The sequence below is a fragment of the Drosophila yakuba genome, chromosome X, assembly GCF_016746365.2.
Source record: "Drosophila yakuba strain Tai18E2 chromosome X, Prin_Dyak_Tai18E2_2.1, whole genome shotgun sequence".
NCBI classification, from domain to species: Eukaryota; Metazoa; Arthropoda; class Insecta; order Diptera; family Drosophilidae; genus Drosophila; species Drosophila yakuba.
The window spans coordinates 4236242-4358137 of NC_052526.2; the positions used below are offsets into that span (position 1 = coordinate 4236242).

The 121896-nt window shown below is 43.4% G+C and overlaps 9 protein-coding genes and 1 long non-coding RNA gene across 18 annotated transcripts; 6 read left to right on the forward strand and 4 right to left on the reverse strand.

Moving 5' to 3' along the window:
- Positions 1-14493: 14493 nt before the first annotated feature.
- On the forward strand, positions 14494-22068 carry LOC26534712. Its single transcript, XR_001453792.2, has 4 exons — positions 14494-15567; positions 15653-15985; positions 16124-16390; positions 21411-22068. It is a non-coding gene; the product is annotated as an uncharacterized LOC26534712 (long non-coding RNA).
- Positions 22069-30877: 8809 nt separating this feature from the next.
- On the reverse strand, positions 30878-36615 carry LOC26534665. 4 transcript variants are annotated; one of them, XM_039375524.2, is made up of 4 exons: positions 35579-36615; positions 34947-35445; positions 34352-34896; positions 30878-34291 (listed from the first exon to the last, which is right to left on the reverse strand). In XM_039375524.2, exon 4 carries the CDS (start codon positions 31489-31491, stop codon positions 31297-31299), a length of 195 nt encoding a protein of 64 aa, XP_039231458.1. In that variant the 5' UTR covers positions 31492-34291; positions 34352-34896; positions 34947-35445; positions 35579-36615; the 3' UTR covers positions 30878-31296. The 4 variants fall into 4 exon arrangements, 1 of the variants encoding a protein (XP_039231458.1); XR_005561482.2 differs by lacking the exon at positions 30878-34291 and having other exon boundaries at positions 34332-34659; positions 34745-34896; positions 35579-36152; XR_005561481.2 differs by lacking the exon at positions 30878-34291 and having other exon boundaries at positions 34332-34659; positions 34799-34896; positions 35579-36151.
- A 5321-nt stretch (positions 36616-41936) lies between these two features.
- Positions 41937-46042, reverse strand: LOC6524244 (pyruvate dehydrogenase phosphatase regulatory subunit, mitochondrial). The gene is made up of 6 exons (XM_002100071.3): positions 44325-46042; positions 43950-44247; positions 43677-43890; positions 43429-43582; positions 43250-43365; positions 41937-43180 (listed from the first exon to the last, which is right to left on the reverse strand). The coding sequence occupies exons 1-6, from the start codon at positions 45874-45876 to the stop codon at positions 42698-42700; spliced, it is 2817 nt and encodes a 938-aa protein (XP_002100107.1). The 5' UTR covers positions 45877-46042; the 3' UTR covers positions 41937-42697.
- A 3206-nt stretch (positions 46043-49248) lies between these two features.
- LOC6524245 (1-phosphatidylinositol 4,5-bisphosphate phosphodiesterase) lies at positions 49249-93673 on the reverse strand. Of its 4 annotated transcripts, none has more exons than XM_015190079.3 (15): positions 93126-93673; positions 82556-82600; positions 62984-63526; positions 62855-62914; positions 59053-59199; positions 58019-58098; positions 55486-55722; positions 55257-55423; positions 54890-55194; positions 54247-54411; positions 53813-54179; positions 52378-53641; positions 52157-52313; positions 52002-52091; positions 49249-50778 (listed from the first exon to the last, which is right to left on the reverse strand). In XM_015190079.3, exons 3-15 carry the CDS (start codon positions 63161-63163, stop codon positions 50710-50712), a joined length of 3288 nt encoding a protein of 1095 aa, XP_015045565.1. In that variant the 5' UTR covers positions 63164-63526; positions 82556-82600; positions 93126-93673; the 3' UTR covers positions 49249-50709. The 4 variants fall into 4 exon arrangements, with proteins under 4 accessions (XP_015045565.1, XP_002100108.1, XP_039233551.1 ...); XM_002100072.4 differs by lacking the exon at positions 58019-58098 and adding an exon at positions 58638-58717; XM_039377617.2 differs by lacking the exons at positions 58019-58098; positions 82556-82600; positions 93126-93673 and adding exons at positions 58638-58717; positions 64485-64634.
- On the forward strand, positions 86077-89548 carry LOC6524247. Its single transcript, XM_002100074.3, has 4 exons — positions 86077-86418; positions 88006-88379; positions 88447-88937; positions 89000-89548. Exons 1-4 carry the CDS (start codon positions 86268-86270, stop codon positions 89262-89264), a joined length of 1281 nt encoding a protein of 426 aa, XP_002100110.1. The 5' UTR covers positions 86077-86267; the 3' UTR covers positions 89265-89548.
- A 367-nt stretch (positions 93674-94040) lies between the features above and the next one.
- Positions 94041-94646, forward strand: LOC6524248 (39S ribosomal protein L33, mitochondrial). Its single transcript, XM_002100075.4, has 3 exons — positions 94041-94202; positions 94261-94364; positions 94435-94646. Exons 1-3 carry the CDS (start codon positions 94162-94164, stop codon positions 94482-94484), a joined length of 195 nt encoding a protein of 64 aa, XP_002100111.1. The 5' UTR covers positions 94041-94161; the 3' UTR covers positions 94485-94646.
- On the reverse strand, positions 94539-96917 carry LOC6524249 (bifunctional lysine-specific demethylase and histidyl-hydroxylase NO66). The gene has a single exon (XM_002100076.4). It carries the CDS (start codon positions 96740-96742, stop codon positions 94691-94693), a length of 2052 nt encoding a protein of 683 aa, XP_002100112.1. The 5' UTR covers positions 96743-96917; the 3' UTR covers positions 94539-94690.
- A 239-nt stretch (positions 96918-97156) lies between these two features.
- Positions 97157-101076, forward strand: LOC6524250 (DNA repair endonuclease XPF). Of its 2 annotated transcripts, XR_001453796.3 has the most exons (8): positions 97157-97455; positions 97514-97675; positions 97744-98340; positions 98394-98548; positions 98610-99430; positions 99495-100479; positions 100546-100741; positions 100928-101076. XR_001453796.3 is itself a non-coding variant. In XM_002100077.4 (7 exons), the coding sequence occupies exons 1-6, from the start codon at positions 97235-97237 to the stop codon at positions 100434-100436; spliced, it is 2898 nt and encodes a 965-aa protein (XP_002100113.1). In that variant the 5' UTR covers positions 97157-97234; the 3' UTR covers positions 100437-100479; positions 100546-101076. The 2 variants fall into 2 exon arrangements, 1 of the variants encoding a protein (XP_002100113.1); XM_002100077.4 differs by having other exon boundaries at positions 100546-101076.
- LOC6524251 lies at positions 100610-116017 on the forward strand. 2 transcript variants are annotated; one of them, XM_039371671.1, is made up of 3 exons: positions 100610-100741; positions 114029-114279; positions 114340-116017. In XM_039371671.1, the coding sequence occupies exons 2-3, from the start codon at positions 114034-114036 to the stop codon at positions 115756-115758; spliced, it is 1665 nt and encodes a 554-aa protein (XP_039227605.1). In that variant the 5' UTR covers positions 100610-100741; positions 114029-114033; the 3' UTR covers positions 115759-116017. The 2 variants fall into 2 exon arrangements, with proteins under 2 accessions (XP_039227605.1, XP_002100114.1); XM_002100078.4 differs by lacking the exon at positions 100610-100741 and adding an exon at positions 113563-113809.
- On the forward strand, positions 103154-104573 carry LOC6540300. The gene has a single exon (XM_039371674.2). The coding sequence runs from the start codon at positions 104160-104162 to the stop codon at positions 104445-104447; it is 288 nt and encodes a 95-aa protein (XP_039227608.1). The 5' UTR covers positions 103154-104159; the 3' UTR covers positions 104448-104573.
- Positions 116018-121896: the final 5879 nt, after the last annotated feature.

Consider the following 121896-nt stretch of genomic DNA (forward strand, 5'->3'; position numbering starts at 1 on the left):
AATCGATACTTGGCACAATGGTTTCATACTAAAAACACTTGCAAGCCAATATTTAATTATGACTCTGTCATCTTATTGAAAGGATTAAAGGAGTTTCCATGTTTATGAGTCAAGTGTTGCAGGACCTGTAGTTCTTAGAGTCAAATGCTTGCCTTTACCTTTTACCAGCTGACACTCATGATTTCTAGGTGCTCGATTCCCAGTGGCCGGAGATGGCGTGTTTGGCCAACTTATGAGACACGGACATCGTCACGGACACGGAAAGGGACATTGGCATGGGGATTGGGACTGGGATGGCAGTATGCTCAGGGATGATGGGTTGGGAACTGCACATAGAAGTAACATGTGACACCGCAGCCACATGCAACAAGCAGAGAAGCAGAAAGGCAGACAAACAGAAAGGCTGGAGAGGATCGACTGGTGGTGCTGGTGGTGCAGAAGGGACAGTGGTTCAGTGGCTGACCCCTCCTCGGTGGCTATTTTGATGATTATTAAACTGTCTCCGTGGCGGTGGCCCTTCAAAACGGCAGCGAAGCGAGGAGATAATTATGAGATGCGCGTTGAGCTCTTTTAACCTGGCCCGAAACACACACACACACATACACCCACATTGCGTGCTGCAGTCGAGGTTTTACTGTAGCTAATTGAGCAACCGGAACAAAACACTTATGTACGAATTTCGTTTCAACAACTCTCTTTGAATATAATCCTTTAAGTAATTGCGATTTAGGTAGGTTAAAACGAAACCCAAACTATTTCTGCCAGTGTATTTGTAAGTACGGTCGGTTATTTGCTTTTTTCTCCGGCACGCATACACAAGTGAAATGCAATTTAGCGTAAGTGCCTCTAGACGCGACAATTGTCGTCCTGGACTTGTTCCCCCTCTCCTCCACTCCCCACTCCCGGCACGCCCGGCATCACTTTCGTGATGTGATCCAGCTCCATCCCCTCAAGATTTCAAGGGTTGGACCCAAAAACCGCCGCTGGCTTTTGCTTACATATGCAGGTTCCGTTAGACGCTTCCGCTTCGCCTCGCAAATATCACCCACACTGAGCGAAATAAAGCGTAAGAAGGTACATGCAGCAATGACAGTGTACGAGTAAGTGCATCAAATACCAATCGGATGATTGGTACTACCAATGAAGGCAAATGTTTGTGAGACATTTTGGATGTCGCATGTTTAAGACGGCTGTATTTGCTCTTCTTTCTTTTTTGGCTAAAACAGCATTTTTATGCGTATTCTGCGCGATTATTATTTTGCATTTTTGTCGCAGTGGCGGTTTGGACTAAGGGGTTAGGAGTCTGGGGTCAGGGGTTCGAATCCGGACCCAGGCGAGTGTCGAGTGTGTGGCTGGAGTGGCTCTGGATGGCTCGCCACTTGGCTGCGAGTCGCCGGCTAATGTGCCAATAATAATCATGGAACAGAGCACAGAGCAGAGAAACTGTGAAACACAAACCCATAACCCAGAACTCAGAGCCCAGAGCCCATAGCCCAAAACCTAAACAGAAAGCGAAACAGAAACATAGCCAGCCAGCTCGGCATCAAATGGCATGTTAAATTGTACAGCCTCCGGGCTCTGGCACCCGGAAATATTTTCCACTTTCGGACCCAACCGGGGCAATATTAGCTCTCATTTAGGTAAATCCCATTAAAGAAGCAGGGTAAAAAACGTCGACAGAGAAAATAAAAAATAAACAGGCAGAAATTAGCGAGTAAGAGAGGAGAAAAGTAGTCTCGTTTGACATTTGGTTGGCTGCATTTGGGGTGTTTGGGTGGTGTTAATGCAAAAGCCTTTTACGACCAACCCACAACCACCCAACCACCTAAACCATCGAGCCCATAATGAGCACCATTCAGATTTGCCCGAAAACCAATTCAAGTTGTTGCCTCAAAAAGTCGGCTAGAAATTAGCTTACTTGATGGGACTTTTTCAATGATTTCTGAAAGACTTAAAGCTGGGCAAAGGGTACGACAATTTTTGTGATATTCATATTCATATGTAGAAAGTTTAGAAAGAAAATATTAAAAATTATCTAAGAGCCAAGGCATTCAATCAATTTGCGAGAGTTGCATTCGATATGCTGCATAGCATGTATGTTAATTATGTAAGGTAAGTCTCGCCCCTTTGGGGGCTTCGGCTCGGCTTTGGCTTCCTCATGGCGAAAGGGGGCGTGGCATGCGGTAAAGTAAAATTGCACATTAGATTCTTGTGACAAGAGACCGTCTGCCACACCCCCGAATCGCATTTTCCCGCATTTTCCGCCGCTTTTCCAGCAGCAAAGCTCCTGGCAAGGGGCGCAGAAAGCGTTGCAAGGAGGTGTGTCAAATCATGGGGCGGCAGCGGGAGGGTTTGATCCAAAAAGGGGGTGGGTTGCTAGGAAAATTGTGCAGTTGCAGCCATAATTATTTTTACGGCACATTGCGTCGGTGCCATGGTCTCCGAGCCGCCACAGAAGATGGTGAGCCCGCACAGTGGGATCAATCGTATTTACTGTCAGTCATAAGTTTACATAAGTCAAGATAAGTAGATACTTCCAAAAGTGATCTTGATCTTGTAAACCATATTATTCTCCTTTTTTTTAATATTTTACTAGTTCTCTTTGGCATAATTAGGCCCACTGTTTTGTAGGCGCTGAAGTCGCAATCTGTGCCCAAATGGGGTTGGTCAGGGGCGGCGGTTGAAGGGGTCTAGTGCGGCTCGAGTATGGTATGGCGGTATGGCAGCGCGGTGGGCGGGGTCACGGGGTTAGGGGTTACGGGGACCAGGCATAGGGAATAATAATAAAAATAATTATGCATATGCCACCCTACGGTCGCAGAGCCTCCGGTGTTCTTCGAATCGCAGCGGCTCTTTAACCCCTCTCGTTGTTGGGAAACCCCCTTCTGGAACACCCCCCCTAACATTATGCCCTCCCCCTCCACTACGTGCTATCCCGCTGCTAATTTAGATGAGCATGCTCGACAGTAATTTGCATGCCAGTTTCAGTTCCATTCGCAGTTTTGTGGGAGGATGTGGATGTGGATGTGAATGTGGATGGTGTGGCGATGGCGATGGCGCTGGCGATGGGGAATAGTGGATGGGGCTGGGTGGTGACCCCGACTGAGAGCCACTTGTCTCCTCTTAGCCCCCTAAACCCCTTCTTTCGGCCGTGTGTGACAGTTTGCAGCGTTGACAATGCCGCCTCCATGTGTCGTTGTTGCTGCCGCTTTTGTGCATATGTTGCTACTGCTGTCTTCCATGTCATACACACACGCCGACGAGTGTGCGACTCTCTCGGCTAAAATGGCACACACTTCTGCCTCGAAAAAACCCTCCTCTTTGAATGGCGGCGGGTCCCCAATCCGGGGAACGAGCCTACTACCCATCCAAAACCCCACACATTTTCCCCCTTTTCAGCGCGCTTGCGCTTGTGGAGTGCCACTAATTGTGGCACCCAACTGCAACGCCAGCGATGGCAACTGTACCCCACCAAAAATGTGCAACCTCTGACCCCAAGACCCCAAATGTGAAACGTTGGCTTAGCCAGTGGTCCACATCTACATTGAGTCTCTCTTATGCTAATTGCTAAAGTCCAAACATAGAGCATATGTCAAGAAGCTGAGTGATCCACTGCGTCTTCGAAAAGATTGTTTGATAATTATACATTTTCAATTGGGATATTAATACGATTTATAAATATTTCAAGAACAATGAATGTATACAAGACTTGTCAAATTTTAAGAGTTTTTCTTCTGTCTTTAAAACCGAGAACAGCTCATTTGTGTGCTTTGTTGTCCAGCTGTTTTAGTGCTATGGATTTCCCCAACTGACAAGACTTTTTCCAGAAGACTTATTTATATAGATTGTATGCCATACTACAAATTATCCTTTATTTAATGTCAATAGAACCCATGCATGTATCGAAACATCTAACCATTTTGATGTGCTCAAATACGAACCAAGTGGAAATGGAGCCACTAAATGATCAACTGTGTGAGGCTACAGCGACAACACCTGCCAAAGGAAAATAAAAAAAAAATATGAAAAAAGAAGCAGTAAAGAAAATTGAACAAATCATGGCAGTGGCAGTGGCAACGTCAGCCCAAAACGGAAACCATGCCAAAAAGCCGGCAAAAACCCAACCGAAAAGAGGGGGGTGCTGGGGGCGGCACACCTACATTTACGGGGTGGTGGAGTGCACGAGGGGGGTTAAATCAAACCGTAAACTATGGAGGCCGCCATTGCTGTGTGTCGAGCGCATTTTTGCCGCCCAAAGTGCGGCGACTAACGCCAAAGACCACAAAAAACTGCAGACTCTGTTTGAGCACTGAAAAAAAATTAGTATTTGCTTCTCCAGGCAAATAAACCATTTCAAATGCCATGAGAAAACCGCGTCTCAAAGGGAAAATGCCAAATAAAATCCTAAGAAAAGGAAATGTATTTTGACTTGATTTGAGAAGAATCTAGACCTGTTTCCTAAATGAAAACAAGAGAGAACGCTATAGTCGAGTTCCCCGACTATCTGATACCCGTTACTCAGCTAGTAAAAGTGCGAAGGAGGTCTTCAACACTGACAGTTTTTGGCGGTTTGTGGGCGTTAGAGTGGGCGTGGCAACATGAATCGACAAACTTGCACTGCTTCTATGTCTCTGGAGTCTGTATGCTTAATCTCAACTTTCTAGCTTTGGTAGTTCCTGAGATCTCGACGTTCATACGGACGGACAGACGGACATGGCCAAATCGACTCGGCTATTGATCCTGATCAAGAATATAGATACTTTATATGGTCGGAAACGCTTCCTTCTGCCTGCTACATACTTTTCAACGAATCTAGTATACCCTTTTTACTCTACGAGTAACGGGTATAACTACTTTCGTAGGGAAGTTCAAAGATCAAGATTCTCTGAATCCTCACCATTCTTTCCACCATGAATCAGTCGGCATTACGTTTATTTTTCCAGTGGTCCAAGTGAACAGACGTTGGAATATGTGTAACCCTGGTTTCTGAGGCTTCGGCGACAGAGTTTTTATGGCACTCAGTCGCCTCATTGTTTCGTAGTTTGTTTCCATCTTCACCCCAGTCACCGTCACCGCCTTCTTAATCCCCCCATCCTGACCACTTTTTTAGCCATCTTTTTTTTTCGTGTCCACGTTTTTACCTCGCTGTGTTCAGTTTTGCGTTGAAAGCGCTACAATGGCGTGAAATAATATGCAAAATACTCGGGCGCACACACATGCATGTGGTGTAAGTGCTGTGCAAACAGAGGTAAATGTGGGCGTACGTGGGCGAAGGTGAACGGTGGGGTCAGAGGTCAGAGGGCGGGAGGCAGGAGGCAGGAGGCAATGGTGCACTCGATGCGATGAGGATGATGGTGACGAGTGGTGTTGATCGCCGCACGGCTGCTAATTAGGCCACTTAGAGCTCCGTTCGAGGCACTTTTTGCAGGAAATCACAAGAACCAGACCGAACATTCGAAAATGGGGTGGAATTCTCAGACGGGACAATACACAAATACACAAATACACAATATATATATATAGCTATATGCTATTGTAAACGTGTATGGCGAAATCCCTATGGGGAACCCTGTTTGCCATTCGGACCGGCCATTATTGCCTAGTGCCATATAAGTGTGTGTTGCATGGACATCTCCTCACCTTTCCTCACTTTTGGCGTGCCCCTCTCTACGCCCCTTCTGCCCACATTTCACCTCATCCTTGCGTGTGAAGGAGGTCAATGTATTCACTCCTGTAAAAGTGTAAAAGTTCCCCCAAAGAATTGCAAGAAATTAAAGCCCAACACCACCTTTCGGTGGCTTGTCAAAATGTATATTCAACTTTCAACTAGCTGGAAAAATAATGGCAGAGATTAAAGCCTAGTCTTCAGTTTTGTTACCTATTTTATTGTTTCAGCTAATCGCCGTCAATTCGCCATATTAAATGTACGAGTATATGCAGATGCTCAGAGTCAAACTCTGCAGTTGAACGACCCAGTCATTGTGGGTTATCCTTGTTTTGCCGCTGAATGGATCCGCTCGCACACATCCTTTTTGGGTTGGGGCGTCTCGAATTACCATAAGCTGGCTGGCTCGGATCGTCGGCAGCGATCCTCTGATCTTCTCCTGGCTGTCTAAGTTTTCTTTTCTGTGCCAGCTCCGCCCACGTCCCTTTGGAACCGCTCCTCCTCGGCTATTTACTGCCCACGAAACGGGGATCAAAGGCGCCGCATATCCTGTGCTTGAGTTTCATTCATTGAGCCTGTAAAGAGCCCGTGTAAGCTTATATGGGGTCGGGGCTCGGGCTTCGATCCTCCAGCGGTCCTGCGTCGGGACTTTGGGACTTTTGTGAACGGCGGGAATGGATCCGCACAAGATCTCCCCTTTCGCGAAATTCTAATTCCTAATTGGGTAAGCACAGAGGCCTAATTAAGCTGTTGCCATTGTTGACAGGGATTTCCCCCGTCCGCATGCCCTCCTCATTATTGTGATTGTCCGTGTCCCGAAAGTCTAGGCTAGTTTCCACGTGCTAGCCCAATGAATGTCTTTAAAGACATCTGCCACAGTTGTTCTGCTGGCTCAAGGGAATTAATATTAGTGTTGTAAAGCTGAAAAAATGTAGTAAGTAATGCGTTCAAATTGGTCAACTAACTGAAACATTTTGTTATGAATTGATAGGAAATACGAAATAAAAAATATGTAGTGAGAGATGACAGAATTGATAACTGTACGATTTCATTGAACAGTTTGGTCAGCAATATTTCTGCGCTTTTTAGCAACTGCAATATGAACTAATAATTCGATTCGCAAACAGAATTTGGTGAATGTGGACTTTACCTGGCATCTCCCTGTTTGTTTGAGGTGTGATTCGGTCGTTTGTCTGCCCGGCGGCCATTATTAATGACGCAGGCGTCGGGTCAAAGGTGCAAATATTGATTCCATGACAGTCCATTTGCCCATATGCAAGTGCCCAAAATGGACATAGCCTTCATTTTGCAACTGATTTTATGAGTTCCCTGCACTACAGCCTGCAATTTGTAAAGATAAATTCAGGCTGCATTTTTCCAATGATTTGACTTTGATTTCTATTGGCAAATTCATAATTTTGACATACATTTCTTTTCATATACTTTCTAAGATTAAATGTAAAAAGCATCAAATGATTTTTACTGTTTGCCCTCCACTTAAGCGCAGTTTATGATTGACTTGTTGTCAATGACCCGGCCGCAGTTTGAGAGGCACTGGGCCAACGATCCTCTGGGCCATATCATAACAAACCTGTTGATTTGTGCTTGTTAGGGCGCGGCAGTGGCCCCAGAACGACCCTTCTCAGGAGCCCCACCGAAATTCAACAAATCCAACAGCAAAAAAATATGAAAAAGATAAACAGAACCCGAAAATATCCCTGAAAGCCCAGTCATACCCAAGCGAAAGCGATCATAAGCGCATCTTAACATTGTCCAGAGCCTGGACCTCAAGACGGAAGACTGCGTCCGAAGAATCGGGCCCAGAAGACGCAGTGCCAAAAACCGAAGACTGAGGACTGTGGACTGAGGACTGAAGACTGGAGACCGCTGTTCGCTCTGTGTGGCAGCGGCTGTTGTTGTGGTTGTCGTTAAAGTCGTTATTATTATTTGTGGCTCTTTAAGTGGCTCATTCGCTAACTGCACGACGATGGCGATATTCGTGTGCCTCCCAAGTCCCCTGGGGACTGGGGGGCGTGGCGGAGGTCTGAAGAGGGCCCCCTCCCCCGGCCGAAGACTGTAGACTGGAGTCCGGAGACTGAAGACTGGCGACTGGCGTCGCCGCTGACAGCGACGGTGGTCCACTTGGCGCTCTCGTGAATTGATTCATAAAATATTATATCATTTTTCTGAAGCCCCCCTCGCCCTCCTCCTCCGTGTCTGCCTTCTGCCTTATTTTTTGCCTCCTGCTCTTTTTTTTTTGGCTTTCTGGCTGCTCGTTTGAGGGTTTTGTAATTAGCGTGCATGTTAACCCGAATAATTTCACTTCATGGGGCTCGTTGAAGAAGTTATTATCAGAGTGCCCCTGCCCCCTCGTTTGTCTCTTGTTTTCTCTCCGTTTTATTATTATTTTGTTGTTTTTATTTTTGGTTTTTGTTTTTTTGGATATATCGCCTAAAGCAGGCAACGTCCGCCAATTAGTTGGCCAATGTCCGAGAAAACTCTTTTTTTGGGCAACTGTAACGGAAGGAAGTCGCCGTCCCACTCTTTCTTGATCTCTAACCCAAAGCCGTGGGCGCTCGACCACTCGGAGAAAGAAGGTATGGATTAACTATTTTAATTCTCTAAATGGTTAAATAAATATAAAAAGCTGAACTTCTCTGCATGATGGATGCATGTCTCTGTATAAATATATTATAGCTAATCAGCCAACATATCTAAGAATATAAATTGCAGACATATGCAAGTGGAACACATTTTCATTTTTGAATATCTTCGCAACTAACTATCATTAAAGAAAATCCAACAAGGAGAATGTGGTGCATTCACATTATTCTGTTCTGTGTAGAGGCAATTGCATAAATCAGCGGCGGCGAACCGCTGGCTCTTAATTGACATACATAGACCACCGTGACCGTCCGACTTTCCGCCGAACTCACTCAACTCTCGACCGATCCGATCCGATCCCAACCCAACCAATCAAATCCAAAGCCATCGCATCGCATCGCAACGCAACGCAACCCATTCCATCTCCCATCTCGAGTCGTCTAAATTTTGATTCCGGGCGATCCAATTTATGGAGGCACTGCGGACAAAGGGTCACGTCATTGGCTTTGCTCTGCGCTTGACAGCAGCTCGTAACTCGTAACTCGTAATTCTGGATAAACTGGGCACTGGGCACTGGGCACTGGGCACGGAATCCTGGCGCGTCGGGAATCGAGGATAGAGAGATGTCACCGGCGGCTGTGGCTGTGGATGTGGCTGGAGTTATGATCGGTTTGATCCGGGCAGGTGATCTTTGATGGATCGCGGCCAGGCTAAAAAGATAACCGCCAATCCAAGTTAATTGATTGCCGTTAAAAAAGGGTTTTATTAAATGGCAGAACTTTGAGGAATATATCAAATATAATGATCAAATCGTACCTAACATATTATTTGCCCATAAATGAAAATTATATTTTAACTGATATGCATTAACAGAAATAAAACGACACAAATCTCTAGTTTAGCCAGAGCTTTTCTAACACTGGTTCTTTGGCTTTCATCAACTTCTTTCTCAATTGAAAAGAATGTTTTGCCCAATCATGACCGCAGCTTTTGTTACAAATCAAACCGTTAGGTGTTACAAATGACCAGCACGCAAGATTAGAGGAGCGATGGGCCGAAGAAATGGATTGAAGAATTGAGCAGAAGAAACGCTGAGGAGAAAGGTGCTGAATAAAGCCGAGCTCAGGACGGAGAGAATGAGTGTCTGCGGTGGGCACACTTTTTAAGGGGCCCCAGATGCGATCAAAGTTGATTAGATGACTGCGGATGCTGCACAGCCCCCCTATAAAACAAACTCCCCCCTACCCCGCCAGCGATGCCACCATATCTTCTTGGGTGTCGGACGTGCGTGCGTGCATTTTATTACGCGCGGATGTGATGAGTCTATCGATGGGGCCTCCGCCACTCGAGTGGCTTGTTAAAAATCGCTGAATGGGAGCATTTTATGACCCGCTTTGATGGCCAATCCAATCCGTATACTCGTAGTCAGGCGGCGGGGGATTTAATCAGGGGGAAATCAAAGACAGTCGGGTATATATCCGTTTATATATGTACATACATACGTATGTAGGTACTTATGTGTGTGGCTTTTGTCTTTGAGCTTCTATGCGGCTACACAGCTCCATTGCTGTTGCCTTTTTACTGGTGTTTCAATTCAGGCAATTAACCAAACAAATTCTAGGGCGAAAGTTGCTTAATTATATTATTTATTTACATAAATACAGTGATTATCACGATAGCATATGCCAGTTATCCAACAATCAGCGAAACAGTTAGCCAATCACCTCGCCAAATTCCTCTGACTAACTGGAGGGAGGGACCACCCAAATTCGAGCCAAAAAAGTTGTCAACATTTTCATGTTGATGTTGCTGCTGCATTAGTTGCTGCCTCGAATTTGTGCAATGCCCAGTGGCCGGCGGAAAGCGGAAAAGTGGAAACGTGGAAAAGTGGAAAAGCGGCATGCTGCAATCGCTGTCTGAGCTTTTGGTCTAGTAAAGGGGGCCACCCAAGCAGCCTGCCCCCAAAAAACGAAAAAGGGGGAGGGGTAAGGGGTAAGGGGTAAGGGGGAAGGGGAAAGGGGGTTTTCAGCTGTCAGAGGAGCGGAGGCACTTGAATAAACGGCCATTGTTGCTGTTGTCTTTCAACGTTTTTGACTTGTTTTGATTATGACGGGGGACGTCGTCGTTGTTTGCTCGTTGATTTCATAATCTCTTCTGTTAGTCATGCACAGAGAGAAACTGTGCACAGGTTCTGTGAAGTATATAAAACATAAGAACTTTTTGGGTTGCATATAAAATGTTCAAAAAAAACATCTGTATGTATAACGAAGTGTAAGTAGTTTTCGGAAATCTTTCTCACGAACAACTGATCAATTAATCTTCTAATTTTTTCTGGAGAAACTCTAGATAGAAAATCGATCTTATTAAAAGTGGACTTCTTTTTCTGAATGTGCTTGCTGCTGTTGGCATTGTTGTTGTAGATTTGTGGGTGACCGCGCACTCTCTAAAAACGTCAATCACTCAATTAAACTTAATTATAATTGCGAAGCGATGATGGCGGGCGGGCCACAACAACAACAACAGTTGAGAAATTTCCAGAAAACAAGACAACAAACAAATGGAAAAAAAATGAAAAAAAAAAAAAAAAAAAGAATGGAAAACCCAAAGAGTGGGTGTGGAAAAGGAGGGCGGGCTTGCTCAGATTTCAAGAAATTTCGCAGAAAATTGTAAATGCACGATGCTGCCTCAACTTTTTCTCCGCCTGATGAAGATGGAGATGATGATGGCGACGCGTCGCCTCCACTTTGGGCTTAAATTTAGCTGGTCGTTGTCCCTCTACGGCTCCCCATTGCCCCCTCCCCCCCAAGCTTACAATTTGATTGCTAGCCTGAGAAAATAAGAGACCACAGAGCGAGTGGTGAGTCTTCAGTACACAGGAAAAAAAAGCATTGAGTATAACTATTATATGTTGCCATTGAACAAACATAATAGTCATCATTTAACTTACATTTTTCGTAAATTGCCTAGAAGTTAATTGTTTTAAGTTAATGCACACTGCACTGCTTTTATATATTTATGCAAGTTTCTAAAAATATCACGACTTCTTCCACTGTGTAATGCTTGCATGCTGATGTCGCGTTATGCAAAATGTCTTCTCCCTCGCTCTCACTCCACCCTGCATTATCTCCATCCCACCTTCCTCTTTCTCTCCCCCTCTCTCTCTCTCTCTCTCTCTCTCTCTCTCTCTCTCTCAGCGCTAAGGTGGCCACGCAATTTGGGCAATCGGGAAGAGTCGCCCACCCAGAAGAACCAGAAGAGGTCTTCAACTCAGGCCCTGTAGAGCAAGAGCCCCCAAGCAACTCAATTGAAGTGCCAGGAACTCTCTATTCGCAGTAATCATTTAATAAAACTGCCGTTTTTATTATATCAAATTAAGAACTTTTAAGTTGCGCCATTAAATCATGAAAACGGCCCTTTCCCTTAATATAATTTGCTGTCAGGATGTTAAGACTACGCTTAACACTCTGAAATTTGAAAATTAAAGATAAAGAGTTAAGACTGCGGTTAACACTCTGCAATTTGAGACTTAAAGACTTAAAGACTAACACTCTGCAATTTGGGAATTACTTTTGCTGAACTTTAAAATCTTTATTCAAGCAATCATAGAGCTTCCTCACCTTTTTGTGTTATATGTGTGTGCTATATGTGTGTTTAGGGGAAATAAGCTCCAACTGAAGAACACGCACTTTCACGTGGGCCGTAACTCCCGATCTCTGGGATTGTGATAGCGACTGTGACTGCGACTGTTACTGTGACTGGATATTATTGTGGATATTTTGGAAAGGAAGGGAGTTCGTAGGCTGCGCCGCCCCAGAGGAGCACCACATCCCATCCCCCGCAGCTTGCACAACAATTGGGTTTGTTCGCAGCGTTCGCAGTGTTCGCATGGGAGTTCCCCCGATTCGCCCCGATCCCCGCTCTTTATCCATTATGTAAAGGGGCGACGCAACGTGTGGGCGTGAACTGGAGCGGCCAGTGGAGCGGCCAGCCAAGCGAGTGCACTGCAAACCCACTACTACAATTACTATTGTAACTTAATATTGACTTAATTGCCAGCATTTTGATTTGCAAGCTGAATTTGCACTTTGTTTAGTACAACCAGATATCCGGCTTTGAACTTATGCCCAAAGATATTCACATTTTCGCTCAGTGTAGCTTGCAACAAGCTGTGACCATTGGAGCGCTGTTCGGGCGTTGTCACATATTTTTACGCTTTTGCGATTTGCGGCACAATAGGGAGAGAGGGTGGGAGCCTGTAATTAGGGGCGATATCTGTTGACGGTCGGTTGACAAAATGTTGGCCAACTGGGCAACTGGACAACTAACTGGGCAGTTGGGAAAGACAAGATATAGGATCGGATAGCGATGGCCAAGGGTTCCCAACTATATTGCGGAACGGCTATTATACGTGTATAATCATTGGCTCTTCTATGGGAATGTACACATGTCTTAAGCGATTCGAAACTGTTAATATATTTTTAAGAAGACTGATTCCGACATAAGCTATACATAGTTATTTGCCAACGAAATAAATCTAGTGGAGTGAGCAAACCCACCTGCTCGGCTATCGATTACACGTGTAAATAAAACAATTGGCATCTGCGTATTGAAACCGAGCTGGAAATTGCGGGGGAGTGGTGGAAAATAGCCGAAAGAAAAGAAAATCAAGTGATCCCAAATCCGGAAAGAGGGGTGGAGGATGGGGCTAACAAATTCAGGTAGCTGGAATTTCTCTAATGGCCTTAAACTTAAGCGATTCCGTCCATTCCATTGTTGCCTGCATCTTTTGTTGTTGCCCGAGTCCCGGCCTTTGTAGTGCTGCGTGTGTCTGTGTGTTTATTGTAATCGATATTTGGGCAATGCAATGCAGCAATTGAAATCAATGAAATCGAGAACATTTGCACTAACAAAAAAAAAAGCAAACTACATACTAAGGCAGTTCCAAAATCCATCTGACATCGAGGGTTAGCGGCAATTAAATCTACTTGACTGCATCCCCAGACCCAAAACCAAAAAAAAAAACACAAAATTCCGCATGCACCCCCATATCACGAAAACAAAAGGAAGATTGCAGGCATTATCAGCAGCTGTGGGCTTAAGTTTTTCAGTTTTTTCAATTCGCTATCAAATCACTTATGGATATACATACGGACTAGCTCTGCGGGCTGACTTTGGTTTTTCTGGCGAAACAGGAACCCTAAATTAATCCACTTATGAATCATCGATAGCAATTCCAGCTGAATAAACGGCTAAAGCTTACTAATCAAATCACAATTTAATGTTTAAAGTATTGGGAACATAACATATAGTTAAATAACATAACATATAATTGATAAATCAATTTTGAATAGGTAAAGTGTACATTTCGCTGTTTAAGTATCAAACCTATGCCAGCTGTGTGGACGCGCATCTTCATTTGGTGTGCAGCGCCAATTTGAGCCAGCCTTTCATTTGAGTTGTCATTGCGGCCATTCATCAAAGAACCTCGATTGTACAGGGTACAGAGCACAGCTACTCCCCCTCAGCGCCCCATTCGCACTGGGATTCGGATTCGGAATCGGACTCGGATTCGGATGAGGCCTATTATTTGTAGGCCATAAATTTTATTGCTCAACTGGCGTTTGTGCAATTAAATCTCAATGGCTTGACGGCGGCCGCCGTCTTTGTCATTTTAGCCCTACGACGCGTGTGCACTTGAAAAAGTCACCGAGGGTGAGGTTTATACATAGATATACGAGTTATGTATGTGTACGTCTGATGATACATGGGCTTAACTATCCAAACCAACTATCTCTCTATCTTTCTATCTCTCAATCACCGCACCACCCACCCGACTCGCAAATATTGTGACAATGCTATGCCTAATGACCAAATGCCTCCGTTTCTGGGGAGGCACGATCCCGTGCGATAATATCACCATCTCTCCACCTCTCCATTAACCACAAATGTCGCAAACGTCTATCACCTATCTGGAGATCTAATCGCTGGTGTTGCTGGTTAACTGCCGGATTTGCTGGTTCCACTGTTGGTCCACTTAACACAATCCGCTTTTTGTCTTCAGACTCGTTAGCTTTTTATAGTTCAAGTTCGTTATCTGAATTATGGAAAACCTAATTAAACGGTTTTTATTTTTGATAACTGCATAAGAAATGGCAAAACAACTAAATTAAATCATCTCTTTCAGGTACTAATGCTTTGGCCTTTGGACGTATTTAAAAAGCATGTATGTATACTTTTCCTAGTAAAAACACTACTAAGGTAAAATATAGGCATAATGCCGAATACCTTCAGCATCTGACATTCACGTCTTTTTACAACCACTCACTTGGTATTCATTTACCTCTGGCACTCGGCACTCGGCACTCTGGCACTCATAACTCACATGTCGCCTTATTAGCAAGCCATGGCCAACTCATTGAGTGGATTCCGCCAGCTTCTGGTTTTCCTTTTGCTGTTTTGGCCATTCACTTGCTGGCATTTGGCGCAGATTGGTCAAAGGGCATCAGCCACCGAGATCTCGGCTCCAAAGACATAAACGTGGACGTGGACCATGGACCTGATGGAGCTGATGGAACTGATGGAGCTGCAGCTGAATTAGGAGTGGAGTTTCGAACGTGAGCCAAGTGCCACACCCTTTTGGGATACTGCACTGTACGAAGAGAGCAACCAAAAATCATGATAACTATGTTATATAACATTTTGGTCAAATCAATTTTTCTGAGTGCAACTGAAAGAGTTACGCGGGCTGGATAACATTTTCCCACAGGCGCCGCCATCAGGCGCTGCCATAAACGAGCTACGTGTCGCCATCAGGTGGCGTTGTCCCGCCCCAGCACTCGCATATCGAGCAAATCTACAGAATCTGGTGAATCTGCTGCCTCGTAAAAACATCCTCCATCCGAGCAACATCCTCCGAGGGAAATTAAAGAAAGGCGACTGGAGCAGGCGCTTAGACAAAGTCAACCCTTTGATAAAGTTGCCCAGATGAATGGACCAGTTGTAGTGGCAGGGGTACGTTGGAGGGTTGGGGGGTGCTGTGATTCTATTAGCAATTTCTGCGGAAATCGAGGCATCTCTAGAACCGTTAGCATCAAAGGGCAGCGCCACTTGACCGCCGTTCCGAGCCGTCAGCAAGCGAAGCGCTTGAGCGAAAACAGTAGCGCCGTACCCACCGGTACCGCCCGCGCCCCCCTCCTCTCACCCTTCTTTCTGCACGGAAAAAATAATAAAACACTAAATTATATATTCTTCATGTTTATTAAATGGTTGTGTATAATCTGAGGGCATTATAAAACAAGGTTAGTGGAAATTATCTAGGTTTAAATTTAACGTAACTACCAGCAAAAATATAGTCTCACAACTCTTCCGTTTCTCGCGGTGTAGCTCTCATCGACCCAGTTCCAGTGGCTGCAAAAACAACTGCTCGAGTATAAAGCCTAATGCGAAAAATTCGCAGAAATCTGTCATCGCCTTGTCAACGCTTCGTCATCGTCATCCTCAGTGGCAGTGGCAGTGGCAGCACAGGAAGAAGCCAGCGGACCATGGAGTCACTGAGCCCGAAAAACCAAACCGTTCTGCCCCACCCCTCCCTTCTCTTGGCTTCCCAGTGCCTGGCAAAGTGTGGCTCCAATTGGCGGACAGACAAGCGGACAAACGGACGGACAAACGAAAATATTGTTCCATCAAAAATCTGAGCAACGTTTGCTGATTTACACGGTAAGAAATATAGCAACATTAAAGGTTTCAAAAGGAACTTGATAATTAATATATTCCTTTTTCTATTTCAAGAGTATGCAATACATTTGGATTTTCTTTTTTAATATAGAAAATATCCTTTCTTTTTTCCCTGTGTAGTTGATGCCTTTGCTGCCGTCGCCGTTGTCACTGTCGGCGATCATATCAAAGCGGCCGGCATACAGATAAGCAAGAGTGTAGGAGTTTGGGAGCTAAATAAAAAATAAAAAGGACTGCCAAAGGCTCCGACAACTGAAGGCGAGGGGAGCTTGACGACAGTGGAAAGCCAAAGTCTCCGATCCTGACCAATCTCTGGCGACATAAACTGGCGTCTATCCAATTGCTGTCTCCATGCCCTCTGATTAACGAAGAATCGCCCGCATTTCGGTAAGCATAACCAAGGTATTTTAACCAAAACATCAGCTATATAAATTATTATAGACGTAACTTTAATCGAAGCAAAATCTTCTATAAATAGGTGATTAACGTTCTCTTAGGAGTACGAATACCTGGGAAGAGTAGTCAAAGTTTGTCATACGAGCATAATTATAAGATCTCACTCATCAGACTGCTGTTGACATGTTGTCAGAACGGCGACGTTCTCTTAGTTTTTTGTGTCTTGTGCTTTTTCCGTCTGTTGCATGTCATTTGGATCTCAGCCGATCGACCAAACACCCGCGCCCCTCGACCATTATCTATATAGACGCAGGATCCGAGCCGCTCGGCACTATTTAACATCAAAGGGCGAAGGCAACTGGGCGCAGAGCATTTAGCGCCGAATTCCGGACAACAAAAGGCAGGTAGCTGATTGACCGCAGCCCCCAAAACGTTTGTAGCCCCCCCCTCGTTAAAATTATATCATTCCGATCCCCCTCCTCCTGCCCGCGCCCCCTTTACATTTTTGTCGTTAGATTTTTGTGCACTTAATTGCCGCAATTAGCGTGGGGCGCTTTGTAGTGATGCCACACTGCAAGTGAAATGGGCCGTCAAATTGTCTTATTTTTTGTTGTCTGTTCTCAACCCAGATCGGAACCCAAAGTTCCCTGGAATACCCCTTGCATTCCCTCGATTGCAATTTTGGCAGGCATAATAAAACGAAAACTGCCAAGGAAGTCCTCGAAAAATGTGTGTGTAGGCTGGGAATGTAAGCCACAGGTCCGCCATTCCAAAACAGAATTTTAATAAATACGTTAAATACGAGTAAGTGCCTGCCTTTATCATTCTTAATCTACTTTAGCGGCAACTAGTTAAGTATATAATACTTTTGAGATATCATTATGATACGCAATATGCACTTTGTTCCCGTGTGAGCCTATACACTTTACTTAAGTGTGAGTGCACTCGTTGCACTCTAGCGCTTATTCACACGAGTGCCAAATCATCAGCGGCTCAGTGGCTCTGATTATCGTTTCCCGATGTCCGATTTCCGATTCCCGATCCTCAATCCTCGATCCTTGGCTTGCAACAGGCGCTGTCAATAAAATTTGCGTCTGCCCCTAAAAATAATGGAACAAAATCAGAGGGGGGCATTTATAGAGGCGCTTTTATACGCAGGGGAAAGGGAAGGGGAAAGGCGCCGACGAGCGACCGAATGGCGCGCCTGTCGTGGTCGATCAAAATCAATGCGCCCCACGGAATTGCGAATCAATTGCCAAAAGCCCGAAAAAAAAACGAAAAACTTGAGCGGCGGCAGTTTCGGTTTCAGATACATGCTCAGTTTTTGAGCAACGGCTTCGGATGCAGATGCAGATGCAGATCCGGGGGATACAACGATACAACGGTATCTCCCAATCGACGTCAGCTTCAGCTTCAGCTACAGCTTCAGATTCAGATTCAAACCGTCGTTCAGTCGCTCAGTCCTTTAGTCTTGAAGTCGATCAAAGACAAAGTCCCGGCGCTGCGATCCAGATCTGGTGATCCGTCGTTTTCCAGCTCACAGCATCGGGAATTGCTCGAGTCCGAGTCCCTGTTCCCTATCCTATATCCCTGATATATGTATATATATATTCCCGATTCCCGATCTGCAGTCGCCAATACAATGAGCCTTCCGATTGCGATGAAGACGACGCTCTTTTTTTGGCGACAGCAATAGCGACACTGACAGGTCAACAAGGGGGGTACACTGCAGAAAACGGGTCCTGATTCAGTTTGAAATTGATTCATATTCTATATGCAACAGGAAGATTATAGTATTTTCAAAGAGTTTTCCCGAATTATTCTAATATACCATTCAAGTTGACTAGAAGGTTTCTGTGTGATCTGTAGTTTAGTTGCTTACTAACTTTCGCTGATGCAAGGCCTGCAATACAAATAGCACTGCGAATGCCAGTGCGAGTTCGGGAGTATTCAAATGGAGTCGGAATTGGAGTCGGAGGCAAGATCCCAGCCTGCCGATTGTTTTTTTGCTTTTTCCAAGCAGTTTCGTCTGTTTTTCTTATTTTATGTCTGAACCCGCAGCTTCTGGTGCCTCACGTTTCGCCTTTCTCGTCGTGGCGCTTGCAGCTTGATCGATGAATGGCCATTCGGCTGCTTCTCTTTCCGATCCTCTCGATCCTCCAGATACTCCTTCACCGCGACGGCAACTTCAGCGCCAAGTTGCGAATCCAAGCGCCGCTGTTGAGCCCGGCCCAACACAATCGCAATCACAATGGTGAAGCAAGCCCAGTCAGTGTCAGTCTTGCTTATGTTCTGGCTTTTGGTTTCGGCTTTGAGCTGCGGTTTTGGCCTCATCTCTTGGCTTTTGTGGACCCGGTCTTAGCCCCATTGTCGATCTCTTTTCATTCCGTCGTCATTTGTTTTTGCCTCATTTTCGGAACCGTTCCGATCGTCCGGCACACACCGATTCCATATGCGATATATGTGAAATATTGAATGCCTTTGATGGCTCGCATTTAATAATATAACCCTTTAATTCCGCATTATTATTTGGATAGCTATGTTTATTTGGTTAATTTATTTCTAACACGATTGCTAAACACCCGAAATGCTCCCTTTGAGCAACATACACACACACACATAAGTTAACCCTTTCTTTTTGAGCACATCTGCCTTGACCAGCTCACCAACAAAATCACCCAATTAGACCAAAATCCCTTAATTTTGGGTGGGTGATTATTCCTCATTAACCTGTTTTGGTTCGCCGCAGGGTATTTGGTTCGGTGTCAGGCTGAAAAACCCTCGAGCGCCAATTTCTGACGAGCGCAGGATGCGAAGAGAGAGAAAGGGGCGTCGGTCATGTCCACTTTGTTTGCCTCCAAATGACAGCTGATTGCCTTTCAGCCTTTCGGGATCCGTTCCTTTCGATAGGATCGCTTCGCTCGGATCGGATCGGATCGCTTGGGCTTGCTTGGGTTTGGTTCCTCCGGTTTCAGTTCGATCGACCATTCTCAGGTTCTGTGTAAGCCGGCGCCTTTAATTGGCATTTGAATGATGCCCGCTCCTGATGCATTGCAAAAAATTACTACCCCAAACTTGTGTAAATCAAACGAAATATAAAAAAGCGACAAATATAAAGATATTAAAGCTAGATAAACTTACTTATAAAGCAATTCCAACAATATATTCTAGAGTGGTTATATAGAAAATATACTTCTTTCGCCTTCGGTTTTTCCGAGTGTAGCGCTCTACAGCCGTCTCGCTCTTATCAGGCAGCGTCTTATCAAACTTGTCGATCGCCTGTGGCTGGCGCTTATCTGATGCTCGTTTTGGATAAACGCATCATTATTACTGTCGCCGCCACAGCGACGTCGTTCTCAAAAAACAAAAAAAAAAAGAAGAGAAAAAAAACAAGAAGAAAAGAAAAATAAAGAAAAAGGGTTAAGGCCGGACGGAACCACTGAAAAACCACTCGGAACAGTCGGTGGCTCGGTGGTTCGGTGTTTCGTGTGTTGTTGTGTTGTCATTATCAAGCGATCTGAATCGCTGCTAATTAATTTCTAGGGTATTTAAGTTAATTTACATACGTACAACAAGCACCCGCGTACAGCTGCCGCGAGCCATCTGAAAAGAATTCTAGAATTTTAAACTGAAGAATTACTACTAATATTGAGAGAGATGAAGATTGAGAGAACTTGTGCCACGCACTGTGGACTTTTGGGCGTAGGCGTCTGCCATTTAATTTTTGTTAATTAAAACAAATGTCCGGTTAGTCCCTTCCCACGGACAAAAAGGGAGGAAAGAGAGGCAGAGTGTGGAAAGAGTGAGAGCGAAAACGCTCAACGATTTTCATTGCCATTTCCGTGCCATTAAACAGGCCGTTAAGCAGGACCCACGATCGCAGCACTTTGTAAATTGGGATAACTACTCAATTGCATTGCGTACATAGGGTAGACGACAAACTAAGACTATTACGAAAACTGCCAACAGAAATGCTACATAATTGCGATTTGCCAAGACTTTTAACACATTATTATGTCTTTAACCGTTCGCATTCCTATTTGAATTTCCTTAAATATTATTTTCTTTAATATGGGATCCCCATAAAGGTTTTGTTTAATAATTAACTTATGGTTAAGAAAATGCCCCTGAATCGTGGCACCCAAAGGGCCAAAACACATTACTGATTCGATAAAATCAAATCAACAACAACTAGTTAATAGCCAACTGCCAGACCCGCGCAACCCCCACTCAATATAAATACCCAAATGTGTTTCTCTTTATTTTTTTTTTTTTGTGAATTGTTCTCCATTGCGCGACGCTTGCGATAAAAACTTAATAAATAAATTGACTTTATGGTTATGGGGCGCACACAGCTATAGCCGTGGATAGATAGTGCCACAGATGCAGCGAGGAGTCGGGGGTGGAAGATAAAGCCGCAGATATCCAGGGTTACAAACATATGACGCTCTGGGGTACACTGTCCTCGATGTCTCGATGCTCATCCTTATACTCATCCTCGTTCCCACTCCCACTGCCACTTTTATCCTAGTTGAAAGTCCTCGAGAGCTCGAAGCTCGTGGCTGGCTTTTGTGATGCCGCAAATAAAACCATAAATAAAACGCAAACGGCTGTCCGCTCCCCTCTAAACGCACCCCCTCCGAATCAAAAACCCCGCCCCTTGCAACTTGCAGCGTTCACTTTTATCAGGCGCAAAATGTATTCATGAGTAATTGTCACGCGGTTCGAATGGAAAGGGAAAGGGAGATACTAGCGCACAGAGAGAAAACATCATCAGAATGCCCATCAGCCGACTTACTACCCATAGGAAAACACACTGTTTTAGGCTGTTCGTAATTAGCACTTTATTGTATACGTTTCCTTTTTATGTTTCAATCATACAGAATATAAATAAACGTATAATACAAGCTGACTAAAAACTAACATTACTACTAAACTAATTATATTACAAGTAACGTCTTAAGTAATATCTTGATTAGAAATCCTAATTGTTTTCCTTCTTCGATTGCAGGACCAACGCTTTTCTGGCCGTGTGTCTGCGGACAACCGCTTAGATGGAGAGCTCGAGAGCTGGAGAGCTGGACAAACGGATGCTTGGAAGGATGACTGGGGAATTGGATGCTCCGATTGTTGTTGCTGCGAGCGGACGGAAGCTATCGGCCGGGCGGAAGTGAACGGCCGCCGTTGGCGTTTTGGCCACGTGATCGGAAGGAAGCTCAACTTGCGAATTGAAACATCCGATGCAGACGACAAGGGCATCGAGATGTCGCGATGTCAGCAGCAGCGTCCTTCGTCCTACGTCCTGCTTCCTGCGTGTCCTCGAAAGTCCTCGGGCAAAGTGACACCAAATTGTCGGCTAATCTGTCGATGACTTTTCACCCCCCAAAAGCCAAAAAACCAAAAAACCCAACCCCTCGAACTGTCAGATCGCAAATTTAATTTGCACCCAACAACAATGAAACAACTTTTCTAAATTCAAATATTCAAATATTCTTTTCTAATTATTTGTAAACTGAGTTAGGGTAAGCCGGAATCAACAATTCAGGGATAAATAAAAAGAATTATACTAAGCGTATGGCGATATTTTGCAAGTAAAAAACTTTTGTAATCCTTGGTTAAGTGACAAATCAAAGAGTTTATTTGTTGAGAAGTACACCCTCTAATTTAAAATAACGTAAAATAAAAAAAATGATTTTTGTGAATTTATATTACTTTTTTTGTACTGTTTTTACATTACCTAGGAATGCTTTCACATAAAAGGGTACTTTTTGATATCATTTCGAGACAGTTTGAGAAGCACTAATCGCTGGTCAGTTTGGTCTTCTTACTTCTGGCTTCCTTTTCCTGTGAGCATGAGTGTGTGTGTGTGCGCGTTTGTGTGGAGCGCCATTCATTGTTGTCTTGAAGGCCCAAATGTTGTAGTTGCTGTAGTGGCTTACTTGCAGCATTTTGCCGCTGCCGCTACTGCTGCTGTTGCTGTAGTTGTTGTTCTTGCGCAAAAAAATGTTTGACTGGCGCCACTTGAATAACTTTGCCGAAGATGTCGCTGGACACAAGAAGAGGAGGGTTTCAAAAACCAAAAGAAGGGGGCAGCTTTGCCGGCGTCGTTGTCTCAAAATAAAGACGATCCAATCCGAAAAAAAACGAACGAGTGCACACTTAAATACAAAAGGACATGAAAAGAACAAGACCCAAGGATTGCACGAGTTTTTTAGGTAATTCCCTCTTTTCTAAAAACCCATTCAAAAACGTTAAAACTCTGGTTCTAAATATAATAATTTAAATAGTTAGAAGTACTGTAAAGTGATCCTGGTGATTGTAATAAATACTTGAATTCCTTTAGTGCTTAACATATTAACCAGTGTACCTGAGCTAATTGGCGTTTAAATCGATTCGGTCTTCGTAACTTTTCTTTCTGTGTGAAAACCACCTCCCCAACCCCTTTAAGCTCCACCTGAAAACCCACCTTAAAATCCCCCTTTGAAATCCCCCGGCTTGATGTAGCTTGCTGGCTGCCAACGCGCTTTTGTCTTAAAGCTCTGGAACTGGCTGGCTGTTGCTGTTGTTGCCGACGTTGTACCGATGTTGTTGCTGGGCATTGAAGACGTTGCTTTTAAACGTTTGATCAGAAGCCGGTGCCGCCGCCTCGGTGAAGTTATGCGCTCCGCAGTCCTTTTGGCCGTTCTGTTTTTATTTTATTTATTTTCTCGATTTTTTTTGTATATTTTCATACCCGGCTACTTGAGGCGCCACCAAGCTTCTGGCCAAGCGAAAAAAATGCCTTGTTGCCCCAATGTGTCGCCCCGTCTCTTTCGCAGTCGCACATGCCGTCTCTCTCTGCTGCTGACTGTGTGTTGGCCGCAGCGCCTTTCGTTGGCGCTAAGCAACGCAGGCCAATTGGCGTCATCCTTCATGCCAGTGTGGATATATTTACTCGTACCATATATCTGGGCTATTATTGTGTGTGTGGCGGCACTTGCCGCCTTTATCCTCATGTTGCTTAAAGGCACTGCAAAAAATACAATAAATAACATAATAGTAGTGAATTTCTAAAATACGGATTCCTAGGCAGACAAGTGAAAACAAATATTTTAATAACAGGATATAATGATCATGTTTATATTTTTATTTTATGTGATTTTACCACTAACCTTTTTGTTCTGTGTCGTGTGGCAACATCAGTAAATCAAAAAGCCGCCACTGCCACAATCTGAGCAGGGGCTATGGGCGGTAGGGCCCTAAAAACTAGGCGGTGGTCTCTGGGATCATTCGCTTGGGGTCTCCATACCATCCGAACCTTAACAAAAAAGGAAAACCAAATATGTCGGCATATTTCTTATGCCACATTTCATTTTTAAGAGACCCCCGCGCCTTCTGCGCTTTTTGGCAATTTATTATATAGGTTATCAAAAAAACACCCCCACTCCAGCTAGAAGGAGTTACCCTAGACCAGCCGCTGCAAGCAAGCAGCATCTAGGTATAACACTGGATAAACGCCTCACCTTTGGGCCGCACCTCAAAAAAGCAGTAAAGCAATGTGGTCGCAGATCACAACAACTGAGATGGCTCATGAACAGAAGGAACACCCTCTCGCTGAGATGCAAAAGAGCTGTGTATGCGCACTGTATCGTACCGATCTGGTTATACGGGATCCAGATTTGGGGAATCGCAGCCAAATCAAATTATAAACGAATCCAAATGATGCAAAATAGAGCACAACGAAAAATAACCAACTGCCCCTGGTACGTACGGAACTCCACACTTCATAAGGACCTCAATCTCTACACAGTTGAGGAACAAATTGGGAGACACACAAGTCGATACAGTGACAGACAACTGAGTCACAGCAGCCTTCTTGCAAGACGTCTTATCCCCGCTCGACCTCTGAGACGACTCAAAAGGCAAGGCTTTGCCAAGACATTTGGACAGCAGTAAGAACTGCTATGTATATTTGCTCATACTTCACTAATTTGTATATAGTGTTTGGTTACCCCAAGGATATTGCTATTATATTAATTTTATATTTTATTGGAAAAGAGCGGACTTCCTATCTTTGTTATTCGAGAAGTTATGAGATCTGTAGTGATAATATTTTGAGAGCCTTAGCTCGAATGTGTGACAAAATAAGGTGCACCACGAGAGTGCGGGTTTGCAGAGACGGTGGTTCATGTGGATGAGTGGGTCGTGCAAAGCCCGGGATAAATATTCTCCCAACAGCAAGGCAATTAGCTTTGTGGCACACATAGCCAAAGCACCCGTTCAGGCTGCAGCATCAGCGTAGTCGAAAAAATAAAAGAACCAGGTCAAGTGCTGCTCCACGAAGACGAAGCAGCTCAAGATGTCTCCAACACCACCCAGTCATCCCAGCCATCCCACTTTGTAAGCCCTACATCTTTTAGAATCCCCTCACAATTCGGACAAGTGCGCCCATTAGGCAGCGACACAGAGAGAGGAGCAAAAAACAGCAGTGAAAATCAAGTGAAAGACACAACAGGACGAAGGCCTGAATCAAAGGAGGACAAAAAGAGGTGGAGCCCCAGCAACATGACAAACATGACATCCCTGAAACTTGGACAGGCGCCCTCCTCTAATGGGAAATACAATATGCACAGAAAGGAACCATTATCGCAAGCCGCCCGGTAGGTGGCGATACCCTCGAGGACCATCTGGACATCCCGACATCCTGGAACACTGCACCAAAACGGCATCCCCTTTCGACCAGCGGCCAGCACATGTTTGCCTCCAATTAGAAGTTTTTCGGGCTAGCCAATGCCTTGGGCCTGTTTGTCTTGTCAGCTACTAAAAATGGAGCAGCAATAAATAAACTGACAGAAAAAATGGATTTTTATCTAAATTTTTGAACCAAATTTGAAAAAATTCAAAGTATTCTCTGACGGCTTATTTTCGCATTTTTGATAGGGGGTATCAATTACACGCGAGCCTCTCTATTTTAGGCAAAAAAAAAGGATCGTTGGCTGCCTACTGGGATTTATGTTCGCCTAGTACTAAAAAACCGGGAATCTCTTAAATTTCTCTAAAATTTCAGCCGCCCGAATATTATTTTCGCTGCTAAATCGGCCAGTTTTTCGTTCCGCACACCAGGCGAACAGAAATCTCAGCAGATGGCGGCAGATGCCTGCAATTATCATAGAACGAGACAACTATCTGATATTTCCATGATTGCCGTCCCTTGCATGCTTTCAGGCTCTGCAGAGAAATGCCGTTACTTGTAACGGAACTCAGATCAGAGATGCGCAGTCACCTTGTGCACTTGGGGTTTCAATCGTTTATCACGAGATTTGCACGACAATCACGACATAATTAAAATATCCCATGTGGTTGTTGGAAGCGTGACAAAAAATCAGTTACACGTGAGCCTCTCTATTTTAGGCAAAACAAAGGATCGTTGGCTGCCTACTGGGATTTATGTTCGCCTAGTACTAAAAAACCGGGAATCTCTTAAATTTCTCTAAAATTTCAGCCGCCCGAATATTATTTTCGCTGCTAAATCGGCCAGTTTTTCGTTCCGCACACCAGGCGAACAGAAATCTCAGCAGATGGCGGCAGATGCCTGCAATTATCATAGAACGAGACAACTATCTGATATTTCCATGATTGCCGTCCCTTGCATGCTTTCAGGCTCTGCAGAGAAATGCCGTTACTTGTAACGGAACTCAGATCAGAGATGCGCAGTCACCTTGTGCACTTGGGGTTTCAATCGTTTATCACGAGATTTGCACGACAATCACGACATAATTAAAATATCCCATGTGGTTGTTGGAAGCGTGACAAAAAATCAGTTACACGTGAGCCTCTCTATTTTAGGCAAAACAAAGGATCGTTGGCGGCCTACTGGGATTTATGTTCGCCTAGTACTAAAAAACCGGGAATCTCTTAAATTTCTCTAAAATTTCAGCCGCCCGAATATTATTTTCGCTGCTAAATCGGCCAGTTTTTCGTTCCGCACACCAGGCGAACAGAAATCTCAGCAGATGGCGGCAGATGCCTGCAATTATCATAGAACGAGACAACTATCTGATATTTCCATGATTGCCGTCCCTTGCATGCTTTCAGGCTCTGCAGAGAAATGCCGTTACTTGTAACGGAACTCAGATCAGAGATGCGCAGTCACCTTGTGCACTTGGGGTTTCAATCGTTTATCACGAGATTTGCACGACAATCACGACATAATTAAAATATCCCATGTGGTTGTTGGAAGCGTGACAAAAAATCAGTTACACGTGAGCCTCTCTATTTTAGGCAAAACAAAGGATCGTTGGCTGCCTACTGGGATTTATGTTCGCCTAGTACTAAAAAACCGGGAATCTCTTAAATTTCTCTAAAATTTCAGCCGCCCGAATATTATTTTCGCTGCTAAATCGGCCAGTTTTTCGTTCCGCACACCAGGCGAACAGAAATCTCAGCAGATGGCGGCAGATGCCTGCAATTATCATAGAACGAGACAACTATCTGATATTTCCATGATTGCCGTCCCTTGCATGCTTTCAGGCTCTGCAGAGAAATGCCGTTACTTGTAACGGAACTCAGATCAGAGATGCGCAGTCACCTTGTGCACTTGGGGTTTCAATCGTTTATCACGAGATTTGCACGACAATCACGACATAATTAAAATATCCCATGTGGTTGTTGGAAGCGTGACAAAAAATCAGTTACACGTGAGCCTCTCTATTTTAGGCAAAACAAAGGATCGTTGGCTGCCTACTGGGATTTATGTTCGCCTAGTACTAAAAAACCGGGAATCTCTTAAATTTCTCTAAAATTTCAGCCGCCCGAATATTATTTTCGCTGCTAAATCGGCCAGATTTTCGTTCCGCACACCAGGCGAACAGAAATCTCAGCAGATGGCGGCAGATGCCTGCAATTATCATAGAACGAGACAACTATCTGATATTTCCATGATTGCCGTCCCTTGCATGCTTTCAGGCTCTGCAGAGAAATGCCGTTACTTGTAACGGAACTCAGATCAGAGATGCGCAGTCACCTTGTGCACTTGGGGTTTCAATCGTTTATCACGAGATTTGCACGACAATCACGACATAATTAAAATATCCCATGTGGTTGTTGGAAGCGTGACAAAAAATCAGTTACACGTGAGCCTCTCTATTTTAGGCAAAACAAAGGATCGTTGGCTGCCTACTGGGATTTATGTTCGCCTAGTACTAAAAAACCGGGAATCTCTTAAATTTCTCTAAAATTTCAGCCGCCCGAATATTATTTTCGCTGCTAAATCGGCCAGATTTTCGTTCCGCACACCAGGCGAACAGAAATCTCAGCAGATGGCGGCAGATGCCTGCAATTATCATAGAACGAGACAACTATCTGATATTTCCATGATTGCCGTCCCTTGCATGCTTTCAGGCTCTGCAGAGAAATGCCGTTACTTGTAACGGAACTCAGATCAGAGATGCGCAGTCACCTTGTGCACTTGGGGTTTCAATCGTTTATCACGAGATTTGCACGACAATCACGACATAATTAAAATATCCCATGTGGTTGTTGGAAGCGTGACAAAAAATCAGTTACACGTGAGCCTCTCTATTTTAGGCAAAACAAAGGATCGTTGGCTGCCTACTGGGATTTATGTTCGCCTAGTACTAAAAAACCGGGAATCTCTTAAATTTCTCTAAAATTTCAGCCGCCCGAATATTATTTTCGCTGCTAAATCGGCCAGATTTTCGTTCCGCACACCAGGCGAACAGAAATCTCAGCAGATGGCGGCAGATGCCTGCAATTATCATAGAACGAGACAACTATCTGATATTTCCATGATTGCCGTCCCTTGCATGCTTTCAGGCTCTGCAGAGAAATGCCGTTACTTGTAACGGAACTCAGATCAGAGATGCGCAGTCACCTTGTGCACTTGGGGTTTCAATCGTTTATCACGAGATTTGCACGACAATCACGACATAATTAAAATATCCCATGTGGTTGTTGGAAGCGTGACAAAAAATCAGTTACACGTGAGCCTCTCTATTTTAGGCAAAACAAAGGATCGTTGGCTGCCTACTGGGATTTATGTTCGCCTAGTACTAAAAAACCGGGAATCTCTTAAATTTCTCTAAAATTTCAGCCGCCCGAATATTATTTTCGCTGCTAAATCGGCCAGTTTTTCGTTCCGCACACCAGGCGAACAGAAATCTCAGCAGATGGCGGCAGATGCCTGCAATTATCATAGAACGAGACAACTATCTGATATTTCCATGATTGCCGTCCCTTGCATGCTTTCAGGCTCTGCAGAGAAATGCCGTTACTTGTAACGGAACTCAGATCAGAGATGCGCAGTCACCTTGTGCACTTGGGGTTTCAATCGTTTATCACGAGATTTGCACGACAATCACGACATAATTAAAATATCCCATGTGGTTGTTGGAAGCGTGACAAAAAATCAGTTACACGTGAGCCTCTCTATTTTAGGCAAAACAAAGGATCGTTGGCTGCCTACTGGGATTTATGTTCGCCTAGTACTAAAAAACCGGGAATCTCTTAAATTTCTCTAAAATTTCAGCCGCCCGAATATTATTTTCGCTGCTAAATCGGCCAGTTTTTCGTTCCGCACACCAGGCGAACAGAAATCTCAGCAGATGGCGGCAGATGCCTGCAATTATCATAGAACGAGACAACTATCTGATATTTCCATGATTGCCGTCCCTTGCATGCTTTCAGGCTCTGCAGAGAAATGCCGTTACTTGTAACGGAACTCAGATCAGAGATGCGCAGTCACCTTGTGCACTTGGGGTTTCAATCGTTTATCACGAGATTTGCACGACAATCACGACATAATTAAAATATCCCATGTGGTTGTTGGAAGCGTGACAAAAAATCAGTTACACGTGAGCCTCTCTATTTTAGGCAAAACAAAGGATCGTTGGCTGCCTACTGGGATTTATGTTCGCCTAGTACTAAAAAACCGGGAATCTCTTAAATTTCTCTAAAATTTCAGCCGCCCGAATATTATTTTCGCTGCTAAATCGGCCAGATTTTCGTTCCGCACACCAGGCGAACAGAAATCTCAGCAGATGGCGGCAGATGCCTGCAATTATCATAGAACGAGACAACTATCTGATATTTCCATGATTGCCGTCCCTTGCATGCTTTCAGGCTCTGCAGAGAAATGCCGTTACTTGTAACGGAACTCAGATCAGAGATGCGCAGTCACCTTGTGCACTTGGGGTTTCAATCGTTTATCACGAGATTTGCACGACAATCACGACATAATTAAAATATCCCATGTGGTTGTTGGAAGCGTGACAAAAAATCAGTTACACGTGAGCCTCTCTATTTTAGGCAAAACAAAGGATCGTTGGCTGCCTACTGGGATTTATGTTCGCCTAGTACTAAAAAACCGGGAATCTCTTAAATTTCTCTAAAATTTCAGCCGCCCGAATATTATTTTCGCTGCTAAATCGGCCAGTTTTTCGTTCCGCACACCAGGCGAACAGAAATCTCAGCAGATGGCGGCAGATGCCTGCAATTATCATAGAACGAGACAACTATCTGATATTTCCATGATTGCCGTCCCTTGCATGCTTTCAGGCTCTGCAGAGAAATGCCGTTACTTGTAACGGAACTCAGATCAGAGATGCGCAGTCACCTTGTGCACTTGGGGTTTCAATCGTTTATCACGAGATTTGCACGACAATCACGACATAATTAAAATATCCCATGTGGTTGTTGGAAGCGTGACAAAAAATCAGTTACACGTGAGCCTCTCTATTTTAGGCAAAACAAAGGATCGTTGGCTGCCTACTGGGATTTATGTTCGCCTAGTACTAAAAAACCGGGAATCTCTTAAATTTCTCTAAAATTTCAGCCGCCCGAATATTATTTTCGCTGCTAAATCGGCCAGATTTTCGTTCCGCACACCAGGCGAACAGAAATCTCAGCAGATGGCGGCAGATGCCTGCAATTATCATAGAACGAGACAACTATCTGATATTTCCATGATTGCCGTCCCTTGCATGCTTTCAGGCTCTGCAGAGAAATGCCGTTACTTGTAACGGAACTCAGATCAGAGATGCGCAGTCACCTTGTGCACTTGGGGTTTCAATCGTTTATCACGAGATTTGCACGACAATCACGACATAATTAAAATATCCCATGTGGTTGTTGGAAGCGTGACAAAAAATCAGTTACACGTGAGCCTCTCTATTTTAGGCAAAACAAAGGATCGTTGGCTGCCTACTGGGATTTATGTTCGCCTAGTACTAAAAAACCGGGAATCTCTTAAATTTCTCTAAAATTTCAGCCGCCCGCCCGAATAATATTTTCGCTGCTATTTTTTGGACAACTAATTTTATTGCTATCGAAAAAAAACGGATTATTTTTTTATTAAAAAATCGAAAAAAGAATGGTTGTAAAAACTCTGATATTTTTAATCAACCTTTTCACCATAACTTGTCCGCACAGCTAAAATAAAGACTGTTTTGTGCTGCTAATAAACATAGCTAACTATGTCTATCTCTACTACGGGAACAGGAAAAGGAGGATCAGGAAAAACAGAAACGGCGTGGACAGGTGCAGATGCCCCAGGTGGGTGGCCCAATGGTGCAGTTAATCGAACCCTTCGCTGGCCAATTGAGATATTAGTGACTGGGACATAAACTGGAAAATGCAGAGCACCACCCCCTGAACTCTCCAAACTCCCATCGGTGCCCATCCATTAACCCTTAACTGGCCGGCTGGCAAGCCAAGTTGCAATTTGGCCAACACTCATTCATTACGTCTCACAGTTATTTGGCCCGACTCGTCTGCAATTGGATTCAATTTAGCTACGAGTCCACTGATGGGATCGGCCCCTCCTCCTTTTTGTAAGGCGAAGGATGGCGGTTGGGCAAAACGTCCGAGACACGAACCACGCCAAAATCGATATGACTCGATTAACATGCTTGGATCTTCTTGGACTTCTCCTGCTTTTTCGTCGTCGGTGGTGCTATTGATGCCTGTGGTTGGAGTGGAGCTGCAACCTGGACTGCTGCGATTTGGAGCCGATCTGCAGCCGCCGCCCCAAGCTGCTGCCCAATGTTGGTGGCGCCAGCCCAAGGGCGCTCGAGAAGTTCCTGAACCTTTAACATATATCTATGGTGTGCGACGTAATACGAGTATGATTAGCTATTTATTAAATAGACGTATAAGATGTGTAAATAAGCCAAGTATACTCGACATCAATTACTGAACTTAGTGAACTGAAATAAAAATTCTTAAATAAAAATGTGTTGTATTTATTAGGGGACAAGGGATATTTAACGTAATGAAATGATGAGCACATTTCTGAGTTTGACTGCGGCACAACTCACGGTTCCGCCCTCGGGATTGTATGGTCTGGAGCCAGACTCCGTCCTCGACTCCCAGATCGGGCATCTACTTCTACTTTGCGTGGTCGCGTTCATCATTTTGGTGTCTTGTTTTGTGGGTTTCATTGCTCTCGGGGCCCCCGAACCTCCTCCTCCAGCTCCTGCTCCTCGGTTGTTAAATAGCTGGGCGGAACTTGATGAGATGATGGGCAATTATCTGCGGGAGGTCCCGCACACACAAGCGCGGGGGCACAGCGGCGTGGCGGGGGCGGGGGCTTTGGCAACAAACTATGTCTTACAACGTTGTGCCAACTCAAGCTTTTGGTTGCTCGTTTCTTCTCCTTTTTTTTCCGTTCTTTTTTCATTTTGGTTTTAGGTCCCGGGTCCCGGCAATTGCGATTTTGTGGTTGCGTTGCACATGCGCGCCAGCTTCAGCGCCATCGCCATCAACGCCTCACGATCGTGATGGGTGCGAGCGGGAGAGCTGGCGGAGTGAGTAAGAGGACGTGACTGGGCGGACGTTAAGTGCGAGGGAGAGGGGAACACACGCGCTGTCTGCTTCTTAGAGGGAGAAAGACACGCGTGCGCACTAACAAGCGACGACAGCTGAGATCAGTGCGAAAGAAACGCAACAAGGGAGGATCGGGGGATCGGGACGATGTTGGAGCGGTCGAGGGGGTGGTCCACTGGGGGAGGAGGGCAGTGCCGGCATCTGGGCAGCAGCGACAGCCAATCATTGCCTCAAGGCCAATTTGGGGCAACGAAAGAGTTGCAGTTGCGTAGAGCCGTTTAGCCAGCCAGCGATGACATGGTTCGACCTGAAAGCTGCATGGAAAATATTCAATAAATATTCCAAAAGTTTATACGATTAAATTTTCTTCAAAGAAATCATATGCTTAATTTTTTATGATACCTCAGTAACAAATATTGTAAAACACATATCTTCAGTTACAATGTTCTTAAATTAGTGTGAGCTATATTCCTCCTACTAGTCGTTCTGTCAAACTATTTTCTTCGCCTGATTTTCCTTTGTGAATCTGTAATATATTTCCCAATAATGGTTTAAGATCTGAAACCGAAAGCTAAGTGATCATCACTGTTGCTCAAAGCGGCAGGCAATGTGGTGTGCTGGTAGTGGTGCTGGTGGTGGTGCTGCTGTTGGGGCTGTTGGTGCTAGTGGTGGTGCTGGCGTCGCTGCGGTGGCGGCTGTGACGGCTCTGGCGGCCAAACAAACACGATGAGGCGTTGTTGGCGTCAGGGAAACTGAAACTGCAGACGGCCGAAAGTCCCGCTTCTCCCAACCGGCGACGCCCTGGCGACTCTCAAGTGGTAGAATCTACGAAGACTGCAGAATCGGGAGGTGCGCCACAATCGGGGCTTTCGGGGCAGCCGGAGAATCGGGAGTCGAGGCTCACACGCTGGCATTCGATAATTGCCTTGGAAAGTATGCGATTCTCTCGGTTGCAGTCGCATTTAGTCCTCAAGAGCAGTGTCTTCGGGCCCAGTCTTTCGCCGATTCCCCAGTCTTCTCCACCCTTCTTGCACTCTTACAGATAGCGACTCTCGCTTCGATTGGCTGTCCGTTTGGAGAATCAGTCAGCCGAGGGAAGAGCGGCAGAGGAGGGGGTAAATAATTCTCCCCAATTAATTACTTTGGCCCAGCCAGCAATAGCTGTGAGAAATGATTTCATTTTGTGGCAGCAGCTAATTGGCCACAAAGGCAGAGAGTTAGAGAAAAAGAGGGGAAGAATAGAATGATCTTCATTGCTGATCTTTACCGTTTTGTGGAGCAAATATCGAACACTAATGGCCGTGCTTCATTAAAAAGAGTTAAGGAGTAGCTCAAAGGCAGAAGGCAACGATTATCTTCATGACTTCGAATATCTATTTCAGTGCTGTGGCACTGTTACTTGTGATCGTTTTCAAATTATTATCAAAGGATCATTCTGTAATAACTCAGGAGTTATATTACGAATCAATTACCGTGGGTCACAATTACTTCGCACCAGATCCTCATCCTGCGATACGATAATGTCAATCCAATTGCCCCGATTGATGTTCAGAAGAGGCACAAAAGATCGGGGGCCATATTCTTTCGATCCTTGCGGATTATCCCTAACCACCGTGGCCGTATCCTGATCCCCATGCTTATCGGGGATCTACTGTGCAACTTCAACTTAATTACTGCACGCTCGACAAACGCAAATTGGCGAACAATGCCACTGGGCCACTTGAGGATGTCAACCCTAACTACATCACTTTACCCTACTTCGCCTTGTTTCAGGAGATGCAGATGAAGAGGCCGAGATTCGGGAGCCAAAGAAATGGCAAGCATCCAGTAAATGGAATGATGGATGACAGTCGCAGATTGGTCGAGAGCAGGAAGCCAAGGCAGTTGGTCATGTGACGGCTAGTGATGCATGCATCCCTGTCTCTCGGCATCGCCATCGGAGTTGCAAAGACGGCAGCCAGGACATGTCCACTGAGAGAAGTGCCGGTGCGCCAAATTGTGGTCTCCTTAGGAAATCAACAAGATGTCAGCTTACTGAGAGCCTTAGTATACTCAATACAAGGATAGCACCTATTCAACATTGAAACCTTAAACAATTAATACTGAAGACTACGTTTTTTTTCTGTGTACTTATTCATTTCGGGCAGCCAAGAAGCGTGTGATTGCTATCAACAGCTTGATTTTAATTTCACCTCTCTTTCGCTTTCTGCAAACAAAGAGCTGTCCTTGTGTTTGTGTTCTTCGGCCCGTTGTGTTTTTTCAACTGGTTTGCAGCGATCCGAGTCCTGCATACCGCAGTCTGCGTCCTGCGATTTTGGTCCTGTACGGCCTGTACGGCACTTCCTTCTGGCGGCGTTCAGCGGAGCGGATGAGCTGCATAGTTGGCCAGCAAGGTGGAAAAATCAGAGCGCCAGGGTATGAGGGCTAAGCACTAGGGCCTAAGGATGCAGGATAGGATATATAGAATGTGCCGCATAGTTGCTGCACAATGAGCTAGCCGGGGCTCAGCCCAAGGATAATTACTTTTGTGCAATTATGCGATTAGTTTATAGGCCAATAGGTTTGTAAGGAACCTACCGGCATAATTGATGGGCATAGCAGCGGTTAACAATACTCGCTAAAGGAAGTGCCAGTCGACATTTCCTCACATCTGAAGCCTTGTCGATCCGGCGTTTCTAAAACGATTTCATTATTTAAAAACCAATAATGCAACTGCGAAACTTACCAATATATCAAGTGCTAGAAGCAGCTAGCCTGAGTCGCACAGGGGCACAAGGGCACAGATTGCAGACCACGAACTGCCCATCGATCTCGTCCTCGTCCCATTTCCGCACTGATTCAATCGGCGAGCTCGAGCGAGACTAACGCACAAATCGCCATTCGCTCGGCCATCAATAAGCCGCTATCAAAATTGGCTTAAGTGGTGAATGTGGGTGGTGTTGTGGCGTTGTGGTGGAGTGGGTGGTGCACCCACCTGCCTGCAACCCCGCCTGGAATTCCATGGTGGCTGGCTGCCACTGGCGAGTGATATATTTTTCACGCTCATAAAATAAATGTCAACCATAAACCGTGACTAAGTCGGGAGACAAACAAATTACTAAATAAACGCGCGTCGGAAACTGCATGGTGGCCACCACCCCATCCGGCCAACGGGGGGATTGAAGATCTGAGCTCATATGTGCCAGGCAGTGGCGTCGCTCAATGGGGTTCAGCAGCTTTCAGTCCTGCAGGGAAAGTAATGAATTAGAGGGAAACTAGTAAGATCCATATACAACTTGTGATGCTGGAAAGTTTGATTTTATATTAATTAGAAAGGGGTATATTACTGCAAATATTACATATCTGAAACGAATTTACCCCTGACAAACTGCGTCTCTGACTCTGACCACGACAAGTGACGGAGCACCGTCAGCCACCACCGCCGATTAGATGGCCAGTATCCAGTATCCATTGTCTGGATGCCACCATTCGGGCCGAAATACCCACATGTGAAGCGAGATTCAGGCCTCATGCCCGCCGCATCCGCCTCCGCATACAAAATGTAAATATTTAATTTTGAAACAGTGTAACTAAAGGGATTTGAAACGCGCGTGGCTGGGTTATTTTTTTTTCGGGCGAGCAAATCAACGGAACCCGCAGAATTCGCCATGGTCCATTTTATTATGGGTAGGAAATCGCCCTCGTTGTGACATGTGAAATGTTGCGATTTTCCTTACCCTTCGAAGGACAATAACTTGGCTGGAGGATTCGGTTTCAGACGAAAAATGTCTCGGTTTTTTTACGATTCTGGTATATTTTGCATTCAATCAGTGAGTCAAAAGAGCGCTGCACGGATATATTGAATAAGTATACAAAACGGAGTCAAAGAATAAAAATGTTTATCAAAAAATAAATTTACCTCCCTATGCACTTTCCATTCAGAAGTTGTGGAATATTTCTTCCAGTGTCTTCCACGCTCCTTCTTGAACATGTGTCCGTGTCCTTTTTTATGGCCAAATAATATCAAGATAAGCGCCGCATTAGACAAAAGCCAGCCAGGCGACTTCCTTGAGCTGGCTGCGGGGTGTCCTTCCGGCAGGACCTCGACCTGGACACCATAGGTGGCCCATCGTCCACATTCACCTCCGTCTGGTCTGGTCTGTGCCATCGCCCGTCGCCCGTCGCCCATCGCCCATCTCCCATCTCCCATCGTTGACTCAAAACTTTTCCTCCTTTGCCCTTTTTTAATCGATTGATTGCTGCGTGTTTAGTTTTTTATGCGGGACCTCGTTCAAATCCCTGTGTCCTGGGTGTCCGTTTGCTTTCGGATAAGATCTAATTGCAAATTGACTCCGGCTTCCGGGAAACTTAAAGTTTGAAATCTAAGATTTTACATTCGCTGCTGACCATTAAAGTCCACTTCTAGCTAAAAAGAAAAGAATTAAAAACTGTACACTCGAAATCACTGAAAAGACATAATATGAAAGGGGTGTCAAATGAATAGTACGTTTAGTTTATATATATATATATGTACATATATAAATGCTTTCTTTCTTAAAGCTCTTTGACAGTATTTAAGTTTAACGTTTTAATGTCTGGCTATTGCTTAAAATAAACATTTATTGAAGGTCCTGGGGCTTGTGAACTTTATGGAGATGTGCTACTCCTCCCGGGCAATCAAACAGCTCCTGGCATCCCACATCCTCGCGTCCTGGGACTTCCCCTCGGGATTATCCTGATGGCAATCAAATGTTTTGCTAAATGTTAAAGACCGCAGGCCCAGCGGGTGAGATACAGCGGCTATAACAATAACATCGCTGGCTGTGTCGTATGGGTACTGGGTGCTGTTTGGCGAGTGGTGGGTGGTGGGGGTTAGAGGTCACACCTCTTGGCTGGCTATGCAAATCGCGCTGCTCTGGTTAATTTTGTATGCGATGACAACAATTTAATTTCCAGAAGCCATAAAAATAAAATAAAATTTTCAATTGTGGCTGCTGGGCGTGGATTCGCCCCTGCCCTGCTCGTCTTTTTTTCCCCCCGTTTTGGTTGGGTGGTGTGGCTCTGATTTGGATATTGGATTCGGTTTTGGTGGCTGCACTTGGCACTGCGCAAAGTGACGCCGTCGACGCTGCCAATGACACTGTAATCGCAACCCTCCGCCGTTTGGTCCGCCGCCTGCTCATCCGCATCCTCCTTTCTCCTCCGCCACCCGCCACCCGCCGACGATCCACCCCTTCCCTCGTCCTTCGCTTCCTGTTGACGCCTGCGACCGCCCGACTGGCGCAGCTTCCTCTGCTCGGCTGTCTTTTTGACTGCCGCTCCTTGTTCTCCACTGGCACGGCCATGTGTACTCGCTTTTTTGACTATTCATCGTTCACCCCACCCAACCCACATCCACACCCACACCCACACCCACACCCATCCTCATCCGTACCCAGCACTCCCGCTTGGCGGCTTGTTCGGTGGTGTAACCCTCTCAGGCATAAATCACAGTGACAAACTCGTCGCATGCAAAGGCGCACAAAGCGAAGCGTGCCATGTCACGCTGGTGTGGGTCGTGGTGGTGTCGCGGCTAGGAAGGTGCCCACTTGGGTGAGCACAGTGTCCTCCAGCTTGTTCGGAAATCTGAAATATAAATTTAAGTTTGGTAAGCCTAATTGAGACAAGGTTCATTTATAGATGTGCAAAAGGTATGTTACAACCTTTTGCGCATCTATAATCGGCATTTAATTTTCAGCTCTTTAAATCACTTCCTGGCATATGAAGCATAGTGGCATGACTTTGACACCAAGACCCCCAAAGGAGGAAACGGCGACCAAGACGGACCAATCCGGGACCCGATGTCTGGGATTAGGAAGAATTTGGCCCCACAACACGGGAAGATTTAGAAAGGTCCAGGAGCTGGGCAATCAAAGGCTTAGGCACGGTCACTAATAACTTCTTGGAACGTGCCCGGCACTCCAAAGTTGTAATCCCAATGCCAGTGCCCCGCTGCCGAGGAACGGACTTGTCGCCGAATCCCTGAGTCCCGGTCCTCTATTGACAAACAATCAACATCAACCACTTGAGTGACGGCAAACAGAAGGGAAAAATCAAAGCCGTACCGCAAGATATCACAGATTTTCATTATGAAGCATTTAAGCCGGTCCAAAATCAAATCCACCCCACCCATATCCCACCACCCACTGGTCGTCGTCCCGGGGGTTGACTTTTCCACTTCTTTTTCCCGACTTAAGTTTCCGTTTTGGTTTTGCGCTCTGGCAAATTAAATTAGATGCTTAATATGCAGCGAACGTTTCATTTGTTTTGCGGCTAGAAAATCAACGTGGAAAATTAGGCAAACAAAGCTCTCTCCATCCCTCTCTCTCTCTCTCTCTCTCTCTCTCTCTTTCTCTATCCCTCACGCTATCTGTCCTTTGCCGGACTAGAAATACGGACGGAATCCACATGGCCGAAGGCGGTGGAAAACCATGGAGCCGGGAGCTTAGCCACTAATGAGGCGCATTACTTTCGGCCAGAGATTTGAAATCATTATCCCATCGAAACTAATCCGGCTCATGGTCTCCGGCATTTCGGCATTTGTTAATTTTGTGCAAACATCGGTCGTGCCGAGTCCCAATTCTCCACCTCTGAATTCCGGCCTCCAGCCGCATCCCCCGGATGGACAAATATTGGGCCAATAGACAGGAGGACATGAGCACTGACTGCATTGAGAGCTTGAGCACTGCCATGAAACGGACTAGAAATCACATTTTAAAATTGTAACAGAAAGAGCGATGAATAATGTATTCCACCCACTATATCCTAGTTCGCAACATTAACTATATGGATTTGAACAAAAGTTTGAATATAACACATGAAACACATTTTAGATATGTATGTTTTATTACCTCTTTTAAAAAACTTGAAGATCCAGGAAAATCCAGAACTGAGTGGTGTCCATCTTTAACAGACGTGGCTGTTTTATGCTGGTCTTCCTCAAACACGTTAAAAGATAAATAAATGCTTCATATAATTTAATAAAATTCATTTTGTTAATAAGTCAGCACCTGCCAAATAGGATTATTGCGCTGTGACTCTTAGTTGGGCATTGATCTTTGATCTCTCCTTTTGGCGCTGGAAACTTCATAAAATACAAATAAACCGTATCCATCTCCATCCACATATGTTGAAAGCAGAAGAATTCCAAGAATTCTTGGTCCATCCCTAGGCAATACCCTAGGCAATACCTAGCGATATTAAAATGTTGAGCTGGCAACTCCCAAAAGCTGCGATACCGATTAAGACGCCTTTAAAAATCTCTATTAAATCTTTATCTATCTCTAAAATTACAAATATATCAGTTTGGTTCATGCCCTCAGCCTGCTTTATTATGTACTTTTTAATATTAATTTAGAATCTAATTATGCCTTTCAAACTTGGAAAGCAAAAATAGATAGTGACGCTTTGGAAACCGTGATTTCGATTATCACCTCCTGAGAATCGATATTTTTAGGACATTCCCAAATGGAGTAATATTCGATAGTGCCAATTTGGTCCTAAAGTCTCTGCTTTACTCCCTGGGTTTGTTCTTTTTTTGATGACTGCCCTTCGAGTTCGGACGCAAAGTGCCAAGAGCTTGGGAAGAAGAACGAACAATTAATTCTGGTAAGAATCAGTATTATTATAAGTGATTTTCGATCATTTAAGGCAGCTATAGTAATTGCAACGCTATCTATATATATTATGTGGTTTTCCGAGAATTATGTGTGTGATTCTTTTCTGTAAAGATAGGATAAATTACAAATAAAAGCAAATTGGATTTTTGAAGAAAGCCAGAATTGCGAATAAAAATTTTACCTGTACAGCAAAGTTGGGTTATGTAGCGCAGTCTGAAGTACAAACACAAGCTAACCAATCCTTTTTTGCGGATTCTTAGAAAACTAGATTTTGTTTTATACAGCAAAGTTTGGTTATGTAGTGCATAAGCTACAAATACACGCATTGGGGATTTCTAGAAAACTAGAATTCTAAAATACGAATAAAAGTTTGTTTTACGCTAAATTTAGGTTATGTAGTGCATAAAGTACAAATACTAGTAAAGACATATTTTTTCTTTGCGGTTTACCGAAGAACTATGTAGAATTCAGATAAATTTTAACTTTATGATTGACAGTAAAGTTGGGTTATGTAGAAACTTCCTATGTACACGTAGAAACAAAGCAAAGATTTCCAGAGAAGCCAAAGATTTAAGGATTATAGGAAGTTTGTGTTTAACAGTAAAGTTGGGTTATGTACTCAGTTCCAAGAAAAACCTTATAACTGCAACGATTCACGTGCGTAACTATTTTTCACTGTGAAATATCCCATTGTGAAAATGGTGTCCTTAAACGATTCCCGACAATATATTTCATCCAGAATTTCGACAAGATGGGAGGAAAGATCTAGAATTTCGACCAGCTGGCAGGAAAGATCTAAGTTCCAAATAAGCACGTGCGAACTTTTTATGCCTGGGATTTGTCATCAATCAGAATTTTGATTGGTAATATTTGAGGAAATATTCTGCATAGCCTTGCTTTTCCCTTTTTTCCTTCATATGTGTGCATGTGGAGACCGCGATGGAGTCTCATGTCTACGGTTTCCATTTTTCAGACCACAAATTGAAATTGACCCTAGACACGCGGTGCAAGAATTGCAAAGACTATGGCAACCGAAATCAAAATCTTATTCGGAATCAGAAGTAGAATCGGAATCAGGAGTCCACGTCGGGCTGGGATGGCTGGGATGCCATGAGGATGGGACATTTGTATGCAAATCTAGTGATTGCTCTCCGCAGAAACCACAGGCAAAGGCAAGACGGTAGGAGCGACCACACAATAAATGGGCATAAATTACACGACCCGAAGGAGGAGCTATCAGACAGTGAGTACAATTTGTGGGGGGGGGGGGGGGTCTCAAAATTGATCATTTCTGGCTGGGATGTGGTTGCGGATGACGAAGAGCTGGATAGCTGGCGCCATTGGAGTGCGGCGTTGCCACTTGAATTTTTGATTTAACAAATGCTCATTTGTAAAACGGGCCGGCGAGCCCAGCTCCTCGTCCTCGTCCGCATCCACATCCACATCCACAACCTCATCCTCGCAAAATTCAAATGCGCCACAGCCGAAGAAAGCCAGCCAGGCCAACAAATCCAGCAAATCCAACAAATGGTCCAAGATAGGGGTTACAGTCTCAGTCCCAGTCTCAGATCAGAGCCAAACTTTTGCCCAACTGCCTGGCAACAATAATAATGTCACGTTTATCGTGTGCAGCTAATTACTAACAAAAAGATAGTTTGTAATCCTACACAACTGGGGGAATGGAGACCGAGAAACAGAGAACCGAAGAACTTGGCCAGAAGAGTTACCCAAGCGTGGCCAAAAGTGACTCCAGGCCAAACGGGGGGAGTGGTGGGGGAACTTTAGGGTTGGAACAACAGACACCGACCACCAGTAGCCTTAATTCAGAATTCTGCATTTTTGGGGAAGCAAACTTTTGTAGCAAAGCAAAAGCAAGCTAAGCTAAACCAAGCCAGTCGTCGAAACTTGGCCAAAACATGTGCTGCAATCTTGGGGCCAGAGTTTTCTGGGCATTAGCACACGCTTGCCTGAATGTCTTGGCCAAAAACCAAAAACCCAACGAAAATCCAGCGAAAACCCAACACACCCCGAGCAACAAACAGCTGCTCAACTTTTTGGCAGCTTGGGAGATCAACTTCTTAAAAAGCTTTTGCAAACAGTAAATGTATTTGTATAAATATAGTACAGTACAATGTGTGGGGTGTGATTCATATAATACCACACCATAAATTACAAAGTCAATCGTCTGGGTTAGTAAAAAAAAAAGATCAATCAAAACTGTCTGAAAAAACTGCTCAGAAATATGTTCTATTTGTTTATCTTCCGTTTCATGAACACCTTTCATATTATTTATTATTTTTGTATGTTTTCTTGAGCAAAATTTGTAACCTGTTTGTGTCATTTTTTAACATGTGCAAAACCTCAATTATTCCAATATCACGGAAGATTCTTATATATACATCGCATGTGGAGCTTATTGTACATACACTTTTAATTGACACCACTTTTGACAAACAATCCAAATTACCTAAAAGCTAACCACATTTTCTAGCATTCTGGTACTTAGATCTAACCAAAGTTATTAAACAATTCGTTTAAAATCTCCATTAACAAATTCAAATTGTAAGAACAAAAACTTTCCATGAATATTAAGTTGACTTACTCAACATTTCACCACATTTGTGTTTCCTCTAAGTTAAGCAGCCTGACCTCTTGGTTGTAATCAGCCAATTGCCTATCTCATATTCGCTCGATTCCCTATCGTACTAAATTGAATAATATCGCTTTGCTTTTGAGACTCTCGAGTTGAACTAGAAATGAACGAAGTGAGTGCTCCATTGCTTGGCACGTCCAGATGGAAGATGATATTGGTCGGGAGGGAGCCCAGCTCCGTCGATCCCTACAGTCCATGCCCATCCGTTGGTATTCCGGTGCCTTTGACCGTGGTCACACCGCCATACGATAGAAGATCCGCCTGGTCCGGCTTGTCGCGCGTGGCTTGGTAGGCCTCGCGTTCCCGATCTGGAAACTTGGTGGGCAGATTGGGCGAGTGTAGATTGACCTTGGCCTCAAACCGCACGCCGGCCACCTCCACCTCGTAGTGGCCGGACAGCACGTACTCATTAGTCACCGGCAGCTCCCGTCCCTCGTCGTCAAAGTTTCGCACGAAGCCCAGGCAGACCTGCTTCTCGAACGTGTACCCATAGCCGGTAGTGGTGGTCATACCCACGTAGACCCCGTCGCGGTAGATGGGCTCGCCGCCCCAGCACCACATATCCACCTCGTGATCGTGGTCGTTCAGCAAGAGCTGCACATACATGCGCTTAACGCCCTCCTCGCGCTGCTTTAGTAGCGCATTGCGGCCAATAAAGTCGATGGGTTTCTGTAAAAACAATATGCATGGAATATGTGTGCTTTTCGGTCTTTCAGGACTATTCTCTTTGTAACCCACATTGAACTTGACGCGCCAGCTGCGTCCACACTCCAGCGGCGTGGTAAAGGTGTCCAGATCCTGTCCCCAAAAGGCATAGAACTTTTCGATGCGCAGGGCGCGGGTGGCGTAGTAACCTTAGATGGACAAAGAGGAAATTCAAGTTCTGAAGGGGAGTAGTTCTCTTTTCAATATCATACCTGCATGCTGTATGTTGAACTTTTGGCCTGCCTGGTAAAGTCGCGAGTACACATGCAAGGCATATTCGTTGGGAATATAAAGGACATAGCCCAATTCACCCGTATGGGTAATGTTCAGCACTCGGATGCCGTCGGCCAAGCCCACATCCAGTTCCTGAAAATATTGGGTTAGGTTTAAAACGAAAAGGTGGCATAATTATCCATTGAGAAATATAAATGGGAAGGCTATTTTCTTTGGAATCTCTCACCTTATAGGTAAAAAAGGGAAAGCTCTTGGGCGTGAGATCGGTGTCGGTAAGCTCGGAGAGCAGGATGCGAGAGTAGGGTCCTAGGATGCAGATGGCCGTGTACATCGAAGTCACATCCGCCACGTTCACCTTGGCCCTCAGGTGATTGGGCATATGTTTGCGAATCCAGCACATGGAGCGCGTTTGCTGAATGGTGGGTGCAATCATCATGAAGCTAAAAAAGCGAATAAGTGTATCAATGGCCATGTAGAGCAGGATGGGCAAGCTACTTACTGCCGCTCGGAAAGACGTGCCAAGGAGCAGTCGTTCTCGTAGCCCCCATTGGGATTCTGCATGCCCGTGTGAATGATAGAGCCCACGGCCACGTCTACGTCGTTGGAGCAGAGATACTGCAGCAGGTCCACCACCTCGTTGCCCTTCGACCAGAAGTCGTACTTCGTGAAGGAGCTGTAGTCTGCTATGCCAATGCGTTCTCTACAGGCGCGGTATTCCGAGGCCACATGATCGAACCACGGCGGTTTGCCAAAGGTTCGCGTTTGGGCAATCCGAAAACGCGGCAAGCCGAATTCATCTGAAATATAGATTCAAGCCGGATAATCATTTGAATCATATGCTAATGGTTATGGCTATACATAAACATATACCCACCGTGCTTGTCCTGCTGGTCGAAGTAGTTGGGTCGCTCGTAACCCATGGACTGGCCAAAAACGGCTCCCGCCTCTTTAAGTTGCGGGTAGATGGGCGACATGCGCAGGTTTCTGCCGGTCTGGAACTCCTCGAATGGATAGTTGATTTCGAAGTGCTTGCCCGGTGCCTCCTTGCAGCGATCCCGCAGGAACTTTCGGTTGTTGTGCAGCCCCAGAAACCGACTGATGTCCAGGATGTGCAGGTCGAGGTAAGTGGATCCTTTGGTTATTAGATCGGTGAGGACGCGTCCAATGCCTCCGGATGCGGACACTCCCATGGTCTTGTTGCCAGCCGCCACATAGTAATTTTGGATTTCTGGCGCTTGCCCTAGGATCCACTTGCAGTCGGGCGAGAAGACCTGCAGCGAGTTTGTGAGTCTATCCAACGTGGCATCTCTAAAGGAGGGAACCCGCAGCAACAGGGCGTCGAGCAGCTCGTGAAAGTGATCCCAGTCCGGCGGATGTTGGCGAGCTGTCTGCGATAAAGGAATCACTCCATCTTCGTACACCATCTTCGCCTCGCGCTCGAAGCCGCCTGCGAGAATGTGACCTTCGCACTCCCGAAAGAAGATGCGTCCATCGAAATCTCTGACGAAGGGCGTGTCCGGACTGAGTCCCTCGATGGGTTTCGTGTGCAGATAGTGATGCTCCACTGCCTTGAGTGGCACTTTTACCACCGGCTTGGACAAGGTGCCCACCTCGCGTGCCCAGAAGCCCGTGCAGTTCACAAAGTACTCGCACTCCACATCGCCAGCTGTTGTCTCCACACTCCGCACCTTGCCGTGCTCGCTGTGTATCCTCTTGATGGCACAATGCTCTACTATGCGGACTCCCAATCGCTGCGCCTCGGTCATGTAGGCCTGGCAAACTAGCTGCGGATCACAGACCCCGTCTTCAGGTATCCAAAGGCCACCTTCAATGCCGTCCAAGGAGAGCAGTTCACAGTGCTGGGCGCACTGCTCTGGCGAAAGGATTTCGCAATGCATGCCCCAGGCCAAAGCCTGCGATTTCATGCGATTGAAGGCGGTCATGCGGTCCCAGCTTCGGGCCAGATTCAGACTGCCCACCGGTCGCCATCCGGTGGGCAATCCGTTCTCCGCCAGTCGCTTAATCAGATCAATGGAGTACTCGGCCAGCTTGAGTTCAGTGTAGCTGGGTTCGAAGCGACCCGCCAATCCGCAGGCGGTCCAGGGCAGCTCGCCACCGACGCGATCCTGCTCCACGAGCAGCGTTTCACCACCCCACCCACTCAGCCCTAGGTGATAGGCCACCGAGGCGCCGGTGATGCCGCCGCCACAGATGACCACCCGCGATTTGACGGGCAGCTGACCGGCCAGTTCCTCGCTGAGATCCGCCGCCTGTTGCGGCTGGAACTTCCGCTTCCGCAGCACCCGCTCATCTGCCTGATCCGTCTGGCCACTAGCCAGACGCACTGCGTCCGAAAGGCCAGGTGAACTCCTTCGTCTGGGAAGTCCAGAAACTGCATTTCGCGAACACTGCAGCAGTTTCCACATCTTGTTCACCAGCGCAAACGATAAGTATGTATATATCACAACCACATGGGACCAAACCGATTCCGCCTGCAGGTCACCGGATGCACTGGAGGGCACTATCTATATACGCTGTATTGTGCTTTGGATTAGTAAATTGGCTTTCAGCACAATAACAACACAGAGAGTGACCAGATGAGTCTGCGGTCAGAGGTGGGTCAAGACTTCGATGACTATCGGAAGGCGTTCAGCGGAGACTCGAACCATTGGCGCGAAACTTGAATGGCATGAGATTGGGTAAATATAAATATCATAATTTCAAGCGCAGTGGCCGTCTAGCATCAGGAACTCAAATAATCTGCCTTGCTTAGAATTTTAAGAGCAAAAAGTTTGTTTACAAAAACTATTTACCCCTAAAATTCTAATCTAGTCAGCATTATTTCGCATCGTGGAATTACTTCCAATATAAATAAAGGTGAACATAAACACGATCTGCATGAACCGTAATCATTCATTCATTTTTAGTATTAATATATTAATATTAATATAATTAATATAAAGTGATAAAGTAATAAAGAGATTCATAGTATCAAAATAAACAAATTTATGAAGTTACAAAATATATAGTCCCTTTTAGTCCCTGAAAAAATACCTAATAGATTGTTTTTGTACATCAATCATTGGCTATTTTTTCTGGAACCAAATGGTTTTCGTACTGCAATCAAAATGAAATTTATTTAGCAAAATTCCAAGTGATATTTTAGTTTTTAAATAAGTGAAATTAGATCTATGCTAAATACAAGTGATTATTGATATCAAAATGTCCCGGGGAAGTTACCTGGTGTATTGTTTTTAATCAACCAATCACTGGATAGCTTTCCTAGAACAAAATGACAGTGCCTTTACATAAACAGTAAATATATAATTTCCGTCCACAACAAATACAAGTGATTTTTAGGGACAAAATAAACCAATATATCAAGTTCAGAAATATAAAATCATGCTAGATCTTGGAAAAATATCTAATAGATGGTTTTTATACATCAATCAATTGATATTTTTCCTTGAACTAAATGGGTTTAGTGCTGCAGCAAAAATGGTGACTTAAAAATATGCCAAATGATTCAAATAAATTAAAAAAATTTACATGTCAGTCTAGTCTCAGGAGATATAACTCTAAGATTTTGTTATTACATAAATCTTAGGTTATGTTTTCTGAAACAAGGTGGTTTGGCGTCAGCAAAATAAAGTTTATAAATATTTATTAAATAGTGATGTTTCACATCCAAACACAGACGGAAATGATTTGACCATTCATGTACTTGGAAGTATTCCTAATAGATTGTTTTTTATACACCAGTCTTTAGGACTGCTTCCAAGAATAAGATTGCATAACTGCATAATCCTGCAAAAAAAATTCAAATATATATTATATTATGATTAGTGATTTTCCAACTTTAAAAGACAAAAATAGGCATATTTCATTTAAAGATTTATTTCCAATAACCACCAAAACACCCAGTAAGTTCTTAGTTAAATCTTTTGTTTTTTACAATCTTTGACGCAACCCAAAGAATTTTCGAATTGAGTTTTATTTAATGTCCATTAACTAGTAAGTTTTAGGTTCTCAGCTTGTTCCGTAAAATCAACAAACACACTCAGACTAGAATCATAGCAATAGAGAATCCGTTTCTGTATCTGTATATATATGATGCATAGTGTGTTATAACATTTAGGTTCATTTGGTTTCTTGCGAAAGTTCGCAATATCTTAAAACTTAGTAGGATCCTAAGCTAAACTATTTTACATGGGCCGAATTATCGCTTTCAAACATAAAGCACATCCCTCGGTAACGCGGTGATATCAGGCTAAAACTAAAATATAAAGTGCTGGCCACAAATAATGGCTTATTATTAAAATAATAGTTAGTGTTTTGAAAATCAAACTTAAAAGGAAGAAATCAATGGAAAATCTCTAGAATCGCTTTGGAATAGAATTTATTGCAATGAAAGTTATTCGATATCAGAGCAATCGTAATAATAATCATAATAAAGATAATAATGGTAATCATAATAGTTTAATATATATAGTTCATAGTATATAATCATAAGTTCATACGCAGCATTTTTAATATAAGTTAATTTCATCGACCTTCTTGTCTTGCGACCGCTTTAAACTATTCATATAACATTATATTCTTGTAATCATATTTATACAGAAGTCGCATTTGTTCTGTTTGCTCGCAGAAACATAATCAATTAATACGTAGATAGTAGATACATCCGCGAGTTATGTTTCTCGCTCGCTACCGCTATTCATAAACATATTCTGGGGTTTTCCTCTCACAGAAGTACAAACTACAACAATGTGGACTCAAGTATATGGGCTACACCATCGTGTATATCCTGTAACATTTTGCTCTAGCGTTTCATTAAAGACTACAACTTATTAAGATTACATAAAAAAAAATTTAAAAAAAAAACACAAAAAATTGACTCATTTCACTAAGTGTAGAGAATCCATGCGATTGGCGGGGTAAAGTTTTCTAAATTGACCTCGAATGATCCAGTTTGGTTTTATATGGCAACAAATTTGTTTGTTTTCGTTATACGCTTCCTTTGGTTTTGGGGCAAAGTCCATTTGCCTTTGAAAATAACCTATATTTAAAAGTGCTCTTGAGAGGCCAATTATGGATGAAATTTGTAGTAAATGTAATACCTTGAAACATTGTTAAGCAACGTCATCGAAACAACTTGGAAGAAGGATTCCTTCAAGTCCTTGAAGGAATTACCGCAAAAGTTTTTACCCGCGCCAATATTTTCAGAACATTGATGATGTGTTTTTTTGTTTTTGCATTGTGGGTTACAGGTGTGCCAAATTGAGGGCTTTTCGACTAAGAGGCTAGGCCTCTATCTAATGTATACATTATACGAGCGAATAAATAAATTAGTTGCGATCTCAAGTAAACAATGTTCATTTCACTTTTTCGTTTTTGGTTTAGTTAACATTGGGATTGGCACATTATATTACATACAAAGCTTTGCATTCGTTTTCCTCCATCCAACCTTCAACTCGTGCCCTTGGGGGAAAAAAATGATAATAAGACAATGTAGGCAAGGGCGAAAGTATTGGAGATAAAAGTAGTTGGGCTCTTTCTCGCGAACGTGTAATAAAATGTAACCGCTTATCACATTCATAAAACTTGATCAATTCTCTAAATACATAGTCGTAGGCTAAATATTGTACATCATTTAGTACAGTTACCTTGTATGAGTTAACTAAATGTTTTCGATTCGTTAATAGCACAGTGTAAACGCTTCTCCATCTTCGATCTTTAGGGCACATATTCAAGTTTAAAATCAATCAATCAAAATTTGTGGGAAATTACATTCTTTCTTTGCATCCTTGCGTTAGTTTCATTCATTTAATTTTCTACATTTTCGGTTTCTTATCTTGTTAAATTTTTCGTTTGGTTGGTTTTGCAACAACTACAATACATGCAAACAGCAAATTTTGAGCGCAACATAAACGCTTTTGACAATTCAAACAGAATCTATCTTAAGTGTTATTTTTGTCTCTTACTTTGGTATAATATTCACTAGATCTACATATGTATGCTTTCTTGTTTTTCTTGTTTTGTTCTGTGTGTATATAATGTATATATTTTTGGCTATTTTTTTCTGGTAGTACAAATCGCAATATCTTTATCTCGTTCTGGTTTCTATTTGCAAATAAGATCGAAACCAATACAGAGCGGATACAAATGTACATTTTATGTAAGTAAACCATTTCGTTTTTGGTATATTCAGCACAGAAATAATTAATTTTTTTGTGTGTTGTATGTGTGAGCGTGTTGTATATTTAACTGCCGGTAGGGGTGTTTCCTTGTTTGAATTACACATTTAATACTTTGGTTTTATAACATATACTATATAAACAGGTTGCATCGACTCGAGAAAGGGGCTTTCGGGTTTTGTAAATTTAAAGATTTTCCTCCGAAGGCTTTGCAAAATAAATGCTCTTCATAAAAACCCTCCAGCTCCTACTATATTTTTCCCGAATGGCATATAGATTTCTGTCTGGTTGTTTGGGTGTCCGGTTATTTGTGGGCGCCTTGGATTGCTTAACTGGTTAATTGATGGTTTCGGCTTACTGGATAGGTTAGTTAATTGGCTAAGCTATTAGGTGGAGAATCGGAAACTCATGTAAGTTGTTCACTTGAAACGTACGATTATATGGGGCAGGGTGTTAGGTTGGTGTTATGTATACATATATGATTGTGTACAGTGCGTTCACCGCTCAAAGAAACGCACCGTGTGTGGTCTAAACTAATCGGTGTACCGTTTTTATTGTGTTGTTAGCACAAAATACCTTACAAGATTTTTGGTATTATTCATTTTTCATAGGTTGTTTTTTTTCTTGTTTTTCAAAATAAATTACAATGGATTCGAGAGGAGTAAGTCCCCATAAATTGCACACATTTACTGTGTGGCCTTCTCATTGACTCGTTTTTCCTTAACCATTTATCTTCATCAGAACCTTAAATAAATATAAAGCACAAAGTGTTGACTTTCCAGTTTTTGAAGTCTAGGTTTTACGAATATAAGCTTATGCTTCCGGCATAAAATTATACATAAATATTTTTAAGTAAAGTTAATTCTTTAAAATGTGGGCGAGTGTGTGTTTTCGAGTGATGAGTGTGTAAATGTAGTATATAAAGAAAAGTATATATGTGTGTTAGCATCTTCAGCTAAATCAGCATTCTTTTTTTGGTTTTTCTCAACTTTTTTTTAGTGTGTTTTTAACCTTTTTGGTATCGCGGTGCTCTTTCCCTTCTTGACCATTGACCTGGGAATCTTAGGCATAAAATTCCGTCTTTCCTTGCGTCTTATAGGCCTCCTCCTCGATTTTGTACATGTCCATAAGCTTGTTTTTGAAGCGGCAGTTGGATTTTGGTTGACAGACGGCAGCGTGTGAGACAGCAAATACAAAATATATCGCAAAAGTAAACAAATTGTGTGATTTTTGGTGGTTTAAATCGACAGAGAGACAATGGGCGTGTTGGAAAGAGACAAAGAAAGGTAGATATAGAGAGAGAGAGAGAGAGAGAGAGAGAGAGAGAGAGAGAGAGAGAAAGAAAGAGCAAGAGAAAATATAGAATATCTTTTTAGTTTTTCTCAATTACTTTGGCATTTGCGATTTGGGCGACACAGCAAACGATAAAAGACTAGGCGTTAAAGGGGCGTGACGGGTTGAGTTTACAGACAGGCTAAGAGTGAAAGTGACAGAGAGAGATATATAGAGAGAGAGGCAGAGAGAGATCCATAAGGTAGTTCGGCAGTAGAGCCGCTAGGATTTATGGGATTCAAGCCAAGAGTAATATAACACTTACAATTATTGGTGGGAAAAGGGACAGTCTGAAGACAGAAAATTTAGGGAAACAGTGATTTTGACACGAGCACACAAAAATGATGAAAAAGCAAAGAAAAGCAAAAATAATTAAAAACGTAAACTTTTTCAAATGAAAAATATTTGGACGTCATATAACTAAAAACAAAGTTTCAAAGCAAGGCAAAATAAGGAATCACATTTAACAAAAATGAGCTCTTTATAGCATCGCGAAACCGTGCTGGAAATCAGTGGGACAAGTCGAAAACAATTGTAAAGTAGAACACACGATGAATCAACAAAATGAACGTGTACCAATAAATATATAATACATATATAGAAAACAGTAGATAATTACATCTTAGCAGTTAGTGTGAAAGATTAGCAGCTACTGACTGATCGATTACTTTTCAGGTTAGTACGGATGGGTTCGGTTAGATTGGGTTTTCGTTCGTGATCGGTTATTGTTTATCGTTTTTCGGAAGATGCATCCTCAGTCGATAATCTCTCTCTCTCACACTCTCTCGATCGAAAATTAAGGGGCTACAGCAACTACAATCGTATCTGGGATGCATATCTTCACTTTAGTATCAGTTTCGGGTTTTCTGTATCGTTTTTGATTCATATTTTGTTGTAAGGTTATAGATTATATCGTTTATCGTTTAGGTTTTATCGCTTTCTAGCTGTACAGGTGTGGTTGTCTAAAGTACAGTCTCAATACTGGTTATAGTGTCGGTCTGCGGCCGAGTTTCGTTCAGTACCTTTTGCACGTCGGTACTGAATTCCTCGACCTGCTTCGAATGCGCCAACTTTAGTTTCTCCATCGCACGGCCCTGCTTAACGCCGATTTGCTGCAAACGAAGGAATATACATGAGTTAAAATCAGTTGAGATACTATGGATAGAACATAACTCACCTTCTTCTCCTCCATGAAGCGCTTTACATTGTTCTGACGCTTCTCGCGCAGCCGACGATCCTTCTCGTTCTTGGTCTTCAAGGTCTTGTCGTTCTGGACCTCCTTGGCGGTATCCGCCGACATCTTCGCTTGCTTGGCATTCAGATCCTTGATATCCCTGCAAACAAAGTAAAATAAGTACTTGTTTGGAATGTGTAGTCATTGTGTGGTAGTAATCTCACCTGGCATGACGATCCTCCAGCTGCTTGATCTGCGCCGCCTGAACAGTGAGCATCAGCGCCTTCATTGCATCCTGCGAATCTTGGACATGCTGGCGCAGCATGTCCCATTCCTCCTTGCGGTGCCTGGCGATCATGTCGGTCCACTGTTTCGTCTGATCATTGATCGAGTTCTTGATGTTGGCATCGTTGCGAATGTCGTCTTTGCTCTTGCCCTTGATTAACTTATCGATGGCCGCATTCTGGGTCTTTTGCACCGAGGTGCGCTCTTTGGCGTGCTTTTTGCGCAGGGTGTCGAGCTCCTTGATCTGCTTTTTGCCCACCTTTTGGAAGCCCTTTTCCTGGCGCAGAGACTCCAACGTGACGGGCTCAAAGACAAGTGGTGGCTCCTTCTTTTCCTCCTCTTTGGCCTTGCCAGCATCTCGGGCGGCACCGCCGCTCTGCTCCTCAATGCCGAGGGCCTTCATCTGTTCATTTTGCTGCTTAGCGGCACCGGCGAATCCTCGCGGATCCGACAACATGGCCATGAAGTCCTCAAAGCCGTCAGGTACGTAGATCTTTAGCTCAATATTCACGAACAACATGGGCAACGACATGGGGAAGTTAGCCTCCGTGCGCAGGGAAACATGACGATAGCCAGCCTGTAGACCGTCTAGCGGCAGGATACGTTGACCCAGGATCTTTCCGCTTTCCTCATAAACGCCAAATCTCAGCACAGCCAAGTCCGGAAGTACCACTTTGCGGAACACAAAGGGGTCCTCATTGTAAACTGGATTCAAGCCATTATTGGCCACCAAACGCGTGCGAAACTCCTTCTTCACCGTGTCCGAGGGCAATCCAAACATGTCCACCTCCACATAGGTGCCCACTTTCTTGTCGGACAAGAACTGGCCGGCTATTACCTTCACGGAGCACTGGGCGGCAATCACGCCATCCACCGGCGCATCGGCAAATGGATCAAAATCCTTGTCGGCTCGACGCATGAAATCCGGCTTCAGTAGATAGCCACAGCCGCCGTTATACTCGAACTTGCCCTGGTTGAGTTGCATGGGTAGGTCGGAGCTCTGGAAGTTGAGTGAGACCATCTGGCAGCCGGCGTTCCAAAACACCTGCGGCATATAGTTTGAGGAGTCCGCTCTCGTGCCCTTCGGGTAAATTCGCGACATCTGACGCTTGTTGTAATTGACAAAGTCGATAGAGCTCTGCTTCAAGTAGTTCATGCCCGCCGATTCCGCAAACGAGGACATGTTATGGGCAATGTTCTTTTCTGTGGGTATGACAAATAAAAGAATATATGCAAAATACATACATATGTGTATTTAAGCAACATTTAAGTAAATGTTGGTTCTTGAAGTTGCCAACAAACTTTACTGCATATACATAACACTGTGGGTTTCCCCTTCAATTGCAATCTAAAAATGGCACAAGCGTCTCTTACCGATTGCCTTGTCGAAGCCCTGGAACTTGATGGGCTGCGCGTAATTGACCATGGAGGAGAGCCACGGATGCACGTTGGTGGTGGAGCCGCTGTAGTTGGCAGCGGCGGCTTCGGCCTCCGCACCACCGCCTCCCTCGGCGGCTCCTTCGGTGGCGGCGGCTGCTTCCGGGGCGGGAGCGGGGGCGGCAGCTGCCTCCGGGGGCTTGCCTGCACTGGCGTCCTCCTCCGGATCGTCGTCCGTCTTAAGTTCGCCCTTCAGCCAGAGCTCCAGCTCGACCTTTTCCACCTCCGGCTTCATTCGCTTGTTCTTGATGAGGATCTTTTTCTTCAGCTTACAGGGTGGCGGTAGCGGAAGACCCGGGTCCAGCTATATGGATATGCCACCGGGATTAACAATGTGGTAATACCAAGCGGGTGGGACTGTGCCCACTTACCGGGTGATCTGGTAGCGGCTCCTTCAGCAGCAGGTCGCCAAAGAAGTCATCACAGTATTTGGCCAACTTGTATTGCTGGGCGCGGTTGCAGTGGTTTTCGAAGGACAGAATTACCGGGTACTCGGAGGACACGAAGGCGCAGTCCGCAATCGCCTGGATGCAGTCCTGCGAGGAACATTGGAAAACCATATTTAACCCAACGATTGTTTGGAGTGGAAAATGAGACAAGCTAAACTGTTGTTTTACAAATTCAAATACACGGGTTCAATCGAATTTAAAGCCTAGATTAGAGTTGTCGAAAGCTGTTCACTCATGTACTCAATGTGCACTCCCTAAAATGGTTTTCAAACTATTAAGTTAACTCAAACAAAATTATTCTCGGAGCTATAATTAGTACAAATTTGTATGTAATTTGTTTACCACCGCAATGTTTCTAAACAATGCAGTCATACTCATATTCCCAAACGGACTGTGCACATTAGATGCACGAACCCGATTTACTTGGACTATTGAGTATGCTGACATTACATGCGAAATGTTTAATGTTTCAAATAAAAGCAAATTTTACCAATTAAAAACATTCTCATGTAAAATGCGTAAGAATTGTGCTGCTATTAAACGACTATAGGGTATTAAGTCTTACCTTAAAGAGAATTTCGGTGCAGTAGGCGTGGCCGTGGGTGACGATTGGCTCCTCGTCCTCACCCTTTCCGTTCCAGCAATCCAACTCCACACATCGACAGCCTGCCAAGAGTGTCTGGCGGTACATTTCCACGGAACTTTTGCCGCCGATCTGACGGCCGGATAGGTAGGTATTATGCGAGCTGTTGATATAGTAATGGGCCAGTGGCTGATCCATTTCCATGTAGAAATCCAGACGGTCCAGGAATACAGGTGCGTTCTCGTCGGACATCAAGTAGCGCTTAAATCCATCCAGCGACATTTGAACTAAATTTGAATTGAAAGTGAATTGTGAATCTTCACAGTAGTATTAAACTGAGAACTGTTACCGTTTTTCTTTTTTTCCTCATCCAACTCGTAATCGTTGATGATCTCCGTGCAGCGTTTCTCCTCGTAGAGAGGATACAGGATCTCGTTCATCCGCGGATCACGCTGTTTGTCGTTCATGAACTGGATAAATTGCTCCAAGCTGATAAAGTCCTGCTTGCCCTTGGTGCTGCAAAGCAAGTAAGGCCAAGTGACTATGATTATTCTTTTAGGTCAGGGAATTCTACTTACATGGAGGTGAAGAGCTCCTCAATGTCGTTTCGGGGACACACCTTGTGGTACAAGGCGTAGAACTTGTCGAAGGTGAACTGCTCCTTGGTCATCGTTGCGTTTTTGTCATCGGGCAGACCGGCATCCTTTATGCACGTGTACACCAATTTCTCCGTTTTGCCGGATGCGAAGGTTTTGGCCAGCGTTTTAACCGGAATTTTGCCACTCTTCTCTACACAGTAACTCAATCGCATCCAACTAGTTTTGGGTTTAGGAATTTGTACAAAGTCAGTTATAATTGCGCTCTTTTTTTCGGAAAGAAACTGATGATTTTGGGGTGTTTGGATGATGCAATTAAAACGACAACAGCGAGAACAACATTCAAAATATATACAAACCTTGGCTTAAAATAGCTGGAGAAAGTTCAACTTAATTAACATAGCTTTATGATATTTACACATTTAAATAGTTAATATGACCAATGCTTATTTGACATTGCAAACACTAAAGTGGTTAGATTAGCAAAAATTTTACAATTAAATTATGAAACAGCAAAGAATGTATATAGTTTATGATAATGCAATGCATTTATTATCGCTTTGAACTCAAGACTTTGTACATGTAATTAAAAATCCCCTTAAAACCGTAAGTTAATAACAATTCGAATTTTCCATAAGCAGCAGGAAATTGCTATCAAATTGGCTTGAAACTACGTCAAAGGTCCATGCCATTGCGAGCCCTATTTCAGTTTCATTTAACGACTGTTTAGTGAACTAAGCTGACCGGTAATCGAATCAAATATTGATTAGCAATCAATTCCAGGCGATCCATTACGCAGATGATTAACGACCGCCTTGAAAACAGAGCTCATAACTAATTGAATCGCTTGCACTTCTGTCCAATTTGCATGGATACAGTGGCCCATGGAGTGCGGCCCATCCTTCGGTTTCGGGTCAAGTAATTACAAAACCGTATGCGCCGAATGACGCGTAAATAATGCAATCAGAAACAAATTGCAAACTAGGACAACTAATTTACAATACAAACGTGCAACTGCTACCGTGCCCACTTATCACGCCCACTTACGCAACCCCGCCTCTCACCTCCCATTTGACCAAGGTGTTGGCTACGTCGGTGGTTAACACGATTGTTCGTTCAATGCACTTTGCAACTTTCTACCATTCCATCCGAAAGACCACAGAGGCATTTGCACACTGAGGGAAAGTACTAGTCAGTTTAGATAAAAAGTTGCCCAAAATGAGTTCGGCTCTTTTTAAACCTTTTAATATTTTTAATTCACAGGCAATACCATTAAGATATATACATCTATATAGAGGCTTATTCTGAATCGATATTTCTCACTGCCCGCTGGCAGGTATGTGATCCCGGATGCAACACACCCACTCCCCGTAAACACGCCCCTTTAACACGCCCCAAAAACACACTCGACTGGGCAGAGAGTTCACCGCAAGGCAACGCATATCCAATGAACCGCATTTTAGCAGCAACCTTTCATCCTTGGACCCCTTGGACCAGCCACCAGCCACCATTCACATCGACCAGCGAGCATTGGCCATTTAGTGCATACGCTGCACTTGTCTTTCGGAAGGGAGACGAGCAAACTTTGGGCAGTTTAACCCAATTTCTGTTGACGAGGCTGGAATTTTCACTGCAGCGCCCATTTGATTAAAGCCCACTTTAGAAATGCAATCGAGACTGCAACTAAAAGCTTTTAAGACACACCAGCGAAGCCTTTCATTCAATTATGTGTATAAACCCTTCGTTTAAGCTGCTACCTAGTGATACATTTTCCATTAAGATTGTTACAAAAAACATCTTTAAAGTGTACTATGTACTATGTTTACCGCCATCCCACATGCGCTGCAACGTTTGCTTGACATCACATCCTAGGTTTCTTTGTGAATAAAGATTGCTTTTTTTTTCGCTGTTTATGCTATGACACCCATAATACCCTTATTTTTCAAAATGTGCTCCGCATAAAGTATGAAGCCCTTTGACCAAACTGCGTGCTTGCTCTACACACACACACACACACTGCACTGGAACAGGAAATGCAAATAAAATGAATTTATGTTGTGCTAAACGTGAAACGCATCCGTGGAACAGGATAATCAACAACTAGGCTATTGGTTGGCATTGGGTAGATTGAATTGGAACTGTCGGAATTACGTAATCCGCAATTGGGAAATTAATAACGAATGAAAAGCGCATGGAATAACAGGTATAGGATAAAGCAGCATCGGGAATTTCAATTAGTAACTTAGATTGTTAACTACTTACCAAATGTTAGTATTTTGACCTCTTTGTAGCCTCTACTCAAGCTCTTCTACTTATGACTATATGACACCAGACGACTGAACAATCGAAAACAGGTTCTCATTCAAATCTTCTCTAATCAGTTTAATTGAAAATAAATGCAACTCAAAAGCATACCAAATAGAAAATTTCCGCTTCAGCTTAGTGCGCTTAGTGTCATAGACGCATAATTCACTTAAACAGGTGTTTCATCCTAATTTAGTGTGACCGTACTTACTGCTTCATCAGGTTGACGCGCGGACACACATTCGTGGCGCGATTGTTATGCGTGATGAGACGCAAGTTCTTTTGCCAGCTCTGTTCGAGTGGGACAGTTGTACATATATATATACATATATATATATATATATATATATATATATATATATATATATAAATATATATGTTGTGTGTATATATATGGATGAAGAAAGAGAGAGTAGACAATCGTAAAGGACAACGACATAAACAACAACGACAATAATAACAATAACAATAACAATAACGAGAATAAGAGTAAGAACAGTAAGAAGAAGAAGAAGAACAGCATGCAGAACAGAGAGAACGGAACAATCGATGCAATTATGTACACAGTGTAATCGAGTGAGGTGCAGCAAGTGGAATTAATGTGGCAAGGCGAAAGGACATGGGACATGGGATGTAGGATGCAGGCTGCAGGATGCAGGACGAAGGGAAGAACCGAGGCCGTTGCAATAATGTGAACAGAGACAGACACCAAGTGCTAAGGGTAGGGATAAAGGTCGGGGTAAGAGTAAGGGTAAGGCTAAGGGTAGGGGAGAGGGTAAGGGTAGTGGATGAGGTAAGTGGTTAGGTGAGTAGTGAACACGCCCACTTACTGTTTCCGCAGACACATCATGGGGCAGATATTGTTCGCTTTGACATTATGGGTTATTTTTCGTATGCCATCTAGCCAGATCTAAAGAAAAGTCGATAGAAGGATTGTGTGATTTTAATGAGTGATATCAGTTTCGATGCATCTCTGCATTAACGTTGCTTTCTAAGAGCACTAAATATGTGTTTTAAATAGCATCCCTCTCCAATCGTAAAGTCTCCAAAAGAGAAGACCCAGATTTAAAGCGGGAAACAGTGCGTATGGGTAATTTTTCTTTGGATTTTCCAAATATTGCTAACGCACTTAAAACACAAGAAATTCAGGACTAAGCCGCGATGGAGGAATGTAAATTTGGATATGGGTAAAAGATCCTGCCCCTGATTACCCCTTCCATTTCAGCACATTAAGACGCGACTTACCTTGGCTGTTGCCGCATCTGGACAAATAACATGGTGATATGTTATATTGATATAGTCCGTGTTCGAACAGATCGTCAGGGAACGCTTATCCAGTTCCGGTATATTGGTGCCGTTCTTCTTGGTCACCTTATCGAGTATCTTCGGATCCTGTGGAAGTAAAATAAATACAAATAGTAATAGTAATCAACAGCTCAACTACTCAGCTACTACCGCACATTGCGCATACCCCCCGTGGCCTCCCATTTGACTGCAATTTGGCGCATCACGACTGAATTCTGTGTATCGGAATTGCCATCGCAGAACATTAATCTCCAGTCGCATCATTAATCAAGGCTTGCACAGAACATTTATCAACATTTGTGCAGCATTCGCGGAGCCAAGCAAATACATTTTCATTTTTTTTCCCTTTGGCCGTCAGCAACAATTAAATGCTTTGTACTTACTTCGACGTTCCCCTCCTGCCAGCCGGTTTCGGACAGCTTTAATTTTGGCCAGCATTTCAATTTAATTACTGCGCAGTGCAATAAAGTGCAGTTACGTACATTTCAGAGCGCGAAAAAGAATGCTACATTTTTGGTCTTTCTCCAAATTGTAAACGCCTTTTGCGAATGGCAAACAGTTGATCTTCCTCACCCTACAAATGACTGCATTTAAGAAGTGCAATTGTATGAGAGAGACCTGTTGTTTAGCGCCTTAAATGCTGTTTCAAAGTCTGCCACTTAAATGGTGAATTTCTTAAAGGAAGTTGAATTATGCAAAGACCCCATTGAGGATTTTTCCTCACCCCCAGGGCACACACACACACACACACACACACACACACACACACACACACACAAAGGCAGAATAGCTCAATCAGTTCAAGTGCAATTTGTGAGGCAAGTCTTGGCAAGAAAGCAGCAGACTTTCGAGTGCTAAATAAGTCAGACTTCCACGATTTTATCCCCTGTCGCTCCTTTGAACCAAATAAAGTGAAAGCAAATGTTATAAAAGTTTTTTTCCCTTATTCTTTCCTTCACTTTATATATATACATATATACATACATTTCTTTTCGTTATTTTCTTCATTTTTTCGATTTTTTTTGGGTGCGACTCGCTTTGTTACGATTGCAGAGCTCCGTGCATTATTGAAAAGCGCCAGCAAACTAAAAGCCAGGAAAAGTCGGGGGCAATAACGAAAAACTGCAACCACACTCAAATTTTTCGTTTTCAATATTTTTTCGGTTGTGTTACCCGTCTTTTCCCACTCTTTTCTATACTTTTCCTGCGGTTTTCCTCTGCCAAACGAAGCAACTTTTAATGGTTCATTGTGCAAGGCTTTTCAGGAAGCACTCTGTCTCTCTCAGACTGAATGATGCCGTCCCTTTCGCGCCCTAAAGTCGCACACGTTGCACTCTTTCTCCTTCTGCCCCTAATGTGCCCTCTCTTTCATTTATTTGCCTGTGTGTGTCGCTCACTGATTTAATATTGATGACCAAACATTTCAAGTGATGGCAGAACACTAAACGCACACTAAAACACTCACACACAGACACGGAGAAAAAAAGTGTGTCAAAAGGGAAGCACTTAACTCGGCATTCAGAAATGCTCATAAGACGTTTCTGTCAGTGTATGATATACTGAACCCCTGTCCATGTTTTCTTTTTGCTGAAAACTTTTTGCATTTTGTGTCTGTTTCCTTTACTCAGTTGGCATTTTCTTTCTGGCCATCTTATTTGTGGTCAACAATTTTGGCACACACACACTAGTGAGTTTCTTGCAACTTCTGCTCCTTGGTGTTTATTTTGTATTTTAATTGAATTTGCCCGAGGACTGGAGCACAGCAAAATCAATGGAACACAAAGATGTTTGACTGGAGAAAGGGCTAAGAAAAGCTGGGAATAATTTCACGTTTTCTGAGTAAAATGAAGACATTTTATTCGTTTTAAGCTTGCAATTTAAATCTTTTCTAACGATATTGCATTCCATCCATAATATTCCTTATTTGTGTACTTTCTGCTTTTTGAAGGTTCAATTTGTTTAGATATTTTTCAACTGCATTCCTTTTTGGTAAAACCGCTTGCAGTGCAACCTCTTCACGACTGAATGGAGCACTACCGGCGACCGCACCTGGCAGCCACTTAGTAGTCCCTTTCGCCGTGTCCATTTTGCATTTTCCACATTTCATTTTCATTTACCCCTAGATGCACCTGTAACCCACATGCAGCATAGTCAAAGGGTTTGCCCCAGGCTGAAAGGCAAAATGAAGGGAACGTGGACTTAGTACGAAGGGCGGGGGCAGAATATTCCCTATGCTGCTTAAAGTCGACCTCAGAAAGTTGCTTAGGAAAGAGCTTATTGAACATAAGTTTTAATACCGTTTACAATAGCAAATTATTTCAGAAATTCAATACACGACCTTTTAGTTTGAAAATTTTGATTTGATCAAAAGGAGGAATTCATAAAAGAAGATTATACTGCGCCAAATACCCAAATGTTCAGCCCTGGGTTTGTCCTCTGGCTTCGCTGAATATGATGGGAGTGGGATGGGAGTGGATATGGGTATACCTATTGGTTGTCAGTTGCCAGTTGGATGCACTCAACCGAGTCTTCGTTTCAGTTTCACTTTCAGCCCTTCCCTTCGGAAAAGTGTGTCAAAGGAGGGCAGGGGAAACTGGACAGCATGTCTACTACATTAGTTTGAGTCTCGGGGCAGCACCTGCATCGGCCATAAATATATATACAAGATTCTATATATATATATATATATGGGGTACTCCAACAACGTATAGATGGATTGGCCCAAATGAAGGTTCATTTCGGTCTGTTGCTGTTCGGTCATAAATTTCATTTAGGAGACGGCGACAGACAAACAAACATACGTCATTCTATCAGTCCGCCTCCCACCTTATGTACTCCCTGGTAAATGGTAAATGGCATATATACGTGCCATATGTCGGGGTAAAGGGAATATATAGAAGGGGGCGTGGCCAGTCGGTGACAATAAATCTAGCGCATGGAACAAATGCGTTTCGAGTCGAAGACGGCGACTTTGATCCACAAATGGCGCTGGCTGAAAACAATTGAGAGCAAAAGTGACATATTGACACATTAACCGACGCATACACTTCCACACCCCCACACATCCACATTTCAGCACACATACACACACTATGGCGACAGTTTTATGGCTTTGTGATAGTTCATCCTGCCAGCGAAATAGGAAAAAATAAAGGAAACACCAACTGCACTTAGTCAAAACTTGGCGCGAAAATACGGGCAAAAGTCGAAAATGTGGAAAAGTAGGCAATGAAGAGAAGAAAGCCAAAAAAAAAAAAATTAAGCCAGTTGCTCAACGGAAAACACTGATTGAGTAAAATTTAAAATTTAATTAATACATATTTTTTTAACCGATTGGATATGGAATCAAATTTGCTACTGATACAACAATTTTCCTCTGCCGTTAATTGTGTTTTATTATTGACAGTAAATCGACTAATTAAACAGCGGAAAAAAGGATTTAATTATTATTCTAAGGCCAACACTTCACGGAAAAATCCCTGAAAAACATTATTTATTTACAGCAAACAGCTTTTTTTTGTTGAGGGGCTCGCATTTTTAATCCCTGGTCAGGACTGCACATAGCCTTTTAAATCTATTTTATTCCAAAGAATAAATGGACGATTTAATGGTTGTAAAACCACGAATTGGCGTAAAGCTTGATTTATTGGAATTGCAATTTGAAATGCTGTTGCCAATTGGATTCTGACTAACCTGAAATCAAATAATACCGTCCCAGAATAAATATGACTTATTCACTCACCTTGGGTGTTCCTCCCGCACGAATGTCGCTCACTTGGCAGAGCTCAATGACATCGCCATCCTGCAAAGAAAATACATACTAAGTCATCGCACTTTTTATTTCCCAAAATAATTGTTATAGCTTGCTTACCCGGCCCTCGCTTTTCCAATACAGGAAAAATCCGTATTCGTCGACCTTGAAGAGGGCATCGCGCTCAAAGTCATTCTCCTTCGTCTCCTTCTCGTTCTCGAACCAGCGATCGAAAACACAGCCCGTGGTCAATTCCGGCGGAACCGGAATGATCCAATCGAACTCGTACTTCTTGGTCATTATTGCAGACTGTGTGACGTTAGCTTAGCCACTTCCGTTTGCGTTTCCACTTCCGTTGCTGTTTCCCTAGCCGCTTCCGTTTCCGTTGCCGTGCACATGCAATATATATCTAAGCCAGATCAAGATCTGTCCTCTCCCTCTCTCTCTCTCTCTCTCTCTATCTCTTTCTACTGTCGACTTAATTTCCGGACATATTATACACTGGCCCTAGCTATCAATGCTTCCAACGTATGTGTGAGTATATACAATGGCATTTATAGCAGATCACATGGTCCGTTTCCGGCTAATTGAACTTGGTCCGGCAGCACTTCTGCCTCGATTTCGGAGCGGCAGGTTCCCTTTTATTTCAAATCCTCGACGCAGCTGCAAATGTAAAACGAGATTCGACCATTAGACATGACAGGCACAACGGGTTTTGGGGTTGTGCGTTCGAGCACTCCTGCAATAATAATTGCGCGGCTGGCCACAAACAAAATAAAGACATGGTCAGCCTGCAGTGGCAAAAAAAAGCCATATAAATAAGGGTAACATAATTCTCAATAAGAATTCAGTATTCGATAAAATTCGGGTACAGCCTATGAAAATCGCAGGGACTTTTCACCCAAACTGTTCTTTGTCATAGCTTTCAAACTGGGTACTGCTCTTCTCGCAGTGCATGAAACGAAAATCAGGAATGTGCCTTGATTGCTCGTGTTACAATAGGAAATTCAATAAAATGCTTTTATTTTGTCTTCGATGACCATCGAGCGTTATCTTTTAGTATCCAAATGCATCGTATAATTATTAACTTAGATTTTTGGTAAAATTTAAACAAGAGAGTGTATTTTCTTCCATTAATTATGCAAGGCATGCCGATTTCAACATCAGAAACTTAATGCGATAGCAAGACTGCCCTTGGAAATTAATTGATAACAACGTTTGGTAAATTGAATTTCGATCTGCCTTTAAATGGAAAATGAGTAAATTTAAAATTTCCTGGCTAAAGAACTTGTTAAAAGGTCTGTTTCAAGACAGTAAATACATTTAATAAAGTTTGTTCAAATTGCATTCAGAATGAGCATAACCAACAGGAATGCGAATCGCCTGCCAATTTAGGAATAATTTGGCATAAAGTTTAATGAGTTTTATTGTTCGGAGAGGGAAAAACTTTCAAATTGATTTAGCATTCGAATTGTAATAATTTCGCACGCACAAATCCGCCTGCCAATTTGCAATCTGCACACACTTTATGTGTTCGACACATTAAAAAAAAAAACCAAAAAAAAGAGAACAAAACAAAAATCCACTTTAAAGTTGTCCCATTGACACGGCAAACCTTTACCCCAAAACGGAGGTTTTTGCAACTTATTAAACAAAGACTCGCAGCAGAAGTTTGTTTTAGAGCACTTTGGGTTTTTGATTTTTACGTAAAAGTAGAAAGTACAAGTCACAGATCCGGCTGTTAGCTGATAGACAATTGAACTAACATCGAATCGTTGCAGCCGGAAGCCAAGAAACATCTAAAACTAAGACTAATGGAATTAGCGAGTGACGACATTGCCAGGGCCATGGCCACAGGTTCTTTTTCGCTGCGATTCGGTTTTGACGCACTTTGGGGACTTCCCACCCTACTTCCCTCCCACTGAGAACAGCAGCCCCACCACCCACTGAAAACCATGGCCGTGGCCTCGTGCACCTGACTTTGATTCCAATTCGGGGACAAAACTCAAGTGGCTGACGTTTTCGCAGCTTGTTGCTGTACTTTACATTGTTGGCTCTTCAATTTAGCTACACGGAAACATCACGTTCCACATTTCCAATTTCGTTGCCCCAAAATAACTACAAATAGCCATTAAGTAGGTTTTCACATTTTTCAAGATCACGTTCTAGTGCTTATCTACAATGTCACTGGGTAGCCACATTAAGAATTGAAGGACATTTACTAACAGACAATGTGAAGCAATATTTAATATATTTTCATAGCTGAGCGTTTTTCTGTGTGTACGTTTTCAGCTCGCCGCCTTGGCTGCGTTTTATTTATTTTATTTTTTATTTATACGGAGTCTGTGTCAGACGCTCTTCACGGGTGTCGGAGTCCTTTGTGTGACATTTATGTGACTGCACCCGCCCCTCCCGACAGCTCTATAATATATACAAAATACATATACAGTATATATATATACTGATATACACATATATATATGACTGATTACTGGCAGCCCCGTGATTTATTCCGCTTTCTTTTCGACGCCGCTGTCGTGTTACACATGACTTCAAATTCAATGAGCTGCGAAATTTCGCTCATTGTTAAACTTGGAGAGCTTGTTAGCCAGACACACAAACTCAAACACAAACAAGCGCACAGCCAGGACTCTAAAAAAAAAAACGCACACAAAAAATACTTCCACGCCCGCTCCACGAATGTCTAATGAATTTAAGCTCTTTGCGCTTTTGAACTTTCGACTGGCGAATTGGATAAAGGGAAGCGCCAAGGACGGCGGATCAGCTCAAATGGAGGAGAAAGGTGGTCGAGGTGCAAGAACTCTAGTTTAAATGCAGGCCGAAGCTAATAACTGAGGCCAGAAACGTAATACAGCTGCATAATTACTTATAAATATGTAATAGTAATGTGACTATGAAATGACTAGTTTTAAGCTTTAATGGCTTTACTCCGATTTCAATGGAGTGGCTGCCATAAAATGCGAATTTATGGCATGACCCATTAAAGAGCCGATGCCAGGTTATAAGGCCGTCCTGGAAAGCGAACTCTTCACTTGCGCAAAGCCCTCGAACACAACACTTTTCGCGAAATCGAAGCACTTGAATTCATCTTTCACCGGCGACCATTAAATGCAGATACCAAAAGGAGGAACTTGAGCACGAAAAGGAGCAGACGGCGGGAAGGAACAACACGAAACGAAATCAAATCGTCCTTTTATATATGTAGGTGCAGAGCCACCCACTTCACTTCTACCTCTCAGGAGTTTTTGTGCGAGGAAGTGTATGACAACAGTCCTTTTGCTGGGGGTTTTGCTTTCCTTTCTTTTTTTTTTTTGTATTTTTTTTTTTGCTTTTCCGCTCGGCAAGTGCCACGCCTCAGCACCTGGGTCCCCCGGAATCGAGCGGAAATTCGGCTCGCATCTCGAAGGTTCCTGGGCGAAGGATGAAGTGAAGCTGCCGACTTTCCGGGTTACAGAGTAAAAATAACTTGCATAAACTTTCCCTCAAAGGACAGACACACACACACACACACGTATGCCGAGAAGTGTGCTACAAATATGCTCATTACGTGCGCGCCAAGTGCCACCCTCAGCCCCAAAGGACACGCCAAACCGCCACCCCGCCCACTTGCCGACCAGGTCCCCGCCACCACTCCCCTTCCTCTTCCCCTTCCTTGCCCAGCGACAATTGCTCAATTTATTATTGCATACTTTGCGGCCATAAAACTTGGCAGGCATCCTTTCGCGGCTTCTGTTGCATGTACTTACTATTATCTATGGGGAATACACAGACACACACATATCCACATCCACACACATAGATATAGCATGTATATAGTTTTACCACACACATACACACACTCACACATACGTGCAGTGCACGTACGTAACAGGTGTACGGCTGTGGGTGCCATAACTATCTTCAGTTTAGGGGCATTTCTGCTTTTGATGGCTTTTGGACAAGGAAGAAATTTAGGAACCGCGTTCAAAAATTTGCCATATGCTTGTCTAACTTGACTTTTGGTTTTTTTTTTTCTGGTGATATATAAAATAATAATAAAAAAAGATAATTTATTGCGTTGAAAACAATATTACGCATTTATATAGATTAACCTGTTAAGCAACATGAATAATATGGTAGTTACAGCTATGCGTTTTTGTTGATGCTGGAAATGAAAACATTACAATAGTAATGGCACATTCATTGTTTACAAAATAGTATATTTATTATCTGTGTGTCATATTTGCCAATAATTTATATATAAATAGCTTTTGTTTTTATGATTGTGTCTTCTTAATGCCCTATAAAGCTTTAGACATTTTTCAATGCTTATTTTTTTCTTGTATTGAAGTTTACCAGCCGTTGTCATTGCTTTTTGTTGTTTGTTGCTTCGTGGTTATGGTTGTAACAATTGTTGATACAGCTTTTATAGTCGAGTGGCATCTATTTTTATTTTTGCATTTTCATTGCAATATCTGGGTATCTGTAAACATTGTTCAAAATGCGAATTGCAGTTAATAAAATTGCTTTGTAAACGGCAAGGTTGCTCCACAATATTCATTCAGATTTTTACTCTATCGAAAATCTTTTGATATTGCTGTTGCAGTTTTGCTTTTACTAGTGAAAAGTTTACATACTTTTGATAGGTCCTAAGTACCTCGGTACATTTCTATTTACATTGTGTTTTCAATTTAATTTTGCTGTTTTTTATATCCAGCTTTTTCCTACTGAGTTAATAGGTTATCGCTACTGTTTTTTTATACCCGTTACTCGTAGAGTAAAAGGGTATACTAGATTCGTTGAAAAGTATGTAACAGGCAGAAGGAGCGTTTCCGACCATATAAAGTATATATATTCTTGATGAGGATCAATAGCCGAGTCGATCTGGCCATGTCCGTCTGTCCGTCCGCCTGTCCGTCTGTCCGTCCGTATGAACGTCGAGATCTCAGGAACTACAAAAGCTAGAAAGGTGAGATTAAGCATACAGACTCCAGAGACATAGAAGCAGCGCCAGTTTGTCGATTCATGTTGCCACGCCCACTCTAACGCCCACAAACCGCCCAAAACTGACACGCCCACACTTTTGAAAAATGTTTTGATATTTTTTAATTTTTGTATTGGTCTTGTAAATTTCTATCGATTTGCTAAAAAACTTTTTGCCACGCCCACTCTAACGCCCACAAACCGCCCAAAGCTGCCACGCCCACACTTTTGAAAAATGTTTTGATATTTTTTCATTTTTGTACCGCCAAAAACTGTCAGAGTTGAAGACACTCCATCGCACTTGAGTAACGGGTATCAGATAGTCGGGGAACTCGACTATAGCGTTCTCTCTTGTTTTCTTTTCGTTTCCATTGTTGCTGCTTTTGGCCATTATACTTAGGAAATTGAATTTGCCGGCCATAGAATATTTGTGAAATTGGCATTTAAATATTTGATGAGACTAGCAAAGGGAAGTACGCAGCGAATCGCAGGTAGTAAAATATTTGAGTGCCTGCTTTTTTTTTGGTGCTAGCCAAAAGGGAGATGTAAGGCAACCGATTCGAACAGTGAACTACGAACACTGATTGCACGAATGAAATGGGTTCAGTGGGGTGGGGCGGTGTGTGTTGTGGTATGGGGTCAGGGGTCACACAACTTGACCTTGCCGATGGCGCCGGGCATCCATCAAAATTGATGGCACTGCACACTCGCCTCATGCAGTCAGTTGGTCAATCAATCAAGCGCCCCGCTCAATTACATCAATCAAGCGGCAAAGGTAATCCAAAACCGAAAACCAAATGGGTTTTTTTTCTTTTGACTTTCGAGGACCAAAAGTAATTACGTCAAATAAAGAAGTCCTCTATTATTGTGTGCACAAATTGAAAAGGAGACAGAGATGGCCGCACTGCTGTAGACAGAGATGGCTAGAGTGTCTGAAAGTGAGAGGAAAGGATTGGACCGAAAAAAGCATTTCGCATTTAAAACGACAGGAAATATGACAAATAACTTAACAAATTTTTTTTGAGCAGTACTTCACGTATCCTGCGTCATTGCATTTTAAGTAAAGGATGAAGAGGACTTACTTTGTGTTGCGACTAATTTGCAATTGATATGTTTGCTTTTCTGCACAGGAGCTTAGATTGATTTCAATTTCTCTGAACTGAGCACCCCTATTAGTTATTATAATTCGAAAATATAAAAAGACGGTTCACTTTACTTTGAAAGGTTTTGAAATAGTTAATAATTTAATTAATTGTAAGCAAATAAAAGTCGCCATTGACACTAAGCCACTTGTCCGTCATCCATATCATTAACCAAACACACACACAGTCTCGTTTATACACATATTCGTGCGAAGACATACACATGCGTACACAACCAGGTGACCCTGGCGTATACGTGATGTGGGAATATGCAAAGTCCTGGGACAAGAAAACTCGCTTAGGCACGCACCATCCGTCAAGAAGGGAAGGCGACCCCAGAAATCCAAAGGCTGCAGGCGTTGAGGTAGGCGTGGCAGGGGCATCAAAGGGCAAGGGGCGTGGCAGAGGCAAATCAAAACCGAATGATGGGCGGAGCGACAGCACGGGCATCCTTCAAACAAACTGTCAGCAACTGTCAGAAGAAGTTAAACGAAACCGGAATAAAACAAAGCAAAGTGGGTGGTGCGGTGGTGTGGCTCGCCAGGAAAAAAACAACATTGACAGCAGATCGGCCCGAAAACCTTACCGAATTCAACAACAACAACAAACCAAAAAAAAAGGAAACGACAAAAAAATGGATGGGAAAAGGAGGCTCTGTCATATGGCTTACAGCTGTTGGCGGACTTTTGGGGCACGTAGCTCCTCTCTTTTCTGGCGGTGGTTTTATTTTTAGCCCCACAGGCCGTGAAACACTTCGAATTCCCCGAATCAAAACAATACATTATCATGGGGCGGACGCAGCTCGAGAAACCGAATGCCCTTTCCTTTCGGTCCTTTGCTGAAATTGTGCATATTAAATCTGTGACAGTGCGGGAACAAAAACAGTTGCGCCCAAAAAAAAAAAAAAGAAAAGAAAAATGGAAATTGAATGTTCTCCTTGTGCCCAAATTAATGGCACCAGAAATGCCCTTTAAAAAGAATCTACCTTGTAAAGCAATCTTTCATTGGCCTGCCTATTAAAGTCTCTATAGGTTTGCAATTGATAATTGTGAAAATGTTACCCAAATGTAATGGCCTTAAATCGCTGATACAGATCACGATGATACTGATAATTCAATTAGTACATACACTTTTCAGTGGCTTTCACGCTCCGTATGAGGGCATGAAAATATGCAAAGGGCAGCACACAATTTGCGTGTTGTGATTCGACGAAGGTTTGCGAGAACCTTTGGCCTCGTGGTGGTTTCTCGACATGGTAAAGTGGCCCAAAAATGCAAAACCGACGGCCGAGATTGGCCCGCGTTTGTGCAGGTTTCTTTTGGCATTGACAGCGAACCTGTTTCGATGGATGTATTGCTTCAATGGAGCAATGGCGGCGATGGCGGCAATGGAGCACGGGGCATTTCTACTAATTTGTCGATAATTTCGCTGAGCTCGTAAAATGGCCGCTTATGTTTACGGGACACAAAGTGGTCAGAAGGAACGGCAATGCCAATTGGACGTGGGAATTGAGCTGCCTGCGACTAAGTGAGCAGGTCTAATAGACATTTTATCGATTGCCGTGCACAATTATATTTGATGAGCTTTTAATTGAATTGATTTACTTTCACTTTGCCGTATAAATAGCAGGCGGCAAGGTCGGCGGAACCGCAGGACATGCGATGTGCCCTAGATAACCGGATAGATAAGCGCCCCAACCAACAACAGGAGTTGGGTTAATTCGTTGGACAGGACAGGAATAATGGAGCCAAGACAGCAAAATGACTCCAAGCAAAGAAAAGAAAATAGAGCCATTACATTTTCAGTTATTCATGAACAAAATTATTGCGATACATGGGCAGGGATCCGTATTTTATATAGTAATTGAAAAGAAATAAATGGATGTACGTCTTTGGTACGTTGGTAAAACAAGTAAATAAAGTTGAAATACTAGTATCGAAGAATATCAGGATGGCACAAAAGCGCGATCAAGTTACAAATTGGAGCGCCAAATGGCGGGGCAATTGTCAGCGACAGAGTCCAAAAGTTTTGCTCTGGTTTATCATTTAGTCGCACTCGTGTCTCGTGTATCTCTGTTTTGGGCAGGAAGAGTTCGTCTGATTTTGGGGCTCCTGGATGAGTTTTCCTCACTGACTCTTCCAACCAGCGAAATACCCACGGCTGATGGAAATGCCAACAGCAGTCGAGAAGTTTTCCATCATAAAAGTTTCCATCCCATCGCAAAATTGTAATGCTGTGCACGCCGCCTTTGGTTTTTCCAAAAACTTTTCTCTAGCTGCCTGTGATGACTGCATTGGAAAAACAAGTTTGTTTTCATATTTCCCGTTTCCCGTTTCGCATTTTCCCTCTTTGTTTTCGTTTGTTCTTTGTTTGTTCTTTATGTTTGCTGCCCTTTGTGTTTTGCTGTCCCCCTTCCCTGCCATCTATCTGTCCCTTTCGCCAGCGCCTTTTTCTCCCTTTCCCCGTCGCATATAAATATTGTTTTCGTATTTTTTCCTCCACTTTTTTCACCCTTTTCTCCCGACTGCAAGCTTTGGTTGTAAGCTGCGATCATAATGACATTTTAATACTTTTTAAGCGCATTAATTACAGATATACAAAAAAGACCGAAAGAGATGGGAAGAGGCAATTGCATTGACATGGCCCCACCTTCTTAACCCTTGCCATCCCTGTCTCTCATTTTAAGTGGAGTGGATAATATGCGAGGTAATATCATCAAATGAATTGTGAGAGAACGCTCTCGGGAATTTTCCCTTTTCCAACCATCTCTTCCACTTATTTTTCATTTGTCAGAATGCAAATATATACAGCTGCGAAAAAAAAAATAGCACCACTTGCCCAGTAAAACTTTGAATAAGTCTCCTACCTACAATTTTGGGTTTAAAAGGATCTGAAATACCTTTTTAGAAAGGTTAAACAATTCACTTTTTAGGAAATAAAAAAAAATCACAATTGTTCTATGAATTCTTAACTTATTTAAGGAACTTTATGAAAAATGACAAAAAAGGGCGAAAAAAATAATAGCACCACTTCATAAAAAATGCTTTAAACATAAAATATAAACTTAACAGTAACAAATTCATTAATAACAAGTGATTGTATATTAAAACTACGCCGATCCCATTAATTTAGTGTTTGGTAGTGTATCCTTTATTAGAAATAACAGCTGCGCAACGCTTTGGCATGGAGTCAACCAGGTCCTGGCACCGTTTTGGGGTTATATTGCTCCAGGACTCCTTAATCACGGTCCATAGGCTTTCATTATTAGTTGGCTTAAAAGCTGCAACTGCCTTTTTAATATTCGACCAAAGGTTTTCAATGGGATTGAGGTCTGGCGACTGCGCAGGCCACTCCAGAACATGAACTGATCTATTTTGGAACCATTCCTTGGCTTTCCTACTGGTATGCTTGGGGTCATTGTCTTGTTGGAAGACCTATTTTAGCGGCATATCATATTCAGCAAAGGGTATCATAACCGTTTCCAAAATATCCACATACACATGCTGATCCATTATGGTTTTATCCAATGTATTGGTCCAACTCCATAGTAAGAAAAACATGCCCATACCATTACACTGGATCCGCCGTGTTTAATTGCTTCTACTGTGTCGTTTGGCTTATATTCGGTGTTCCTAGGGCGCCTTACATTCGATCAAGATCCATTGCCACCAAAAAAAACCAGCTTGCTCTCATCTGACAATAAAAAGTTCGTCCATCTTTCGCATGGCCAATTTAAATGTTCCTTGACGAACTTAATGCGCTTGGGTATGTGTCTCCCATTTAAAAAAAGGACCTTTCCTTGGACTACAGCCTTTTAAACTATGTTCCCTTAGACATGTGTGAACTGTTTGCACTGTTGCGGATATGTTGAGATCCTTTTTCAGTTCGGTAGGAGCTTTAAATGGATCCTTCTTGCTCTCGGGCACTAGCCTTTTGAAGAGGTGGGTGCCCAATGATTGTTTTTTCCCACGTTTTTCGGGATTCTCGTTGTAGGTGATTACATTTCCTATAATTTTGTTTGAGCATTGAAGGATTTGGCCAATATTTCTAAAAGATTTTCCTTCAGAAATGAGTTTTTTGATCAAGTCACGTTTTTCTTCAGTGCAGTGCTTTCCACGTCCCATTTTAATGATTTTTTAAAGGAAATTTTTTAAAAATCATTTTCGAAATAATAGATTAAGTGTCAAGTTTAATAACCACATGCTTTTTACCAAAGCAATCCTTCGATAATTATTGATTATTTGAAAAAATCGATAGTGGTGCTATTTTTTTTTTCGCCTCATTTTAGACCTTGCCGCCCAAAAAAAATTATAAAAAATTAAGGTATAAACAATTCAAATTTTTTTTTTAATTTTTGAATGGGAAAAATATCTAGCATTATGCGAAAAATCAGTATTTGGTTCTATCGGTACCTCAACCTTAATTTATTTGATCAATAACAAAAAAAGGTATGGTGGTGCTATTATTTTTTTCGCAACTGTATATGTACATACTCGCATATATTTTCCTGTTTATTCAATTTGTAAGCTTTATTGTCAACGTCGTTAGTACTCGTTGCTTATTCATTTTCCGATTCCCATGCAAAAGGGACTCTTATTTAATACCTTTTGCAGTACATTACATTACGAAAGCCCCTTATAACCAGCCGCCCATTGAGGTAGTGAGAGGGTTTTTCCTCAGCATTGGGAACAAATTCCTTTGTGTTGTGTGCAAAATACTATATGATTAACTCCTACAAAAGTCGGTCTCTATTAGGGTCACAGTCATGGGTGCATTGCTAAATTACTTCTTTGCCAGTGAGAGTGAAGAAAAATAAAAACCTCTTCTTGCCTTTAATACAAGTAACTAGTTCGCTGTTAGCAATAAGCTCATCTAAATGTTCTGAAAATCTATGGAAACAACGCAGCTGCTGTGGGCGAAATTGAAACGTGTCAATGCCATAAATTCGGGCCAATCCATGAAGTACCAGCTACTCCAATTGCACTAATTAACTGAGTGGAAATGGTGGAAATGAAAGGGATGGGTGACTAGTGTACAGCCCTTGCAATCGGCAGACAGGCAACCTTCACCTGAATGGACAAACAGTGACGCCATTGCGACATCCGACACCAGAACCACTTTGCAATCGAGAGTCTGTCCACAGACCTACACTGAGAAATGGCATGCAATCTTATGGCATTCCATCTTTAAGGACAATCATACATACATATGTATGAACTTTGAACTTCTTTTATTGATATTTTTCTCCCAGTGCATCGGCCATGCCGCCCCCATCGTAAGCACCCACTTTGATTAGCCGTGTGTTGTTGAGTGCATCCCAGTTGCGTTCAGGTGGTCGTGGTGCATTACGTATACGTAATCAGCTTAGCCGCTGTCGCCTAATCAAATAATCATTTCTTGCTCCTGACTGTTCCATGTGCTCCTCGTGCTCATCGACCTTCGACGAGGGAAAACCAAATCGAAGCGAAGCGGAATACAATTCCTAGTCCTGGTAATTACACATAGTCCAGGGATCGGACAGCCTGTGACAATTGAGCGATTCGTGGCAGCGTGTGCTTGAAAAGCTGCGCAATGAGAGCTCATTATGCAGGTGCTAACCGGATAACACAGGGTCATCTTGTATGCATATGGTTAAGTTGTTCAAATGGTTTTGCTAAAGCATTTCGCTATATGGAGGTAAGTCCAGTTCATGGTGATGATAATATCAAGTTGATTATCTATAACACGACTGTTTCTACCCAACACTCAATTTAAAAAACTTGAAATAAAGCAAGCGACTCCATTATAAATCATCATCAACATACGACTTCCAGTCAGTATTCAACTAGGCTTCACACGATTTTGATCGAAATTCCAAAATTTTATTACGAAAAGGTTTTTTAGAAAGAATGGAAGCTGATAGCAGTAACTCGACCGAAGAGCTTTCCGACGTCGTGGTTACAACTCGACAGTTGCTATTGAAGTGGAATGCAGAATTAAGAGCAAAGGGATTGACACGCGAAGAGGACGAACAGGAGCAGAAAGTCGGCAACGTGGGCTCGAGAGTCCTTAAATGTGTGCTCAAAATAGTCGAAAATCGCCTGTTGGAGGACCAACATAAATATGCCGAATTGCAAGAGAAGGCCCTGGAAACGCGTGATCGAATTCTTGAGCACCAAAAATGCATCGAGAAGGTAAAGGGGAAGTTGATGATGATTTGCTCCATGTCCGAGGAGGCCAAGAGCTGGATGGACGACGAGGAGAGCGAAGAGAGTAGTCCTTCCCCATCCCATCACCATGTTCTTAGGAATTAAATGAAAAGCATTTATTTCACCAGCAATTTGTATCGTTTCAACTGAAAGTTTTCCGGGCAGTTTTCAAAGGATAATACACGCTTTAAACTGTGCATCTTTGACATTTTGCTGGCGATTTCTCCATCTGACCGAGGCGTCCTGCCTTCCACAGAGCTATCGCTGTTTTATTTTCCCAGAAATTCGCTCCCGTTTGTCGGTCGCATTGTTCTGGGAATTCGATTGCAGTCACTTTGGCCAACTTGTTTGTTTGAATGCCTATTTATAGTCTGTCATTTGAATGGCATTCCGGGCGGGCGGTTGCCTACGCATCATTTAAACGATATGGGAGTCTATTAGGGATGGGGTTCCATATGTATATGTATATGTATATGTATATGTATATGTATATGTATATGTATATGTATATGTATATGTATATGTATATGTATATGTATATGTATATGTATATGTATATGTATATGTATATGTATATGTATATGTATATGTATATGTATATGTATATGTATATGTATATGTATATGTATATGTATATGTATATGTATATGTATATGTATATGTATATGTATATGTATATGGTATTATATGGTATGTATCGTAAACACATTCCCCGTTACACTTGCGGACATTTTGTTTAGTTAGTCGATATCTAGCTGCGTGTATGTGCGCATTACATAATAATTTATTTTCGCATACAATTCGCTTGATTTTGTTTTTCCTGAATACTCGACTATAAACGTACATGTGGCTCTGTGTGTTTTGATTTATTTACATTGATTGCGAGGCCATCATCCAGCATCATCCATTGCACAAGGGAAAAACAAGAGCATCTCTAAAACGATCTCTGATTAAACGAACAGAAAAAAAAAAAAAAGAAACCAAATCAAAAGCTTAAGGCATCCGCATTGTGCGAATCGCATCTGGAAATCGGCTTTCTCTTTAATTTGGAGAGGCAGTTTAGTAATTTTACACTTTAGTGGAATCGAAATTAATTTGATTTATTTATTAGCTGTCTGTTATTTGTTTATAAACAATAAAAGCCGAAAGAATGCGCATTTGAGGTTCATGAACATTTTCGCAGAGCCCAAAGCGAAGCGAAAGCCAGCACCACCAACAATTATTTTTATGGCAAATATTTATCTAACAGCATTTTGGGGCGATGGGTGGTTTTCGCTTTTTGGTTTTTCGGTGTTGTGTTGTATTGGGGCTGTCAAAGGCAAACAAAGGCATCGAAGGTTGTTAATGCTAAAATTTTAATGTGCGTTAATTACCCGCAGACGGCAAAAAAAAAAAAAGGTGGGTGGAAATGGGTGCAAAAGGGGCTAAGAGGTCAGAGGGCACCTGCATTTGCTCTTCTGATTTTAGACACTTCTTTATCGTTGATTTTGTGTATTTTTCATATAAACACTATTATCTAAGGCGGAACTAATCTCTTACTTATCGAATTGATAATGAAATTTAAATTATTTAAAGGTACGGTATTGTTCATTATCCAATTACTGGAAGTGCAAATCATCTGTGGCAAGTTTACTCAATTATTATTGTCACACTGAAATGTACTATTTGAAGTCTGTTTATTCAATAATTTGGGTTCCTTATACTTTATGTTAACATTCTATTGTTCTTTTGCTAATCAAATCTGTGACTCAAACGGTTTTCAGGGTAACATATAATTGGCCTCCGAACTTTATTATTCCCGGAATTTCCAATTATCTCTGATTCCACAAGTTCAAGGCTGTCATATTCAAATGACACCTGCGTACACCATTTTGGATTCCCAAAACATATTTTATATAGTTTTAAACAAAGTAAGTGCTCTGATAAGTTCTGTTTAAATTTTGAGGTTTTGGAAATGGAAAAAGCTTATGGTCATCAGAGAATGTTTGACAATGAATCGCAACCGGAAAAATCGCATAATGTAATCAAAATTCTAAAGCCATATGCTGAAACCGACAGCTATTGAGCTAATAGAAATTTAAATCCAATTTCCCAGTTTATATACAATGTAGTAGTGTATATAAAACGAGAGAGATGTAGATGTTTTTGGTTCCATAGCACACACAAATCTCGTTTAAGTTCATTTGCTCCGATCGGAAGGCATTCTACGCATTTTGTTTATTATTTTGATAAAGTGATGTTGGTGCTAATGCTCCTCAGCCTGCCATTGTTATGGTTAATTTATTTTTACCTTTTCGCTGCCTTTTAGGATTTCCAAGGCGACCATCAAAAGGTTAAGCTCATCAAATTACACGCGCAGCGGTGATGGTGATGTTATTAAGGATGAAATTCAGTGAACTTAATTGCGAATCACGGAGCATGCTAAGAACTAAAGAAAAAATATTAAATATTAAGGTCCAATACTTTACAAGTGATTGTTCAGCAGCTCAATTAGTTCCAGTCAAGTATTGAGAAAAGGCTCATTGAATCGATATTGAACCGAAGTAAGTTCTCCGTCCTTTGAGCATTTCGAATTGATGATTGTTTTGTGGGAACTTTAAAGAAATTACACGCGCAGCGATGATGGTGATGTTATTAAGGATGAAATTCAGTGAACTTAATTGCGAATCACGGAGCATGCTAAGAACTAAAAAAAATTTAATATTTATATATATGTACATCAAGTCAAGAGATTAAAGACCCATCATTTGTAACGTTTTTAAACTATGCACAGATTTTTGGTACGTGTCTGTAGTCTGTAGGTTGGATAGCAAACCCCAGTTAGAGTGGACATTTTCACAGTTTCGTTTATTTATTTTCTTTTTCACAAGTTTTCACAGCTGGCAGAGCAGGAGAAGGAAAGACCAAAGAGGGAAACGTGAAGTAAATATAATCAAATTTGGAGTTAATGAGCGACCCGGAAATCATTTTCAGCACCATCAACAGGGAAAAACCAAAACAGAACCATAACTGTAGCATAAATTCAGGGAAGAGCTCGAGAGGAATTCCAGGCGATTTTTTCCGTCATCTGTTTTTCGCTTCCAGCAGGACAACAAACTTTCCGTGGAAAAAGTCGGGAAACCCGGAGAAATTGACAAACATGAAGCAGAGTCCGGCGAAGAAAGGGAGGTCGGTCGCTGCCAAACAAAAAAAGCAGAAAAAGCTTCCAAATATTTTGTCTCGGTCAATATTGAGTTAAAAATGAATACCAAGCCTCTCCCCTTAATAGCCAGCACAATTGTGTTAGCTTCGTTGATTGCCAAAAAAAAAAAAGTGTGTATATAAAAAAAAAACAGAAGCTGAGAGGAGCGAAAAAGTTCCCACAAAACAATCATCAAATCGAAATGCTCAAAGGACGGAGAACTTACTTCGGTTCAATATCGATTCAATGACCCTTTTCTCAATACTTGGCTGGAACTAATTGAGCTGCTGAACAATCACTTGTAAAGTATTGGACCTTAATATTTAATATTAACATATATGGTTGCGTACTTTCAGACACCTACACCTATGTATGCGAAATGTATACAAAGTCGATGAAGCCAGCAATCCCACTCTATAAGCTCTAAGCTGTTAACCGATACCATAATTTGCTTCTCAAAACGCCATTCAATGGTGACATGTAAAGGGATTGAACGGAACTGTGGGGAAACCAATGACAAATAATTAATTGCGCACACTTTGACGGGACGGGAGGTCCTCTAAAAGGCCCACTGTCTATCGTTTCATTCGCCTGCCTATCAGTCAGTTCAGTTCCCGTCCTGCGTGTATCCATTTATAAACAGCACACAAATATGTGTGATGTGCAAGAGGCTTAGTGGAGATGAAGATGGGCATGGAGCCCCTCTTAGGCACCGCCACCAATTATCTTGGGCGTATTGTGTAAATAATGTGTTAGACATGGTTACACATTCATGTGCCGGCCATAGACACATCGTTGGCATCGTCATCTCCGTCTCTGTCTCCGGATGATGACCCCCGATCCCCAGGACGCCCCAGGAAACCTCCCAAGAAACCCCCAAAAACCCCGAGCTGCCGTACGATTTTGATTGCACTTGACGCTCTAATTGAATACCGAGACAGAAGTGAATATGTCCCACCTCCTTGATGGGGCCGTTGACATTGATCCATTCCGATTAGAAGTTGAATGTTGAATTCGGATGCCGTCGATGCCTTGTTGGTAATTGCCATTAAATCGAGGGATAAAAAGCCAAAACAAAAAAAAAAAAAGGCTACAATGTGTCACACAGTGCGACGAACGAAGTACCTAACGTACAACAAGAAAATATAAGTATAAATATAATATAATAAATCATTTGGCAATTTAACGACTGTTTGTCCATGGCAACACGTTTGAATTCATCGAAAATCCCCTCAAAAAACAGAGCAGATGAAAAAGTCCAATAATTTGATTTCCGAGAACCTGACGGCACTTCTTCGTTGCTTTTTTTTTTGTGAGTGTAAAGAGAAGCCAAGTGGTGTCCTTCTCCTCACGGACTGACTTGTGTACCATGCATGTGACGGCAGCTCAGCAGGATATTTTGTAAATCATTAGTCAACAAAATGGTGGTAACGGTGTGTGTGTGCGTGTTTCTGCTTGTGTGTGGCTTTCCTCCCAAGTAAGTGTGTGTGTGAGTGACGCCATTATTCTCCCCCTGCCCTCTTCAGACCCCCGCCAGCCCTGGGATCATGATTTTATATTCCACATTCCTGGGCCTGATGAGATGCGCCGCCTGCGCAAGATTGCCCCGAGTTTCGCTGCTTTGAGTGCAGTCTTTGCCACCGATGTCATCAGCATTACGAAGGGCGGGTTTCGGGTGGTTTTGGGCAGCGATTGAGGTGCCAAATGCCACACAAGTCCAGCCAAGTAATACGTTAGCTTCGACAGAAGAAGAAATCCAAGATTTAGCCAATAACGTAAATTCCCTTATTGCATCAACAACTTGTCTCCTCTTTCATATGTATATAAAATACTTGCAGAGATGTAACTTAAATTGTTAGAAATGCAGTGATGAAATCATTATAATTTGAGATGCAACTTTTATAAATGGTATGCGAACTGGAAAAGTAGTTTGTTCTTGTGCAAAAGAAAAGCAATATATGTATGAGTGCACAAACATGATATGCACAAAATATGAGTGCACATGGCGAGAGTTCAGTCAGTGGGAAAGCCTTGCCAAAGGCATGAAAATGGTAAAAAGTTTGGGGAGAATGAAAAAGTTCGGGGAAGAGCTGGTAGGTCAAGGGCTGGGTGACGCGGCTAATGACGCCAACATTAGGCGAGCGTCTAATGTATGTGCACGTAGCCATGTCCATTCCACACACTGTCTCACTTTCTCGACGCCCTGCTACCACTTTCTCCTGCTGTCTCTCGTCGCCGTCTCCGTCTCTATCTCTATCTCTGTCCTTCTCGCACACTTGTGTGCGTACGCATGAAAGTCAAGGCAGACAACGTCAGATGCTAGACCATTGCATTACATAAGCGACGCAAAACTGTATGCTACACTTTTTGATGGCCACCCATCCATCTGTCTGAGTGTGCGTGTGTGTGCGAATGTCTGTGTGTTATTTCTGGCCATGATAACCACTGAGGAAAATTGGGTGCGTGAAGGGGAGGGGAAAAGGACAGCGGTTGAGGGTCGACAACGATACACACGGCACGCCACTCAAAAGCCATAAGCCCAGCAAATTAACATGCCCAAATTATGACAAAAGGAAAACGAGGCTAAAACAAAGACCCCAAAAACTAAGGTTTCATAAGGTGGGGGCGGGGGTATTTTTCCAGGGCGGGGCACTTCTGCTGTAGAGCGGAAAAGCCAAAAGTGAGATTAGAAAACTTTTCTGGTAATAACATTCTCCGTATACGCTGCCAAAGTTATTCCATCTTAATAGAGATGGCACACTATCATTACTAAATAATACATTCTATAAATCATTGTCTTGAGTATTATAGCTGCAGGAAATATATAACATTACGAGGCATGAACGTTTAGTCAATATAAATGAATCAAAGAATGTTTGGCCCAAAAATAAAAGTCGAATTTCGCTACTTAGCTTTATCTTGTGAAATTTGTTAAATTGAAAAGTATTGATCTCTTTTAAGAGTACCTCAGTCTTACTGTAAAATTAATGAAATCATGGACTAACATTAAAATCTATTTAAACCCCTTTCCATTCCCTTCCTTTTCTTTCCTTGAAACGTAGCGTTGTCCGCAGTTTTGAGGTTAAGGGAGTTTCAAGTGCAGATTAAGTGCATCAAGTGCATACGCCACGTAAACCGAAGCTGAAAATGAAACTAAAACAGACTCGCCAAACAAGCCGCACGACATTTAACTGTCATAATCAGGAATGCGGACACGGTAGCCAACAAAACATCAACTGGAACATAATGGGCAAGTTTTGGCCAAAGTGGGGGATAAAGTAAAGGACCAGAACACCCTTAAAACAAAAAAAAAGTACAGGAAACCGCAGTAGTCATAGTTTAATATCCATTCAACATGCTCGTGTTGTTGCTTCTGCTTTACACTGTGAAAAATATACTTTGGCACAAAATTAATGTACATCAAGGGTAAAGCATCTGCTTTCTGAAAAGGTAAACATTACCCCTACTGTTTGCTTATATTTATTTCGAAAAGCAGTGGGAAAGTTTGTTTACCACATTCACCGCAATCGATCACGAATTTTTCAGTTGCATGCAATGTTATAAAATTGAAGCTCGCCTAAGCGATCTATTGCGGTCTTAAATGGGGAAAGTCAAAATGAACAATCGCAAACAATTAACACCGATTTTTCCTCAGTGCTCACTTGGTAAGTCGGGGAAAATTCCCAAAGTGATTATATTAATACAACATGAGCCACAAGTGTGTTGCATACATGGAGGCGTGCCGACTCGAATCCATGACAAAACTTTCGTATGCGTGTGTATCTCTAACTGTATCTGTGTGCGTGTGCCTGTGCGTGTGGGTGTCTGTGATTGTGTGTAGCAATGCGTGTGCGGCATACATGGCGTATGAAACATACATACATAAACCAACGGCGTTGGCTCCAACCAACTCCAATAATAATAAAATAATAAAAACCAAAACAAACTTTTCACCATGCTCAAAAGTTGTCGGGGTTTTTCGGCAAAGGAAACCCCGGCTAAAGACCAAGAAACCACCCAAACTACTAGTAGTGGGCTATCGTCTAAACTTTACAACCGCGATTGCGATGGCCCGTTTACTGTTTTTCTTCTGAGGCGAAAGTTCGGTAAATAGTAATCATGGTTGTATAAATTGGGTAATATCATAGTTTTACATTTTACACCAAAAAGGCTAAATAAATAGTGATATTAAACTTACCGCAACATTTAGTTTGGTTTGATGGGAGCACGGCAATGCAATGAACTGCAAAGAGAAAATAAATAATATGTATTAAAATCGGTTTAAAATGGTTTGCAGGAAGTGGACATACATATACTCTCCCACGTATTTCGAGTCCCTCAGCCTCTTCAGTTTTGGCCTTAATTTTCCAAATCAAACAAAATAAAGAAAAGGAAAAGAGAAGATAAGAAATAAAAGGAAAAGTAGAGCCAAGCCGTGCATCCACACGAGCATTACACTTGCTTGTGTGTGTGTGTTAGTGAAGGTCATCCATGTTGCATCGCCAATGATGCCACCCACCCACACCCACACTCACACACTAAGACGGAAGATTTCTTTTGAAGATTTTATTTTCCTGCCGTATTTGTAATAAAAAAAAAAAAACACTAAGACGGAAAAAACGGAAAAATCTCACATACACACATGCGGAGCGGTGTCTAATTAACTAAATTTCCATTTCTCCGCACAAGTTTTCAATGCACTGCAAAAACACACTACAAATTATGTTTTTGGAAAGGTTTCGAAATATTGTTACATTTTAGACAGTTGCCATTGGCAGTGTACTAATCCAAGTGCCGCGTATTTGCTTTTGGTGTACGCTGTATGTCTTCTGCTCCAGCTGCCGGAACCTCATCCTTACCGCCCCTTTCCACCCCCCTTGGCCAGCCACCAAACCCAGCCAGTGCCTTGCCCTTGCCTTGCAACATCCAAAAAGAGCGAAAAAAAAAAATGAAAATGAAAGAAGAAGCGGCTGAAACTCAGCTGGCGTTCCCTGCTCGCTGTTTATCTCGCTCGCTGTGCACATTAACCTCTTTGTTAATCATTTACAAACAAATGCAAATAAAATAAAATACAGCAGCCCAGGTGAGGCGAAGCGAAGGTAAAGTTAACGAAGGCAGCAACAAACAGCGATGACGACGACGCCGCCGACGACGGCTTTGCAAATAAAAAAGCTGGCAAATGAGCAGCGAAATTGCAAAAAGGGCAGGCCGTAATAGACGGAGGGGGGGATTGGGGAAATTCCGGGGGGGTTACGGCCTGGGATAAGCTCTCGAGCTTTACGGCTCTCGAGCTTTACACAAAATACGGGCGGCAGACAGAGAGTGCCACGCCCACGCACGATTTCGCTTAAATACACAAAAAGAAAATGCAAAACAAACATTTACCACAGTAAATTCCGTTGGCAAACAATATTTCCAAAAAGAGTATAACGCATATTTTTCGCTTTTAATTTTATTTCTGCGTGCCTTCCAAAACTGATAACCATGCGATGTTTTTTTCGCGGTGTAGATTTCCGCCGTTTTCCTGGACATTCAAAACATGATTCCACATCTGAAAAATTCATCTTGATGCGCTGAATAATTCAGCGAAACTTTTGTGACTCTTTTCACTGCAAATTGCATTTTGGTCTGGTCAAAAACCAGAGCTCCTGTGTTGACTTTTCTGAAAACTTTTAATCAATGGTGGCCAGGGCAGCGGCATGAGCTGGTGGAAAGGGTGGTGGTTTTTCACAGCGTTCCAATTTCCCAGCTGCTTTCATATGCAAAAGATACTCGACTTTATGCTGCTGCTTCAGCCGCTGCTGCTGCTCGGCTTGTTCATAATTAGTTTGATGATGTTTGCAGTCAACCTACTTCCTCTTTCACTTCCACTTTCATTGCTCCATTCGCCGCTCTTTTGGTTTCTCGCTTAGTGCGTTGCCAAGGCTCGAAAAGCAGTCATTCTGCTGGCCTAATGATATTTTAATTAAAACTATGCCAAATTTTTGGGCACGGAAAATGCTAATCGTACTGAAATACCCCGTGTTTTTTATTTCCATAAGCGTCTAACATGTTTAAATCTCACAGGCTTCGTTCTCAAACATTTAACGATCGAAAAACATGGCCTTAATTTCCAAACTGGGCGGTATACAAAATATACATAGGTAGTCAAGTTAATAATCACTGAGGTAGATGCCCGTCCATTTGTCAATCGGCCATTCAGTCATTGTGCCATTCCGTCAGTTGGTCAATCAAGCGGAAGCAGCGGTTCGGGGAAAACCTTTTGACTTTTCACGCAACACGCTGCTTTAATAAAATTGTTCACTTTTCGCTCGGCCGTGTGCTTGTGTGTGTCGGTGTGTTGTGTGTGTCGGTGTGTTTTTGGTCCTGATTCGATTTTCGTTGATTTCCCAGAAACTTCCACATTTCCCACAGCCCACGCTTTTCCGAGGCGGTGCCTTGGGGCCTGGGTTTGTTGAATTTATTCGCTAGCCTCCGTGTTGCGGCAGCAATCTTTGATTACATCCAAAGCGAAAGCCATTAGATACTTCTGGCTGCCAGAATACCTTGAGATACTTTCGCTTCAAGTAGTACTTGTACCTCTCGAATAAATACGGTGAGAAGTAGTAATTACGATATGCACTTGGGCATTTATCGATGCCTAGATATAGATACGAGCCTAACACGATTTTAACCTTCTTGGCAGGGCAAGATAAACAGATTAATGGGCTGTCAGCCTGCTTGAGTGGATATCTAGCCTACTTACACGAAAGTTCAATAAATAATATCGGGTATAAATAGAGTATATCTTAATCAAGCGCAAGTTATGTTTCCAGTGCTTGGTCATGATATTTTATTCTTGGAAATGACAACAGTTGCAGACTGCAGACTGCAAACTGCAGAGAACTCAGTTCGTCAAACGTATCTGTATCTGAGAGTCCCCGGGTCGTATCTAATCTCCTCTGTCATGTATCTGCCCAGTCAGAAAAAAAACATGTTACCCACTACAAGCAACTCCAATCCCTAAAGCATGGCCGCCTTCCTGTTTTCCCCTCTGCATCGCTGATATTACAAAGTTCCGGCCAGCAAACATTTATCAGTACACGGAGAAAAACTGGCATGTGATGGGATGAGTGGGTGATAAGCAAACGTAATTCTAGCTAATCAACTCTCGTTGTATCCAGTTAAGTCCTTTACTATACATGACAACATAACCAATTATTGTTTATCGTTTCGATTTTTATCGCAGTGGAGCGTCGGGCGTTGCGATGCCATGCTGTCAACGCCATGCCTCCTAACGGTTTATTTGCAAAGCGTTCAAACTGTCAAAATGGCGTGCGGTGCGCACTGGCCATAAAAAAGGAAAACTAAAACCAAAACCCAAAAAAAAAAACAGCAAAACCCCAAAACAGAAAGAGAAACTGAACGAGCGGAGAAAAAGCGAGCGAGAACGGCAACGACGTCAGTGAGTCAATAATGTAATTTTCTCGTTTGATATTTCGACTACATGTTGGCGTAGTTGTGTCCAATGGCTGGGTAAATAGGAAATGAGTTGAAGGCAAGCCATTAAATGAACTCAACCGCATTCCTTGCAGGCAAGCTAAGCTAGGTTAAGTTCGCATACAAAGCCTGTCAAGCAGTTGCATCCACACGAGGAATGCGGTCCAGTTCTGAATAAGACTAGGTCTTCGAAAATCACTTTCTGAGAGAATAAGTTAAGGGAAACCAATGGCAGACTGCTGTGAATGGAGTGTCAATTAGTGACGATAACATGCACACTTCCACATTGAATTTAAGGTTAAAACAGTTTCAGAACAAATTTTCATTAACACGTAACTTTTTCGGCACATTTTGACTATCAAAGTGAAACTACATTGAACACAGCATTATCGCGGAGATATTTTTTTAACCTAGACTTAGCATAGGCCAGCATGTCGTTACCGAAGCGGTCGTCGAAAAACCAGCCACTCGGCTATAAGGAACTGCAGAAGTTGGAGGAGTTGTATCCCGTCGTCATGAGTGCACCCAATCAGCAAATTACTCCTTGGAACGACGTAGATCGCCAGTTGCAGGACGGAATGGGTGAGCTTGGAATTTCACAAACAACTTGGTTAAGAGAGACCCGGCCATCAAAATTTGCACATCTAAAAGTTTTGAGCTCAACGAGTTATTACAATCCATATTTGGTCCATTATTTTTAATGTTCTGACAAACGGAAAATCAGGAAAACGACTTTACGAAAAACTCTATATTTACTACCAGTTTTTTAATCAAAGCTTGGCTAAAAACGGTCATAGAGCTGTACAACAAACTGTTTTGTAAAGCTAATTACCAATGCTAACGACCCTTATCACTTTTTAACGGATTTGAAAAAATTTTATTCGGCTAATTTTCAAAAAAATGTGAAAAAATAGGTATTTTTTTTTTAAACACAGTTCGGTTGGAAATTTCATTACGAACTCAACAAGGAATGGCATTCCATATTTGGACTAATTTTTGGACTAATATTTCGAATGCTGTGATGAAAATACTGATATTAATATACGCAAAAAAACAGAAAAACAATTTTTAGCAAAAATTCAATATTTACGATTGGTAATTTCGGTATAACTTAGCTAAAAATGGTCAGAAAGCGAAAAGAATTTGTACTACTAATTACCAATACTAAGCAACCAAATCACTTTTTGACCGACTCTGTTAAAATAATTTTTGGCCAAATTTTCGCTATTTTTGTAAGGGGTAACATCATCAAAAATTGCAAAAAATGTGAAAAAAATATCATTTTTTTTTTTGAAAACACAGTTCGATTTGAAATTTAATAACGAACTCAACGAGGTATGACATTCCACTATTGGACAACTATTTTTACTGCTATCGAAAAAAAACGGATTATTTTTTTATTAAAAAATCGAAAAAAGAATTGTTGTAAAAAACCTGATATATTCAATCGGCGTTTTCGCCAGAGCTTGGCCAAAAATGGCCGCACAGCTAAAATAAAGACTGTTTTGTGCTGCTAATAAACATAGCTAACTATGTCTATCCCTCCTTTTTCGGTTTTCGAAAAAACAAAATTTGAAAAATTTTTGCATTTTCGATAAGGGGTACCTTAAAAATTTGCGAAAAATTGTCAAAAATTGGCATTTCAATGTATGTACATGGATCGATAGGGAATTTTGTCACGAATTCAACGAGGTATGGCATTCTACTTTTGGACAACTAATTTTATTGCTATCGATAAAAAACGGATTATTTTTTATCAAAAAATCGAAATAAAAATTGTTGTAAAATATCGAATATTTTCAAACGGCGTTTTCGCCATAACTTTTCGCAAAGCTAAAATAAAGACTGTTTTGTGCTCCTAATAAACATAGCTAATTGTGTCTATCCCTACTTTTTCGGTTTTCGAATAAACAAAATTTGACAAATTTTTGCATTTTCACCATCATCAAAATTTGCAAAAATTGGTCAAAAATTAAAGTTTCCAAATTCGAATGCCTATCGATTGCCTATTGAACGCCTAACGATGTATGACAATCCATATTTCGAGAGATTTGGCCGATTTAATGGTGGCATAGTTGATTATTTTCAGTCGCAGACACAGAAAAACGACTTCTGGACATCATTTGACATGAATTATATAATCATTTGTGGTATTTCCTTGCACCACAGGCGAGTTGCAGCTCATGTTTAATCGACTGGCTCCGCCGCCATCGTCGGGCAAATGCAATCCTAACAGATCCAATCCGATTATACATAATTTGGATGAAAGACCACTGCCAATTGTCGCGGGATCATGGGGCCAGGTGAAGAAAACCCACACGCGTAATCCGATCCTGAATCCAGAAGATTGTGTACCAGAAATCGAAGAAAAGCCAGAGCAGGCTGTGCAGCTAATCGAAGAGGATCTTCCGGCGCAGGAAATGGACGCGAGAACCCGCTTGCTGGCCATCAGGTTCTTCAATCTAATGCTGGCAAAGCTCTGGCGTCGGCGAAGGGCCGAAGTCTGCGATCTGCACACGCTAGTTCGCAAGTACCAAGTTCATGTAAGTAGCAGCCACCAGACACAGATGTCGATATGTATATCACCTGTAAGTTGGCGTTCCTTCACAGGCCGCTCGCACCCAAACAGAGCTGTTCACGCGCAACCAAATGATCTGCTCGGAGCAGCGACGTGGGGAGCAGCTGAACAATCAGCTGATGAGGGCCATCAGTCGCGTCCGCGTGACCATGCAAAGCTGCGCCGATCTGGACAACGAACTGCAGCAGCTGAGGATCCGGGAAGCGTCGCTGAGCAACGAGCTAGCCTCCAAGTCGCTGGAGTGCGAATATTTCGCCGAAATGCTCGACAGCTTCCGCACCGATATGTTTCGCGAGCTGACCAATTATCGCGAGGGAGCCGCCGAATTGGCCAACCAACAGCGGCGGGCACTCGAATTGGAGTATGAAAACGCCGAGCTGGAGGATAAACTGCTAACGATTAAGGATCAGTTTCTGCAGCAGAACGACCAAATGTCGGTGGCGCTTGGCGAGAAACAGCAGCAACTGGACGCCGCCTATGAGACACTAAAGCACTACGAACAAGAGCTGGTCCAACTGGAGACGTAAGTTGTCACTGGGATTATATTTGAAATAAAATTGTTTGTTAAATAACGTTTTTCAACAGAAAGTACCAGGAGATGCTGAGCCAAACGGGACTGGAAGTCGACCTGCAGAGGGAGGTCTCGATTTTAAGGAAGAACATGAGCGTTCCTCGCTGTCTAATCTTCTACCTGACTGCCTGCAATTGGGGGACTTTTCATGGTTGCGTTTACCACGTGGTGGCCGGCACACTCGACTGTCTGGCGCCCGCGTTTTCCACACCCCCGATGACTAACAATTTACTCAGAATGGGCATGGCCGCCATATTCCTGCTTTACGCCATGTATTGATTTGTCTGGCGGATGTAAGAAGGACCTCTGGCGACGCAAACAGGTCTTGCAAGGATAACGGAGGAGTTTATTAGCAATCCCAGTAGGTAGGGGGATCTTGTGAATATTTCACAACACACTGCCACAAATTTATTGCGATTAGATAACTTTTTTGTTTCATTTTGCCACGGTATTTCCAAAACGAAAAAAAAATGTAGAATAAAATTTTTTACTGGTCTTAAACTTCATTCCCTTTCCTATATTATAAACATATGCGAATAAAACTTATAACGTGCATGCCCAAATCCCATTTTTTCCAACTCACTTGATTGCAACATCCGAATGGGACTGTCCAAATCCATTATACATAGTTTCGTTGCGATGGACCGCAAAACACACAATTCATTCTAATTTCGAAATGGTGTTCAAAAACACGATTGACAGTTGTAGTTGTAGACAGTGGTAGTAAATAGCCTGACAGAATGTTATGACTGTTAAAATAATTATTAACTTAACACTGAAATAAAATTGTACCAAACTTATAAACTCTGATTAAGCAGTTACTAATAATGGAACATGGGGCAAAAAAAATCAAATCCATTCAACTGAATAGTAACACAAAGTGCGGAAGAGCTTAACAAAAACTACGCATAATCCGTGTGCTCACTTCGAATATTGGCATTCATTGGAGGGCCCAATGTCATCCGAATTACTGAATCGCTGGTTCAACTCAAGCGAGGTGAACTGAGTCGACGAAGGCACAAAGGCCTTAATTCGATAAATGCATAATACAATGCGAACCGAATAATTGTGGCAATGGGTATGAAAGTGCGAATGGGTATGGTGGTCATTGTATATTATATTGTGTCATCCAAATGGATATGCCAAATGGAGCACGGAGGCACGACGTCGGACAAGCACTTTTATTAACAAACTAATCTGTAATTATGAATGTAATTTAACCCACTTTTATTTCGCCTACTTATCGACAGATAAAAAACTACGAATACCAAACAAACAAACACCTGCAGTCTGGACTCGAGTTCTATATATAGACACAAAACAAAGCGATGTCTTCTACACACAAATGGATGGCAAAAACTCAAACGTTTTATCTTCGCACTAGTAATCCTCGGCGATTTTTGATAATTTATGATAATTTAAGATTATTTACTGCATACAAGACCATAAATTGTTACCAAGCAATTTCCATATGAGAGATAACAATATTTCCGGAACTGGGAATACGAGTATACTCACTATCTATTACAAAATGAGGCATGTGTTTGTCCGCCCTTTCAAATCCCCTATAATGCTTGGGATTTAATAATGGTCTCTGTGGGGAAGTATAGTAATAATAATAACTACTTCGAAACCAAACGATGACTCAGTAAACTTGCACATGAATTTAACATAACCCGAAATGAATGTTATGACTAAGGAGAATTTTAGCATCAGTTCACCATATAATTTAAAATCAAACGGATGTCACCCATGGAATTATTTCTGGTCTAGTTATAGTATTACTCAGTTCATTTTGCAATGGCTAACACTTGCACTACTTTTCTCTCAGTGCCCTGATCATAGTTCGTGTCGGCTTGAGTGTTTAACTACGTATGTATTTAATTAATTATTGTCTTCGGCTTGTGTTGTTTCTGCTTTTGCTACCTATTTTTGTTTGGTTTTTTTGTTTATTTATATTTGTTTGTTTTTTTCCCGCCTCGCGAATTTCAGTTTGAAGAGCATTGCAAGATTTACAGTTTGATCAGTCGGCCCGCTCTCTTGGTGTTTCCTTAATTGTACTCACCAACAGGTGACACCCGGCTGTATTTGGTTGCACTTATTTTGTATTTATCACTGGAACAGAAGCTCAAAGCCACTGCAAAAAATTAGCTGTTGCATTGAAATGTACACATAAAAAAAATAAAAGGTAACAACAATGGTCAATGCGGCAAACAAAACCGAAATTAAAACCAAAACGAAACACGTTGCTGATTCGCTCTCTCCCTGTGTTGCCTTGTTTATCGCGTATTATATTATGCGAGCGGACTAACGGAAAAAGCTCCGGCGGACGACCACTGACCAACTGAGAACGGAGAGCCAGCAACGGAGAACTTTTATCTCAAGTACAGTGTGGCCTATCGGTGGGGACGGTGGAGATGAATATTAAACTCAACAGGGGACTACGAAAGTTCTGAGTGTCCTTTTGTTTGGCCATCTACGCGCGACCACTGTACCGGCGCTCTCTGCTGCTCTCTTTCTGCGTGGGTGATGATCGTGCGAGAGAGCAAGTGCAAATATGATTCTTGTTCGTTAGCCTCCCTTCCCCTCTCTTTCCACCACCCCTCGTGCAACAACACACCTATGGTGCGTTTGTGTTGGTGCGATGAGTGTGCGACGGCGTTCGCCTTAACGGTTTGTTTGTTATTTTATTATTATAGCTTTATTGCACAATCCCATGCCACCCACCGCCCACTGGCACGCCCCCTTTCCCTCGGTTGCAGTTCAAACAAACAAAAGGAAATGAGGGAGAAGCAGAATAGAGCTTCTGATCGCCACACTTGCCACAAAAAGTACCCTACGTAGTACTACAGTAGAGCATGGATAATGCACAAACTCTAATAACAGATGAAAAATATGAGTTTTTGTTTTTTATAAATACAAATTGATATACCTAAATGCGAATTGGGTGTATTAAAATATATGGTGGTTCATCTCTATTTTGTGTTTTTTTCGGTCGTGAATCATTTTTTGTTATTTTTAAATGACAGTGGGGAATTACTCAATGGTCCAAACATTTCAAAATGTTAAATTTGCCGATTAAAATATTGTCTTATCCAGAGAAATGTTCGCATACATATATAAAATTCATAAAGAGGCTTAAAAATTTCGTGTGCAATGTCTTGAGATTTTTTTTAAGTGCACAGTGGCCGCGTTGACGTCGACAGAGGGCAAAACAAGTGTCCATAGTAAGTGCGAGCGAGATGCGACGACCAGGTGCCGATGAGTGCGAGCGAGAAAACGGGCAAATTGTTGTTTGCTCTGCCGACGTCGTTTTTTGCGTGTGTAAATTTGAATGCTTCAATTCTATGTGTGCTTTTCCCCTCCTCCTTCCCAACCCCACTCCCTTGCATTCGAGTTTGCGTCGGCGTGCGCGCAAGTAAATTTCTTCTAATTTAATATTTTGTTTATATTATTTATTCATTTACTTATGTATTTGCGTAGCCCCCCTCGCGCACTTGTTTGTTTACCTGCTCCTCCTTCGTCCCTTCAATTGCCCCACCACCCCTGTTTTAGCAATTTCATGCCCATCTTTACGGCCAAGATTACGTTTTGGTAAATCATTTACAATTTGGATTCCGATCCGATCGCTTTTGAAAAATCCCCCCTCATTTTACCAGGTGCACAGAAAGAAACTGGTATGTACTTCCAGGCACCCAATGACTTAGACTGATTACTTTCTGTTGGATATTTGATTCTGTTGATGCCTTTAGACTAAAACAAAATAAACAAAGAAAACGTTTTCCTTAACTTTTCTCTTTAAGCACGGACAACGATCTATAAACAATCAAAAACTAATACTGCGGTCTTTTCATCAGCACAAAACGCTATGAAAATAATTTAACAACTTACACATGGATCACATTACCATTTTTATCAAGGAGTAGATATTTCTTTAAAATTATTTGAATTCGTCATCAGTTGATACTGATTCACTCAAGACCCAACTGACTGCCAATGTGCTGTGCTGAATTCGAAATTCTGGTAAATTGGCTCTAAAGCTGGCTTTAAAAACTAATTTCGCTTTTGCAACCCCCGAAACAGAGAACTTTTGAATATGCAAGCAAAACAAAAAACAATTTTTCGCAATCCGCCTCCTACCTTAGATTCTCCACCTCTCCTCTCCTTGCCCTTTACCACCTCCTTTTTCCCTTTTTCGCTCTTGTCTCTCTTTTGAAGCTTCCTTCGCGTCTGACGGTGCGTTCGTTTGTTTGACTTTGATTCCGTTTTGTTGGTTTGTTGTTGCCACTCTTTGGTTTTTAGTTTCTGTTTTTGTGTTATCTTTTTCTTGTTAGGTTCTTTGCACTTTCAAAAAACTTACACCGTAAAAAAATGATTCTTGTTTACCACGCGCTAGTGCGAGAAATTCTTGGGAAACCAACTCAAAAAAAAAGGAAAACAAGAGCGCAAGGCGAAAAGGAGTGACAAAAAGCGCGTGTGGCTCTGATTTATTTTATTTTTCGGTTTCGCCCACAAAGGACTTCACTTTGCGCCGTTTGTCTGAGTTTTTAGTTCGTCTATTTTTTTTGTTTTAATTTTCAACGCTTCAGTTTTTTACCCGGAATTTTGACCGTTTTTTTTTCGTTTGTTTTTATTTTGTCTGTTGTTGTTGGTTTCCGCAGCACAAATGAAAATTCGCGTCCGTTTCGCACGAGTGTTAGTGATGTAAAAAAGCATCGAATGCATCGAGCATCGATATTTCTCGCCGATATATTTTTATGCTTTCGCTTGGTTATCGATAAGGTACTGTAAGCCAGTATCGCGGACACGATCCTTAGCAAAGACTCAAACCTATTCGTCGCTTACAGCAGACACTGCTCTATGTTAACTTTTAACAGTGGAGAGCTTTTATGTCGGCTTTAAAAGTTTGCGTTCACCCTGAGATATTACTTTAACGCTTTAAATATTATTGCAGTAAAATCAAAAGCTACACTACACCAGTCGCAATCGGTCATTGCGGGTTTTTGAAAATACGCGGATAAAAAGCTAGAGTTCAAACAGCCGGCAGCTCCGCACCAGTTATCGGGTAATCGATAAGCAGAGTCAGCTGTTTTCCGTTCTATCGTCTTGCTTGCACAACAACTTCTGCGGCATAATTCCATTATTTTACTGCATTATCCGAATATACTGAATCAAAATGCGCCTGACGAACGTTTTATTCAAGAAGGTTAAGAGCAAGTAAGTTATCATGCTTGCCAAAGTGTTTCTTTCTTGGTATTACTACCCGTTTTTGCAGGCGAATCATGGTCGTGCTGGAAAGTGTGGTCAGTGGACATCAGTATAATGCTTTTCGCGATCGTTTGGCCGACAAATTGGAGATAATACGGTTCGATCCGTACAGTGAGTGCTGCCTTTTTACAGATTCATCAAAGATTTGACGCATTTTAGTGATTCCAATGTGTTTTTTCAGTTCAACAGGATAGCCTTTATCGCGAACGCAAGAAAATCCGCAGCGCGTAAGAAACAATTTTTTGTTAGTGAAATAAAAGTTAAAACCATCAAAAAAATCAAAGATAGATGAATAATGTGGTTTAATTTCTGCAGAATTTGAGCATTACAAATCTGATTACAAGTTTATACAAAAAAAAAATGGTTTATGGTTCTTCTAGAGAAACATTTGCATGGATATAAATTCTAGTGATGAGCACCTCGCTTTTGATTCCCTCCTATTTAAATGGCTTCTCGGTCATAAGAAGGCCACGTTCCCACAGGGCGGTGACTACCTCCACCTTACGAGCAGCGGAGTCCAATGGCATCTGACCGACGGTGAGGTAGTACGGATATGCTGATATGAGCAGTTCAACGGCAGCAGCTTCCTCCGGCAGAATCTCCATGAAAATGGGCTCGTACTTACAGTACTCGAAGCCATTATCCACATGGTGATAGATCCTCACGCTGCCATCCTCCTCGGTCACCAGACGCAGGATATTGGCGCGCAGCAAGCGCACGGATGTCTTCGTGTCGAACTCGTAGTCGCAGATAGCGTTACCCTGCTCATCGGCGGTACTGCGCGATCCGAAAACGGTGCGCACCTGCTCCTCGGGCAGAATGATCGGTGGCAGTGCCTCGTGCTGGAACTTCTTGGCCAGCTGATCGACGGCCTCATCAATGTCCTGTGCGGAGGGCATCAAGTGCTTGGTCACCAGCTTCTGCACATTCTCCACCAGCTGATTGCGCGAATCGCTGCGATTAGCCCTTTGGGCCTCGCCCAAAACGTGAAATGTGTGCAGCGGCAAGCCGCGACGCAAGGCGACACTTTGCTTGATGGCCTTCTTAAGAACAATGGGCATTAGTTTCTCAAGGAGATTGACGTATGCCTGCTGTTGGTACACGCTCAAGGTAATGTGTAGCGAGTGCTGTTCCTCCTCGGTGATGGCCTGGTGAACGGTGCCTCTGGGAAAATACAGCAAATCGCCGGCTTCCAAGACCTCATCAAGTATGGGCTCACCCAGCTGCTCTTGATCAAAGTTGCTCGACGAGTTCCTGCACAGCTGATCGGAACCAGAGGGTGGCTCGTACAAACGCCAGCGCTTGCGTCCCTCCACTTGGATCACGAAGGCCTCGATGTCATCGTAATGGGGCGCAAAGCCCTGGCTATTTGGCGGGGTTAGGTAGACATTTGCCCCCACCAAGCAGTGAAAGAACTCCTGCATAATGCTGCACACCTGACGCAATCCCACCAGATAGGTAGATGGATTCAGTATGCGAATGCTGCAGCCTTCCGAATACAAGCCCCATACAACTGGTGGCAAGGCACGGCCCTCGGGATTCAGCGTCTCACGCTTGCCATTCTTGTACGTGGTCACATCCACGTTAATGGTGAAGTCCAAGCGATGGCGAACCAGCATTTCGTCAATCATCTTAAATGATATAAGCTTGCTGTAGTAATGGGGATTCTTGCGCTGCACCACGAAGGCGGTGTGCTCCCAAAAGTCGTCGAAGAAGTGATTGACTTTGATGGGATTAAGTAACCACTGGAGGACACGACGACCCTCTTCGATGCTGTCGGTTTTGTGGGTTTCTATTGGCAGCGCTAAGAGCTGGGCTTCATTGCTGGCCTCTTCGAGGGCTTCCTGCTTGATGACTTGGCTTTTGGACTTGGCCGCTCCTGCGGGCAATGACTTGCGTTTCTCCGGCAATGGACAGGATTTGGCGGGACCTGAGGCACCAGAAGCACCGGCTGCCGGCAGGGACTTTCGCACCAAAGGGCAGGCCAAAGCCTCGCCATCCACCTGGATCGGCGAGGTGTGCTCTAGTCCCTGACTGCGCGGTGGCTTGCGTTTGGTGGCGCTGGCCCCTTGGGTAGATGCAGATTCCTTGGACACCTTACCGTCCTTACCATTTTTGGTATTATTATTATTGGCATCCGCCGGTGGCGAATCTTCAGCCTGAAGACGTCGCTTGCGATCTGTGGGCCTGGCTGCCTTCGACTTGCCCTTATTCGATGTGGATGCACTGGTGTCTATGTCGGATCCATCAGATTCGTTTTCAGCGCGTTCGAATGTTTTGGTCACAAAGCCCTCCATCATTTTGCGCCTTTCCTTCTGCTCCTTGGTCAAATTGGATCTCGGATTCAATAGCATCTCGACATCAGCTACATTTATGTCTGTATTGGGCGATTTCTTGGCTTTAGCTTTACCGTTATTTGGGCTTTTCTGAGTTTTGTGATTGCCCTGGAAGTTAGCTCGGTTAGCGGAAGAAGTGGACGCCTTATGCATTTTGCAGCTTCTTTCTTAACGATATGGGGTTTTTATTAACAACGCCTTTAAGAGCTTTTTGCTCGTACTTATGAACAAGACAAGTAACAGAATGATATGGCTTATTTTTGACACATAATAACAGTATTTAAAACTATACTGCACGTGCCTTCCTATACTGATATTATCGCCGGCGGCTTATCGATGACTTATCGATGACTTTTGCGAGCGAAAGATGGTAAGAGTTGCCATATCTAGGAAATGGGTAAGGTGATGATCAGTCTTTACAAAATCGCTTACTAAAGCTAAGTAATTGCGGTGCATACGAAAATTAATAAATCTTGACTTACTTAAAAACAAATGTTTTAATATGTAGTAACAGCCGTACTTTGTTGCTTGCAAACCATTTCCAGGCAGTCTGGCAGCGCTGCAACAACCCACTACCGATAACCAGAAACAGCTGATAAAACCGGCAGATTTGCGAAATTAAATCCTTGGAGAATTGATTTCATTATGTCCGATTCGGGTGCGGAAAATGCGGATAAAGGGGCAGAAAATGAGCTGCCGGAGAAAGTGGAGCCCGTCAAGCTGCTGGAAACCAGCGCCGATCCCGCACCACAGGAGGAAGAGGATGTGGAGGAGTATTTAAAGAGCAAAAACATAATCCTGCTCGACTACGAAAAACAAATGTTTCTCGATTTGGTCGAGGCCGATGGTCTTCTGGTTTGCGCCAAGTAAGTCGTGTGTGCCATCACTGTGGTCCCGACTAATCCAGATTTTTAACTCCCAAAGGGGTCTGAACTACGACCGCGTTGTAATCAGTATCCTTAAGGCCTACAGCGATTCTGGTAATCTGGTGCTTGTGATCAACAGTTCCGACTGGGAGGAGCAGTATTACAAATCCAAAATGGAACCGAAATACGTCCACGAAGTGGCCAACACGGCCAACGAAAGGTAAGCGCTTACAATACTCACTAAGTATAGAAAATAACTCTTGTTTATTATTTATGTACTGCTAATAGAGAGCGCGTATATCTGGAAGGCGGACTGCAGTTCATCAGCACGCGCATCCTGGTGGTGGATCTGTTGAAGCAGCGAATTCCCATCGAGCTGATCAGCGGAATCATTGTGATGCGGGCGCACACCATAATCGAAAGTTGCCAGGAGGCATTCGCCTTGCGATTGTACCGTCAGAAGAACAAAACAGGATTCGTGAAGGCTTTCTCCAGCAGCCCGGAGGCCTTCACCATTGGATACTCGCATGTGGAGCGGACCATGCGCAATCTGTTCGTAAAGCAATTGTATATCTGGCCCCGATTCCATGAGAGCGTGCGTGCCGTCTTGCAGCCATGGAAGATACAATCAATCGAGATGCATGTTCCAATTAGCCAGAGCATAACATCCATTCAATCGCACATTCTAGAGATAATGAACTTTCTGGTGCAGGAGATCAAGCGAATCAATCGTACTGTGGACATGGAGGCCGTCACCGTGGAGAACTGTGTGACCAAAACGTTCCACAAGATCCTGCAGGCGCAGCTGGATTGCATCTGGCATCAGCTTAATTCCCAGACAAAGCTAATAGTAGCGGATCTTAAGATCCTGCGCAGTTTAATGATGTAAGTATAAAAGTTGCACTTCATTTTGATTTCCTATTGTTCAACTTTGTTAGCTCCACCATGTACCACGATGCTGTGAGCGCCTATGCCTTTATGAAACGCTATCGGAGCACGGAGTACGCCCTGAGCAACTCGGGATGGACTTTACTAGACGCCGCCGAACAGATCTTCAAGTTATCCAGGCAGCGTGTCGTCAACGGGCAGCAGGGTACGAAAATCACCATAAACATTAAGCATTAGCCATCATAATGATTCCATTACTTGCATAGAGTTCGAACCGGAGCCGTGTCCCAAATGGCAAACTCTTACGGATCTGCTCACCAAGGAAATACCCGGTGATATGCAACGGAGCAGGCGATCGGAGCAACCGAAAGTTCTGATCCTATGCCAGGACGCACGTACATGTCATCAGTTGAAACAGTATCTCACGCAAGGCGGCCCACGTTTTCTGCTCCAGCAGGCATTGCATCATGAAGTGCCGGTGGGCAAACTCAGTGACAACTACGCCAAAGAGAGCCAAACTAGGGGAGCAACTCCAAAGGATGTTTCCTCCAACAAGGATACCCGTAAGGAAGAGGTTTCTGGTTCTCAGCCACCTCCAGCTGGTATGGATGAACTGGCCCAGCTATTAAGCGAATCGGAAACGGAGGGCCAGCACTTCGAGGAGAGTTACATGCTTACCATGACGCAGCCCGTGGAAATCGAGCCTGCAATAGACATTAAACCCGATCCGGATGTGTCCATTTTTGAGACCATACCGGAACTAGAACAATTTGATGTCACTGCGGCACTGGCCAGTGTGCCCCATCAGCCCTACATTTGCTTGCAGACCTTCAAAACGGAGAGGGAGGGTTCCATGGCACTGGAGCGCATGCTAGAGCAACTGCAGCCGCACTATGTGGTCATGTACAACATGAACGTGACGGTCATTCGGCAATTGGAGGTCTTCGAAGCCAGGCGTCGTCTGCCGCCTGCAGAACGCATGAAAGTGTATTTCCTGATCCATGCACGCACAGTGGAGGAGCAAGCCTATCTGACCAGCTTGCGTCGCGAAAAGGCAGCCTTCGAGTTAATCATCGACACTAAAAGTGTGAGTTTAGCAGAGAATATATTGCTTGATGTCATAACAATCATTTTTCGCTACTTCCTAACAGAAAATGGTGATTCCAAAGTATCAGGATGGAAAGACAGATGAAGCGTTTTTGTTATTTAAGAATTACGACGATGAATTGACGGACGAGAATGCCAAGAGTCGTCAAGCAGGTGGGCAAGCTCCTGAGGCGCCCAAGGAGACGCCAAAAGTGATTGTGGATATGCGCGAGTTCCGCTCAGATCTGCCCTGTTTGATTCACAAGCGTGGTCTTGAAGTATTGCCCTTGACCATTACGATTGGCGATTATATACTCACACCAGAAATTTGTGTGGAGCGAAAGTCCATTTCCGATTTGATTGGGTCTCTGAACTCGGGAAGATTGTACAACCAATGCGTGCAGATGCAGCGACATTATGCCAAGCCCATCCTTCTGATCGAGTTCGATCAGAATAAGCCCTTTCATCTTCAGGGCAAATTCATGTTATCCCAGCAGACCAGCATGGCCAACGCAGATATTGTACAGAAACTACAGCTCCTCACGTTGCATTTTCCCAAGCTGCGACTCATTTGGTCGCCTAGTCCGTATGCCACTGCCCAGCTCTTTGAGGAGCTGAAGCTGGGAAAACCGGAACCAGATCCCCAAACGGCGGCGGCCTTGGGCAGCGACGAGCCAACGGCGGGCGAGCAACTGCGCTTCAACAGCGGCATCTACGATTTTCTCCTAAGGCTGCCCGGCGTTCACACGCGGAATATACACGGATTGCTCCGGAAGGGCGGCAGCCTGCGGCAATTGTTGCTGCGCAGCCAAAAGGAGCTGGAGGAGCTGCTGCAGTCGCAGGAGAGCGCCAAGCTGCTCTACGATATCCTGCATGTGGCCCATCTGCCGGAGAAGGACGAGGTGGTCGGCTCGACGGCGCTGCTGGCAGCTAGCAAGCAATTTGGCGCCGGATCGCACAATCGCTTCAGAATGGCGGCAGCCGCATCGAGAAGGGGTCGCCGATGAGGATCCAGGGGATGGACAGACTTTAAAAGTACAAACATATAATGTATGCTCTTACTTTGCATTCCTCTTTGATTATGATTTAATTAATTACACATTTATGTATTAATAGTTTCCAGAGCCGGGCTGCGGAATATAACCATGAGGAGGAGGAGGAATGGCAGGAGGAGCAGGACAACCAGAACTCGCGGCTCTGAAGAGCCGAGCACACAAACAGCGCAAAATTATGGAAATTTTTTAAACGTTGCAATTAAGTCGACTTGGGAATGGGCTGCGGCATGTGGATGTGGATGCGGATGCAGATGGGGGTGAGTGACTGTCTGGTCGTCAGACAACGTTGACAATTGAAAACTGCGCTGACCGCTGGGGATGCACACTGCGTCTGCAGTCAGTGCCAGTGCCAGTGCCATCGGGGATGAGCGCTTAAAAATCAATTTTCAATAAATTTTTAATTGCCCCCGCACTGGTCTGTTTGCACACCTCCCCTCCCGCAGGACTTCCCTTCGACAGAACACCTGCAGCATTAACAGCAGACAGAGCATGTGCTACAAGCAGCTATAAACGGAATTTTGTATCCACCTGCAGATAGCAGCGAACCATTGAAGTCTATAAAAGAAATTCTCTTAATGTCCATAAATATTAAGTAATATATTTTCATGATGGATTTAAACGTCTGACTATTGATGGGCAGTGAACTCTAAGCGCTGCGCCCCCATCGCAAACACACATGCAAATCCTTTTCAGATACGGGAAACCCAATTTGGTTGCCGACTGAAATATCGCGAAATAAGCGAGGTAATTGCCCATCAGCTAGAAATTAAGTGGCATCATGCTAGGTTTGATTGCCAATTCAGGGAATATCGTTTCGCAAATTATTGATTGCTTCTTGTTTGGCTTGAATCTACTTGAATTTTCAACTAGATTGTAGTGCATCCAAAATTCAGCAAAGTTCCATCTGTATTGTTTCCCAGTTTCGTGTTTGCGTTCGGTTTTTGTTGCGCCTCATTGGGCAAAGCGCGCTTAGAGCGTGTTTCTGATTGCTGGCATTATCTCTGGGTCCGGCTGCCACGTCCTCCGGAATGAGGCGGGAATTCTTGCCCACAGACACACACGCACACTAACTTGCTGTTGCTGCATGCACAGAAAGAATGGATGTGAAGTCATCAGTATATAAATGTTGATTCGTTTGATTCTGAAGATATATCAACGAAGAGTTCTTAGTTTCAAATATTATATAAAGTTTAATCTAAAATATGCATATGAAAGCATATTATGCGAATGCAGGTAGTATGTATAATTGAAGCGTGATAAGCACCTGATTTCCATTTGTGTACTTTTCAGAGCAAGTGCATCCAATCCACAACGTCCGGTTCTTGGACTTTTGGGCTGGCTTTGTGGCCTTTCGATCCGATGCGATCCGCTCCGGTGTGTGTCAAAGCATATTTGCCAATTGGCAGCGCTTTGTGAGCGGGAAAGTCGGAAAATGCCAGCGGGCTGAAAGTCAGGAAGGAGCTGCTGGCTGGAAAACGCATTGAGGGGGGTGGTGAGGGGGGGCGTTGGAGTTAAACGGATGGGGCACAATTAAAACTCTATTACAGCACTCTTGTCCTGCTTCTGATTTTTGTTTGTCCCGGGGTGTCGGTTTCACTCCGCGCCCCGCTCTTCCCCCCTGCTATTTTCCGCATTTCCTCAGTTTTCGATTTTCCATTTCCATTCCCGACTTCCCCAGCCTGGCCACAACAAACGATTCAATCAATGGACAATTGGGAACCTGAACCAAAAACCCGAAAACAATGCAGCTCCCCCTCCCCCTCCTGCAGCTTTTTTCCACCCACATTGACAACGTTAATTTTCACTCACCGAACTTCGAATGGATCCTTGATTTGCTGCTTTTTACATTTTTATATTTTCCGGTTTTTGTGGCTGGATTTTTTCCCAGGTGCCAAATACTTAGAAGTACTTTGCTTGTTTAAGCCTTAATTTACTATTTAATTAGTGAGCGCATTGAGTGCTCTTAAGGAAAGGCAGCACAAAGAAATTCAGTCGAGTGCAAAATGAAATTAGCCGAAATTCCATGAATTAATTGAACAAAGTTGTCCCGACTAATTCGATAATTGATCGGAATTAATTGCATGTTTTTGCATATTTCCCAGCACAGAAATCCTCGGCTTAATTGAATGGCCAGCAAATGAAAAGCCGCATCGTTAGCCACAGGCATCATTAAATATTGGCGCCATTGGTGGAAGAAAGTGCCTGTGATTGGCATTTGACCTGTTACAAGGAAAGTTAGACAGCCGAGTATATAAATGGAATTTAAAGTAAACTCGCTTTCTATTCTGTTCCATTTATTATACCGTTACTCGTAGAGTAAAAGGGTATACTAGATTCGTTGAAAAGTATGTAACAGGCAGAAGGAAGCGTTTCCGTCTGTCTGTCTGTCCGTCCGTATGAACGCTGAGATCTCAGGAACTATAAAAGCTAGCAAGTTGAGACTAAGCATACAGACTCCAGAGACATAGACGCAGCGCAAGTTTGTCGATTCATGTTGCCACGCCCACCCTAACGCCCACAAACCGCCTAAAAATGCCACACCCACACCTTTGAAAAATGTTTTGATATTTTTTTATTTTTGTATTGGTCTTGTAAATTTCTATTGATTTGCCAAAAAACTGTTTGCCACGCCCACTCTAACGCCCACAAACCGCCAAAACTGTCAGTGTTGAAGACTCTCCTTCGCACTTTCACTAGCTGAGTAACGGGTATCAGATAGTCGGGGAACTCGACTATAACGTTCTCTCTTGTCTTATACCTGTGTACTTAATGCAATGATGTCCTAAAGCAATCATTTTATTTGGCATGCAACATTTCGCACTTTCATTAGTCAAAGTCAAAGTCGAATATTTCTGAGGGGCTTTTCATCGAGTTTTGCCTTATTTTATTAAAGCAGCAGGACAATAAAGAAAAGTAGACACATTTGCACAGAGTAACTTTTTTAAACGTTTATTTTACTTACGAGCTGCGTAGCTTAATTGTATATTTTTCTTTCGATTAGTGTGCCAAATGATATGTATCTCTGTTCAGATTTCCACACACAGATATCACAGATTTTCCACAGTTTTCTGCTGAATTTCAATTTGCAACCGGGCCAAATGCAGTGTGATTTCGTTATATGTATGTATACACCGGTGTATACAGTGGTGCCTGGCTTTAAGGGACGCTAAACAATGAGTGGATCGTGCCTTTTCCAGGGCAAGACTGCTTATCATAAATGACAAATCTCGAAGTGAATGCGAATGCTAAACGACCAACAACTAAATGGGAAATGACAATGGCAATGGCTGGCTGGCGCTCCAATTTTCCTGCATTTGGTGTAAATGTAAATGTAAACGATATAATCGCCCGTCTCCATCTTCTTTGGCCATGGAGTGGGTGGGGTCCTGGGAAAGTGGCCACCCAAAAGGGGTAGCCAAATGGAAAACAGCTAACCGTAGAAGTCCAAATGAAATCTGAAACTTATTTCAGCAAGGAAGGGCGATTCCTAAAGTGCAGTGTATAAAGTTTATACAATAAACTAAAGGTCCATATATTTTGTTTACTCTTATTGAGTTATATAGGTTATAATTATAAAATCTAGAGACCTAGTAAACATTACTCACCAGATAGATTCCACAGATTGGACTATTTGCACCAAGCATTTGCCCAGGAGTCTAAGATTTGGATGTGGTAATGGCTCGTTACCTCTACGCTGACCACATTTTGGAGGCCTTCAACGTGTTCCATCGACCACTCCACCTGGACGAGGTGGCCACCTATGTGGCCGAGATGGAGGCCAAGACCGTTGACGAGGTGCGCCTGGCGGTGGACAACACGCTCACCGCCGGCTGGATGCACGGATTCCTGGCCACGAAGGAGGGCCTCTTCACGCTGGTCTGCGGCTACTGGGATGAAACCCAGCCGATTGGTGGCAGGAAGGGGAAACACCACACTGCGCAAGCCATGCTAAGGAGTTCTTAGTGCATCTTTTGGAGCTGGAGCTGGAGCTGGAATCTTGTCGGTCTGCCATGGGAGGTTGGGAAAAACGAGGGGCATCCACAAAACTGGGCGCAAAATTGTTCTGCAAATAAAGTGTAATGCCACAAATGTAGGCCCTCATGCTTTTCGGCCAAAAGTGTTCATTAAAAACAGACAGAAGTCGCCATTTGCTTTCTGTGTGCTTTCCGTGTCACCAGATTTCCGTTGGCATCCTGCTGCTGAACGGGAATTGCCCGACATGCCGCCAGTTTGTTGTCCATCGGGGAACTGGGCAACTAAGGACTCCGTTCCGGGTTAAGTGACCGCACTGGGACCCATTTGGTGACCCACTTCGTATTGATTTCAGCACTCCTCCTCAGCCTTATATTGTTTACCGGAATTCCCCAAAGCCAGGCAACGGAGTTCCCATCGAGATGGACTCCCCGATAAGCTCGCACCTATATACAGCCCCAAATTGGGCTGTCAGTTATCCGTAATTGTGTGAGTCTGGCTGCACGGTGAGAAATCTTGCAGGTTTTCAGATTGAATATGAAGGAATTGGTAGTTTGCATTGATAGTAGTTTTGCGAGTGCCAGAAAGTGTTTGCCTGTGTTGCGGTTAAATAGGAACTCCCCCCACTTATAAGGCAGTCGACTTACATTTTCACTTCCGCATCCGCAAACGGCGAGGCCCAGTCGAAGGACATTCACACCCCCTTTTTGGCCACCAAGGAAACAAAAAGAAAGCAAAAACGTTCTTTTTTCCGAGTCCTGCCCTTTGGCATTCGACAAAACTATTAAATCACATTTTACGAGCGTTAAGTGCACAATTAAAAGCATTTCGTTAATGTGAAAAATGTGGCGCTGTCTTGGCTCTGACTTTTCCCCAAATTTCCACCCCCTCTCCACCGCTCCATTGTGATGTAATTAAATTTTCAGCTGGCAGGCCGCGCATTGCCCTGCGTTCACCTTGGGACCACTTATTCGGGGCCACCTCGCAGTTGGCACCACTCCGGATTTTGGGCCATAATCCCGGGACTCCGATGTGTCCTTGCTGCTGCAGATGTGTACAAACAAATTCGATTATGGCTTGATGTAGATTCACGTTGAGCGCCATTAGAAAGGTATCTTTGGGGCAAAAACTGCCAGGTTGCTCCTTAATCTGAACCTTAACTAACCACTAACCATCGTAATCAATGCTTCGAATCGCGTTGGGGTCACCATGCCCCCGTCGAGGTCACCAACCCCCCAGACCATCGCCTTCACTAATGAGAATAACGCATACTAAGTGAGTAATAGGAGGCTTAGGAGGCGTGTGAAGTGCACACTTGATTTAGAGCGTGGGTGGTAGTTGTTGGGGGTGTGGAACTTGCACCACCTTGCCACACCACCAGCACAGCCCCCTCCCCCCTACACCCCCCTCACGCATTCGCCTAAGTGCGGAAGCATGTTCAAGTGTGCTGAAAATGGAAAGCAGTGTGTTACTTGATTTTTTCCATCGACTTAACATTTCGCCTTCTTTGCTCATCACTCGCGATGCTCGCCCGATGACGTCACGTCCGCCCAGCTGCCATCGAGCAGGGGGCGTGGCCAAAAGGCGGGCGGCTGACATTTGACAGTACAAAGTTGCGATGGCCCTTTGCTATCCAAAAAGAGGGAAAATAGGAAAGAGGGAGCGTAACAAGGTGTAGCAAAGTCAAGGAGGGAAAGCAGTGCGATTGAAAAGTTTTATGATAGTAGTAAATGGGTAAATGGTGGCAGAGCTTAGTTCGGTTTGGGATACCTAACTCTGCAAGTCAGCTTTCGGAACTCTGCGATCTTACCTCGCTAAGGATGCAACGGAGGCATATACATACTCCTCCTCGACTTCTGGTCGTCCCTTTTTGCGAATATGCCAGAGCTTCCGGCGCCGTCGTCCCGATGTCCCGAAGCCCTGCTGTGTCCTTTGATATTCGGCGGATGGTAGAAGCTTTAAAGGCGAAACATTTAGTTTGTTGCATCTTTGGGCATCTTTGCGAGCTCGCTGTACGTGACATTTTGCGGAAATGGAACGCAGCTAGAAGGCAGCAGGATGAAGATGCCAGCGATTTCTTATAATTTGCATTGATATTTCGATTGCCACAAAGCGAGCAGCAAAGCGGAAAGCGACCAGATGCACGCCCCAAAGGAAATCGGCCAGAAACGAGCATACAAAGGATATGTTATCCTTCACAACAAACTGCGCTTTAGTTTCTTCAGAAATGAGGAAACTTTGGGGTGCGCCCATAAATGTACATACAAGAGCGACTAGCAAGCATTAAAGTTAGCCTTGGCTGGACATCATCAAAAGGTAAGTTTATGTGCAATCACGGATGGCCATAAACCCTCTAAGTAACGAAGGGCACCGAACATGATTTTAATCGAAGGGATCAGGCGGCACACGACCCAAAGCAAGCGTATCCAATTCTGTTTTGGACCACGTCAGTGCTGCCAAAAACAACTCCTAACGAGGTTAACACTAGTGACGATCGCACCTCAACACGCAAAAGTTTTGATATCAGCCACGTCAAAACTACGGAAACAACGGACAACATGTGTTTTCAAGAACTTGGTATGCAATCCCTTTAGTTTAAGTAAAGAAGACTTACAGTACTTCGTCGCTTCGTCACTAGGAGCGAGGCCAGGAGGCCAAAACTGAATAATAAACAGCTCATTTTTGAAGTGCTTACCTCTAAGTATTACACACATAAGAAACTGCTTTTTAAATAGTTATCAGTGATATTTTTAATTACTCGATTTTTACGGCCATAAAAAAGAGGGCATCACAAGAATAGGGCCTTCGTCCGTTTTCCTGACTTTTAGCTCTTTTGCTTTCCCCCTTCATTTTCCCCATCAGCATCAGCCACTGTTGGTATTTCTGGATTTTCTCTTATTTCCACTCAGTTCGTGTCCGGATTGTCCGGCGGTGGCTAAGTCTTAAGACCCATAAAACCCATGTAGCATAACTAATAGGTCTTTGGCCAGAGAGTTTTGTTTATTCTTTGTTTTGCCTTGCTTTGGTTATGCTCTTGTTTAGCTTTTCCAAACCACCCCTACCCCCTGCCCCAGCACCCCCTCTACTCCCGATGGCAGTTCAATGGACGAGCGTTGAAATTGTTTTCATTATTTCATTTCATTTGGCCCGTGCCATGTGCACCTGTGAGTTATTGGCCAGGAATCGAGCCGTGGATTAAATCCAAGCTTCCAGCGCCGCCACCCCTTAGTTTTCCCTCAGTGCTGCTTCGTGGAAAACCCCGCCAGAGCCCTGAGAAACAGCGATCCCCCCGCCTCGCCCTTTGATGCATGCTGTGGCAAAAAGTATGAGCCATTAAATAAATACCCGCTGCAATCTGAAAGGGCAAAGAAATCGCGCTGCGGCAAACGTTGCAAAATCGAAAGAGAGAAAATAGGAAAGAAAATATAGTTGCATAAATGGAAAAACGTCGCCAAAGAAGTTCAAATAGAAATGCATAATTCAAACTTAATGCAAACCATGCGTGAGTCACACTGATGTTACATAATCACGTGCAGATGTGATTTCTTGGAAGTTTTACAGAATATTTATATTCACAATGTTCACTTTGGTTTATTTAATATTTATTAACAATATATGCTTGCTTACTTAATGCAATTTAATAATCTTTTTTTGCAATATTACAATATCATATATGGAATACTTTTATTGCCTCGTGAAACTCTCAACTGCCCAGAGGCATCAGTTCGCGAATTTGACTTGAAAAACCATCAACTTTTCACCGTGATCGTCCAAAGGACCAAAGGATTTTATCATCGACTGAGGTGCACACACCGACACACACACATCTGTGTGCTTAAATCAAATATTGGCAGGTGTACATGCATGTAAGCCCTGAATTATGCAGGTGTGCGTGTGCCTGGCGAACGGCGCTCGAGCATAAATAAAATAATTGCATATGTCGCGTGACGCAATTCACCTGTCTACCCAATGGGAAGAAACCCCCCCCCCCCCCTTTCCCCGTTCCACCCACCCCACCCATTTCCGCCGATTTCCCCAAGTAATTCGCATATTTATTACATGCGCATGCCAACTGCACGGCGCGATGAGCCGATTACTAGATAAAGAAATTAAATATACTTGCATTTAAACTGTGTGATTCCTGCATTCCAGAGACTAGAGATGCAGCTGCCTCGTTTTATTAACGTTAGTCCGCTTCAAAACTAACCACTTAACGAATGGCGCTTAACTCTGTTTGCGAAAATTCCGCATTTACTCGTATTTTTTCAACGCATGAAAAATAACGATGAAAATGACCCAAACGAATGTCACAATTAAAATTCATGCGGGGATTTCGGCCATCTATCACGGATCGGCGTATTGTCCTCTTCAGCAGTGCCACATTTTCAGTGTTTTCATTGGAATTTCCACCCATTCCCCCCATTCATATAGTACATAAATACATACATATGTGTTTCTCTTTCAAAAGTTTAAACTCCCCACAATATCATTTTTTGTGTTAGCTACTTTCATTGGAACAATGGCATCATGGCCATACTAAATAAGAGCGGCAGCAAGCCGCATAATCGACGCATCCTTTGAATATTGCACACGAATGTATCGCAATTCGAAATGTATATTAAACACAGGGGTAACACTTGCTAAGCGGCTTACAGGTCACAGGTCAAGGAACCACTAGGCATTCGCTATTTGGGGGCATCATATTGTCATCCTCCAGATAGTGAGATATGTATATAGACAGTGAGATATACAGATAGTGAGATAGACAGATAGCGAGATAGATAGATAGTAAGACTTTCCTTCAAGGTAAATCCTTCGAGAGTTACATTTACCATTTTTAATAAACTCCAAACTGGCTAATAACTGCTCATTGGCCAGGGAAATTAGGTAAGATTTCCACCATCGGAGCATTTCTCCTCTCGCCCACTGCAGTCCTAGGGCTTTTATGAGTTTTATGAATTTCCACCTGGCATGCGAATGTAATTCTCGGTTATTTAGCTTCAGTTACTAATACTTTCACTGCACTTTCCCTCCGTTTGCCCAGCTTTGTCTCACTCATCCGGTCATTTGTTTGGCTCTCCGTCAGACAGAAGCTCATTTCTCTAAGTCACTGCATGAAATTTCATTTCAAAATATGAGAAATGCATTCGGGAACTTTGCTGCCACACACATGCACTGCGAGAAACTGATGTGCGAAGTCTCTCACCAATACTTTGTATTCTTATGTACTATAATTATAACACAATGGTTACTTTTTGCCCAAATAATTACTATATCCACTTAACTTTGGGATGAGAGTCGAGGAAAAGAGTTATCATTTTTCCCAGCATGGGTGGGTGTATAGAAAGTGGGTGGTGTAGGTGGTGGTGCAGTGGGGCGTGGCGGCGGTGGGCGGTGAGTGGTGCCCCACTATGTATGTATGTTGACTTCGCCCAGAAGGTTGCGCTGCTTCCCTTATTTATTCAAGCAATTGCCACTGTCAACACAGCGCACATTGATAGGCCAATGATGAGGAGGAAAAGTGGGGAAAGTGGGAAAACCGGCGGCGCGGGGGAATAGAAATCGAAAATAAATTTTCAAACGATGAGGGAAATGGAATTGGCAAAGGCAACTTCTTAGCAGTGTCTGTCTTGCCTGCAATTGGACAATTCTATTTTTGTTTATCTTTGTCTGTTGCTGTGCAGCTCATTTCGTTCATTTACATTTCCCATTTTCCATTTCGCCAGTAAATGTTGTGCACAGCAATAAAAGGAAATGTGAGTGTAAGTGTGAGTGTGACTGTAACTGTGAATGACGACAGCCGACAGGAGGCGCTGACACTTGCCGGGGATTGTCCTGTCCCATCCCGTCCTGAAACTCAAGAAACGGGAGTCGGGAGTCGGAGGTGCGGGGTGCGGGGTGGGTGGTCTACAATATGCTCAATGTCAATTTGAATGGGAAATGACTTTTGGGAAAATCGCTTAATAGCGACTAGCGAGCATTCCCTTCATCCGCAAAGAAAAAGATAAATTCGTAATAAAAACGTTGAATATTTCAGTCGAATGGATTTATTCATGTGCTATAACATCCAATAATATTTTTAAGTGACTATACAAGAATATACCCTGCAAGCAAAGGATATCTATCAAACAAGAGCTTGAAGTGAAGTGTAAAGCCAGCAAATTGCTGCAAATCCACTTATTCATTGCCCAAATGAAAATGGAAAATGTGCTTTTCTTTTCCTTTTTTTCGGTCTGAAGAGTTCTTATGGCATTATGCCTAGCCATATCTATGCTTACGACTGCCAGTGACATGCATAAATTAACGCCGTTTAAAGGCCAGTGAAAATGGAAAGGCGCGAGTGCTGTAGAGAAGGTGGAAAGCCAAGGGAAAGCTGCCCGGAAAAGTATGCAGCAAAGATTTGCAAGCCTGCCATTTACGCAAATAAATGCGCCAAACTTTTACACGAAAAACGAGAGGGAAATGGGAAAAGTATGCCAGGCATGTGAAATCAACAAGGAGCTAACTGAAAGTCCGCATATCCCAATCCGAATCCCAATCCCAATCCAAGTCCAAGCCCAAACTTGTCGTCTGAGCCAACTACTTAGCGTCAGCGACAGGCGTTCCATTGCCACCCTCATTTCCCACTTATTTCCCAACTGCACTGAAAGAAAGTGCGTCAGTTATTTCCATCAGTGGACGATATAGAATGTAACTATATATTTGGCATTGCCATATACTCAGTTTTTAAGATTTGTAACGAATACATAATATGTGTTTTTTTCAAGTCCCATTTGCGTACGTGGCAAAGTTGAGTGCCCTTGGAATGGCGTTTGTAGTCTTCTCAAATGGTGTGCGCTATTTTGTTTTAAATATATAAACACAGTAAATATAAAAGTATAAATAAAAAAAGAAAAACGACGGAGGCTAAAGGGCGGCCAAATGTTTGGGCAGTAAAAATTGTTTACGACCACTAAAGGGAAACCGCGGAACACGACACGACAAGGACATCAGGCACAGGCGTTTTTCCCACACCAACCATCCTCCTTCCCCTTGGAAGTTGGGGGGATGCCAATGCCACACCCACTGCATAACCGCAGGTCACCATATTGCCAATGTTTATGCGGCTGCCTGACAATTTTATGCCCCTGCTACCCAGGCGATTTCGAATTTTCAATCCATCCCGTCGAAGAGGCACTCAAACTGACCATGATTCAATTTAAGGGGCCCATGATTTCAGCTTCAAGTCCAAAACAAAGTTTAAACTTAACCACTTTTTGGTGGAGTCACTTTTGTCTGCTCGACCAAAATCCATCAAAAGGGCGCTTAAGTACATGTGTTTAAGCCATAAAAAGCAACGAATGCCAATGAATTTAGCAGCGTTGCTTGCCTTGAATTTATATGCGAATATATGTATGTATATTTATACGAATGAATTTCAAGATGGGAAACTAAATTTTCCATAACCCAATTTCAAAGTTTTCTGCAGCAAGCAAAGCAACTCAATTGGACGTAGACCAACTTAACCTTGGAGAACACAACTTGATCCGGCTGGAAGGACCAAGACAAATGTGGCTGTCAAAAATGATTTCAATATCACTCCATAGCTGCTGTGGTACCGCCTTTAACCCACCTTTAACCCACTTAGACCCACCGGGCCAAGAATGAGAGCTGCCTTTATATTCCTTGCCTTTCCGTTCTACTGCTCCTTTTTGGCCAGCTAATCTGTTGGCTGGAATATCGGCGTGGCTGGGGCCAAAGTGCCGGGCAGCAGGCAGGTGGGTCTCCTGCCTAAAATTATGCAATGCCCGGGCTTTAAAGTAGATTACACGAAATTTGCACACGAAGGCACAGAAGCCCACGACGGGCATTAATCACGGCAGAAACTCCGTGACCATCCTCCAATCCCCGAAACCTCCTCCTGCTATTGTGTGTGTGTTTTTAAATAGTTGGGCCACGCCCACTGGATGGGCGGGGGGAGGAATGGGAAGAGCTGCAAATAAATTGCCAACGTGCCGGAATGCAACGAAAACCCTTTGGGTTTGTGAGATTTTTCCATATTGCTCCTTTTGGCTCCGGTTCCATTAGCCGCCTGAAACTGGTTATGCAATCCGCTCGCCCTCCCACGAGAAAAAAAAAGAAAAAAAAAAAAAATAGAACAACAGCACACACACACAAGCCGAAAAATTAGCATAATTTTTCAATTGTCTCTGGGGTACGTGGCGCAGGTCTTAAATATTTACTTAGCGCACTATTCCTAGGAATATTTCATCGAAATCGTACATGAGCTTTGGCTATAAAATAATTATATTTTTGCCCTACACTAGCAGCATATTGCCTTTTTTTTGGCCGGTGTGTCGTCGTCCTTAAAATTTCCTTTAGTTCTGTTTTTTTGCTTTTTCCACTCGCCAAATATTTTTCTTGAGCTCAAAGTGAAATGGCATAAATCATGTTCAATATTATTTCGCTTTTTACCACCCGCTCCGTTTTCGTTTTTCGCTTCGTATTGCGAATGGCCTGGGGTTAAATGATTTCATTTTGCGGCGAGATGACAACCCTGGCAGGAGCTGAAAAGCAGCACTTGTTGCCCTGTTGATTTGATTTTATTGCCCAGGAAGCGCACAAGAAAAGTATTGAATGCCAGAGAGGGGAGTGAGGGGTGCGATGGCAAGGAGAGATCAGGTTAGGCAAACATCCGTTGGCCAAAGTGGGCGGTGAATGTCGTGGCCAGGAAAATTGCTTTTGCGGTCGTTTCTGCCGACTCTGTCGTAATTACCAAAAATGCCGCAGGTCAACTCCCCGGCATCTTTCTTTCTTCCTAGCTTCCTGCCTTCCTGCTCCTGTTCCTGTTTCTGTTCCTGTTCGTGGCACTTGGCACTTGGCATTACCAAATTACCAAAAATACGAGCTGGCATCTCGGCAATACAACTAATTTGTGTTAAAATTCCATTAGCTGGCCCAACAATATGCTCAGCAGAAGTGATTGGAATGAATCACCCTGAAAATCAATCACCAAGACCCAGCACGCACCGTGATGAATAGTCGGATGCAGATTCAGATGGCCCCGGGGCAATTCTGCTAGTGATGAGCATAGCATGCCACATCTGCGATTCTGCATATTTGGTGGAAGGATCATCATCTCATGTGACTATTTGAAATTATAAACCAGACATCGCAGTGAGCCTTGCCGTGCCAAACGGGCACGTCACTCATTTTATTCAGATTGTAGGCAGGGCAGCCAACAGCAGTTCATATATTGATTCATTCAGAGTGAGATCGGGCTGTGAGCGGCATTACTCCCAACATTGTGTAGAATTCGTAAAAGTTTTGTACATTGTACCGCACTCGTTGTGAGGCTAGATTTTTGGTATTCGGTAAGTGAAATCGAAATCGCGCGCCTGATCGCATAATTGAATAATCGAATCAATGCCCCGGGGCGTGTGTTTTTAAATACCGGATATTAAGAAGTAATTGAAAAGGCCAAAATGCTTTTACTTTGATGTAGACACACGCCTGCATTGCATAAGATTCTACCCCCTAATATCGTTCCCTTTTTGCTGATTAAGTTTTTATTTTTTCGGATTGCCGAAAAGGAATTATGGGGGACGCCAGTGGCACACTAAATCAGGATGGAAAGGAGTTGGATTCCCTGGAAGGGCGTCCCCAAGTGGAAGGGCGTCGCCACCAGGAAACCCTTAAATGCCAACATACGATGCTCTCCAGGAGGGCGATGTATACGATTCTGGGTCCCACGACGCGCGTTTTTATAGGAACAGCCGCTTTTTGGTGTACTTCTTCACTTTTGCAATTTCATAGCAACTATTTTGAATGCCACATTCGCCCAGTGAGTACCAAAACCAATTTCTTTATCGATATTGAGTGGGTGATAATCATCCATTTACAGGTGAATCGCTTTCGCGAGGGCGCCGACCTCTGTGCCGTGGGCTTTAAAGCTGTTTACGCCTGGATGCGAAGGCAGGAGCCACTGGAGCCATCGATGCCGCCGGAGAAGCTGGTGATGCTGATTCACACGGCCATGCAGCTGGAGATGCCAAAGCTGCTGGCGCTGTGTTATGGACTCTTGTGCACTGAGCGCTTTCGGGAGGAGCTCGCCTTTCAGGTTTATCTGAAGGCATTGAAATATCCGCAGCTTGAAGCGCTGCGCAAAGTAATGCTTCAGAGGATCGGCACGGCATTTGTGGCCGTGATTGGGGGATGTGACTTTCCGTGCATGCCCCTGGAGGATGTGATGACCATGCTGCAGCAAAACTCGCTGGGTGTCAACACCGAGATGGAGGTGCTAGTGGGCATTGTCAGGTGGCTGACTGTCAATGCGCAAGATATTGCCAGAGCGACGCCACCGCTGATGGACTGCCTACGGCTCACTCTGTTGCCACTGGCCATGCTGCACAAGTTCTGGCACAGAGCCATGGCTCCATTGCAGCCCAACGAACCCTTCATGAACTTTGTTCGTCGCCATCCGATGATGCGGGCGAGGATCAGCTGTGCGATTACCGTGGCGCAGTTGCAGCATTTGTACAGGACTCGTCGCGAGTTTCTCGAGTCCTGTCGCGCCAGGGGTTTCCTCGTCGATGTGCCCAGGGAGTGGATATACGACGAGGAATGCTCCTATCATTTGGCCAGGCCCAGTTCTCCCTATTCCCACACAATCCGTGTTCAGATCGCCATAGACTACGCACTACGCAGGAATGAGCGACTTACGGAATCTGCAGAGCGATGGCGCAGACGTTTTAGGCCATTTCTGTCGCCTGCCGATGATCTGGACACCATCGATGAGGTGCCCGAGGACAAGGATGAGGAGGCCGAAGTGCCAGCAGCACCAGCAGTGCCAGCAGTGCCTGAATCTGCAATCCGACGTGCCCGTGAAGCCATCGCCCGCGAGCTTCAAGACCTGCGGCAGATTCTCAACGCACTGATGGAGCGGGCAAGCAGACGGGCTGAGCTGGGTCACCAACTGGAGCGACGCATTCGGGAGCTTGAAAGGGAAAACTCGTCGGGTTTCGAGGACCACACAATCCGCAATGAGACAAGTCGCGAGAATTCCCATAATTTCCAACTGCTGGAAGCTGGCCTCAGCAATACCTATTCCGATTCCGAGTCCGAGTCCGAGGTTAAGGACGCCAGTGATTCTTATTATTTTGAGCATATCTGTCGCTTGAGGGCGTTATTCCTGCCGGAAACCGAAGTTTCTCGCCAGGAAACGCCCGCGGAGGATGTGCGTCCCATGGAAAGCCTTGTGCTGAATGACGATCTGATGATCAACAAGTTATTGGAGCAACTCGATGTGGGCGAAATGAGCTAGGCATTTCGCATATATATATATTATATATACATATATTCGCATATGACCCCCCCTCAAAATTGCAGTTAACCCACACAAATCACACAAAGCGGCCAATTTTCTCATTGTTTGGAGTTGTAATCCATATGGAATTGTAAATTACACTTGAAGCCACCACAAAATGTTCGATTCAAATGCCCCCAAAATGTATATATTTTATAAAAACAACAACCAGCTCAGAGGACAGCTCTATAATATATTGATAATATTGATTGGTAAATATTAGCGGACTATAAATTCGGTGAAATTGTTTGGGATGAATTTTCCTCGGTAGCTGTCACAATTTTTCAGGTGGGACAGCTGTGCTAAGCGCTTTTATCACTGCGCTTTTATTATTTCCGTCCGTTTAATTAAAGCAATTTATGCGGATGAATTGATTTCAATTATTTGCGCGCTGCTCCTGTCCACGACCACTTGTCCCAAATGGATTTCTTGTGTTTTGCCCGGCCAGGCAGCATATTGAATGTGGAGCAGGTGTCGCGAATGCGAGAAGCTTCCCCAGTTTGGCCAGTAATAAATAATATGTAAGTTAGATCCTGCACCTTGGTATTGAATTTTACAAACCTTTGCCTCGTCTTCAATGTGAAAATGTCCTTTTCCACAACCGCCCGCAACCGGTTTCGCATCATTAATGTTGTTGTGTGTATTCTGAATATGTGTGTGGCTGTGTAGGTGGAATGTGCGTGTGGGAAGCATACACGTTTTCATGTGTTAACGAGTTGGAAAAATGATTATTACATTATTATTTTGTCGGCGACTGGAGTGATTCAACGGCAAACAGCAAAAGGTGAAGCCACCGCCACTTTAACCCTTGGCCACCTTAACCCCACACTTGCACTGGGTGCTACGAGTATGTGTGTGTTTTTGCACGGAGCTTACAGAAACAATAAATTTCAATTTTTCACACACACGCACACACTTTCATACGCATTCATGGCGCATTTTACTCCTTGGGTTTTCCGCTGGATTCATCTTTTTCGTTTCCGTTTTCCAGGACGAAGGACGAAAGAAGAAGGACAGCCCCTGAGCAGCTTGCGCTCAGCAATTTATGCGCTTTACGCGCTTTTGCTAAATAAATTTATAATGCCAGCATGCGCTCACACAGTCGAGGAAAGGTGGAGATAAAGTGCGAGGAGTTTCGACGGGGAAATACCTCTCAATTGCACACACTCACATGCCTTTCAGTCTTCAAATGAAATACGAAATATGAAATGTATGATAATTACGAGCCTGCTAGCGCATGTCACTTATAATTTCAGAGCTACCTAAGCCGCTCATGTTGTGAACTTCAATGGTCATACCCTAAGGTTTCTATCCAGTTCCAGGGTATCCTGGAGACAGACAGACGAGTCGAGAAAGTTACACAGTTACAGTTGCATAGCCCCCGAAAAACTTTAGCGAGTTTTAGAGCGTTTGTCTTGCCTTACTGTGGCGCTTGCACGGTGCGGGTACAGTGGAGCCTGGCCCCTGTGCTACCCCAGATACCAGATACATTTGTATCAACGATAAGTTGGCGCCATGCATGTGGTTTGCTCATGGCAAATCCCCCAAAAACATTTCTCCTCCTTCTGTATGAATTACGAAAATTTAGCTGCAATTAAAATTTGTTGCTTTCTGGGTATCATAATTTTATAAGTTTGAAACTGGAACTGCAACTGGAACTGCAGTCCTCTCCTGCCACATAACAAATTACAAACATTCTTGTGCATATGCTAAATATAGTCCTTGTGTCCTCAGTCGTTTGGTTATGTGTTAAACCTCTAGTGCACAATAGCTGTATTTCAATCGAATGGCGGAGGATATAAAATGAGCTTCAAAAGTCCCGCGCCATATTTATGTTTTCTTAATGGATGTCAAAGGCTCGCAAGTTGACTGCTATTAATTATATATATATATATTGCATATCTGATATAAAATCTGTGAGCAGAAATAGGAGAAAAACTTTATAATGTACCATTAATCTGGGATTTTAGCATGGTTTTGCGGCTTGCTGCAGCATACGGCCACTTTATGAAATTGTAATAAGTGTGCGGCATGTGTCATGTGGCCCGATTAGTCCGGTATACATACGTACCTATATGCCCGCATATATGGGCATATATAAGGACTGCCCAGATGCTAGACTTCGGGTCAGCTTAAGAGCTTCCGTTGCAGGCCACACCTGTGGCCTCTAATGCGACTGCACTGGCAGAAATTAAGTCACAAATGGCCAAAGCTAATGCAGTTTCTAAGGCATGGTCCTGTTAAATTTTTCTCGGTGCACTCAACACACTGACTGGCAGCGTGCTGTATGCAAATGCCACTATGTTAATGCCACAAATGCGCCTAAAATTATGTTAAGCACTTGGCAGCTTTGCTCTTGGTCTCCTTTGCTTGGGAATCTACGGAGATGGATGAAAGGACGCAGGGTTAAGGACTGAATGTCTTTATCCTTCCGAAGGCTGGTGGGCTGATTGGGAGGAAGGGGTGGGGTGTTAACTGGATTGGAGCAGGGACATGGAGCAAAGGCTGGGGCTCAAGTCCTGATGGCTTAGGCTCATTTATAAATCGACGACAGTAAATTATAAATGGAATTACTATTAGAACTCTCCTCTGTCCTCTCTTTTGCATACTCTAAGCCCCTCTCCCTCTCACCCTCTAATTGGTATGTGTGTGTGTGTTGGTGTGTGTGGTGGCACGCTTACATCAACGCCTTTTGTAAAATTGAGTTGTCCTCTGTCTTTAGCAGAATGTGCGAAAGGGTGGGCCTTCTGACAGACAAGCGAGGGCTATATGGGGATATGGGGACTTTTAGAGAGGGACAGCAACAGAGCGAGGCAGAGAGACGTCTATATGTGGGGTGTCGCCTCCGCAAACACATGAATGTTGCAGTATATTAAAGTTCAAAAAGGCAACGACAGAATGACTTAGAGAACGCATTTCCTTTTTTTCTGGGTCTTCGAGGGGAGTTGGCAAATCAGGGGGGGGATATGAGGTCTAGGGCATAGGGGAAAATAGGGGAATCAGGCGGAAACAGAAGGATTCGGGTACGGCGACAACATCTGCCATTTCATGTGGGCGTCTGGCGAAAGTTGAACAACTCCAAAAGCCTAAGGATGACAAGATGCCCGCAAAGAAAAAAAAAAACGGGGGCAAAAAGTAGAAAGTAAAGCTCGCCAAGGAGAAAGATGGCTAAAAAATGGTCTCCCGAAGCCCAGAAAGCAGGAACCAGGACGACATTGGCGTGTTGGCCCAAAGCGAAAAACAAGCAGGCGAAAGTTGCAGGCAGAAGGGAGGGGAAGGAGGGGGGAAGGGATCGTGACAATCCGCTCTACCATCAAGCATACAAATAAAATGTACTTGCAAGTTTTAGAAATATGTTGCAACTGGTAGTTTGATCGTTTAAATGTTCGATTGGTTTTTATTTATTATTATTATTATTACTATTTATTTAATTATTTTAAATGCAGTTCTTTGTGCGTGACTCACGATGGCATCGCCAATCGGCTTTTAGCGCGGATTTGCGCTTAGCTGGGAACTGGAGAAAAAGACGAAAAGCCTCGCGAGTTTTGCCATTTGCCGACTTCTCAGCCCGGCAGACGCTTGTCCTTTTGCTCATTCGCATCCATTTCCAGCCCAATCCAACTGCAGCTCCTCATACGAAACGACGACGACATGGTCGGATGGCTTAGGAAGTAATTTTAACATTGTAAATCCTTTTGGAAAATTATAGCGACAGTCAGCTTGTAGTTAGTGGCAGCAGGCGGGATATTCGTACATGTAGGTGGGTATACAGTATGTGCGGCTTGGAACTGGGGAGTCCAGGGTGAGGGGCGGGGCGGGGCACACATGGCTGACTAACGTAGATGGAAACGTAGACGGGGCTATCATAAGATCAGGCACACACAAATTGTGTTAGCTGCTCCAAAATGCACAAAAATTTTGCAAAACACAAGTAGACAAACAATTTTAGATAGAGATGGAAATGGTTAGATACTGTGTATGATAGCTGCACTGCGAGAAATGCCTGAAATGCCAAATATTCATAAGTATAGTTTTCTTGCCAATTTAGTTTGAAAGTGCCATTTTTTTTGGGTGTGCTTTTGAGAGCCACACATCTGCGACAGTCGAGCGCGAAAATATTCATATGACATTTCGGTCGGACAGAAGTGGCTGCCTGGGAAACACAAGGAGCCATTGGCAAAGCCAAAGAAGTAGCAGCCAAAGCAAGAGCTGAAGCCCAAGATGAAACTGGAGAGCGAAAGGCAGAGGAAAAGCGGTGGAAAGGCTGAGGAAAAGCAGGGGAAATGGCGGAAAATGGCTGGGGCAGATGCAGCTGCTTTTGCCCGCCGGGTGAAAGTGGGCAAAGTGAGTCACATAAATATAGCTGGCTGGGGAAAAAAAAATGCAAAAAGTCGCACACAGAAACTACAACTCGTAATAGATCAGACGTTTATCCGACCCAAAAGTATGCTACTCCCAATGTTTATAACAAAAGAAAAAAGCTCATTCATTTATGGTGCATTGCCAGTTGGTTTTGTGCAAATCGAAGACTGATATACGCATCTCAAACTTTTAAATTGGAACGACAAAGGAACGACACATCGACCTCCCGATTAAAGGGTATAAAATGATATAATGCATGCATTCCCAATTTCCAAATGCCCTTCTTGTGCATATAAAATGTGTGCGGGAACCTAAAACCCACATTGGAATCTTCATATATGCATTACATATCCCGCCCATGCCCATATAGCCACATTTGGGTTATGGCTTGGATTTATTTCACCATTCGATGCGAAAAGTCAACTGAGTGGCAACGATTTGTGGGCTCGGCCAATTCGCCAATTGACGTAACATATGGCGAAGGAGGCCCAAAATCGAATTATGCTAATGACAGAGATTGATATGGAAATCGAAAATGTTTGTTAGTTTCAAGCCATTGAGGTCTATTGGCTATTTGATCCTGCTCATCTGCATGGTATGTGTATTCATAATATTGCACTCGGGAAAATCACCTTACATGCTTCACAAGTGGCACAAGTTTCGGGGCAGATAACTTGGCCAACGTAATCAGCAAAGTTTTCGGCTTTCGGCTTCCTTGGCTTATGACATATGTATAGCATTGCAATTGATTTCGTGGCCCTGCTCCACATGTAATTAGATTTGGCCAGTTGACTAGCAAGTTGGTACATGGACCCACCGTAAACTGGAGCCAAGTTTTCCCACATGCCCATCCATATATTTATACCCGTTACTCGTAGAGTAAAAGGGTATACTAGATTCGTTGAAAAGTATGTAACAGGCAGAAGGAAGTCGATCTGGCCATGTCCGTCTGTCCATCTGTCCATCTGTCCGTCTGTCTGTCCGTATAAACGTCGAGATCTCAGGAACTATAAAAGCTAGAAATTTGAGCTTAAGCATGCACACTCCAGAAACATAGACGCAGCGCAAGTTTGTCGATTTATGTTGCCACGCGCACTCTAACGCCCACAAACCGCCCAAAACTGCAACGCCTACACTTTTGAAAAATAATTTCATATTTTTTCATTTTGAACTGGTCTTGTAAATTTCTATCGATTTGCCAAAAAACTTTGTGCAACGCCCACAAAGCTGCCACGCCCACACTTTTGAAAAATGTTTTGATATTTTTTTATTTTTGTATTAGTCTTGTAAATTTCTATCGATTTGCTAAAAAACTTTTTGCCTCGCCCACTCTAACGCCCACAAACCGCCATAAACTGTCAGTGTGAAGACTCTCCTTCGCACCTCCACTAGCTGAGTAACGGGTATCAGATAGTCGGGGAACTCGACTATAGCGTTCTCACTTTTTTTCAATCTGGATTTATTTCCATTTCCTGGTTTGGTTTATCATTGCTTCTCCAATGCATTGCAATGGCTTGCCAGTGCTAGTGCCGCTGGGGCAAAGTTTTGTTGTTTTTATGGCGAAAATTGAAATTGCAAAAGTCGAGCAACTTGATATTTTATTCGAATGCAAAGGCCAAATCCCACATAATGCATCTGCAAATTGGGACAAACAGCATGTATGTGCATACATATGTACCTATAGTATGTGCAGCTGTCTGTTTTCCTGCCGTGGGTGGTTCTCGGAGTTACCAC

Coding starts and splice junctions, on each gene's coding strand:
- LOC26534665 (XM_039375524.2), bottom strand. CDS start 31,491: ATGTTAAAGGTTCAGGAACTTCTCGAGCGCCCTTGGGCTGGCGCCACC.
- LOC6524244 (XM_002100071.3), bottom strand. CDS start 45,876: ATGTGGAAACTGCTGCAGTGTTCGCGAAATGCAGTTTCTGGACTTCCC. Junction 44,248..44,324: donor CGACCAGCAGGACAAGCACG/GTGGGTATATGT, acceptor TCTATATTTCAG/ATGAATTCGGCTTGCCGCGT. Junction 43,583..43,676: donor TTCCCTTTTTTACCTATAAG/GTGAGAGATTCC, acceptor CAATATTTTCAG/GAACTGGATGTGGGCTTGGC.
- LOC6524245 (XM_015190079.3), bottom strand. CDS start 63,163: ATGACCAAGAAGTACGAGTTCGATTGGATCATTCCGGTTCCGCCGGAA. Junction 58,099..59,052: donor CAGATGCGGCAACAGCCAAG/GTAAGTCGCGTC, acceptor CCACTCGAACAG/AGCTGGCAAAAGAACTTGCG. Junction 55,723..58,018: donor CGCGTCAACCTGATGAAGCA/GTAAGTACGGTC, acceptor ACCCAAAACTAG/TTGGATGCGATTGAGTTACT.
- LOC6524247 (XM_002100074.3), top strand. CDS start 86,268: ATGTCGTTACCGAAGCGGTCGTCGAAAAACCAGCCACTCGGCTATAAG. Junction 88,380..88,446: donor TTCGCAAGTACCAAGTTCAT/GTAAGTAGCAGC, acceptor GTTCCTTCACAG/GCCGCTCGCACCCAAACAGA. Junction 88,938..88,999: donor GAGCTGGTCCAACTGGAGAC/GTAAGTTGTCAC, acceptor GTTTTTCAACAG/AAAGTACCAGGAGATGCTGA.
- LOC6524248 (XM_002100075.4), top strand. CDS start 94,162: ATGCGCCTGACGAACGTTTTATTCAAGAAGGTTAAGAGCAA. Junction 94,203..94,260: donor TTCAAGAAGGTTAAGAGCAA/GTAAGTTATCAT, acceptor CCGTTTTTGCAG/GCGAATCATGGTCGTGCTGG. Junction 94,365..94,434: donor AATACGGTTCGATCCGTACA/GTGAGTGCTGCC, acceptor GTGTTTTTTCAG/TTCAACAGGATAGCCTTTAT.
- LOC6524249 (XM_002100076.4), bottom strand. CDS start 96,742: ATGCATAAGGCGTCCACTTCTTCCGCTAACCGAGCTAACTTCCAGGGC.
- LOC6524250 (XM_002100077.4), top strand. CDS start 97,235: ATGTCCGATTCGGGTGCGGAAAATGCGGATAAAGGGGCAGAAAATGAG. Junction 97,676..97,743: donor GCCAACACGGCCAACGAAAG/GTAAGCGCTTAC, acceptor TACTGCTAATAG/AGAGCGCGTATATCTGGAAG. Junction 98,549..98,609: donor TGTCGTCAACGGGCAGCAGG/GTACGAAAATCA, acceptor TTACTTGCATAG/AGTTCGAACCGGAGCCGTGT.
- LOC6540300 (XM_039371674.2), top strand. CDS start 104,160: ATGGCTCGTTACCTCTACGCTGACCACATTTTGGAGGCCTTCAACGTG.
- LOC6524251 (XM_039371671.1), top strand. CDS start 114,034: ATGGGGGACGCCAGTGGCACACTAAATCAGGATGGAAAGGAGTTGGAT. Junction 114,280..114,339: donor TTGAATGCCACATTCGCCCA/GTGAGTACCAAA, acceptor ATCCATTTACAG/GTGAATCGCTTTCGCGAGGG.